General features: G+C 38.7%; 14 protein-coding genes across 19 annotated transcripts in view; 3 read left to right on the plus strand and 11 right to left on the minus strand.

The window, feature by feature from the left end:
* Positions 1-1,525: 1,525 nt before the first annotated feature.
* On the minus strand, positions 1,526-4,420 carry LOC144665383 (uncharacterized). The gene is made up of 5 exons (XM_078526626.1): positions 4,328-4,420; positions 3,769-4,014; positions 2,788-3,127; positions 2,018-2,261; positions 1,526-1,966 (listed from the first exon to the last, which is right to left on the minus strand). The coding sequence occupies exons 1-3, from the start codon at positions 4,403-4,405 to the stop codon at positions 2,828-2,830; spliced, it is 624 nt and encodes a 207-aa protein (XP_078382752.1). The 5' UTR covers positions 4,406-4,420; the 3' UTR covers positions 1,526-1,966; positions 2,018-2,261; positions 2,788-2,827.
* A 3,406-nt stretch (positions 4,421-7,826) lies between these two features.
* Positions 7,827-11,901, minus strand: LOC144665361 (uncharacterized). 2 transcript variants are annotated; one of them, XM_078526602.1, is made up of 4 exons: positions 11,677-11,901; positions 10,074-10,142; positions 8,903-9,148; positions 7,827-8,434 (listed from the first exon to the last, which is right to left on the minus strand). In XM_078526602.1, exons 1-4 carry the CDS (start codon positions 11,833-11,835, stop codon positions 8,135-8,137), a joined length of 774 nt encoding a protein of 257 aa, XP_078382728.1. In that variant the 5' UTR covers positions 11,836-11,901; the 3' UTR covers positions 7,827-8,134. The 2 variants fall into 2 exon arrangements, with proteins under 2 accessions (XP_078382728.1, XP_078382729.1); XM_078526603.1 differs by lacking the exon at positions 11,677-11,901 and having other exon boundaries at positions 9,932-10,128.
* Positions 11,902-18,118: 6,217 nt separating this feature from the next.
* LOC144666701 (uncharacterized) lies at positions 18,119-22,489 on the minus strand. Its single transcript, XM_078528083.1, has 7 exons — positions 22,388-22,489; positions 22,139-22,227; positions 20,968-21,685; positions 20,182-20,328; positions 19,310-20,030; positions 18,743-18,970; positions 18,119-18,410 (listed from the first exon to the last, which is right to left on the minus strand). Exons 2-7 carry the CDS (start codon positions 22,187-22,189, stop codon positions 18,119-18,121), a joined length of 2,157 nt encoding a protein of 718 aa, XP_078384209.1. The 5' UTR covers positions 22,190-22,227; positions 22,388-22,489.
* A 7,620-nt stretch (positions 22,490-30,109) lies between these two features.
* LOC144665322 (uncharacterized) lies at positions 30,110-36,012 on the minus strand. 2 transcript variants are annotated; one of them, XM_078526553.1, is made up of 5 exons: positions 35,685-36,011; positions 33,438-33,506; positions 32,607-33,014; positions 31,350-31,649; positions 30,110-30,618 (listed from the first exon to the last, which is right to left on the minus strand). In XM_078526553.1, the coding sequence occupies exons 1-5, from the start codon at positions 35,841-35,843 to the stop codon at positions 30,601-30,603; spliced, it is 954 nt and encodes a 317-aa protein (XP_078382679.1). In that variant the 5' UTR covers positions 35,844-36,011; the 3' UTR covers positions 30,110-30,600. The 2 variants fall into 2 exon arrangements, with proteins under 2 accessions (XP_078382679.1, XP_078382680.1); XM_078526554.1 differs by lacking the exon at positions 33,438-33,506 and having other exon boundaries at positions 35,685-36,012.
* Positions 36,013-36,226: 214 nt separating this feature from the next.
* On the minus strand, positions 36,227-61,465 carry LOC144665278 (uncharacterized). 3 transcript variants are annotated; one of them, XM_078526496.1, is made up of 8 exons: positions 61,307-61,465; positions 56,363-56,431; positions 54,220-54,486; positions 53,765-53,932; positions 50,492-50,560; positions 48,735-48,995; positions 48,200-48,499; positions 36,227-37,377 (listed from the first exon to the last, which is right to left on the minus strand). In XM_078526496.1, exons 1-7 carry the CDS (start codon positions 61,460-61,462, stop codon positions 48,242-48,244), a joined length of 1,248 nt encoding a protein of 415 aa, XP_078382622.1. In that variant the 5' UTR covers positions 61,463-61,465; the 3' UTR covers positions 36,227-37,377; positions 48,200-48,241. The 3 variants fall into 3 exon arrangements, with proteins under 3 accessions (XP_078382622.1, XP_078382623.1, XP_078382621.1); XM_078526495.1 differs by lacking the exon at positions 36,227-37,377 and adding an exon at positions 47,251-47,796; XM_078526497.1 differs by lacking the exons at positions 48,200-48,499; positions 48,735-48,995; positions 50,492-50,560; ... (2 more) ...; positions 56,363-56,431; positions 61,307-61,465 and adding exons at positions 38,303-38,602; positions 39,107-39,424; positions 40,358-40,426; positions 42,230-42,714.
* A 1,168-nt stretch (positions 61,466-62,633) lies between these two features.
* On the minus strand, positions 62,634-72,413 carry LOC144665405 (uncharacterized). 2 transcript variants are annotated; one of them, XM_078526662.1, is made up of 4 exons: positions 72,346-72,413; positions 71,040-71,342; positions 63,384-63,677; positions 62,634-62,693 (listed from the first exon to the last, which is right to left on the minus strand). In XM_078526662.1, exons 2-4 carry the CDS (start codon positions 71,160-71,162, stop codon positions 62,676-62,678), a joined length of 435 nt encoding a protein of 144 aa, XP_078382788.1. In that variant the 5' UTR covers positions 71,163-71,342; positions 72,346-72,413; the 3' UTR covers positions 62,634-62,675. The 2 variants fall into 2 exon arrangements, with proteins under 2 accessions (XP_078382788.1, XP_078382787.1); XM_078526661.1 differs by having other exon boundaries at positions 71,016-71,342.
* Positions 72,414-72,763: 350 nt separating this feature from the next.
* On the plus strand, positions 72,764-77,272 carry LOC144665404 (uncharacterized). Its single transcript, XM_078526660.1, has 3 exons — positions 72,764-72,950; positions 76,728-76,785; positions 77,017-77,272. The coding sequence occupies exons 1-3, from the start codon at positions 72,764-72,766 to the stop codon at positions 77,270-77,272; spliced, it is 501 nt and encodes a 166-aa protein (XP_078382786.1).
* A 932-nt stretch (positions 77,273-78,204) lies between these two features.
* LOC144666703 (uncharacterized) lies at positions 78,205-84,254 on the minus strand. The gene is made up of 13 exons (XM_078528084.1): positions 84,222-84,254; positions 84,018-84,080; positions 83,815-83,910; positions 82,829-82,906; positions 82,529-82,718; positions 82,071-82,287; positions 81,205-81,742; positions 80,786-80,999; positions 80,411-80,662; positions 80,148-80,319; positions 79,747-79,895; positions 79,461-79,658; positions 78,205-78,991 (listed from the first exon to the last, which is right to left on the minus strand). Exons 1-13 carry the CDS (start codon positions 84,249-84,251, stop codon positions 78,861-78,863), a joined length of 2,328 nt encoding a protein of 775 aa, XP_078384210.1. The 5' UTR covers positions 84,252-84,254; the 3' UTR covers positions 78,205-78,860.
* Positions 84,255-93,835: 9,581 nt separating this feature from the next.
* LOC144665319 (uncharacterized) lies at positions 93,836-100,627 on the minus strand. The gene is made up of 5 exons (XM_078526550.1): positions 100,227-100,627; positions 98,735-98,803; positions 95,829-96,215; positions 95,234-95,483; positions 93,836-94,468 (listed from the first exon to the last, which is right to left on the minus strand). Exons 1-5 carry the CDS (start codon positions 100,449-100,451, stop codon positions 94,440-94,442), a joined length of 960 nt encoding a protein of 319 aa, XP_078382676.1. The 5' UTR covers positions 100,452-100,627; the 3' UTR covers positions 93,836-94,439.
* Positions 100,628-103,272: 2,645 nt separating this feature from the next.
* Positions 103,273-109,991, minus strand: LOC144665335 (uncharacterized). The gene is made up of 6 exons (XM_078526572.1): positions 109,821-109,991; positions 108,055-108,123; positions 107,085-107,261; positions 106,878-107,054; positions 106,201-106,503; positions 103,273-104,923 (listed from the first exon to the last, which is right to left on the minus strand). Exons 1-6 carry the CDS (start codon positions 109,977-109,979, stop codon positions 104,906-104,908), a joined length of 903 nt encoding a protein of 300 aa, XP_078382698.1. The 5' UTR covers positions 109,980-109,991; the 3' UTR covers positions 103,273-104,905.
* A 1,075-nt stretch (positions 109,992-111,066) lies between these two features.
* Positions 111,067-137,663, minus strand: LOC144665346 (uncharacterized). The gene is made up of 5 exons (XM_078526585.1): positions 137,301-137,663; positions 117,041-117,109; positions 115,757-116,068; positions 114,373-114,675; positions 111,067-113,590 (listed from the first exon to the last, which is right to left on the minus strand). Exons 1-5 carry the CDS (start codon positions 137,466-137,468, stop codon positions 113,573-113,575), a joined length of 870 nt encoding a protein of 289 aa, XP_078382711.1. The 5' UTR covers positions 137,469-137,663; the 3' UTR covers positions 111,067-113,572.
* On the plus strand, positions 119,111-134,537 carry LOC144665561 (uncharacterized). Its single transcript, XM_078526813.1, has 8 exons — positions 119,111-119,491; positions 121,375-121,677; positions 124,010-124,067; positions 124,219-124,418; positions 129,519-129,587; positions 131,723-132,025; positions 133,119-133,421; positions 134,245-134,537. Exons 1-7 carry the CDS (start codon positions 119,117-119,119, stop codon positions 133,392-133,394), a joined length of 1,584 nt encoding a protein of 527 aa, XP_078382939.1. The 5' UTR covers positions 119,111-119,116; the 3' UTR covers positions 133,395-133,421; positions 134,245-134,537.
* LOC144665357 (uncharacterized) lies at positions 125,954-127,232 on the plus strand. The gene has a single exon (XM_078526599.1). It carries the CDS (start codon positions 126,089-126,091, stop codon positions 126,887-126,889), a length of 801 nt encoding a protein of 266 aa, XP_078382725.1. The 5' UTR covers positions 125,954-126,088; the 3' UTR covers positions 126,890-127,232.
* Positions 137,664-140,605: 2,942 nt separating the features above from the next.
* The window catches only part of LOC144665368 (uncharacterized), a 4,613-nt gene continuing 4,451 nt past the window's right edge, over positions 140,606-140,767 (minus strand). The window contains exon 5 of the mRNA XM_078526610.1: positions 140,606-140,706. The gene's annotated coding sequence lies outside the window, so the exon portion shown is untranslated. The remainder of the gene's footprint in view (positions 140,707-140,767) is intronic.

Below are 140,767 nucleotides of genomic sequence, written 5' to 3' on the forward strand. Positions count from 1 at the left end.
GTTGAAGCTGACACAAGAGGCTGAGACCGACCTGGATGTGAACATAGACCCTCCAAACACGCAGGAAATCATTGCAGCCATAAAAACCTTAAAAAACAACAAAGCTCCTGGCCGAGACAAACTGAATGCAGAGCTTTTCAAAGCTGACCCTGAACTTTCAGCAAGGATTCTACAGCCCCTGTTTACTGCAGTGTGGGAGCAGGAGAAGGTGCAGGAGACAGTACCACAAAAGATCCACAAGAGTCCTAGTGACTGCAATCTGGCGTGGCGTCACCCCCTGTCCACTGAAATCACCCGAGAAGAAGCAGCCAGGAGAAGGCCGGAGGGTCAGATCAACTCGCACTACGCCCGAGCGGAGAATTCAGGTTTTGACAGTATACACAGAGACAGCGGCGCACCACCAGTGTTCCCAGAAGATCACCCAGAGCTTCTATCAGCCTCATAGCGAGAGAAAGTAATTTTTAAGACAGGCGAAGACAGGGATTCTCATGCACACAGTGAGTTGCGTCGTACACGAAGACCATCCCAGGGGCACAGGTGGACCCCTCCCACCTAGAGGACAGATTCGGAGAAGCTCTGCTTCCAACCCATAGCCACAGGAGAAGACAGCCTAGCAATACGCCACCAGGGGGACGCCACCACCAAAACTGAGGCAGACCCTAAACAACTCTAACCCTCAGCCCTCAGGTAGGAAAGACCCCCAATGACGAGCATTTTGGAGCAGCAGGAAGAGGTGGTGCAGGCAAGATCCGAGCCGGGAACAAGCCAGAACACCCAGGAAAAGGGCAGACAACAAGCAGACAACGTCCCACCGTATGGGTCAGAATTGGCGAATGTTAGAAAGTGATCTAGAGAAGCTTCAACCTCCATACCAAGCGAAAAATACTTCGCATCTTCTGGCCTCAAACAATTCCAACAAGGATCACTTTTGCGGTGCAAACAGGAGGACAGGGACTTATTTGCAACGGCGCTGGAGGTGGATGGCCATGTCATCCGAAAGGAAAACGAATCCATCACAAAGACAGCACTACTGGACACCCGAAGGAAAGCGCAAGCGTGGCAGGCCCAAGAATCATGGCGACGTACAGTAGAGACAGATGAGGGGCTAAACCAAAGCTGGAACACCATCCAACAGCTGGCCAAAGACAGACAGCAGTGGAGGACCTTGTTGCTGCCCTACGTGCCAGTGGGCACAATGGGCAGTGAGTGAGTGAGTGAGTGAGAGGGGTACTTCGATCAACCCAGCACTATTACATTATAAGAGAAAGGTAAAGGGAAAAAATAACAGAAATAGTGATTTTTTTTTGGATTATTTTATGGCAAAGGTTTAAATGTAAAGGCTTCTCTGGGCCAGAAAATCAATTCCAACCTCGGTAATGTTCGGAATGTGCGTCCCATATTGTAATGTTTGATAATACATCATTATTATGTAAAAAAAAGGATGATAATCAATTTCGAACAGAAAAGACAAAGTATTGTACAGGCAGATTTTAACGCACTAGTAAATGAAACCATCTTAAAACAATTTAATCTTAACACGATTTAATTCTTCATCTATAAGGTTGAAGTTACCTTTAGGTTTTACTTAAGTTCTGTCTGAAAAATAAACAGTCTTTGTTCTCTACAGCTAAGATGACATCAACTTCCGAAGGCGTTATCCCACAATATACCCTTATGACATGTTAGGCCAAATTAGCAAAAATTCATTTCTAAGTCTATTAAACTATTTAAAGGCTATAACTTTATTTGGTACATGAAGAGTTAAAAGCTTCTATATTTTCTTAATAATTGATCTCTGATGAATGCTAGTCTTACAAATAAATCAAATAAGGAACCTAAACCTTTTACGGAGTACAATTGAAAATGGATAACAAATACCGTAAATACTGGTAATACCCCATCCCTCCTCTCCCGTTCTCAGAACCCAGGACCCAGGGTTACTAGGCTATATATGAGGTAGTTCTTCCTCCTGAAAAAGAGTTTTAAAAGTGAAATAACCACACCCCCCCCCCCCAACCCGCACCTTAATCCCCTCCTTGAGAAGCAAGGGTTATTCACGGTATTTTATGCGTCTTTAGCTATAAACTGGAAATCTTGCCTTGTCTTCATTGTTCTTAATTAAGTTTCATTGTTATAACGATGTGCTTGTATAACTACATACTATGTGTCGTAAAACGATCACACTCTACTAAACCTAGCTAGTTATCTTGCGTTTGGTATAAGTCTCCACAAAGCGTCTGAATATACGTCGTGTTTGAAATCTAAGGAAAAAAACATATATTTGTTAAGGTTATTTAAACGGCACAGACCAACATGCAGTGATTGACAGTTTTTAAACTAAAACACTTTGTGAATTCAAGTGAGGAAAAACCTTCCTACCTGAGTTATTAACGAGTAATTACAACAAGTTTCATTGATGAATTTATAGGAACTCATTTGGTCGAGAGAAGCCTTCTTGGAAAAAAAAAAAAAAAGAGGGAAGGTGGAGTGCAAGTGGAACGTTTCTTCTCGTACAATACCTCTACCGTCTAAGTCTTCAGATCTCAAATGAAAATAGCAATCTAGCATTTAATACCTTGTGTTTAATTTCTAAATTATCGTTTCATTATATTCTGACATGCTGTGCCTAATAGCGAGAAAAAAAAAAAATGCCGAATTATTTTACACTCATGTAAAACATGTCTTTTTCTTTTTACACAAACAGATTTTGTAGCCATTTTCTCTAAACATCTTGACGATGAAGGGTGATGCTTAAAAGTTGATTTCCAGACTTAGCAACAACTATACCTGTCCATTCAACATGGAAGAAATATATATCTGGCCAGGTTCACTGTGGCTCTGATATGGAAGGCTGCACTGTAAAAGCACAACCGTCCACTTGCACTGGAACTGCCATGGGGACAAAGCCAGGTCGAGACAGACCACCTACCGCAGCAGAGGTGGGCACCAGGATCATCGGGGGCTGTCCTCCGTAAGCCACTGACGCTTGGACTGCAATGATGCTACTACCTGGTTGGACTGGAACCAACGTTGGAACTCCATCAGGTCCTTGCACCATGACATATCCAGCCGAACTAAATTCATAGTTGGAGCAGGAGTGGTTGGAAGGATGTACCGCTAATTGTTCCTAGAATTTAAAGCAGGAACAAAATGTTTCTACCTTTGCAAACAATACCGTCAGTTGCATCTAAGTGTGGACACGTCATGAAAAAAAACATGATCTGAGTGGGTAACAAACGTTGCATGATTCGTCATCAAACATTTGAAGTTTGGCAGACCATTACGCAAACTTTCGCAGGTCTTCGCGCCCAAAATACGATAAAGTTGGTTTTGTTTTATCGAATGGTCATCTCTTTCCAGTAATTACGGACAAAAGTTTCTATGTCTAGGGAACTCCTGGTTTGAAATTTCGTCCATTCTCATTGAAAACATTTCGACAACTAGATAAAAAGATACCAACTGTGTTGTACAAACTTCAAAGTTTGACACCTGAAACGCAGACGTTTGACGTAACGTGAAAACATGTTTTTAGCGCGTGAGTTCACGGGTAGATGCAATCGACGGTATAACCACAATGTAGGTAGGTAGGTAGGTAGGTAGGTAGGTAGGTAGGTAGGTAGGTAGGTAGGTAGGTAGGTAGGTAGGTAGGTAGGTAGGTAGGTAGGTAGGTAGGTAGGTAGGTAGGTAGGTAGGTAGGTAGGTAGGTAGGTAGCTATAGGTAGGTAGGTAGGTACCACAAACAAACAAAAAGATCAAAATCACTCTTACCTCAGGTGGTGTAGTCAGTTCGCAGCACGTGCAAGGTTTCATCAAACAGCAGCACACAGCTGCCCAGATTCCTATGATGAACTCAGCAATACCGAGGGTCAATATGACTGCACAGATAGCCATGCGAGCATCATATCCGTTTTCCCCAGAATAGCCTATTTCACCACCAAAGGCCATACTGTAAAAGGTGACAATTATGCCACCGAGAACAGCGGATGTAATGGAGAAACCCATAAACACGCCAGCCTAAACGTTTGAAAATAGCAAAAGGAGAAAAAAATAGTGAATAAAAAATACATCCTCAATAACTAAGCACCTTCTTAAAAGTTGCACGAGGAACAGGAAATTTTACAGGGATACACTTCCGTCCCTTTTCGATAACGCCAAGGGTATTTTCGGTAAATGCCACGCCTGCGTGCAGATCTCAACAACATAAAGAAGTAGCTTTACAAGTATTTGCATGGGTAAATCAAACTTGATAAATAAACAAAGATGGTAGTAAAATGAGCAAGATGTAAAATTCAGCGTGGGGCAAAGACTTGGAAATTTCTGAACTTACAAGTGCACTCTGGGTTGCAGTTTTATCTCTGCTAGTACCAGGAACACCCAGACCTCCTGTGATACACATCTGCAACATAATATAAAACGTGATAGTTTTTTGCTTAATATCCATAAACCCCATATGCATGATATTACATATCAAAGGCAAAGCTGCTGTTGTTGTTTTTCTTTTTTTTTTTTGGGGGGGGGGGGACGCTCTTTATGCTTTATTGTGATTTGCTTTACAGTTTTATAATTTTAGATCGATTTATGTTTTCCGACAATTTTAAAGTGTAAATGTCAGTTTGCAAAGCCCCTCAGTGAACCTGCACGTCATATATTAAAGTAGGGGAACGCAAATCCGTAATCACTTGTAATAACTTGAAAGCTTCCTGTGGTATAGTTTCACTGCAACGGACAGTTGACGTTGTTTTTAATGCCAAAGTTTTAATAAGTTTCTTTTTATTGTTTTTTTTTTTTTTTCGTTTTTAGGCAAAACATAGGTATACGCATAACGACATATGTATCAAGAAAATGTTTCAAAAGCTATACGGGTGGATAATCAAATCACATGAAGGGAAGACGTGAATTTCAATCACTCTTTGTTCTTTTAAAATGCAGAGCACTGGCACAGGAAGTTGTTTGACCTTGTCATGGAAAGGGCAGATGATTTAATTCCCTCGAATTCATGCAGTGTCAAATGACGCTTTGACTGATTACATGTTTATTTTAAGCTGGTTTTGGAGGAATATTGTTTATTTGCGCGTGCGTATTGCCATTCGCAACCCGAGCGCGATCAATATTCCTTCGAAAAAATATTTTATTTCCTTACTGCCAATAAAATTAAATATTATCACCATTCTTAAGTATCCTTTGTGCTTTTTTTGACAAGAATCAACTGTTTCGTAGCAAACCACTGAGCCTTAAAAAGCAGCGCAAAGGACGTTTACTGATTTTATAAAGACTGCATGTCTGTTTTTTTAAAAGGAAAACAAGGTAAACACGGACTTCTGTCCCCTTCTTGTCTAGCTAGCAGTATACGTATGGGAATGCTACTTCATCGTTGCCGATAACTCTCGCTCGGCTTTTTTTTTTTTTGGAGGGAGGGCGGGGGGGGGGGGGGTGTGGAAATTAAAGTTATTCATTTATGCATATTTATCAGTGTGTCAAAAAATACACAAGTACTGTAAGTGTCTAGCGGAACATAACACAAGGTCCCTACCCAAACATAAACCCAGAATCCAATGGCCAGACGAAAGAGTCATCCATGAGAGGTAAGTGGTTGCCAACATACCTTAAAAACATGTACTCGATATGCCCAAAATTTCCGCTCAAAATCATGCAAAAATCCAGTATACTTTAATTTATATCCATAAAATTCCCAATTTTAGCGTATAATACTGTATGCCCAATTTAAAATCCCAATGTATACCGTACACATTAAAACCCTGGCCAACTGGGGGAGCAGGGATGGCGCAGTGATGAGAGCGCTTGCATCCCACCGATGTGGTGCTGTGTTATAACCTGTGTTATAAACGAGTAATTAACCCTATTCAGACCGGGCTTTTTTGGACCTTCTCAGACCGGGGGGGGGCTTCGGAAGCCCCCCCTATGTAACTTCCAGAATATGTAAGCAATCACCATTAAACTTATAGGATGTATTGTACGTCCGAAACTCTTTCTTTTGGTATACGTCACGTGGGATTGTGACGTCACATCACGTGACAATTACATCATGATGTCAAAACAGCCGTCATCTTGGATCCGCCATCTTGGATTTCAAAATTTTTCCAAAATGCCAGAAAACCACCCAAAATCATTGCAAAGTACTCAAAATGAATAAAAATGTACTTTAAACCCGTAAAAATGTAAAAATAATGCCGTTTAAGTTGATTTTTATTAACAGAAACACGCAAAATTACAATTTGGGAAAACATGCCTGTCAAAATGCCGTTGCCATGGTGATGTCAAGTTCCTGACACATCATCCAACCCTACCAATTTGTTGCCAGATAAATTTTAGGAAAACTCAGAAAGTGTGGTAGCGTTTGGTAAAATCTTAAAAAGTTATAAAAGTTCAAAGTCAGCGCGGGCCTCAAAAGCCCCCCCCCCCCCGGTCTGAATAGGGTTAAAACAGGATGTAAAAGCAAATTCATACCCCCACCATCGTACAAACAGGGGGGGGGGGGCGAGGGATAGAACCACTCCCTGGCGTTTTAGTTCTATTAACCATATTCAGACCGGGGGGGGCTTTTGAGGCCCGCGCTGACTTTCAATGCTTATAACTTTTTCAAGATTCAACCAAAGCCTGCCAAACTTTGTGAGTTTAACTAAAAATTATTTGGAAATAATTTGGTAGGATAGGATGTTGTGTCAGGAACTTGACATCACCATGGCAACGGCATTTTGATAGAGATATTGTTCCAAATTTGTAATTTTCGTGTTTCTATTAATGAAAATTAACTTAAGTACAATGGGTTTTTTTACCTTTTTATGGTTTTTAAGCACAGTGTTATTGATTTTGTGTACTTTGCAGTAATTTTGGGTGGTTTCTGGTATTTTTGAAAAATTGAAATCCAAGATGGCGGATCCAGGATGGCCGCTGTTTTGACATCATGATGCAATTATCACGTGGTGTGACGTCATCATCCCACGTGACGTGTACCAAAAGAATGATGTTTGGATATACTATACTTCCTATAAGCTTCATGGTGATTTCTTTAATATTTTGGAAGTTACGGGGAGGGGGTTCGAAGCCCCATCCCAGGTCAGAGAAGGCCCAAAAAAGCCCGGTCTGAATAGGGTTGAGGCGCAGCGAAATTATTTTGCACTGCAAAGAAAGCCTGTAGCTTACTCTGCAAGATGGCTTAAGGCGCAGCGAAATTATTTTACACTTCAAAGAAGGCCCGTAGCTTACTCTACAAGATGACATAAGGCGCAGCGAAATTATTTTCCACTGCAAAGAAAGCCCGTAGCTTACTCTGCAAGATGACATAATTTTAATTGACTGTGCCTTCATATGACTCCGCGTCACGTCATTAGAGCCGCAATTTTGGATCTACCATCTTAGAAAGTCATAGAATAATGGAAATTGACGCAAAATCAAGCCAGAATGCTTGTGGAATGTTGAAATATACAAATTGTGCTATTCTGTTAAAAGTAGTTATGATGATGCAATGACAACGTCAAATATCATGGACACATGGTTGACTTATCAAAATCTCTGCAAAGGATGGATGAACAGCTATTGATAATTTCAGCACTGTAGAGTATTTTTTTTTTTTCAAAATTTCGAAAATCCTTGTAAGTCCAAGGTTTAATTTGTATACTTATAGGCACCTAATCGGGCGCAAGAGGATTTCTTGCTCTGATTAAAGAAAGGGGAGGAGTGGAGGTAAAACCTTTTTTACGTGCAATGATACAATGAGATTAAAAAAATATTTAATAATTATTATCCAGTTGAATATGACATAAGTCTAGTAGGACTATTACTGATAACATAACAAAATGGTACAATTTTATTAGTCTTCAGATCTCAAATAAAAGTAACAGTCTTGCTTTAATACTCTGTGTTCAATGTTCAAAGCAACATTTCTCAATTATTTTATCATTTAATTCTTACATAGTGCGCCAAAGAGTGAGAAAAAGGCTGATTTATTTCGCATTCATCTAAATCATGGTTTCTTTTCACCAGTATTTCACAAGCAGTGTTTGTAACCATTTTCTTTAAACGTCTTGATGATGGAGGGTGATGCTTAAAATTTGATTTCCAGACTCAGCAACAACTATACCTGTCCTTTCAACAAGGAAAAAATATCTGGCCAAGTTCACTGTGGCTGTGATATGGACGGCTGCACTATAAAAGCACAGCCGTCTGCTTGCACTGGAACTACCATGGGGACAAAGCCAGGTTGAGGCACACCACCTACCGCCGCAAAGGTGGGCGCCAGGATCATCGGGAGCTGTCCTCCGTGAGCCACTGACGCTTGGACTGCAATGACATTACTACCTGGTTCTACTGGAAATAACTTGGGAACTCCACCAGGTCCTTGCACCATGACATAACCAGCCGAAGGAAATTCACAATTGGAACTTGTGTGGTTCAAAGGATATGCCTGCCATTGTCCCTGCAATTTACAGTAGGAATAAAACGTTTGTAATAGGTAGTTAGGTGAAAAGGTAAGTAAGTTGGTAGGTAGGTAGGTAGGTAGGTAGGTATTAGGTGGTGGTGGTGGGGTAGGTAGGTAGGTAGGTAGGTAGGTAGGTAGGTAGGTAGGTAGGTAGGTAGGTAGGTAGGTAGGTACAGTAGGTAGGTAGGTAGGTAGGTAGGTAGGTAGGTAGGTAGGTAGGTAGGTAATTGGATAGAAAGGAAGATAGGTATCTAGCTAGCTACGTAGGTAGACAGGTAGGTAGGTAGGAAGCTAGCTAGCTAGCTAGCTACGTAGGTAGGTTGGTAGATAGCAGGTGGGACGATAAGTGGTTGGGTGGGTGGGCTGGTGTTAGAGTGGATGGATAAGTAGGTGGGCGGGTTGATGACTGTTTTATATACATTTTGTGGCTGGTCCCATTTATATACATTGTATCATTACTCTTACCTCAGGCGGAGGAGTTACAACACAGCATGCGTAAGGTTTCATCAAACAGCAGCACACAGCTGCCCAGATTCCGATGATGAACTCAGCAATACCGAGTGTCAATATGACTGCACAGATAGCCATGCGAGCATCATATTCGTTGTCCCCAAAATGACCTACTTTATCCCCAATGGCCATACTGTAGAAGGTGACGATAATTACACCTAGGACACTTGATGCAATGGAGAAAACCATGAAAACGCCAGCCTTGACGTTTAAACGAGACAAAAGAAAAAATATAGTAAATGAAAAACAGCAACAACAACAACAAAAACAGACAGATCTTTTGAGAGGGGTCTGAAGGGGTAAAGTTGGAACTGGGATCTGGGCACATTATCATTAAGAAAATGGAATTTGGGTCACTGGGACTGGGAATCTCACACACAAACAACAACAACGACAATAGTACTGAAACTGGAATGTAAAAGCAAAGGGAAAACAATAGCCCTGGGTATTGGATTATGTAATTTGGCCAACATTTGTGCTGGGTGAGGGGATTTCCCCCCCCCCCCCCCCCTCCACCATTCCCCTTTAGGACCCTGTTCTGAACAATTGCGGTGAGTTGCACAAGGAACCACGAAAATCATATTTCGCACAATAAGATATTCGCCCCTGTTCGATAATGACAAAGGTTTTGTAACTAACTGTCACTCCTGTGCCAAAGTCTCAACAACATAAACAAGTAGCTTTAATTACTTGTTTGGCTTTATTATGATTTGATCTGTCAAGGTAGGTAGTATTCTTGTAAAGGTTAAATATCAATGGCAAATGAAATTACACTAGTTAAGGATCTAGGCTACGTTACGGGACCTAACACCCCTACCCTATCGAGGTATCAATTAATTTAAAACTAAGTGAATAAAAAGCATAGGAGTTGCTCGACATATTGGTGAAAAACTGCATGCACATAATTGGCACTTCCGAGTGTTGTTATGTTTTTAATTTAATAGAATTTATGTATGCTGCAGTCAACTCGCTCATAGCAGACACCTCTATAAGACGGACACCTGGTGATGCTCCCTGCCGTTTTTCAGTCATTTTACTGCAACCAAACTCCTTATAAGACGGACACCTTTCTAAGATGGACAACGGACACTTTGAAATCATTAATGAACACTTAATCTGAACTCACTAGAGCGCCCTGGGTTGCGATCTTATCTCTACTAGTTCCAGGAATACCTACACCTCCTGTGATGCACATCTGCAACAGAATATAAAGCTTTATAGTGTCCGGCCTTAATAAGCATGCATAAAACTAATTCCATGCATGATATTGCATCTAAAAGTGAAGGGCACTGATCCGTTTATTCGCAATTGCAAATCTGTTGGCATAATAAAGAGCAAAAATGAAAAAGGACAAAAAACGATTAACTATAAGTGATATACAAAATAAAAACAATTTATATTAATTCTAACATATTGTTTATTGCGCATATAAAAACTAGTGAGTTTCCTCTAAATGGTACCAGCTATAATAATTAAGCTAATTAATTCCTATCGAGCTTTATTTCAATCTTTCTTTTTAATATGACAACGTTATTGTAATTAGGAGTATGTCATTGCATCCGTTACAGCTTTGATAGAAACTGAAAGGCTGAGACACTGGTGTCACAAGATGGAACGAGCGTGTGGTTAAAAAGTGTCAGGTTAAGTTACATAGTAATAGACGTATACCAAATAAAAAAAAAAACTATAAAATGTTTCAAACGTTTAACGACAGGCCAATGAAGTCACATATATGGAGATCCTTAAGTTCTGTCTTTGCTCTTTTAATCCCAGAGTGACATCTAAACGTTTTGCTCTAACACAGGAAGTCAATTGACCTCTAAAAAAGGGCAGCTGATTAAATCACGCACGACAATACAGGAATTCAGTATCAAATGATCGACCCATCATCACTACTGTTCTATATTTTGGACGGGAACTGTAAAACTACAAGACGTTCCTCTTTTATTTAAAAGTTTGTCTAGCAATACACGCCTAAAAGAGAGAAAGAAAAAACAACAAACACATACAGGAAAATTCCCATCGATTTTTGTTTTTCGCTGTCCGCTCGGCGAACAATAGGAAAGAAAGGAAGTGTTCGCGCAGTCTAGACTGAAGCTAAAACGACACCAGCTGTAGACAACATTTTTTTGGAGTTATACCTGATTGTATAAAAAAGCATAGATATGTAGTCAATGTTTGTAATTTATAATCGAACATTCATAATTTTGTGTTAAATTGTGCTCGCTAGGACCTTGCCGCAATTAAAGAATCGACGCTTAAGAAAATGTTTTCTCTCGTGATTGTAAAATGCGACATGTTCACGACAATTGAGACAATGGATGAAGGTTCCATTTACAGTCACACTCTCACGATGATCACCGAACAAATCGCAAGTATTATTCTGGTTCCAGAGACGGTGCCTGAGTTGGCAGTCTTTTTCTTCGTCCCTCGATCTGCCGAGGAGGCGATCAGGTAAACTAATGGTTGGAACTGGCCTACCTGTAGCCTGCGAGCAGGCTCCCGATTTGATCGGCGAGCATTCAAGCGAGCCTACTTGTGTAGCCGAAGATAATACCCGGGTAGGACGAAAAAATTAGCAATGTGCCTTAAAAATCGTCTCCATCTGAAATAGGTGCTCTAAATGGCTAATACGTTTGATCGCGAAGAAGTTTTAGTCATGCCATGTACTATATCGAGCGCTATGGCGTCAAAATGTTCTCACAACGCACACATTTAACAATACTTGCCCATATTCCGATCCAAATCCCAAAACATATGTCACACGTCCAAAAGAACTCCATGGCACGTTCGGCGACACCAAAACTGAAGAGTAGGGAGCCAATAAGGATATGAACCAAGGCAAGAAGCCTTGCCATTTTGGCGATGAATGCTGAATTATCCGCCATGTTGGTCTAGTTACTCTATCACTGACAAGGAAATTCCCGAAATATCATTTTCATGAACCAAATCTCCTTATATTTACGAGGAGCACCCCTGACCTGTCAGATGATCCCTGAAGCGCAAACAATAGAAAATCAACACGTACATATGAGCGGAAGCTATTTCAGTAAGCGAACCTTTTTTTAGCACGAGAAATGCGTGATCACGCAACTGCGTGTTTGTTTGTTGTGGAAAATATTTCGCTGCTTTGGATAACTGAAACTAATTTGTTTGGATATGTGGGTTAAGCCCCTCTAGTTATGCAGAGAATAGGGCCAAGGCTACAAACTCATAAACATCAAGAAACCATCGTAAATACATACAGAATCGACATACGCATACGCATACGAGATAGGTCAAGGAGCCACGTTTTAATTGTGGTTTTAATTCAAGTCGGTAAGCGATGTTTTCGCCGTCTTAAGTCTGTCTAGCCTGCGTCGGGAAAAACTTGAACGCTCTTTTTCTGGCCGAATTCCCGTGATGTGTGCAGGTACAACTGTGTTTCACTTCCTTGTTTTTGCTTTGTTAATGGGAACAGTAGTAGTTAAAGCTATCAACATTTTAGAGGGGAGGGCTGATGTTCAGATGTTGTTCCTAAGTAATGTGTTTGTCGTGTGTGAAAGTCTTAATAGGGTTAACCGTTAGCCTTCAGAACGGTCAAAAATTAAACCGTTAGGCGTAAAAACTGAAAAAAAAAAAAACATAGAGTGCTCAAAAAAGCTAAAAATATGCCGTCGAAGAAACACACTCAAGCTTCAAACACAAGAGGATCGAAAAGAACACAACGCCATTGGCTAACTGTGTTAGCCAATAGAAACCAGACATTTTCGATTCGCCCCTGAAGGGTTAACACCACCAACAGTTTGTGCCAAGCCGCAGAATGTCTAACATTCTCACATATGAACAAGTTGCGCTAGCAACTAAAGAAAACCAAATACCGGCAACTGATGAGATCCACATGGAGGATCGAAACCATGGTCTTCCCTGAACTGAACCATATACTGGCATATACAAAACGCAAAATAGTCAACAGACTTGCGCGTGAAAAATTTCAAATCTATATTTGAATCATGTGGTGCCAACGTAACGCAACGAACAAGGGAGGTAAAAAATCCTAAACATCGAGCTAAAAAGACAGAGCGCTCGATCAAAATAATGCAAGAAGCATAGACTTTACAATACAGAAGGTCTCTCTGAAACCAACATTCAGCTTTTTCATAGTAAAGCTGACACAGTCTCTGGCGAAGCAAAGGAGGAATTTGCATAATTCCCGTCATGCATTGCAGTTAAACTATATTATCAACCGTTAGAGGTCACGTGTTCAGTTCAGTTCGAGATGGACGCCGTAGTGAAAGCTCCGTGCGATGTCGAGATCTTCCGTAAAAATAGCCTTCTTATGATTCACTGTCTTGATTTAAACGCAAGATGTGAACTGAGCGTAAAGAGCTTTCCCATTTTACAGCTAAAATGCATTTACGGACACATTTCTTTCATGACTGACTTGTCCGAGCGAAGAGTTGTCGTGTTTCCCGACAGCGAAGTTGTTCTTGCAAAGCTGAAATACATTAAATCTCCTTGCTGCTTAGAAGTAAAATCAAGCGCAATATTTGAGGTAAGACACTGCTTTAGTTATCTAGTCCTAACGCCGAGCGGTTTGCTGCTGCGATGTTTGTTATTGGCGATATGTAAGCATCGATGGAAACATTTCTCACGTTCGAACTTTCCATATTTGTGTCGAAGGTTGCTGCTGAAGAAACAGAAGACGGAGACGAAGCACGAATTGCCGTTATCTGGGACTTTGAAATCATCGCAGGAATGGCAGCAGCCGGATGTGTTGTGAGGCCGGTCGAAAAAACTGCCGACGACTTGGTCGAAATGCCAAGACTAGCATTTAAAGAGGTGACATGTAACTGCACCGAATTCCCACGTGTCGGCAATGTTATCATAACTACGACACAAAAAGAAGACACGATCACGATCACCGAGCTTATGGAAAGCTGTGATTTAGACAGTGACATCAGCAGTGAATCTGAAGAAGGAGAGGACGTAGAAGAGGAGAACGATCTGGAAAAGGCTTCTGAAGCAAATGAAAATGGAGGAGCCTCTGGGGAGGGTAGCAAAGGGGGTATCGACCCTTTGCCCCCCTCTCTGGGTGTTCTGAGAAAAGTAAAGATTTGGATTTATTCACAGAAGTTACGAGATTAAAGGGTAGTAGTTACCATCCTCACTTTCAACAACACTTAAGAGCTTTTGTAACAACAACAACAACAACAACAAGCTTTATTTGCATGACTGTAAATTTGTTACAATATTGCAAAAGCGTAAACTTATTTAGTAATAATAATAATAAAATAATAAAATAATAATATATAGTAAAAAACAAAAATGATTCATATAAAATTAATTACATTGATAGTATTTTGTTACGTAAATCAAAACAAGATGATATAAATTTAATCAATTGTATGGTCACAAAATGATCGGGAGAATTCATTAATTCTAAAATCAAGTCAGGCACTGGTAGTTGGCTGACATTTAAGATGATGGGCGGTATTGTCTTGTAAAAGTTATCTCTTATTGTTGCATATTTGGAACAATAAAAGAGAAAATGAATTTCATCTTCGGTTTTATTGCAATCACAGACCGGGCAGAGCCTATTATGTCTGGGCGTATTGTTATATCTGCCTAGTTCGATCATTTACTTATGATTGCTAATACGTAATTTAGCTAATGTTCTCCTACCAGAAACTCTCCTAGTTAACTCTAGATAGTTGGAGGTAGCATATTCGTTCTTAAAAGATCTATAAAATTCTAGTTTTTGAGAATGCTGTAGAGTATGCTGCCAATACGAAATATATTTCTGTTTCATTAACTGCAGAAACATTGTCACTTTTGCGGTGTCTACTAAATCAGGATTAAAATTACCAAAATTAAAATATTCGGATATCTTCATAAGATTAGACTAAAAACTATTTTTACCAGCGGTGTGAAGTTCTAATGAAATTAAAAAAGACTGTCTAACAAAAGAATCCGGTTGCTTTTCTTGGAGATATATCAAATAGTTGAGGATTCTTTGATTAATGGTGATAAGGAGAGGAAATCGACCAAGCTCAGCTCTACATGCAACATTAGAAGCCTTATTACTGACTTCAAGATAGCGTTTACAAAACTGTAGATGTGTTCTTTCAATTTGTGAACCATCCCAGGCCTTAAAATCAGATTTTACATAACCACCTTAAATTTCACTATTATAGAGCAGAATTGGAGATATCATTGCATCAAAGATTTTACAGGCAAGAGAAGGTTTCAATGTACTAAAATTTGTGTGTCGTCTCAAACTAAAAAGTGCATGAAGTCCTTTCTCTTTTAGGTGATCAAGTGAGATTTTAAAATTTCCTGTAGAATATATTTTGGTTCCTAAATAAGTGTAATCTTGTACAACATCAATTGTTTGATTTCCTATGTAAAATACATGTTCAGTACATTTTTTCGCACGTTTTTGAAAAACCATTATCTTGGTTTTTTTGGGATTTACGCTCAACATCCACGTGTTGCAGTATGTGTCTAATGTGTTAAGACAGTTTTGCAAACCTGTTTTGGAACGCGATAAATGATTAAATCGTCGGCATATAGTAGAGCGTTTAATTTTGTACCGTTTGGTAGGACAAAAGGATCAGACAGAATATTTTCAAATGAGAACGGTAAATCGTTAATATAAAGGTTGAAAGGTAGTGGACTTAAAACGCAACCTTGTCGTACACCTCTCATATATTGAAAGGGTCGTGTCTGATACTGATCAATTTTTATCGAACAAGAAGACTTAGAATAAAGGCTTTTAATTAAATTGTAGAAGGATCCCCCTAAATTAATTTGCAATAACTTACTTAAAAGCCCATTATGCCAGACTGAGTCGAAAGCTTTTCTAAAATCGACAAAGCAAGCATAAATTTTGCCATTGTGATTATGGACGTACTTGTCTATCAAAGTTCGGAGTTTGAAAACATGGTCTGCTGTTCGATTGTTAGGCATGAAGCCGATCTGTGACTTGTGTAATATATGATCGGTGTTGAAATACTCGAGAAGCCTTTGATTTAAAATAGAACAAAACAGTTTACCCAGACAACTCGAAACGCAGATACCACGGCAATTTGACGGATCACTTCTTCCACCCGATTTATAAATTGGCGTTAAAAAATGAACGCCCTGCTGTCCGCTTACACTTCGAACCAGCCAACAAACGCGACGAAAATGCCATAGTGGTGCAAGCTGAACTGGTTCAAGCTACTGGTGGGAAAGAGTGGCAACCAATTGGATATGTACCTGGCCCAAAAGTACCTAAGGTGACTCATGCCATTAGAAACAATGACATTCACATGGTGACTTTAAAAAATGTTTTCTATCAGTATATGCCAACTATTCAGCAATTCAGATACTTCCCATCAATTACTACAACTAAGTTGGGCAAGTGGCCCAGAAACAAGCAAGATTATAAATACAATGAAAAGATATAATTTCTGTTGCTTTAGGGGCATTTCTCCTAATATCCACTACCCCCACCCCTCCACAACCTTCTGTAGGCAAGGTTTCAAACACTAGTGGCTTCAAAAGTCATTGTCAGGGGGTAGCGCACTCGGCTTTATACATTTTGCATATTTTTAGAGGGCAAAGAGTTCACATTTCTCTGAAAAATTTATATTAATTGTGAAGAGCTGTCATGTTGGGACTTTCATTGTTTTATTTAGGCAGGGAGGTGGAGGATATGAAAAAATGCCCTTTGTTTTTGGAAAATAGTTATCCCTCAGGTAGGGAATGGACCATTCAATTTTTTGATGGGGGAATGAGATTCGTGAATTTTAGCTTTTCGAATTTTTTAACATTTTCCCACAGGAAATTTTTTGGGATGCTCGCTTCGTATTTTGTCCTTGTGAAAGCTCTACTTGATTTTCTGTTGACGCAAGAGAATTCCCTCACTTTTTTTTTTCTTTCTTTTTTTTTTTTTTTTTTGGGGGGGGGGGGGGTTTAAATATCTCCCTTCAAAAACCTAATGGTCCATCCCTAAATATTCTTTCTACTTTAGTCCTTTGTCCATTCAACCAAATAGTTTCGGCTCACTCAAACAATTTCTGATTGCGTCGAGACATTTAAGACAGTGATGTGTTGCCTTTCAATTGTGTTATTTACCTTGTTGATGTTGTACCATTTTAAGTCAAAATAACATTTCTAAGCCAAGTTAGCTTGTTATTAAATTGCATCAGTCAAGTTGCAGTAGCCATACAAAGAAGCAACTGACATATATTTTATTATTGTAAAAATGACTAGTAACTACTATTGCTATTACCATTGCTAGTAAAGAAATTGAAATCTAGGTGTCATAGCTTAATGAGAGAACTAAGTATGTGTTTTGACGAATTGTCGTTAACCTTTCAATTAAATGATTTACCGTGCCTTATAATGAGCAGTTAACACCTATAATAAGAAATGACAGACACACAGACAAATTTACAATCAAAACATCTACAACAATATTTTCAGTTTCAATCCATGCCCCATGTGCATGTACAATGTAACAATTTAACTAAGAAGCTTGTGATGTAATCATTACTTGATACATCAGAATCTGTTTTTCATGAAAACCAATTATTTATTGTAAGTTATGAACAGTTGTCAAATGGGATCTCAACTTTTCAAACATTTTGACTGTGTGTACCATTATTTACAATTTTACTGCATTTGACTTTGTTATGTTTTGATAACTTGGGCTCAGTTTTACTCAAGTTGTTTGCCTTGGGGGCATTCCAAGGGCATTTCCATTATGGCTAATGTAAGAGAAATACAAAATTAATTAAAAAAAATTAAAGTACATACACAGATTGTGTGGTATACTTCTTTGAATTAATTAACAAATCTCCTGAATATAATTTTGTTTGCAAATTGCAAGTCACACTTGGCACTTAGAGATTAAGCATCACAGTCACTTGATGTTGATTCTCTTAAGATTAAATATGAATGCATATGCTTAAACAAACCGAGCTAAAAATATGTTGTAGTTTAAATCTTTTTTTTAAACTTCCCTCATCAGTCAAGAATTTGCTTTTTCATAACATGTATATCACATCGAATTTATAACTAAATCTGACACAAAGGGAAAGAATACATAAATTTAAACTACATACAACATATATATTCATATATGTTTCTTGATAAAAGCATCTAGAAGATCATGAAATGTGATGCTTATTCTCTATTGAATTACAATTGAATCTCTGGTGGGGGTGGCAAAACATCTTCTGGCTTATGAAAAGCCTGCCTCAAAGTTCTTTTGTGCCTAGGTCCCAAACATGCACGTGCCGATGCCAAAAGCGAGCTATCCTCTCTCTGGTTAATGCGTAGCCTATGTAGGCGCAGAGGGTGTGTTCGCAGGTCTTGCTCGTCGTCAATTTCTGGGCAATCATCAAAGGATGGTAATTCCTCATCCCTGTACCGTTCATTGAGAGTCCAGTAGTAAAATGGCAGATCTGAATCCATTCTCTTGCTGAACTCCCTACATTTAACAAATAAAAGCAATGGCATGTATAAATTTACCACATTCAGTAAATATGATGCTAGAATTTTTTTTTCTGCCAAAACAATCTGTGAATAATGATTTTATGTAAAAATAACCTTTTTTAATGAAATGAATCCTATAAATTGTTCCTTATGCTAGAGCTGTGATTTGATTTCATTTGAATGCAATTTACTTATAAGGTTGACAATATTGATTTCCAAAAGAGACAGACCTACAGTGTAAGAGTAAGAGATGAATCATATAGCCAATGTCAAACAAGCTAAATTATTTAAGAAGCAAAAGGCATTTAAGTTTGTGTCAACACTTGCCTCACACCCTTTGGCCAGTACTCTTTAAACTGCTTCAGAGTGAAAACATTCCCAAGGTCTCTATGGGTAATACCGTAGAAGGTCTCGAGATCATCGGTCACAGCTGCACGCGGATGCTCTGGAAAGCCAACGGCATCATTTTGCACCCTCCTTTGTTCTTGACTCTCTATGTTACTGGTAACTTCGATGACAGTCTCCCTGGAAAATCCACACATGTTCTCCACTGGTCTGTAAGATAAAAAAAAGAAAATGCCCATAGTGTTATTGCATTGTACAGATAAATTTTTTGCACCTTCCCCTTCTCCTTTTCATTCTTACAAATCTGTAGAAAGCCCCTCATCCCTATTTATACCCTTATTACAATAACTAATTTGTAAAAGGAAATAATTATCTTGATTTAATTTAAGGTAGATAATAAAATGTCTGGATGGAACTGAATGACATAATAAACAAAGATAAATATGGACAAAAAAGACAACCAAGTTTTTACTTTTTACAGAAGTTGATCTTGCTTGATAGTATGATGTTTGATCCTTGTACTAAAGCATTAAATATTTGTTTAGTTACCTGTTGATATCAATTAATGAGAAATCATAATTGGTACGATGCCAAGGCATCCATTCATCAAGGATGTATCCAAGCATATTATAGTTGTACCGGCAACGAGTTAGTTGGGTCAAGCCACGCCCATCAGAAGCGTCATGCCAGTTTACCATGATCTTAACCTGCTGGGCCTCCCGGTGATGACCATGTCGCTCTAAAGAAGTTACGACATGATACGAAAGTAACCTTTCAGCATCCTTCAGGCTCTGTTTACGCTTCCCTGTAAGAGCTGCATATTTCAAGCCACTGGCTGGGTCCTTAAGCACATCGGCAAATGCTTCATAGTTTAGGCTGCTGTTGCCACCATTTCTGACATGTTGTGCCATTCTCTTGAAGATGTGGTTATGATCCCCACGGTCGTGGCGTTCATCTTCAGTATGGGGGTCAATCTCTGGTACATACAAGTGTTGTTTGTAGTTAACACCTTGCTGAAGTAATTCCTCAATGGAATTGCGGTAAATAAATGTGCCAACAATGGATCTCAACTTGTCAAGCAGTGATTCTGGGGTGTCTTTTCTGAAGGTGTATGGAGTGTAACCGTCTGGCACAAGACCTCCCCGTACATAAGTTATAGCATCCTCAAAGGTCATGCCCTGCATATACCTCAGTTCATGGATCTGAAGGATGACATAACCAGGTATGGCTGGATGGTTAACTGCAGTCTTTGGAGAGCCATCTGCATCCACTGAAAATAAAGGTTAATAATTAATAAAAAAGGCTTGTAATCACATACAGTTGACTGAATAAAAATGAAAGATTCTAGTACTGTGCACCCATCAAAGGGGTCACCTTTATATCTTCTCCAGTATGAAAAGTTGCAGATAAAGTACACTTACAGTTAGTCATTGTCAGCATCGTCTGCAATGTTTGCTTGCTCATTTTTATGACACTTTCCTTGGCACTGTGAATTAACTGCCATACATGAAGGGCTCTTGTTTCACCAAGGGTCCTCAGAGAACAAAACTCTCCATCTGAAACTGTTCCTGTTTTTTAAAAACAAAATTAAAATAATGATAATAATTATAGAAGTAAAACAGATCATAGTTAGTAACTGCTAACTATGAACAGATGCATGTTGAACAAAATTATATTTTTTAATTATAGGATATTGACCTACACAGAATATATGTAGATCTAAAGAGATATATACTTTTTAATAAATACCATATCTATTCCATTAAGCAGCCTCCACGCTTATTACATTTTTTGGACCTTGAGGGTGGGTGCTTATTCGAGTTGGGCACTTCTTCGAGGCTGGGCGCTTATTAGCTTTTCCTACCTACAGGGTGTGCGCTTATTCAAGGCGGACGCTTATTTGAGGTTGGGCGCTTAATGGAATAAATTTAGTAGCTCATAATATTTTTTTTCTCTGAAGGCTTGCACCTTCTTAAGTTTACTCTCTATCTAACTTATATATTAACAATACACTGGTGTACATGATCATCAGGTCAAATAACTCTTAGGTAATATACTTCACTAGGAATAGGTTTGTTTTTGTCAAACTGACCCTTTTGTGACCCAAAGTAAGAAAAATTGAAACTGTCCTTGGAAAATTTTTGAAGCTAAGCGCATCAGATAGAAAACATTAACATTATAACATACACATGATACACTGATCTTACCTACTAATTTCAAGCCTCTCTCCTTCATCTTCAATTTGATGTCCTTGCTCAGGTCTCGGATATACTGATCTTTAAGTGTCCTGTATGGTATGAATCGTACTGGTAGGGCATAGGGTTTTCGGGATCTCTTTTCATCTGACAACATGAAGACAAGAACATGACTTGCCACTGATCGCTTCTTTTTGAAGATGTTCCTTAGATATTGATCCACTTGGATGTCTTTGATGGATGCTTTAGCCCTCTGCACTATCCGATTTGTGCACGTTGCAGGGTTTAGCGTACTCAGGATTGTTTCCATAACACTGGCCATGGACTGCGCCTGTTGTAGGAGGGTCTGGAATTCAACAACATCCCAATTTGCACTCTTTAACGCCTCTTCAGATGTATTGTTGTTGTTGTACTTCTTTCTGTAGTTGTCAACAGTTTCATTCAATCCTTCACGAAGAAAGTCACTATCTGCTTTTAATTCATCTAGCCTCTCTCTCAACTTGCCCTCTAATTCTGCTCTGGTTCGCGCCTGAGATGACCCTTTAAATGTTGTCAGACGGGTTTCATACTCCGCCCTCAGCTCTTTCAGTTTCCCATATCCAAGATCAACATCTCCATTCCAAACTCCTTTCATTGGATGCATTAGGCATGGTTTCCCATCTGTACCATCGAGTTTCAGCCAAAATCTACCACTGGGATTTGCCTTATAGAGGGCATCCAATGCAGCATCCTAAAGATTGTAGGCGAAAATGGTTTAGATTGATTGTAGGAAGTGTAAGATATTCCACTTTTTCCGGATGTTTTTAGAGCAGAAGGATATAACAATGCTGTTGAAAAATTGCTTGGGTTATACAAGTCCAAACTGTATTTCTAGTTGAATTTTCTGTTTTAGTCTTAGTAATTAATTCAGATTGCATTTTATGTTGTTTCATCTGTATATATCAATTTTTACTGCAACCTTTTTTAAGGCAGGGGGGTTTATATCAGTTGTTAAAATAAATTCCACCTCAGTTGTACAGTTTAAAACACAAAACAGATATCATATTTTTATGGTCCACAAATATGTAATTTTGAAAGGGTGACAGCATACATTCCATTGCACATTGGCTGGTTAGCATATATTAAAAAAAAATTCATATTGAAGTTTTGCTTGACAAATAGGTTCCACTAAAAGGAAGTTTACCTGGACATCAGTGCTTTGCTTGAAGGGTGACTTCTGGTATTGTCTCTCCATTGTGTTGTGATGCTTCTGCAAGGTACATTTGTTCGTGCCTGAGCGAAAGGATACAACCATGTTAGCAGAAGGTAGAACAATAAAAGGGACCAAGCAATGACTTAAAAACAATATACATAGTGAATGCATAATAAAATTTGAACATCTAAAATCTTTATCAAATGCAGCAAGCTAAAATTTGCATTTTTCTGTGGTTACCTTAAGTGGATTTAAGAAGTCTTGTTTGTCAGTTCCACTCCACATTGGACCAGCAAAAAGACGCTGAAAACGCATAGGGAATTCTGTCAGCATAGTTTCATGCCACAGTTTAAAATCCTCTGGAACAGATATCTGTACAAGACAAAATACAAAGTTAACAAATAAATATTAGTATCATTTTCATACATTTTCATTTGACCCTCACAGGGAATCTTAACTCTAAATGAAGAATAAAAATAAAATTTTAATCAGAGAGGGAATTTTTTTATTGAGGACACTGTTATTTGTAAGTTGCCAATGCCAATAATCATAAGAGTAACCAAGAGTAGCCAGAAGCCAAGTGGTGCATACTGCCAGAGCTTATTCTGGTTTTGATGGCATTAAGCAGCTAAGAATATTTCTTCTCCCTTGGATGGGATGCTAGTCCATGGCAGGGTACCCACTCCAGCTTTTTTTGGCCGGTACCCATTTATTCACCTGGGTGGAAAGAGGCACTATGAGAGTAAATTATTGACCCCAGTAAGTGCTTGAACCCGGAACTTTCGCTCCACAATCCAGCGCCCCACTCATTAGGCCACTAAGCCTCAATCGACTGCGTATTGCTTGATGCAAACAAACTATATCAATGTTAATAAATCACCTGGTGGATGTTTGTGCAGGTGAAGAATTCAATAGAGTACTCTAAGAGACCAAATGGCATTCTCTCCAAGGGCATAAGAGGCACCTCTTTCCCTGGTCTATCTTTGCCCACACAAGCACAGAACTTGTAAACAAGGTTGTTTTTCCCTTTCTCCTGTAACCGTTTCATCGCCGTTAGCGAAAGTTCAACAAAGTCTCTTGGATTACTGTCAATCCCGATATCTGTTGCTAATTTCATGAAAATCTCATTTCCAGATTCCAGAAGTGTTTCCCTATCTGCAAGTAACAGGCAGTTCTTCACAATTTCCAATAACTGCTGTTTGTTGAGGAACTTTTTTGATAGGTTTTCCAAAATGTATGCTCTGGTCTCCCTTTCAGTCCATTCCATGATTTGATGCATAACATCAATTGCCTGTCGTCGGGTCATATGCTTGATAATCTCTGATAAGTCAGGAGAATTAAGGGTTTTACTGCAATCCAGCGCTGACGCATCATCACCTTGATATGTGTCAATGGTAACACCGAGACCAATTTCTGCCTCTTCCACTGTTTTGTATCTTCTTGCAAGTGTACATTGTACTTGTTGTCGCACAGAAGAACCTACAACAACAAATGGCATCCTTAAATATTCTCAAAGGTTCACTCTTTAATTTTTTTTTCCAGGACTTATTTATACCAATGAAACTTAGATCTAAATTTTATTTTTGTAAATAGCTTTAGTTTTTTAGCATCTTCTCTTTTATGTCACCGTATTTAGTGGGGGAGTTTTCCCCAGCTAGGTGGTTAATGTCAATAAAGTTTCTATCTATCTATCTATGTATCTAATGAAAATGGATTATAAAATGATATTCAAAAAGGCTTTCAAAATACCTTTCCTCATAAATGCTGTCCCTGACATGTTTTTGATGAAAGAAGCTGCATCTTCCCAGTAGCTGTGGGTCGCTCTCATTGAAGGCCATTCCTTGTCAGTTTCCTGAAGGTCTTTGTGCAGGGCCACAAACTGCACAAGAGCAGCATTTTCTTTGTTTGTCCAAATGTTGTGTTTTTTTCTCGCCGGTGACTTTGCTTTGGCCAACAATTTGGTAGCCACCTAACATACAAAGACATGAAAAAAGAGAGTAAAATGCACTGTTTATAGTGATTCCTTTACATGATGTGCCGATTCTTAAGACATAGTAAACTTTAAGTGTTCTACAGTACAATAAAATACACTTACACGAATCGAAGGACTCCTTTGAGGCGAGAAGAGAACTCTCCTAGACGAACGAGTAGTTCTGGGAGTTGAATTCGGCTCTGTTGTCGAAGGCACTCGACTCCTCTTCTTCGGCGTTTGTCCGCTCGAAACATGAGGGCGCTTGCCTTGGCTATCTTCGATAACCTCCGCAGAGGTCGAAGGAACTGGCTCCTGTAAAATGAGAAAGAAATAACAAGGACGAGTTATGAAACGGCAGAGAAGCTACTCGCCACGTTAAGACTGTGTGATATGATCTCCTTAATCCAACCGAAGATTGCGCCAAAAATACCTTTTTTCAACTTCAAAATTTTTCGTGAAAACGAGGAGTCAATTGGAGTCAATTAGGTCCTAGAAATAGAATAAATTACGAAAAACTTGATTTGCATATCATTGACCTATTGACACCAGGATTTAGTATATCTATCTGCAATTCAAAACATGCCTTGAATATTCATGCTCAACAGTCATGGATGACAGGCTACAGACAACACGACGATAACACAATGTTATAGGTTTGTCTCACTCGTAAGACTATTCCTGTCGAAACATAACACATAGAATAATAAAATCAAAAGGTTTGACTTACCATAACTGCTTTATCAGGCACGTGTCCGCCATGTTGGAAGCCATTGATTACCTAAAAACGCGCGTGTTTCACCCCAGGGGGTATGCAAAGTCCTCCTTTTGGCGAAGCCGGACCAAGATTTAATCCGTGATAAGACAATACATCTTGCAACAGTATTGATTAAAATGCCGGGCGCGGCGTCAATAAAATGCAAGTAGTTTACATTTTCACGGAACATATAGGTCTTTTCCTTCAAGGGCGAACATTTTCAGAGCGTAAAGCATATCTTGCAAATAGAATTGAGCCAAAACAAACTGAACTAGCACAACATGTGGCAGAGTACAAATTTAGAGGTGTCATTCAACTCTACAAACGGAAACCACGCAGCGCGGACTAATGACCTCTATACATTTCCTTGGCCACAATCAGACGGCTCGAACTATTCAATACATAATTCCTCCAAATAAAAACAGTACCCTCAGAAAGAAGTCAGAAGCAAATAAGGTCGAAAGACCGAACTTACCATTGAACGGCAAAAGTACAAATGTCACGAACGTAGGAGTCTGTGTATTCCCGTCACCTTTATTTACAACAAACTCTCACGCATTATGCGTGAGTCTCACGCCTGCAGATTCAAAATGTTGATCTCACGCGTACAGGCCAATTTCTCACGCCTGACTGACAAATCTTGCTTTGTTACTCTTAAAATGTAAATTCAATTCAATTTTTGCGAAAAAAGTCCAAAAAATGAGCATCGAAATTGGCGTTTGAGTGGACTTTCCCCCGACTTTGTCAGAACGTCTTCGGTGCTCTTCGGCAATGCTCGGAAGTCATCGGAACATCTTCGGAATGTCTGGAAATAGTCGGAATATCTTCGGAAAGTTGGAGATGGTCATCTCACGCATTTGACTTGTGAAAAGTTGGCAGGTATATTTAATAACCGTTAGCCGAACAATGTTTTAACTGTAATAAACTCTGGTCAACAACAACGTGAATGTCTAAACACAGGTAGCCCAAGCTCCTAAAGGAGCCGTCAACAAAAAGACTACAAATGACATTGCGTAATAACGTTGTTATAAGGGTTTGTATGGGAATATAATGATCGTAAAAAATAATTCAAAATAAAGGGAAAATATCCGATAAAATCGCTTTACCTATCCTCTTCTATGTAAATCTTGTGTTTCTATGCCGTTTGGGGGGCGTTTTGAAGCGATTCCAGTGAGTTTTAGGTTCGCTGGTTTCCTCTCTATATATAATTCCTCAAGGTTGGGCACTCGAGTGCCGAAGGCCAGCAGATCGACTGAAGGAATTCAGCCATAAATTCGCCCCAAAGGCTCCGATCGCCCCAAATTTTCGCTCAGAGCACCGCCGATAGTTGCTTCAACCATTTCTGTGCTTCATCTGATAAATATGCCCGCCAAGGAGCAAATTTAGCTTGCAAATGTCACAAGGCTTTTCCATCGAGAGCCATTGAAACGTGCGTTGACTGTGTGATCCGTGCACCAAGCGTTTGAAAATAGCTTAGTGACCCGTCCTTTTGGTTCAAATTACCTGCGGACACCGGAGAAGGGATAATGTTATTACCGTGCGGTGCGGTGAACATTATCCCTTCTTCGGTGGTGTCCGCAGGTAATTTGAACCAAAAGGACGGGTCGCTAAGCTATTTTCAAACGCTTGGTGCTGGGCAAACTTCAGTGGAGGAAGCTATCCGGAGAAGGAAATGGAAATGGCTAGGTCACACATTACGGAAGCCTGCGCGTACCATCACAAGCTTTGAACTGGAATCCTCAAGGGAGTCGAAAGAGAGGTCGACCACGGAACACCTGGAGACGTTCACTTGAAGCAGAGATCAAATCCATGGGCAAGAGATGGGACCAGCTAGAGAGGGATGCACAGGACAGGGGGCTATGGCGAGAGACTATACTTCTGAGAAGGAGTGAAGGGCTACAACTACTACTACTACTTTATTTTCATGATAGTATTTCGTGAATTCACAATTTCTTCAGTGGGGGTACTCACTACAAAAAGATATTTATGATATACTATGCCGAACCCTAAATAGTATGGTATGCCCTTTTTAGTGCAAGATGTGGTATGTTTCGCGCCTTATAGAGGGTGTGTGTGTGTGTATGTGGGGGGGGGGGGTTCAACTTACAAAATGTGGGGGGGGGGGTTCAACTTACAAAAGCATCGCGGAAAGTTGATATTTCTCCTCTAGGTCTAGTGCCAGGAATGCCAACTGCTCCAGTGATGCACATCTGTAAAAGAGTAATCTTGTGTTACATTGTAAGGTGAAATGTAATGTACTAAGCCTCAGTTGAACGTTACAGGTATGTTCTTCGGTATTTAACACCATCTTGAAAGCTTTTTTTTTTTTCGCTTGTAGAAGGGAAAGTCTTTCGCTATTTCATTGGAAAATATAATTTTGTGTGGGGTTTTCCCTTTTATTTTAAACCAAAAAAAAAAACAGAAACAACCTGAGAGTGCTTGATGAGAATATATATTAAAACTCACCGCAAAGACCGAGAGCCGGTCCTAAAATACATCTGTATATGTTTTATTCACCGATAACTTCACATCGATTTGCTGATGAATTTGGCTTGTTATCTGAATCGGACATGAAATTGTCGGTCCAAAGTCCATCTTTTTCTTTTTTTCCTTTGGAAATCTTAGCCCATTTTTGCTAAAACCTTTGGCAATCTTATCACACTCTTACAACCGCATGAAGATAGCTTGAAATTATTAATATGATTTCTGTTAAATGAATTCCAATTGCAAAATCCACAAGTTCGAAAGTCATTACAGAAATTCGTGCAAGTTCTTGTTAGTCTGAACATAGTATTGCAAGTATTATTGCATAGTATAGCATAGAGCGTATTGCAATTGTTCAAAATTATTCCCATTGACCGGCGGCACTGGTATCCGCACCAGTACAAAACTAAATCTGAAAACATGGCTCCAACAACGGGAAATTTTTGACACTCTTTTCGACTTTTACTGTACAGTGGAACAGCCGTAGATGTACTACCCGCTTGTTTTGTCATGTTGCAAAATATATTTTTGAACAAATGTCACTACTTTTACATAGAGATCAAGGTGCTTTAAGCATATTGCAGTATCAGCCAGAATTAAAAGTAATTTTGAAATTCAGCAGTCAAATATATTCGCCACGAGTTCAATATGTGTGTGAAGTTCTTCCAACACTATAGGTTATCAAAAATTATACTGTTAACCATATTAATTAACATTCCACGGCTGGGAAAAAAATAAAATACACTTGCATTAAAGAGGCCTCCATACCTTAATAATCATTTATCAATACCAGTCTGAATTGCAATGATGTGGAATTTCATCAATCGAATAAATTCGCCAAGAGGCCAGCCGAGGGTGTCACTTAGTTTCCTTCCGTGCACAAGTCCCATCACAAGTATTGTAAACCCTGTTTAAGATTTTTAGTTTACAACTTACTGCTCATATGTGATGTTCGTACCGTCCACTACTTGTACAGTCGCTGAAATTTTATTCATCTCAGAGATTTGGCCCAACGCGAGTCCCTTAAGAAGCAACGGAATAATTGCAAATCAAATATAATCTCCCTTAAGCGGATAGATAAAGGTACCTTTAAATCATTCTAAGTTTATAAGATAAGTTTTTTCACACTAACAGACAGGCGATAAAAGACTTCACCAATACTCACCCATGTGCCGATCCAAATTCCAAAACCTACAGAACCGGTCGAAGCATACTCCAAGATACGATCAGTGATACCGAGACAAAATAATAGAAATCCGACGATAACGTTTGCGTAGGCAAGAAGTCTCGCCAATGAGATGGTATTCACCACGTTATCCACCATACTGAAAAACGTGACTACGAACAAGGAAGTTGTGCGAGAGAAAAATGTAAATAGGGCAATTCCGATATATTAAAGTTCTAGCTTGGCTCCGAGGCTTGGGGGAATAAAACAATAGATATAACATCGAGGTCGATGAATAAATAAATACTTAATTTTGTTTTATTCCCCCAAGCCTCGAAGCCAAGTTAGAATTTTAATATATCGGAATTGGCCTATTGGATACCAGCATGCCCTGCGTGATCCTACGTGGTCATATCTGTTAGTCTTTCAAACTTGATGACAATTTATTTTTGTAGAAATAAACAAAAACAGAAAAAAGTCGAGGGGATAAATAAAACCGAAATCAAGATAGAATATAAAACGATGACTTAAGCGGGAGGCACTTAAAACCCAAAAACGAAAACGCGCAATACCAGAACTAGAAACGAAGCACCTGAGGTATAGATTTGGGCGCTTATTGCTTATTGTCTGTTCTCTACTGTATCTACATATCCCTTGCAAATATATTGCCCAACCATTAAAGCTCCCAAACCAATAAGACCTCTTCCTCTCGATCTACATAACTCCCATGGCCAGCACCCCGGCCTCTTCAACCGTGGAGAGGCACAGGGGGCACAGAGCAGTTGTCATCACGCAAAACGCAACGAACGAACGATATTTAACTGACTTTAGTTGCAGCTCAATTCAACAGCGCTTTGAAGCGGTAAGATCAGTTAAATATTGTTCGCTCGTTGCGTTTACCTAATGGCAATTACCCTGTGCCCCTTTACGGTCGAGGGCTACTATTTCAAGATGGCTCGGTCGCTAGGCAAGAATTTAAGATAACAGGATACCGCTTCGAGACGAAGCGTAAGCAGAAATGGGCATCCAGCGCTCAAAAACGAGCGTTTCTCGAGCAGTTGTGGTGAACATTGGAACTTCAAGAGGAACAAATTGAATTTATAGCTCTTGCAGTGAGGACCGTTGGCCCACCGGGAAGTCAGAATAATGCAAGGCAAACAAAAGATAAGCCAATTCTGTTTCAATTGTTTTTCCCATTTAGTATCTAGAGCAATTTCCGAAGCATTCTCATACATTGTCTTAAACGGCTAAAAACGTAAGGTAATCGCCAACATCAACATGTCATCAATATGTCACGTTGACCGAATACACAACGTCTGGGCCGCCTGTGGCGGCACGGACGAAATCGGAGAAGGAAAAAAGTGAAAATGATTTGCTCCAGTTTGTTTTATACTCCATTTTGCTTGTTCCAACGTTCAGCCAGTCGTCGTATTAGAGATATGAAAGTCCTGGATATGGCAAACAGGTTTGAAAGCAGAAATTATCAACGTTTATCCTCTTACTTAAACTTCAACTGACGTACTAGGACAAAATAATAGTGTCACGTGTTTCGTGCACGTGCGCGCGAAACAATTGACACAAACAACCGATGATTGACGTTTTATTTGTAATGACGAACAAGAACAGTACCATATTTCAGAGGGTTACATTATTGCTGACCTATGTTGATGTGAGTTGTACGACCCTTTTAGATAAAGTTATGAGCTAAAGTAGTAAAATGGTACCAAAAACGAGAGGTATTTCTAGAACTACTTGTTAAACATCTGTTCAAAAAATGTAGCAACAAAATCTTAACTCTCACCACTAAGTGTTTAGCGAAATAAACTTAATTCCTCGAGGAAAACTGACCTAAAGCTGCACGGTACATGTAAGCATGTTAAGAAGTCTCACAAAATCCTAAGCACTTCCCCCTCCGACCCATAAATAAAATAACACCCCCGGGTACTGATAGTGTCGGCTGGCTTACCGCTTACAGAAACAACGACCTAAACATTTTAACATTTTTTTTTTTTTATGATCTTTGGTCCGTCTAGCATTTTTTGTGTTTTCCAGAAGCCCACCGAGCTTGAATGCAAATCTCAAGTCACCACCGGATCCTAAATAAAGCAAAATTAACAACATAAGTCTACTTTAAGTGTGCATAAACAATTTCATTCAGGACACATAGGTGGTGGGTAGTGCTGTTAACATGAGAACCGAAAGACATAAAAAAATAGAATTTAAAGGGGCACTTCGATAGCTCAAAAGACATATTTGCATTATCAATGGAAACCGTAAAGCAATGTTTCAGGTTTAACAAAAAAAATATATGCATCCCTTTCAAAAGAGATGCGTAATGAATTACACGTGTAAGGGTGTTGTTATCAAGTTAAAATGCAAGGACAGACCCTTGTGTCCGAAAAGATCCTACAATATAATTTCACTGCTATTTTTATCTTGCTGTACAACGCGCATTTCGTGTAGGATCGAAAGTACTTTATCCCTTCAACATTCTTGAAATGCATTGCTGTGTTGCTACCAATTAGCCTCGAAATTAAACCTAAACACATTGCTTAATATGCGGCGAGACTCCCAAAAGTAATAATGTCCGTTGGTGCCTTCCATGCAGAATGTCTTCTTATAAGGAATAGTTTCGTTACGAACGACTCACGAGAAGCGCGTTTTCCTACTAAAATTCACTACGCACTGGGAAGCTCATACGCTTTTTTTGCACTGAATTCCCCACCCCTCCCAGACGTGTTCCTTCATATTTTGATTTTGACATTGAACAGTGAAAAATTGGTCATATCTAGCAAAAGGCGTCATGAGACAAAAACCAATATGGTACCTGTTCGTTTTGCATTCTAGCGTACCCTCCATGACTGGCGGTCGGCGGCATCACGACCTGCTGAGGTTGGTAACCTGTGGGCATGGCTCCAGATGTAGGAACCTGAACGAACTGAGGTTGAGAACCCACCCCTCCAGTAACAGGTAAAACGACCATTTGAGGCGGTGCTCCTTGCACCCCTGGTGGGAGAGTGTGCACTGCAACCATGCCGCCACCTGCTTGCATTGGAACGGCCACAGGGCCACCACCAGGGAATTGACTCATGGCGTAACCAGAGTTTGCAGTATACATCGTTTGTCCCTAAGTGAAAAAAAAGTGAGGATTACTGAAGACGGATCCCAGCAGGAAATTGAGAAATGCTAATTTTAGTCGGACAATATTCAAGTACCGGAATAATCAATATCATTTCAGTTTCGTTATGTTCTTCTCTATTGAAAAGCTAAAAATGTAAGTAATTATCCGTGATCAGTAATGTTGCTTACAGTTATTTCTTATCAGAGCCTCAGAAAATGAATTTCAAAGTTCACAAAAACCAACTAAACTATAGGTTAAATTTCACCTGTAGCTGTTTTGTAAAATCGTCGTTTAAGCGGTTCAGTAGAATTCATTTGACATTTTAAATTTGTTTGCAATGTTTGGTGTTGTTAGAAATGTTTCCTTTGATAAGATATTTGCAACAGTGACACAGATGTTTGCAATAAGCTGTATATAATTTTGGTACATAATCACCGGCCTATAGGAGAAGGGAATTATTCGAATTCTTACAAAATGCAGATGAAATTAATTCCTAAATGTAAGAGTATATCATTTGATTACCTTTTTATATCATCAGTTATAAAAATTAAAATAACAATTGACAGAAACGGTAGGCTATCAGCTACTGACCCACAACTCGCCCTGTTCCTCACACACAGCAACTAAAATTTTCACGACTTAGATAAATATATTTACGCTTGACAGAAATCACAGAACAACAACACACTTTCTAAACAAAGAGGTTGCAGACTGTTACACTCGCGTGGCGAGTGTAACACTCTGAATCATGCAGCCCTTTCTGATCGAAACAAAAAACAGCTCAACTTTAATTGTTTAGAGCTTTTTGTCCGATAATGGTTAGCATAAGAAAGCTAGTTTTTTTATGAGCATAACTTTGCAATCTATGGACATATTTCGGTATCTTATTATAACCTTTGAGCAGCTCTTGGAGCAAATTTCGCCATTTTTCACAGCACTTCTCTCTGGAGAGAGGCTGCTTACCTGTTGCGGCGGAGAGCTATTATAGCAACATGTGCATGGGTTCATCAGACATAGACACACAGCAGCCCAGATTCCAGTGGCAAACTCGACAATACCAAGAATCAAAATGAACGCACTGAGAGCCATTTCTGTGTTGTATCGGTGGTCTCTGCCATATCGTGTGATGTACTGTCTCGGAGTAGTACCCCACCATCCCCAAGTAGGCCCGTTAGTAGTCCATCTATTCCAGTAATCCTCTGTGGGACTCTCCGTTCTCCAGGACGCCGTGCCACTGTAGTCATTGTCGTTGTAGTCGTACCAGTAGGCGTCATACCTGTATCGATACATAGCAATTGCTATGCTGTAGCAGATAATAATTATTCCACCGAATACAGCTGAGGTGATGGAGAAACCCATAAATATACCAGCCTTAAAGAAAGAAGTGAACATGCATGATTGGTTCCACACTATAGGCGATCTAAAACTGGTGGAAAAGTATTTATGTGATGAGCTTAACTTCGGCAAATTCGGCAATGAAAAGGGCACGGAAAGATTAACAAGATGGAGAGTTTGATGCCGTATAACTTTCTGGTTGTTTAATTTGTTTATTGTTTTTTTTTTTTTTTTTTTTTTTTTTTTTTTGCCTGGACGAAGTTGCTGGAAATATGCTTCGACAATTAAGACTGTACCTTGGTACCTTGTTACCTTGGTTTCTCTAAAATCCTAAAACGAAAAACTTTGATGTATATCTTACTGAAACAAAAGTGAACTCTTACTACAAGACACAGCCTAAAATCACGTACAGGGAATGTTTTAACCACAAAAATAGTCCACTTTTTTATATAAACTTACGAATGCATTGCGGGAAGTAGTTCGTTCTTTGCGAGTGCCAGGGATACCAAGACCTCCAGCGAAGCACATCTGAGTAGAAGAACAACACTATCACAATAAGAACGGAAGACGTAAAGTATTTCAACTGCACGTGTCTTGATTCCTTGACCAAATTTCCTAGGAACCTTTTAAATTTATGAATATTCAGTGATGGGAGTGGGGGGAGATGAAAAGTCTCCCCAGAGAGAAATTAAAATGTTGGCCAGGCATGCTTGTTAGCATTACGTTGCCATGGAAACTGTATTATCTTGAATTAACAATCGGATTTTTAAGGTGTAGTTATAACCCTCTCAGGTTATTGTAGGTACTAAACCTACTTAAGGGTGTAGTTCTAATGATAAGAAATATGACTGTCAAATAAAATGTATAAAACCCCTTGTTTGATAACAATCGGGCTCGACTAAACTAAAGGATTCAAGTAAAGCCGAGTCCACAGGCCAAGCTTAAAATAAACAACATACGCGTTCAGTCAATGAAATCTAATAGATCAAACCCGGGAAGGCGTATTAGTTGCCGTTCGTTTCTTATTTTATTTTTTTCTTCGTTCAACGCTGCTTACGCATATATACCCTTATCATTATTTTTTCCCTTTTTTAAAGGTTAGAAAAGACGTAAAAATTGTTATTAAAGTGCTTTAACAAGTATATTTTAAACCAACACATGGCGCAACTAGTTGTTCACGGACCACTACACTAAGTAGACTTTCTCATCTTTCGATTGAATTTGTGACAAAGAAAAAAAAGTCAGCAGCTTTATAAATACACGATTTCACGCAACTTTAGAGCAACAATTTATTTCATGCCTCGTTCTTTATACCGATTCGACCACTTGGCCGCAGTTTACCTTATCGCAGAACTAGTCAGGATTTAATAGTTATAACTGGTAACACCGCCTTATCAATCGTTAATCAACTTTTATCAACTTTACATACACACAAAAGATTTGACTGATCAAATTTTGTGAAAATTTATTTGAACGCCTACAGTGACCTTGTTTGTCGAACGCGTTGACAACCGGAGCAAAACATTTATTCACGACAATTAAAAACTATAAACGCTTAAAATTTACATCTAATCAACATTCATACCCGAACGAAATAAATAATCTCTTCGCAGACTAATAAGCGACCTAAATGAGAGTTTTAAAGTATTTCAGTATTTTAAACTATAAGAGTGAATTAAAAATATGAAATTGCTTGAAATATGTTGAAATATTAACGGACTAAATCTTTGTAGCGAACCCAGCTCTGGGACACCACTGTAGTGTCTTTCATGAGCCGGTGTGTTATGATACAAACCCGGAAAAGGGGTTAAAATTTGTTCCCGTTTGCTTCTCTTTGTAGTTTTCTCGCTAGGCCTCTTACTTATGCCCCATATCTTGGCCGATTCGATTTTGATAAGGCGGGCTAGCCCGGTCCCCGAGATCGCAGTTGTATAAATCGGTGAACCTTGTTCTGTGAAAATAGATTCGCTTTCCCACCTGGACGGCCAAAGAGGCACAATTTTGCCTTGCATGTATTTTCATTTTAGAAGTGCCCGAATTTGCCTTATAAGTAAAGCTACAAATGTCGCTTAAGCTACGATATTCGCGAACGATGCAACCCTATCTTGGATTCGTCTCTTGAATTTAAACTCGGTCAATCGGGCTTAAATTCAGTCATATGAACAGACGACAAAATTCGTCCCGGTAAACAAGACAGCCAGTTAAACGACTCATATGAAGATACCCTTAATGGCCCAAGAACAACCAGTCGATGTCTTTAGTTTGTAATAACCGATTTATACACAATGTTTTTAACCTGTAAAAATACTAAATGGCAGGAATAGAAATATGAACGAGACAAAATCTCGGCAACTGCGCCAGCCTTGTCAACTGGGCTCATATGAAGAGGCCCTTAATCAGCTGCGAGATTGTTCGATTTTACATATGAAAGTGACAGATCAGCAAATTTGCCTGCAAGCTACAATCGAGTACTGAATATTGCCTCATGCCTCGTTCATCACTGAACAGTTTCGACACCGCAACAAGTGCAACATGGCCGAGGTTTGCTTCAACATTGCACTAGTCTTGCCAATAAATAAAACATCTAATGACTTAGAGCCAGTGCCAAATTAAATTAAATAACCTGTTACTTCCTCAATACTTATGTATCAACGCGCTTTTCGAATGAAAGATTGCGTCCATGTAATCAGGCCGCAAGAAACTCACCCAAATACCGATCCAAATGCCAAAACCACCATAACCTGTCCAGAAGTACTCCACAGCACGCTCTGCGATGCCAAAGCAGATGAGTAAAAACCCGACAACGATGTGCACGATAGCGAGAATTCTCGCCATGTTGATAACCCTGTCTGAATCGACCGCCATGTTAACGTTCGATAACGTTTAGGAAGCCTCTTGCGCAGACGCTCTTTGGGATCGTCACGCAATCTTGAATGGCAAGCGCTTTGAACAAATAATTTCGTCATCAAGGAAAATTGGCATGATAGCTTAGTTTCACCTGCGAAAGCAAACCACCTGTCTCGTCGGATACTTCTAGCCGGAAAAATGAATTTATTTCGCTTACTCGCCCGTTTGTTTGGCCGCTTAAGTAAAAAAAGCACATTAAGTTCCTTTAAACTTGTAAACGAGCAATTTAAACCTCGAAAATGAAGCATTTCAATTTTTTGAAAACGAAGCACTTTCAACTTCAAATCGAAGGATTCAAATCTCGGAAACCATTCACCTTAACTACAACACAAAACAGGCTAGACGACTATATGGTATTTAATAAGATATCATCTCAAAAGCCACCTTAAGGAGGCTCGAAAGTTAGAGCTTCCTTCTTTCAATAACATGTTCGACATGATACTACAACATTGAAAACGGACAACTTTTAAATAAATAAACGAGGCTTTTATAAAAAAATATACGAGGCTGTGCTTCACAAACGTAACACCTAAAACAAATGTTCGACCCTTATTTTATAGTGACTTGACTGTAAGAAAACTGCTGTTAAAATATCTCTCCAGATAAAGGCCTAATTCTTAAAGCAACCCAAAAATAAGGTGACATCTTCCGAAAGGAAATAGCCCAAAGCTTCCCAGTTTTGCGTGGAACAGACGAAAGGATAAAACGGAGAGATGCCTTGCTTAAACATTTGACTCCTAAAACAAGTTGACTTCCGTCGTCCAACCTGAAACCGGTATGAAGAAAGTAATAATTGCGTACGCAAACTTCGATTTGAAGTATAAGCACAAATTACGATTAATTTTTAATGAGTTACAAATGTAAGAACAATACAATTTTCCAGAAGACAACAATATTTATTTAAATATACAGTTCTGAACTGTGTTAAAGCTTATAACCGCCCTTAAAAAAAGTTAAAATTTGGACGAAAATAAAGCTACCCAACCAACTAAACCAACCCGGCCAACTTAATACTGTTAACCTCAAAGGACTCATCATAGAGATTCTCGTTTGCCTTTTTGCAGCCTTATCAAATTTGAGCCTGCTCAACGTTCATTTGGTCCATGCTTGCTAAAGTGCAACATAATTCTAATACATTTTCCTCTCGGTGGCCATCATTCCATTTGGCCAGGGTTCGAGAGAACGCCAAGAATGTCTGTATAATTAATACATATATATATTTATGGCATATAGATGCTATTAAAAATCCTACAACTTCACTAAAAAAACAACTAGTTCTGATCCCTTGTTGACGGAAAAGAACAAAACCACAAAACAAGCTTAACTTAACCGAAAAGTCTAAAACCGATCCACTGATAGACGCAACTTTAAATTTACACTAAAACCTTTGTTTATGTTTATTTTTAAGTTCTCTTTGAAGTCTGTCTGGTGTTTATGGTGTATTCCAGACTCCCATCGAGCTTATATGCACTTCTCAAATCTTTACTGGATCCTAAAGAAAGAAAAGATAAAACATGTGACTAAATAAATTTGGTGGGAGGCGCGTGGCTTAATGGTTAGCGCGCTCGACTCCAAGTCGAAAGGCCCGGGTTCGAGCCTTGGTCGGGGCGCTGCGATGTGTTCTTGGGCAAGACACTTTTCTCTCTCTCTCTTAATGCCTCTCTCAATCCTGGTGTATAAATGGGTGCCGGCGAATTTACTGCTGGGGGTAACCCTGCGATGGACTAGCATCCCATCTAGGGGGGGGGGGGGGGGGGTTAGCAATACTCCTAGTCGATTAATGCTAGGGAAACCGGGTTAGGCTTCGGCTGTTTTGGCAACTTGGCTCGGACACACGCTTTACCTTTTAGGGATGAATGTCCTTAATAGTAAAAAACAACGTAATATTTCTGATTATTAAACATTGGTTGTGTGGCAACCAAGCAGCCACGCGAAAGTAACCACAAAAGAAAACTACTAAAAGTAATTAAAACATATCAGAACATCGGTTGCCTTTAATTTTTTGGTAAATGTAACCTCGCGAGCCAAGCTCCATTACGAGCGACTATTGGAAAGCGCATTTTCACATGGTAAGTCGCTACGCATTGAGAAACTTTTGGGTTTGGTAGTAGCTCTCGCAAGGTCTAACATAATGGGTTGCGAACTTTGGAGAGAACAACAGAACAAATAAAAGGAACAATGCCCCTATCCCCCAAAACAATATAAACTGCTACACTAGAAAAACAGTAGAATTACGAGCTTAAGAGAGCTACTACACTGCAGTGACTTTTTCCTATGTTTTCGCTCTCACTCTTTTCCCTTCTCGAACGTGTAAACATGTCTTCCATGTACGTGTCGCTATGGAGCAGTTAAAAATTGCTGATCTCTTAAACCGAGTATCTTGAGACAGCAGTCTAGCATACCAGTCATTAATGTACCTGTTCGTTTGTCAGCCTTGTGTACTCTCCATGTCCAATGGACTGAGGCATTTCAACCTGCTGAGGTTGGTAACCTGTGGCCATGGCTCCGGATGTAGCAACTTGAACCAGCTGCGGTTGAGTACCCACCCCTCCAGAGACGGGTATAACGACCATTTGAGGTTGGCCTGCCTGTGCTCCTGGTGTGACAGTCTGCACTGCAACCATACCTCCACCTGCTTGCATTGGAATGGCCGCAGGGCCACCAACAGGGAAATGAGCCATGGTGTAACCAGGATTGGCAGTATGCATCATTTGCCCCTGAGAAAAAATTATATTATACTGCTTGGTGAAATGAATGTGTATAGTAATAATTGTTGTTAATTAAGATATTTTTCATAAAAGGTTGCCTTTTAAAAAACAAATGTTTGACGTGTGTTTCGTGTAAATAACAAGGGACAGACAGACAGACAGACAGACAGACAGACAAACAGACAGACAGACAGACATACTGTTTGTACGAAAAGCAAGAAATTATGTAAGTAAGTAATTAGGTAAATAAGTCAGTCAGTCAGCACAAAAGCAAGAAAGCAAACGAGTAAGTAAATCAAGCAAGTGAGTAAGCGAATAAAAGGGAATAGCAGAAATGCGTTTCCATTGTAGTTAATCATCCAAAGTCGTTTTAGCAAAAAAATGAATGGTGTGGCACTATTAATAATATTAAATGTATTTTTCCATGGTCAGCATTAGTCAGTAGTTTTTCAAATGAAAGCAGCCAAGTGGTACTTTATGCGGTAGAGTAATCGCTCTTGGTAGGCTGCTCACCTGCTGTGGTGGAGTGCCATAGCAACATGTGCAAGGTTTCATCAGGCAAAGGCACACGGCCGCCCAGATTCCAATGGCAAATTCGACAATGCCAAGAAGCAAAATCAATGCCATAAGGGCCATCTGTGTGTTGCGTCTGTACTCTCTGTTTCTATATCTGATGGTGTCGTAACCGGCGGTAGGATCGTATCCGTAGCGGTTGTAGTCGTAGTCGTCGTAGTACCAGTCTCTATAATAAGCAATTCCTATGCTATAGACGATGATGATTATTCCACCAAACACAGCCGAGGTGATAGAGAAGCCCATGAATACACCAGCCTGGATGAATAAACGTGCATAGTTTAATAAGTTTGGTTAAGCGGCTGTTGATGATAGAACAAGCGGCCGTGCCGTAACGCCCCTTTGCCCTAGAGGGATGTGGGATATTTCACTCGTTTAGATACTAGCCAGGGCTGTGTAGCGATTTCTTTTTAGAGGTATGTAGTCAAAAAACAGAGCAATATTTAACACGTTTAAACATACAAGAATAATACCATCGTGGAAAAAATATGTATCTTTGCAACGCCATGTAATGTCCTCTATTTGTGTTATAATAGATGTATATGAAACCCTTTTCATTAAGTACTGTTTTTATGCTGTAGTAGGTAGTTTTCGTTACTATTCAGGTCGTGGATGAGATTCCAGATTAAATCCCGGTTTCTCCAGAATAAATATAAGGAAGTTTTGCCCCACTGTTATTGAATGCTACTATTGGAATGACCTTCCTCTATCTATACGTAACACGCCTACTATAAATCTCTTAAAAAAAACACTTAATCAGTTTTATTTTGCTCAGTACTAACTACTATATACTTCTTCCTCTCCTATGTATAGTTTACTTTTTTATTCTAAACTATTTTATCCTAAATCAAGGGCATGAAATTAGTTTTCTATATTTTGCCCCTTTTCATTTCTCTTCTTCTATTTGTTTTTGCTTTGTATTTAATTATTGTAAATCTGGAATACAATAAATAAATAAAATGAAAAAAGTGATTAAATTAATCACATTAAAGCTGTCGAGAAGTATTGTGTGTGGTGCCTACGCATATATACACGTCAAGCTTCACCTAAGCTTAATTTAATTCTTAAGCCGAAACCTGGATACAAATACCTTGCGAAATACCGTAGAGTCTAGTCTAACTACAAGACAGAACCTAAAGCTACAGGATGGGCTTTTGGATTAAGAATATTTCACAATTTGCATCAACTCACAAATGCATTCCTGGAGGTAGTTCGTTCTTTTCGTGACCCAGGGATACCCAGTCCTCCAGCAATGCACATCTGAAAAAGAACAACATCGTTATATTCAATAAGGAAAACAATTTAAAAGGATGCTGTGCATTCCTTGATTATTTTTCTTATATTTCGTATTTTTCTTTTGTTATCCAAGCTACTAAGGGACATTACAAACTTTGGTATCATTCAGATGTGTTGTTTTACAACATGGAATATTGTAGTTTAGTATACATCCATTCCGAGCCTATTTTGACAAATCCTGCAGGCCTTTGTCTGTTATGCAAATGCACAACAGACAATATGCATGGTAAAGAGGAAGTGACATAAATATTTTATTCCCAGTGGCGTAATTATTTTTCAAAACAGGAAAAATTGCATCTAAATTAAATACATGCCTCGACAAAATGTTCGCCGAGAAATTATCTCTTAAGACGGTTTCCGCTGAATATTCGAGCAATAAAGGCAAAAATAAAGGAACCAAAAAGACCTCATAGCATGGGCACAGTTTTAATACAGTTGAGAAGAGCCTATCGAGATTTTAGATCTCAAGCTGACCCCGCGAGAGATAAACAAATTTGAAGTTCTCCATACTCAGTTAAAATGGACGTTTCACGTCAGTTCAAAACAAAACAACACGCGTTTTAAGCTTTTCTTACCAGGTTTGACATAAAATTTCTCAAGAATGGTTTAGAATTTAATAGTTGGGTCAATTTGAGAAATGAATCACAGTGAGTTGTTTCAAACAGTATACAAAATGTTACTGTGCTATGAGTAGATTTTTGGTAATTAATTTTTGCACTTATTGCTCGAACCTTGAGCGGAATTCGTCTTAAATAGTTAAAGGAGAATCGGACGATGGATCAGAGTCACAGACCACTGATTTGGTTCTCCGATCGTTCGATTTTACATATAAAACAGACAAATAACACGCAGCATATATCTCTTTATCAAACATTTTGACAACGTGGTCGAAGTTTACAATCGCCGAACTATAAACCAAGATTCAATACTGGTTAACGGGCGCCAAGTTAAAAATCCGCAACACTTTGATCAACTTGCCAAAAATACGCAAACGATTTGGCAGACAAAATTTAATGAAGATTGTTTGTTTTTTCTGTCGAGCTTCGAAATTATTTAGAAATTGACTTGCTTAAATGTATGTAGAATTAAATGGCGACAAATTTGCATCAGATCCAAATAAATTTATACCAAAACGGAATTCTTGCCGAGTTATAAACTCGCCGGCTAACTAAGCGACCTTGTTGAGAATTTTTTTTTTCTAAAATACTCCTTCAACTTGAAAGTTCTTTCTAGTGCTTTTACAGAGCCGTAAGTTTGCATATTAATGGCAAGATTCTTATGATAATGTTTGCGTGTTCATTGTGTCATAATATCCATAACGAAACGACAAAAAATCGTAAGTTCCCGTTTGTTTCTATAAGTAATTTTAACGTTATGCCGCTTTTTTCGATTTACTCGTCACTTGCAGCTTCTAACCTTACAGGGTAAATAAATAGCTTGTAAAAAACAAAGTCATGAGATAAATGACACACTGAAATGGGTTGTTCACGGATCGCTGGATCTGCTGCAAGATTGGTAGATTTTACATACACCAGACTGATCAGAAAAATTGTCAAGCAGTTGCAAATAAAAGTTTAACCGTCAGTTTTACTAAAGCAGTTCAGACAACGATCTAGTGTGAAGTTTGCTTCAACATACTATCGGACTTACCGATATATAAAAGATCTGACACCTATATGTAAGAGCTAACGTGGTATTCAAAAACCTGTTACTTCGTCAACTTAAAACAAATACATTCAAAAAAGATTGTCCGCAAAAACAACTCACCCAAACTCCCGTCCAAATGCCACAGCCACTATACCCTGTCCAGTAGTAATCCACAGCACGGTCTGCGATGCCGAAGCAGATGAGTAAAGACCCTACAATGATGTGTGCGATGGCGAGAATCCTCGCCATGTTGGCGACCTTCGCTGAATAGTCCGCCATGTTCAAAAGCAGACGCTCTTTGGTTTGTCACGCAATCTTGACTGACAAGCGCTCTGACAAGCTTCCTCGAAAACACTAAAATTTACATAAGCTCAAAAACAATTAAGTGAAGTTTAACCTGCTGTGCGGCAACCGCATCTGACTAGATTTTTCCTGTTATTTTTTTTTTGTCCTGAAATGAGCGAACTCGCGCGTTTATTTCGCCTGTGAAGCAGTGCAGCAGGTTAGTTCTGTCTCGCCACCGAGACAACAGACCCAAATCTTTATGTTATTGCTGAAAACGATAATGTGCTAAAACCGTACCTGACCAAACACTCGTACTTGTAAATAAAACACTTCAAAATTGGTCTTTCTTAGCTTCAGACCCATAGTAGTTGCTGAGAGATTACTCAATGCTCAAGATGACATTTTGTTGCAAGCAGTTTTGAAGCGTTCTGTAACATTTAATGGTGAATAAACATCCCGGAATGGATTTAAGGATTGAAAGAGCTGAAAACTGCAAGCTGCCAAATAAATTATAAAAATTAAAATTAAAGTCGAACGTCTCTTAAGAAATAGGTTAATGTTCGGCAAAAAATCGTGCCGCTACGGCAATCTTTGAAAATGTTCGAAAATTAATCGATGTAAAGCCAGCGACAGCTTTGTGGATTGCTTACGTTGTTTTAGATATGGTCCTTGTCAAAGGGCGGAAATTCGTATAAAAGAAACCTCAGAACTAGAAGACACTATCAACTACTATCAGCTTTTATCATGCCAAAACAGCATGGAACCGAAGTTTATTTTACAAAGCGATCCTGTCAAAAAATGATTATCTCGATATAAAATCTGGACATTTCTATCTTCTAATGAAAGTGAATTCAAATTTATATGCATTTCTGTGTATTTTACCTAACCAATTGCATTGACGTATTAGAAAATTTATTGTGGCTCCGTTCTGTTTATTTCTTTAGTGTCCTTAACATCAAACACATACTTTCCTCAGGCCCGTATAGGAGGGGGGGGGGGTGCGATGGGTGCGTCCGCAGCCCCCCCTCCCCCCCCTCCCCCCACGAACGTTGAAAGTCCGATACAACGTAGAATGAGAGAATAAGTTTTGTACTATATTTCGGCTGGCCAAACCAGCCTTCTTCAGGTGCAATGAAGTTTACATTGGCTATGTTTAAATTTATATGGTGATAATGGTATCTTACGAAATACCGGAAATACGTAAAACTAAATACAGGAAATTTGTAAACAGTGTACTAGTATAAAACAAAAAAAAATTAAAATATGCTTTTTTAATTTTAAAAGGCAGAACACTTGTTCCCGATGGCCTTAACATACGCGAAGAAACCTATTAGTTTGTTTGTTTACTTATACTATTTTGTTGTCATTTTTAAGCTTAGCATATTTTAATTTTTTTGTTTTATACTAGTACACTGTTTACATATTTCCTGTATTTAGTTTTACGTATTTCCGGTATTTCGTAAGATACCATTATCACCATATAAATTTAAACATAGCCAATGTAAACTTCATTGTACCTGAAGAAGGCTGGTTTGGCCAGCCGAAATATAGTACAAAACTTATTCTCTCATTTTACGTTGTATCGGTCTCTGCTTTTCAATTTCAGTTTTCTATGTGTCAAACCGATTAGATCACTCAGTTGATCCAACGTATACTGGTAGGAGATCGTACACGGTTTGCTTGCTTGAACTTTTAATAGTTGAAAGTCCGTTCATTGTGAAAAAAAAAAACACATCAAAATAAATAAATAAATACGGTTAATAAATGGGATTTTTACCCCTGTACTGCAGTTTGCATTCAATATGGTCCTTTGGGTTGAAGGTCCACCATTTGTAGGTTCATGTGGTATATTTTTTAACCAAATTGTGTGATTCTAGTTTAATTTCAACTATACATTCCATCGAATGTCCTGCATAGTCTCGAATAGTCGAACCGTTCGAATTGTCATTAATATTCCCAGACGCTAGAAAAAAAGGAGACTGGGTACTTGTTGAGCTCGGAAGCACCCAAGAAGGCTGGAGCTTGCCACAGTGCTAAAAGATAAACAAACCGAATCTCAGGCTAATTCTTTTATTTACCATTTGACACTGAAATAATGAAAGTTATCTATTTCCTGCCTTTCTTTTATATACTGCCGTCATTGTGAGCTATACATTGTAAATTACGGTTACAAGGTTCTGTTTCTAAAAAATACTATTTTGAATTTAAAAGATGTATCAGATTATTGTCGTTGCAACCTTTACTTTTACCTGCCTTGTTTCCTTACAAACTGTCTTCAGAATGCATGAAATGCTGTCCCAGATAACCTATTTTTTTTTTTTTCAAAATGTCCTGGGGGGAACGCCCCATACCCCCCTACGTTTTCGCAACTGCGGCGCTAAGGCATTTGCGCCGGTGACGCTCATACGCACCCCCACCCCACCAATCACTCGTCATACATATCGGAAGCATGTACTTGAACTTTGATTTGCAGTGTTAGCAGAAATAACTATTTACAGTCAACTCTCTCTAAGTCGGACACCTTCGGGACCGGTACCAACTGTCCGTCTTAGAGATGTGCCGCCTGTACAAACTGTAATACTGTGAGTAGAAAACGACCTATTTAGTGCCCATACACGTAAACAGAGAAGTAATCCGTTAACTTGGTATAATGTTCACGTATTCTTAGGGCGCTGACTAACTATGCTTTAGGTAGATGCGAAGTTTGGAAGAGTCCGTTAATGATTTCAAAGTGTCCGTTGTCCGTCTTAGAGAGGTGTCTGTCTTATAGGGAGTGTGGTTACAGTAAAATGACTGAAAAACGGCAGGGAGCATCACCAGGTGTCCGTCTTATGGCGGTGTCCGTCTTATAGAGGTGTCCGTCTTATGGAGGTGTCCGTCTTATGGAGGTGTCCGTTAGGAGAGAGTTGACTGTGTTTCTAATAAAGGTAAGTTACAAGAGCAAGCCATTTTTTGGACAGCGATAGTCAACTTTGAGGTAAGAATCATTAAAGAAAATAAGCTAAAGGTACCCTGAAGTCGCTAAAACAACAGTTCGCGCTCTCAAAAGATAACGATGAGAAGTATCAGCCTAATTTGAAATAAATATATACCTCCTATACGTTACAAGAACAGTACATTTTGTACTTTCGAGGATTAAATATTTCGGATTTAAACCCTTTTTAATGTTTCACAACTTAACTGAAGAACTCTGGTACTGATCCATTGAGTATAAAGTAAACAGCTGAAACGCCAGCAACCTTAAATTTACACTTAGGGCTATTCCCAGGTACGTCCTATTCGACGAGAATGTGCAATCCACACGTCGGGTTTTTAATTCTGTAATTTCACCTTGACGACGGATAAACTCGCTGAAACAACAACATTTCGCCGGTGAATATCGCTAAAACAAGAAACCTTCACTCTAAAAACCGATTTCATGTACATTACCGTGGATGCCGATGGAGATATTTCAATAGAAATTTGTCAATAACAATTAAACCTGGTTTCCACTAGCGACGCAAGCACAAGTGCAATCAGGCCAAAAGTTAAAAAAATGGCCCTTTTGCTTGTGCTTGCAGCAAGAGCAAGCACAAGCATCAAAATGCAATACGCTTGTGCCTTTTTTGCTTCGAAGCTGTTTTCACAGTAAAAAAAAAGAGCTGTTATCCTTGCGCTTGTGCTTGTATCGCTAGTGAAAATCGGGTTTAAGCGTACTGAGGGACCCTAAAAGCCCAGAAAACCAGGCAGCCGTTTTCTTCCAAGTTTTCCCGCAACGTTGTTGTACTTAGTTCAGAGGCAACACGTTGCACAAATTTGAAGTAATGTCTATACTTCCTACAACATGTTGCCATAAATTGCAACACGGGAGGTAACAGCGCGCAACAACTTTTTACAACTTGCAATGCAACAATGATGCAAGACAAATTGAAATAAAATGCTGTCCGAATTTCTGGGCGCTAAAAAAATGTAGCAACAATATTTTATGTGACATTCGTGCCATCTTCGACGTGTACAATTCCCCTCACTCTCAAAAATGGTCCAAACAAAGATGAAGCAACGTCTCAAGCATTGCGCGTGCTCTAAATTAAAGTAGCCGATCAATGAAACAAAATGTTCTTAATTTTTAGATAACATTTTCACCGGTTAACCACCCATTTACCGATCCAAAGCCCAAAACCGACAGAAGCAGTCGGGAGCCATGTCAAACGTACTCCACGTGGCGATCAGTGATAGCATAACAGTCAAAAACGCAGGCTGACGATGAGTACGTAGGCAGCGATCCTTGTAGTTGAGACAGTAATTACCTCGATTTCGCAGCATACTGACCAACGTGCACGTGACTGTGCACAAAGAAGTTGCAGCTGTGAGTGGGGTACAAATATGTTACTGAAAGACAAGCATGTCCCACGTGATCCTGTGTAGTCGCACGTGTTAGTCGTTCGAACTTGCAACCGTAAAAAGTTTCTCTTCTCTTTGTAACATTAAACGCAGTCACTGTAATTAAGACGCCAGGGGCTATTTATGACCGATACCAAAATAGCATCAATAGGAAGGTCGAAGCACAAAGAACGCAAAATCAAAAAATGAATCACTCAAAACCCGAAAACGAAAAACCAGATTCGAAAAAGGAAACCCAGAGTCGAAAAGCGAGCCACTCGAAAACGAAACACTAAAACAAATGTTTGACGCTTATTTTATAGTGACTAGACTAACATAAAACAGCTGTTAAAATATCCTTTCAAATATACGGCCGAATCATCGTCTTATCAAATTTGAAACCGCTCAAAATTCGTTTAGCTCAATCGTAGTTCATAGAGGGAAATGGTTAAGAAGCCAGGCAAACATGAAAGGAAAAAAAGAGGCCAAGAGTTAGGTTGGAAGGTCCATAACAGTGCACATCTTTTGTTTTGCGCTCATACACTATGCATGAGTTAGGTAGTCGGAATGTTGTTATTGGTTAGTTGCCTGGACACACGTAGCCACCTATTGTATTTAGCGAGGTTTTGTGCACTGTCAACCCCCGAAATATCGAGCAAAAACCTAAAACAAAGAACTTTACCAGGATTCATAATTTTTTCCCTTTGTTAACTATGGTTCGATGAAGTGCAACTTAATTCTTATACCTTTATCTCTCGGTGGCCATCGTTCAGGTTTGGCCAGGACTCAAGAGAACATTTCATGTGTCTGTACACTAAATACATATATATGGGATTTAGATGCTATTAAAGGTTTCACAACTGAACTGAAAAAGTATAGTACTGATCCACTGAACTTAAGAGTATAGTATACAGCCAAAACACAAGCAACTTAACATTTACGCTTAAGCTTTTGTTTATGTCTATTTGGCGTCTGTCTGGCGTTTATGGTGTATTCCAGTCCCCCACCGAGCTTGTGTGTACATCTCAAACCTTCACTGGATCCTAAGAAAGCAAAAATAAAAACATGTGTCTACTTTAATGTGATTGAGGTAAACGATGACAGAAAACACGCCAGTGGAGGGTTAAAGCTATTAAAAACGAGAAAAGTGTAGATTGTAAAAAGAACAAAAATATATAGAATATAGGATTCATGAACAAGTTTGCTGTATCGCCTCCAATTTGAAGTAGACAGAGGAAACAAAGCAAAGGTGTCGCTTTTTAGATGTTACCTCGTAAGCAAAGTTTTATCCGAGCCAGGTTGTGGAGTGGGAAATTTTAGAACTGCAAGTTGCTGCACCTTAGGCAACTCTTACGAACTTTTCCTCTCTCACTCTCTGGCCTTCACGGACGAGTATACATGCCTTATATGTAATTGTCGTTTTGGAGCAGCTTAAAGAAAATGTACCTGTTCGTTTGTCAGGCTCGTGTACTCTCCATGACCATTGGTCTAAGGCATCTCAACCTGCTGAGGTTGGTAACCTGTGGCCATGGCTCCGGATGTAGCAACTTGAACCAGCTGAGGTGAAGTACCCACCTCTCCAGAGACGGGTATAACAACCATTTGGGGTTGGTCACCTTGTGCCCCTGGTGTGACAGTGTGCATGACAACCATGTCACCAACTACTTGCATTGGAATGGCCACAGGACCACCAACAGGAAAACGAGTCATGGTGTAACCGGAGTCAGCAGTATCCATCATTTGCCCCTGGAAAAGTTTGTGACATTTATATGGATAAATGATGAAATTTGTGTAAAATAACAACAGTTAAGACTACAACGAAATGTCCCATTACTGTTGAGATAGCCCATAGCAAGCGTGTGGGACATGTGCTACATTTATGACGGCCAGACGGTCGGACAGACGGAATGAAAGGTGAATGGATAGATGGATGGATGGATTATATTCAGATGAAAGCCGGATCCCCCTTTGTTACGCTCACCTGCTGTGGAGGAGTGCCATTGCAACATGTGCAAGGTTTCAGCAAACAAAGACACACAGCCGCCCAGATTCCAATGGCAAACTCAACAATGCCGAAAGTCAAAATAAACGCCATGATAATCATTTGTGAGTCTTGTTTGTAGTCGCCGTCGTCGTCCTCGTACCAAAATGCCCTTGCTACAACAATAGTCCAGGTATAGGCGATATTGATTACTCCACCAAACACAACTGAGATTATGGAAAAGCCCATGAACGCCCTAGCCTGACAAATAAACATGGAAAGTTTGATAATGGTTTACATCGCCCAAAAGCAGATATTTCAATATATATTTTTTTAAATAAGTGGGTGTTGATGATCGAACAAGCTGCTGTGACAACCATGAGAACAGCAAGGCCCCTCTTCCCCTGGGGGTGGCGTCTGGGGTCAAACTCCATTAGGAAAATTTGAAATGGTAATAGGCCCTTTGAAGATGGCGGTGGCGTGATCAACTTTCACTGAGCAAAGTTTCACCGCCCGCCGCCGTACCGGAACGTATTAGAGGAGCTACGTCACCCTGACAACACACCTTTAAGAAATTGACAAAGTTTTTAAAAATTGTAGTTCACATTTGTCTTTATTTTTATCAGTCGAATCCGGTCCATTCCTGGTTATTTTCGCTTTTTTACTCCTTTCTTCTTTTTTTGTAGAAAACTATAATTTTGAGGTTTCCTTTATTTAAAAGGAATCAGAAAATGACGTAATATTTGCTCCTTTAAACGCATAAGTGGATGTTCCGCTCGTCAAGGTAATAGCCAGGGCTGTGTAGAGATTTTTCGTTAAAACACAGCAATATATTAACTTATTCACGCATATAAACATATTACTATCGAGGATATCAATTATGTATCTTTGCGAATTGAAGCCGTGCAAATATCGTATATTTGTGCTGTATGGATAGCTATGTGTATAGAACTTTTTTGTGGGTATGAAAGCTATTATAGCAATGAAGTGCTGTTTTATGTTATGTTGGAAGAGTGGTTAGTCCTGTTCAAGCCTAGAATGACTAAGACTCCAGCTATAGTAGGTTTGGGGGCAATCTTATGAAAGCTGACGAAAAGTCTACCGTGTATGTGGGTACTTTCGCATACAAGCTTCACCAATCTTAGGGCCTGTTTATGTGGAGGAGAGTTATCCCCTGTAGGAGGGTTACCCTCTCCTCCAAGCCATCTTTTGTTGAGCGTTTTAATGAAGAAGTTGTCCCTGTTGACCGAGCCAAAACTTGGCCCTCTCGCCTCAAAAGACTTGCGAGAGTTTGTTTTGAAACATCTATTATGACTGCTTTTTCAAAAATCGGGAAAGCTGAATCATCGACCAAGACCATTTATTGGACTGATTACCGCCGACTTCGATTTCAATTTATCTGCAATGTTGTTTTTGCTGATTTTAGCGTTTGCGCATGCTCCGTATGTGTCAACTTGTCCCTGGTACGCGAGGCAAAAATAACCAAAGTGTTTATATGGAGAAAAGTTGACTCGCTCCCCAGGGGCATCCTACCTTCAAAGCGAGTGACCCTCCACCCAGGGCCAGCCTATTCCCCGAGCCAACTTTGCAATTTCTCATGTAAACGGATTGCAGATACTTAGGGTGGCTCGGTATGGAGGGTAACCCTCCTACCAAGGACAACTCTCCTCCATACAAACAGGCCCTTAGTCACTACAAGGCAAATTCCTAAAACCAAAGGATTCCCTTTCGGACCAAGAAAATTTTCATCAACTTACAAAATCATTGCGGGAATTAGTGCGTTCCTTGCGACTGCCAGGAATGCCCAGTCCACCAGCGATACACATCTGAAAAAAGAACAACATCGTTGTAATTAGGAAGCAAATTGTAAGAGGATACTGTTCGCCCTTTTTAAACCAAGCTAACAAGTAATATTACAAACTTCTGCATATCTTAGTTAAATCGCAATCATCATAAACCCCCCTTTCCCTTTTAAATGTTGCCAATAACATTGATACTATGGATTGCAACCTCGTACGTTTAAAATTTTAGCGCTCGTGGTAAATTTAAGCATAACTTGACAAAATGGAGTTATTTCCAGTTAGAGCAGAGTAATTTGCATGTTAATGAACAAAAAATGTCAAGACTCTTTAAAAATCGGTGCGCGATGCCTACGTGTGGGGGCTTGATAATTTTAAATTTGATTCTTATTTTTTGTGAATTCATTTAGTACATTCAATTACTTTAAGGCTGCTATTTATTGCGGCAAATAATCTTTGCGATTTTTAGCAAATCGCCAAATTTAGTAGCTACAGTAATTTCTACTCGCGAAATTTACCCTATTTTGCAGTTTAACCCTTTAACCGGCAGATTTCTGTGACTTTCTAAACGGTTTTTTCTGGGCTTATACATTCTGTAGAACTTCGTGATTGCATATAAGAAGTTCAAGTAAAAATCTGTGCTGTTTCGGAACACCGAGAGCTCAGATTTTTATTGTGACGTCAGTAGTCGGCAGTTGCTTCTTTCGTAGGCGAGCTGTTGGGCTTGGATTTGGCTCGTTTTGTGTTTATAAGTGATTTTTCGAGTCATTTTTCACTGCAGAAGCCCCCAGGCTGGCATCATTAAGCTAGACTGGTGGGTAGAGGCCAGCATCTGAAAGAAACCAGAGGTGAGAGATGATTTTGTCTTGATTGGAACGCCAGAAATATTCGAATCGAAAGATGGCGGTTTATGGGTAAAGTTGTCTCTCTAGCCGTTCTGTGGGTGGATTCCAAGACCTGCCAAGGCATTTTGGACGAGTTCTGACTTCCAAAGAATGCAATCGGTGAAACATTTTGCCGGCAGGATTCGGTGGCTCTATGGAATAAAGGTAGGAAGCCTTTCATGCCGCCGCCATGACTGTTTTTCCCAAGCATCCCTTTCGGTCAGCAACGAGGAAATTACAGGTTTGCAAGCATAGCTCTAATCGAAAAGTAATTGCTGAGTCTGCTGAATGATTGATGGGAAATTTCATTGGTGAACAGAAGAGAATAGGGTTGAAGTTTGCTGCAAATGTACATTTTTGAAGTCAGAATTATTTTTTCATTAAAAAAATGGAGGCAAAGATGTGTGTTTTTTGTTGTTGTCCTGTTACGTAGAAAACGGGCATTTTCAGATTTGCTGCTGAACAAACAACCGTATGCAACAGAAATCAAGAGTTGTAGTCAGTTAGTTGGCTTTTAAAGCTATTAAAATTATCACTTTGCCATAAAAAGCAGTCATTACTATCATATGCCTAGATATGTAAAAGCTGGAGTTTTTTCAATCACTGCTGGTGTTTTTCATACACATATGTACGATTGCCTGTTAAAGGGTTAAGCAAGATCAAAAAACAAGATCAATGAGCTCTTCGAGCCCCGACTGAATTTTTTGCCATGTTCAAAAGTTTAGTTTTTATTCCTTGAAAATTTATGAGCAGCAGGTGATTTAAACATTGGTAGCGGAATGTCTATTACATTGATATGAGATATTTTCACCTTACTTTCGAAGTATGTTAGAGTGGCGCACTCGGCTAGGCATCTGACTGGTAAACGATAGGTCGTGAGAGGTCCCGAGTTCGAACCCCAGAGGAGACAAATTATTCTACATGACACGGGCGTGGGACACGCTCGTGTCATGTAGAATAATTTCTTCACTATTTATCACCGAGCTTAAAATCTACCATATTTATTATTTACTACAAATTTGATGATTTCGACATTGCTGATCCTAGCAGTATGCAGGAAGCATGTCACTTATCAACCTAGTAAATGGCCTAGCTTACAGCGAGTCTCTCGTAGCTCAGTTGGTTAGAGCGCCCAAACGGTATCTAAGAGGCCATGGGTTGGATTCCCGTCGGGGACTCAGATTTTTTTCTTTGTCCCACGCTCGTGTCATGTAGAATAATTTCTTCACTATTTTTTTTTCTTTTTTCCTTTTTTTTAACCAGTAGCACTAAAATGGTTTGTTTATTATATCGCTCCCTAGGTATACATTGAAGAATAATTTACATGAATCAGAACATATAGCAGTATAGACTGATTCAAGTAAAAATGTATTGAATTGTGCTGATTCATCTGAAAAGCTCTTTCTTTTGTTCCGAACAAGCAGCCACGCACTCGATTTTAGCCAACGCAATGGTTTCTAGATAGATTCATCGTTAATGAAGCTTATGTAAAACCCGATTTAGTTTTCCAATATTCCTACATGTACGACGCTAGCTAGCTCGACATAATATACGAAAGAGATCGATCATTACATCGTTTTTCGTTAGCGTAAAATCTCCTCTTGAATTGATGTGCAACCTGCACAGACTTCCAGCCAAACGAAATGTTGGCTAATATGACTTCGTGAGCTGCTGTAATGACGAGCAACTACAGGAACAGCTAAAATCAAAGAAACCACACGAAACGACACGCCAAAATCCAAAATGGCCTACTCGACACGCACCGCCGACCTCATCCCCAGGCTCTCTCGCAGAAGACCACGTGACGCAAGAGAACCCACGCACAAATAAATAAATAAATAAATAAATAAATAAATAAATAAATAAATCCCTCAGTCGATGCCAATGTGGAGGCTTTGCCCCCACAAAAATGCCTTTCTTCCTTCTTTTAAAAACTCGAGATACCAGTTAGGGTTACAGCTTCGGAATTTGGAATGTTATGTTCGGTTTTCCAAGTTTGCTTTAACGCTGCCTCAGCCTAACCGAAGATGTTACACCCAAGGCCTGGTTCACACTAGCGACATCACAACATGGACATAACGTCACAAAGAAAATAACATTTTTTTCTCCATAGTGGTAATGCTTTGTCGTTTTAATTTTCCCGCTATGTTGTTATGTCATGTTGTTTACACTGGTGACATAAAACATCAACGCAAGGTGTTTTTTGCGTGACCTTGTGTGATTTCGGTATGTGTCGCTGGTGCGAACAAGGCCCAATAGCTCACGTAGAATTCCAAAACCTGTTTATACTTGGTCAACATAACATTCTGATATGCGTGTCCGTGTAATGTCCGCAATTACAACTCACCCACACTCCTGCCCAAATGCCAAAACCACCATAACCAGTCCAGGTGAAATCCACGAGTCGCTCTGCGATGCCGAAGCAGATGAGTATAGACCCGACAATGATGTGGACGATAGCGAGAACTCTGGCCATGTTGGCAACCTTTGGTGTAGCAGTATCCATCATTTGCCCCTGGAAAAGTTTGTGCATTTATATGGATAAATGATGAAATGTGCGTTAAATAACAACAGTTAAGACTACAAAGAAATGTCCCATTACTGTTTAGGTAGCCCTTATGAAGCGAGTGAGACATGTGCTATATTTGTGATCAGCCAGACGATCGAACAGATGGAATGAAAGGTGCATGGATGGATGGATGGATTAAAATTAGTGTAGAGGTATTTAGATGAAACCTGTCAAGCGGTATATACTATTTTTTAAGGTAAAATGAGCGTTTGATTCCCCTTTGTTATGCTCACCTGCTGTAGAGGAGTGCCATAGCAACACGTGCAAGGTTTTAGCAGACAAAGACACACGGCCGCCCAGATTCCAATGGCTGACTCAACAATACCGAAAGTCAAAATAAACGCCATTAGAGTCATTTGTGTGACACGCGTACGTTTGTAGTCGTCGGCGTCTCTCTCGTACCTAAATCCCGATGCTACAATAATAATCGAGGTATAGGCCACAAAGATTCCTCCACCAAACAGAACTGAGATTATGGAGAAGCCCATGAACGCCCTAGCCTGACAAATAAACATGGAAAGTTTGATAATGGTTCATATCGCCCAAAAGCAGATATTTCAATATATAAGTCTTTTTTATAAGACTTTCATATGTGACGCGGACAATAAGTGCGTGTTCAATAAATATATCCGCTGCGTGAATTTGTGGAGTTGCAAAAAAAAAAAAAAAAAAAAAAAACGCTTGGACGCATTGTGTTTTGAATGTTATAACGTCATTACAGTTATTTATGCACCGCGAGATTTAAATGCTTTCCGAAAAGTTTTTCTGATTTTGATTTTTTTGTTTGTTTTCAAAAGTCGTGCGGCCAATTGGTGCGTGTTCAATAAACATATCCGGTGCGCGAATTTGTGGAGTTGACAAAATTGAATTCGCTTGGACGCAATAGGCTCGTTATTGCATCTCGTGATATGAACATTATAACATCACAGAATTTTTTTTTATGCAGCGCGAGATTTAAATGCTTTTAACCGTTTATGGAGAAAACGTTTTGCTAAATACAACCAATGCTATACGGATTTAAACTGTTTGAAGTTTTGATTTGAATTTATTTTGGTTGAAACGCTTTGGAAAGAGTGACTTTAATGTTCTCAATAGAATCGGCGGCCGAACGTGTGCGTGTGTTCAGTAAAATACATGCGGCGCGCGACTTGAATGTGTTTAACTAAGGACCACTAAGTGGAGTTCTCAAAAGTATTTAAGTGTGTTTTGAAAGAAATATGTTGAGGAAAGCGGAATAAATCCTGCGAGGCTTGTCAGTACTGCTTTTTCCATAACGGGCACCTTCGCTGCGTCATCCGAGTCAGCGCCCTGACCGCCTCCCCCAGCGGAACTGTTTGCGTCATGGCAAATGTAACTCCTGCCCTCTCCCCCGGGGAAAATTTGTCATAACTCCGCTTACGCCGAATATTTGAATTTGCCGCGAGTGTAGTAATCGGAAAATTTGAATCTCCCTCGTGCATTAGCAGGCTATTGTTTATGCCGACTACAAAACTACCGTATATGGCCATCTCAAAGCACCTTAACAATACCTATTGTTTTCGAATTTTCAACCCATTTCTTGATACGAGTGGGTGTTGATGATCGAACAAGCTGCTGTGACAACCATGGGAACCGCAAGGTCTCTGTTCCCCTGGGGTGGCGTCTGGGCATGGGGTCAAACTCCCTTAGGAAAATTTGAAATGGTAATAGGCCCTTTGAAGATGGCGGTGGCGTGATCAACTTTCACTGAGCAAAGTTTCACCGCCCGCCGCCGTACTGGAACGTACTAGAGGAGGTACGTCACCCTGACAACACACTTTTAAGAAATTGACAAAGTTTTTCAAAATTGTAGTTCACAGTTTGTCTTTATCTTTATCAGTTGAATGCATTCTTGGTTTTTTTTTTTGCTTTTTCACACCATTTTTCTATGTAGAACACTATAAAAAAATCAGAAAATGACGTAATATTTGCTCCTTTAAACGCATAAGTAGATATTCTGCTTGTCAAGATAATAGCCAGGGCTGTGTAGAGATTTTTGGTTAAAACACAGCAATATATTAACTCATTCACGCATACAAAAATATTTCTATCGAGGATATCAAATGTGTATCTTTGCGAATTGAAACCGTACAAATATCGTATATTTGTGCTGTATGGATAGCTATGTGTATGGAACTTTTGTGTGGGTATGAAAGCTATTTTAGCAATGAAGTGCTGTGTAGGGGGCGGCAATCTTATAAAAGCTGTGGATAAGTTTACTGAGTATGTCGGTACTTTCGGATACAAGTACATGTTCGCATATACAAGCTTCACCAATCTTAGTAACTACAAGGCAAAACCTAAAACCACAGGATGCCCTTTCGGACCAAGAACATTTTAAAATTTACAACAAATTACAAATGAATTGCGGGAATTAGTGCGTTCCTTGCGACTTCCAGGGATGCCCAGACCTCCAGTAATGCACATCTGAAGAAGAACAACATCGTTGTAATTAGGAAGCAAATTGTAAGAGGATGCTAGTCGTCTTTTTTTTTAACCAAGCTACCAAGTAACATTACAAACTTGTGCATATTTTAGTTAAATTGCATTCACAAAGCAATCCCCACCGTCACAGCCAATAATAATAATGCTCAGCACTTCAGTAAAGTTTGTTACCTTTCAATCTTGGTTTTGTCCTTTTTATACTTTAATAAACTTGTTCCACTTTGAGCTCAATTTCGCTTCAAATAATATAGCAGTCTTGATGACAGCCGTGGAGCCGTAAAGAAGTACAATGTAAACACTTGCTTCGTTCGACTTGCACAAGACTTGTAGTTTCCAGAAAAGGTTTTGCTTCGGATCTTCTCGTAAATCTTAACTGTTGTCACAATTTCCATGATATTTAGACGACTTTAGAGGGGATTGTTTGAGGAAAATCTTCTGAAGAAAACTCTCTTGCTCGCTTTCCTCGTATGTTCCATTCAACTCAAGAAGTGAACACCGCGCCAGAAATTTTCGCGTCTCCTCATACTATCACTTCGTTTACATCAAAATGAAATGTCCATTCGATTTTAACTTGAGAAGAATTTAATAAAACAATTATTCCATTCGCCCTTGTTGGATACGAGTCGTTATAGCCAATTAACTCGGCGCTTCGCGGATCGCGCCTCGTTGGCTATTTACCACCTCGTATCCAACGCGGACTCATGGAATAATTGTTTAATATTTCTTTTGTAGGAATCATAATGTGTTATTTTTTAAAAAATGATTATAATGTGATTACAGTCGTAAGCGGACGCGCTTGGGACGCGAAAAAAAGTGTCGGTAACTGGAGCTGGCCACTTACGAGAATGGTCGTTGTAAGCGGCCACTAGAGGTGTAGGGGACAGATGGCCGCGTACGGGGACTTGCCTAGCCAACAAATACCGGACGGACGTGGATGACGATAAAACAAACTGTAAAATCATTGTGACCAACAGCGATGTGAAGTTGATTGATTAAAACAAGATACAGAGTTTGTGAATAGGATTATCTTTGGGGTGTCCGCTTACGGGAGCTTAACAACAAAGAACACGAAGCTCTTAGAGCTTAAAACTACTCTGGTCACGTGACCACTCTAGGGGGGCCATGTGGGGCCGGAGGAATAAAATTATGCAACCCCACCCCCCTCCCCCCCTTTGCGTCAATAAATGTTCCGACTGACAAACAAATTGGTAAGAAAACACCTTGTGTTACATTTAATGGTTGACTCGTTCTATCTGCAATTAATTATTTTTCTTATATGCTAAGGCTTGCCAAATTTCCACAATCTTGTTCCGAGAACCCAGACAATCTCTTAAATCAGCAAAAAGTGTTGTATCGAATTTCTGCTTAAACATTGAATTACTCGTTTCAAGAATGAGATATTAAAGAAAAGAGTTGATTTTCCTTTAGATCTCTGGAATCCTTTCAATGATACAACAAGAAAAGTACATTTCGCTTAAAAATCACACTAAACATGCTAATTCAAGAAGGATGATTCGTAAAGTTGCCATTAGTAACTGATTGATAGCTATTTAACATTACGTGTCAATGCCTTGTGAGAATGAAAGCTACAACGTCAGCACATTCTATGACGCAAACGTCATTGTGTTCACAGTATAAATTCTAGCCCGCTGAAACATATTTTGTTTCGTTTATAGCATACAAAAACCAGTATTTTATTTGAGTCAAACGCTAAAAAATCGAACATCTCACACAAAAAATTCTAAGAAAAGACCGAAGGATTCGTAAACATTTCCATTAGTAACAAATTTAGAGCTTTTAAACATTGCGCAACAGGAAGCTGGTCGAGTGGAGGTCTGGATCTGGTCACCGACAAAACGAAAAATAAACCGCTGCAGAGCAAAACGCGCAGGCAGCTTACAAGTCTAAGTCGTAATCTCTGAAAGTGTAATAATACAAAGCTTGTATGGGAGTTAAAACGAGGTTTCAAACAAGGTAGTCCAGGAAAGTCAACGCGATTTGATACCGTAAGGTCAAAATAGCTTGCAACAGAATTTGAATTATCAGGGACGCTCTCGTCAAGGACTCTATATAAACTTATTAAAGTCAATGTTTAATAAAGTCTACAAGTCCTCAGCTTCTACGCTCGCAATGTGAGTGATCAACTAGATGGATCAAGTTTAGGTGATCATGGGTTAGTTGAACCAAACTGTTGAGCAATCGGCGCAAGTTGCGCGACCGTTAGATTATGGTTCGTTTTGAGCTGATCAGGGGGGGTATGCAAATTTCCTTCAAGGTTGTAACTTAATGCTTTATTAGTTTTGTGATTGTTGTTTGATGATGGAAGGAAGTTTTGCTCGGACAAGAATGTCCTTCAGAGATTTTTCCTTCTAATTAGGTACAATCGAATACTGGTTTGAGATAATGTGCAGTATTTCGTGATTTCATAAGAATCTTTTAAAGATTTGGTGCGGCTGGTTTACCGTCATGTGCTATCCAAAACTAGAGGCAAACCCTGTTTTAAGCTTTTAGTGCAAGACCGGTTTCGGAACCAAAATATTGGATCCTTCGTCAGTTGCTTTTTTAGCTTTTTTCGAATAGCTCGCAGTGGAAGCTTGTGAAAAGTGCCGTTGTTGAAATCAAGTCTCTTTATATAGCATACTTTATCCAGCAAGAAGTTTCTGATTGGTCGTTAAGAAGCGGAGCTGATTGGCCAAAATTAATTAGCCACTCGTGTGAAGGAGATTTGGATCCTAAAAGGTGTGAAGAACACACGTTCAGTGCGCCGCCCCCCCCCCCCCTAGAATTAGCGCGAAAAATTGCCATATCTGCAAAGTGTAAACCAAATATATATAACCAAATATAACCCGTTCAATCACGTTCTAAGATAGGACAAAACAAAAAAAGAAGAAGAAATATTCATAAATGTTACCATATACTTTATAATGCTAGCTGTCGATAGAGTATAAGGTCGACACCGGCTTCCTAGAAAATTAGTGGGGAAGAGTTTATGTGACGACAGATCACAAACAAGTCCCGCCAGTGCCTTTATCCAAACTTCAGATGAAGCTATTAATTTTAAGTAATGCTTTTTGATAACGCCTGATAAAATTATTAAAAAAAGGAAGAGTAAACTGAATATCACAGTACAAATATCCCAAGGTCCAGTGGCCTGCAACCTATTATGACCTTAGCACTTGAAAAGCAGTTACTCCCAAAGGTGAACCAAAAATACTGACAGACATCTTATGAAAAGTCTCTCCTTTGAGAGGCCACGACCTGGTTGGTCAAATGGTACATACGGAAAACCATCCAGGGAAAGCAACTATAGTATTCCTGGCTATTACTTAGATCCATCCAAAATACCCTGTACTTATTCCACCCTATTCTTTCTATCTGATCAAGCAAGAAAATAGCACGTACGCATGCCACAACATTTGATCAGCCCTTGGACTGCTTGGACAACTAAGTAGATATTTATTTTCTGTGGTGTTACGAATTAGTAGACTAAACACAGAAATTTGACGAAGCGCTTGTATTGTTCTAATTGCAGACGCGCTTCAGGTTCGTTGCCCAAATTTTTTTATGCCACAAACTAACAATATCTTGAGGAAGACCAGGATACAAAACAGGAAGTGTTTAGTGTCTCTAGCAAAGGCACTCGAATGTGGATTTTCGACAGTGGACACGCTGCGGCCATAGGAAGCTGTACTGATAACGTGTCGTTAGACTACTGATCCAAGTAGTTAATCACACAACACGAGGGACACATAAGACAAGCAGCTGTTTGATGTCAGAATCGACGAGGAGTCAAGGGCTTCAAACTATGGTTTGAGTGTTTTAAAGGCGGTAGAGTGATTTGTTTTTGCACGCGAAGCCCTCAAACTCGTGCAATAATCATGAATAATTTAACGCCTCAAATGACGATCTTAACGGATTTACGTTATCTGCATTTTTCTTAAAAATAAAAGGATATTTTACCGATAAAACTATACAGTCATTTATACCCTAGCCTATCTGACATTAAAATATGAAAGAAATTGAATTTCCTACTGTTGCCGTGAAATCGAGAATCTTCAAGCAAACAGTTTAACAGACAAAATGTAATGAAACTTTGTTTCAAAGCCTACCGTTAGTTTGTTGATTAGAAAGGGTAAAATTAGAGCAAAATTTTTTTTTCTTGTTTTATTTGTGTTTTTTTTTTTTTAATAATTTTATTTTTTTTTTTTTAATTTTTTTTTTTTTTTTTTCAGGTTTTAGTAATTTTTTTTTTTTTTTTATACAACCCCAAAAAAAACAACAAAAACAAAAATTTTTTTTTTTTTGGATTTTTTTTTTTTCTTTTTTTTTCCCCCCCATTATAAAAAAAAAAAAAAAAAAAAAAAGTTTGTGCCCCGAATCTGCTCCAAGATTGTTCGATTTTACATAAACAGACAGGTCAGCAAATTTGCAATGCAGTCGCAAATTAAAGTTTTTTCGAGTTTCACTGAAGCAGTTTCGACAACGGCTAAGAAAGTGTTCAAAGTTTGCATTAACGCTGCTTCAGCCTAACCGAAAATGTTATACCTAAAGCATGGTTCACACTAGCGACATCACAACACGGACATAACGTCACAAAGAACATATCAGTTTTTTCTCCTTAGTGGTAATGCTTTGTCGTTTTAATTTTCCCGTTATGTTGTTATGTCATGTTGTTTACACTGGTGACATAAAACATCAACGCAAGGTGTTTTTTTGCGTGACCTTGTGTGATATCGTTATGTGTCGCTGGTGTGAACCATGTCCAAGAGCTCACGTAGAATTCCAAACCCTGTTTATACTTGGTCAACATAACATTCTGATACGCGTGCCTGTGTAATGTCCGCAATTACAACTCACCCACACTCCTGTCCAAATGCCAGAACCACCAGTCCACGAATCCACGATCAAGAGACTTTCTGCGATGCCGAAGTAGATGAGTATAGACCCAACAATGATGTGTACGATGGCGAGAATCCTTGCCATGCTGGCAGCCTTTGGTGAATCGTCCGCCATTTTGTAAACAGGTTCCGCTTTGTCTCGTCACGCAATCTTGATTGATAATCGCTTTGAACAATAAACTTCCTTGACAACAATAATATTTCCATTATAAATTAAAAACAAGTTACGTTTCACCTGTTGTGCGTCATCTGCTGTTTTTTTTTTTTCGCTTATTTTCGATCTGGAAAAAAGATAATTCGCACGATTATTTCGACAAGAGCAGTGCAGCAGGTTAGTTCTGTCTCCCCACCGAAAAAACAGATCTAGATCTTTATGTGAATGCTAAAAACAATTAAGTGCCAAAACCGTGCAGTCGAAACAATAATACTTGTATGTAAAGCAGTTCAATATTGGTAAGCGTTGCCTTAACCAAGAACACTTCATGTCGTGTCAAAAACGAGGTACTCGAAAGTGATTTAATACATAAAACACAAAGAACCGCAAACTTGGAAAAAAGGCAAATCAAGCGGAAAAACGACTATATGGTATATAATTGTATTCAACCTAAACGATATACAACCCTTGTTTTATGTTTTCCACGCTAATTGAAAGCCACCTTAAATTAGAAAATCAAACAAACAAACAAAAACAAATCGCAAGAAAATTTAAAAGTGGGTTAACGGTTAGGTTTAAAAAACTATTATAAATTATTATACATTTATAAAATATTTGTATTTTTAAACATTCTTGAATGCTCGGTCCCACATGCACTAGCACCTGTTCTTAATCAGTTGTTGATGGTAAGAAATGTAACAAAGTAAAACTGTTTTCCAGTTTACAATACGTTATTTATGATCTTGCCAAATTACGCCTTATAAGGCTCGAGGCTGCTAACATAAATGACACAAGACTCATTCAACATCTCATCTTACCTTTTATTGAGCGGTGAAAAAAAAAATCATAAATAAAACGTTTTAAGAACTAGATTAAAGAATTCTAGTAGAGATCCATTGATACAAACTATACAGCCAAAATGCAAGCAGCTAATAATTTAGTCTCAGAACCCGGTTATGCCCTAAGGCATTGTGGTATTTCAAGTTGTAAAGTGTTGTTGCGTTCAATACCTTTGGTATTGCACGTTGCGATAACGCGTTGTGTGTTGTAGACATGATTTCGTGCAACATGTTACCACAACTTGCAAAACGGGAGTGTGACGAGTCACATGATATTTTTTTCTGTATTTTCTGTGTATACCAGACTGTCACCAAGCGTGTATATACACCTCAAACTAAATGGCCACGGGATCCTATGAAAGTCAAAAATAAGAAAAACATAAGTTTACTTTAGTTATATTTTACTTAAACATTTACAAAAAAAGAAACGCTAGAGGATAGATAAAGCTATTGAGCGAGAAGTGATAGTAGACAATTAGTACATGATTTTTTTTTCTAAATAAAGTTTTGTTTTTGTATCGCTACCAAACAGCTATGAGATAGAAACCATAAAGGAAATAAACTCAGTGTATCTAAAATATGAAAGAAAAAATCTCTTAAGCAAAGTTTCATTACGAGCGACTTTACAAGCTCGGAGACCCAGGGACAGTTAGTGTGGGTGAGGGAAACGCGAAACTGCGGGGAAAACGTTTGGCATAGAAAAGTTGGAGCAATTGAATGATGCCCCTGAGGAAAGGGTTTAACCAGGCCAGTTTTAACCAGCTCTTTGGATGCTGCCTCCTGATTGGGCAATGATGATGTGCGACGGGTAATGATGATGTGACGTCATCATCCCACGTGACGTAAACCAGAAGATAAATGTACGGGGGCTTTTAAAGCCCTTCCCCTCGCGCAGTCCCAGAAGGTCCAAAAAAGCCCGATCTGAATAGGGTTAAGAGAGTCTACTAATAACTCCCTACCCCACTTTGTTAACAGTGGGGGTTCGGATTTTCATGTCAGTCCGAGGGTCAATGACGTAAGCATACCAGTCATATTACATGTACGTGTTCGTTTGTCAGCCTCATGTGTCTAGAGGACTGAGGAATCTCGACCTGCTGAGGTTGGTAGACTGTGGCGAACACGTTGCCAGATGCAGCAACTTCAGCCAGGTGAGATTGAGTACCAACTCCCTCTGAAACGGGTATTACGACCAATTGAGGTTGACCTGCCTGTGCACCTGGTAAGATAGTTTGCATTGCAACCATGCCACCACCTGCTTGCATTGGAACGGCCACAGGGACACCAACAGGGAATGGAGTCATGGCATAACCAGGATTGGCAGTATACATCATTTGTCCCTGAGGAGAAAAAAAAATGTTTGTGCATTGATCGATATCGCCTCGAGAAATTTGTGCGCAATAATTTTATTAACAATCATAATAGACTGTTAAGATTTTTTTCCACAAGAAGAAGGCCTGTCAACAAACATGTTGATGTTTGACATGCATTACATCTAACAGAGAAAGAAACAAAAAAAGAACAAAACACAATAAACAAATAACCAAATCAATCAATCAATCAATCAATCAATCAAGCAATCCATCCATCCATCAATCAATCAAACAATCAAAAGAATAAAAATGTTTTGATTCTTAATAAGGTCCGGGTCGCACTTGGGACAAAACCGGGACAATTTTATTTAGATAACCAAAAAAAAAAAACTGTCAGATTCCTGTCATCAGTTGACCACGCCAAGTGCGACCTACTTGTCCCTACGCGGACAAAAACTTGTCCACGGAGACAAATCTTTAACCCTATTCAGACCGGGGGGGGGGGGGGGGGGCTTTTGAGGCCCGCGCTGACTTTGAACTTCTATAACTTTTTTAAGATTTAACCAAACGCTGCCAAACTTTCTGAGTTTTCCTAAAATTTATCTGGCAACAAATTGGTAGGCTTGGATGATGTGTCAGGAACTTGACATCACCATGGCAACGGCATGTTGACAGGCAAGTTTTCCCAAATTTTTTAATTTTGCGTGTTTCTGTTAATAAAAATCAACTTAAATGGCATTATTTTTACATTTTTGGACTGGGTCGAGGCATGCGGAGGCTGTAGACGTGTTTCAAACTGCTCCGCGTAACTTCGTCAATTAATGATGTTTTTAGGCCTTAAACTCTTATGAATCCCAAGCGAACTAGAGAAAGCAGTAATTCGAGCGCGTCTGGTGCATCGCCCGTGGAAAAACGAGCAAGAGAGTTTAACTCGGGTACCTCGCCCGAGCGATCTACTGAGGTCTTCGAAATGTCGGCGGACGCCTTGGAGACGAAATTAGATCTTATCTTAAAAAGATTAGAGATCATGGACAATAAACTTGAGGAGATAAACACTAAGGTGTCCAACCTGGAGACCAAATTCAACTCATTAGAAGGCAGAGTGGAAAAATTAGAAGATGCTCATTCGACCACGAGGACGGCCGTACAAGAGTTACAAAATGGCCTCCAGGAATTCAATACGCAAGTCAACGAAGCGACAGCGGCCCGAGAAAAGGCGAGCGAGTTCTGTGAGAACAGGTACAAAGAATTGGAAAACAAACTGTTGTATGCTGAAGTGTATCAAAGGCGAGAAAATTTGCGTTTCTACGGCATTAGCGAGGAAGAAGAAGGCGGAGACTGTCGCATGGTGCTTAATTCTTTCCTGGAACAGCAATGTGGTGTCCAAACAATGGGTATCGAATTTCAAAGGGTCCACAGGATCGGAAAGCCTCATGATGATGGAAGCCCTAGAGCAATAATCGCTCGGTTTCTTAGATATAGCGACAGAGAAGCAGTTTTCTCAAAAGGAAAGTCGTTGAAAGATTCCGGGTATAGGATCGCTGCAGACCTGCCAAAAGAAATAGTTAACCGAAGGAAGCTCCAGTCGAAGAAGCTGGTCGATGCAAGAAAAGCGGGTAAGATCGCGTATTTCAGCCGCGCTGAACCTGATAAATTGTATATCGATGGACACTTAAACCCACTTTAATTATTGACGTTTACTTTTTTGTTTGGATTGTTTGATGCCTATATTTAGGCACAGCTTGAACTTATATTGAACGCGAATTTGTAACTAGATAAGCTTGCCTCAGTCGTAAATGGCCTTGCTTTCTCCTTATTATGATTTAATAGACGAAGTTATGGGGAACAAATAACCGTTGTAATCATCATTTCCCCTCTCCGCTTAGTTTACGTATTTAGTTTGTGTTTATTTTTATGTTGTTTTTTGTTTCAATCAATTTCCTCGAGTCGTTCTACGGTGGCACAACAGTGTTTCTGGTCACCTTTTATGTTCTGTCGTTTTCGTTATTCGTTAGTGTCTTGTAGGGTGTTAATTGCAAATGCAATAAGGGAGAGTGTTAATTTTTTTTTTCCGCAAACAAACGCCTGCTTTACGCAATATTTTTCTTCACAACTTTTGTATGGAAATGAATTCAGGTAACGCTTTTTGTTATTCCATTGACAGCTGCATTGGTGGCCTTTTACAAATTCTAAAAGTTGTGGTAAAATCATGACAGCAAGCAACTTTGCATTTAAACTATTATCCTTAAATGCTCGTGGGATTCGTTCTTTTGAAAAACGGAAAGCAGTATTTGGATGGGTAATGAGACAACAAGTCGACATTTGCTTTATTCAGGAAACCTATAGTACTAAGGAAGTTGAAAATGTTTGGAAAAAGCAGTGGAAGGGTGAGATGTATTTCTCGCATGGTTCTGTACATAGCAGAGGCGTGCTTGTTTTAATTAAAAATAATTTGGAATTCCAAATCAAGTCCATGCGGCAGGACAAAGAGGGTCGTTTTATTTTTCTCGAGGCGCTGGTGCAAGATCAAAAGTTTTTATTAGTAAACATCTATGCTCCAAACAAAACGAGTGAGCAAACTCACTTTTTCGACAAAATCAAGGAGGAATTGGATAACATTGATATAGATGACGACTGTAGAATAATCATTGGGGGAGATTTTAATGTTATTTTAGACCCCAACCTTGATGGTTGTGGGGGCAAACCAAAATTAAAGGAATCAGCTAAGCAGATTGAGAATATTTGCTTACTGTACGATCTAGTAGACATTTGGCGACTTAAGAACCCAGGAATAAGACGTTTTACTTGGACACAGAAAACTCCTGTGATCCAAAGGAGGCTTGATTTTTGGTTAACCGATAATGCCTTGCAGGAGGAGATCGATCAGGTGAGCATTATTCCTTCCATAAAGTCTGATCACTCCGCCATTCTGTTGTCAGTTAATGGAATAGAAGAAAAATCACACGGTCCTTCCTTCTGGAAGTTCAATGCAAGTTTATTAGATGACAATGACTATGTAGCTCTAATAAACGATAGATACCAGGTTTGGGTTGACGAATTTAGGGATATACAAGATCCCAGATTGCTTTGGGATCTCATTAAATTCAAAATTAGACAGGAGACAATTTCATACAGTAAACGCAAAGCGAGGGAAAGGAAGGCGAAATTGACATCTCTAGAGGAAAAATTGACAATCCTTCAAGAGCTTTGTGACCAGGATCCATCTACGGATAATCTGAATAGGCTAGAGATTTTGAAAACCGAGTATGACCTTCAATATGAATACATTGCACAAGGCGCTATAATCCGTTCAAGGGCAAGATGGTACGAGCAAGGAGAGAAAAGCAACAAGTATTTTTTGAACTTGGAGAGCTCTAGGGGTAAAAAGAGCACAATCCGAAAGATTCTTAAGGAGGATCAATCTCTGACAACGAATCCCAAAGAAATAATGGCCGAACTTAGAAGTTTCTACTCAAATCTTTACCAAGTGAACTCTACTGGAGAAAGTGAAGCCTCATTAGACGCATTTCTTAACAGCGTATCCTTACCCACACTGTCTGAAATACAGAAAGAGAAGTGTGAGGTAGAATTGACTATCGGTGAATGTTTCAACATCTTGAATGGTTTTCAAAAGAACAAAACACCTGGTAACGACGGCCTTACAACGGAATTTTACTTAGCCTTTTGGCCCATTCTTGGAAAACATTTGGTAGCTTGTCTCAATTATGCACATAATCACGGAGAGTTATCTAACTCTCAGAAACAAGCGGTGATCACTTTATTAGAAAAGAAAGGAAAAGATAAAAGGCTGATCAAAAATTGGAGACCGATTTCCTTAATTAATGTGGACACCAAAATAGCCTCCAAAGCGCTAGCTAAACGATTAGAGAATATACTTCCTGACTTGATTCATTACAACCAAAACGCTTATGTGAAAGGAAGATCAATATTTGACGCCGTCAGGACCATTGATGATGTATTAGAATATACAAAATGTAGTGATCAGTCGGGTATCCTTGTAACAATTGATTTTGAGAAAGCGTTCGATTCTTTGGACCATAGATTCTTATTGAAGGTCCTTCGCACATTCAATTTCGGACCATCTTTTATTCAGTGGATTCGCACCTTTTACTCAAACGTGTCTAGTTGCGTAATAAATAATGGATTTGCGACAAGTTACTTTAATGTTGACCGTGGTGTGAGACAAGGGGATCCGTTATCCCCTCTCTTGTTCATTCTTAGTTTAGAAGTTCTAGCTTGCAGTATTCGACAAAATGACAAGATTCAAGGGATCAAAATTGAGGATGAAGTTGTGAAAATCTCTCTTTTCGCGGATGACATGACATGTTTTTTGAGGAATAAGTCTTCGTATGAGAACCTGATTGTTAATTTAGATCTGTTTTCGAGATTCTCAGGTTTAAAATTAAATGAGGAAAAAACAGAATTTTTTTGCTTAGGGGTCCAAAATTTGTCTAAATCACCTTCCTATGAATTTAAACGCTCAATTAAGATTTTAGGCGTACACTTTGATTATGATCAACCTTCTAGGAAAAAGGATAATTTCGAGGCAATTATAAAGTCTATTAAAAAAACATTAGGCATGTGGAAATGGAGGGGACTCACACTTATAGGAAAGATACAAATCGTTAAATCTTTTGCTATTCCGAAATTTATGTCGAAAGCGTCGCTTATTCATGTGTCTAAAGATCTCATACAGGCAGTCAATAAAGAACTTTACAGCTTTATTTGGAAAGGAAAGGATAAGGTTAAACGGTTAGCTTTGATTAATTGCATTGAAAATGGAGGGCTTAAGATGCTGGATATAGAATCTATGGTTCTAGCGCAAAGAATAATGTGCGTGAAGAAGTATATTGAGGACTATGTTAGTCCCTGGAAGATCTTCTTAAACCACTATTTGAAAAAACTAGGCGGAAAGTTCATTTTGCAGTGTCATTTTGATTGCCAAAAATTGCCCATATTTTTACCCGAGTTTTACAAAGATTGTCTTGCTGCGTGGTCAACTCTTTCAAGTAAAGAAGTGGTTTCGTACGGGGATGTTATGAACCAATACTTGTGGAATAATAAAAACATTCTATGTGAAGGTAAATCTTTATATCATGCCTTTTTCCGCATAAACTGTGGGATAAGCAAAATCGGAGATTTAGTCTCTAAAGACAATACGTTTCTGGAAAGTGATAAAGTTCTCAGGTCAAAACTATCACCTAGTCAATTTTTCCTTTTAATGGGAGTAGTCAGTGCCATTCCAAAGGAATGGCGCTCCATTATCAAGGGTGAGAGTATATACCGTGAACCATACTCCTGCCCTGCAAATTCTTTTGAAGTGCCAATAAAGGGGGAAATGTTGGATATTTCTAACATTCCCTCCAAAATAGTTTATGAAGAGTTTCTTTCTCGTAAAGTAATTCCTCCTACTGCCCAAAAGAAATTTAAAAATGACTATCCAAATCTCTCCGTCGATTGGAAGAAAATCTATTCTCTAGCGTTTAGTGTTACTTTGGATACAAAGTTAAGAGCTTTTCAGTACAAATTACTAAACCATATTGTGTATACAAATGACAGACTTTATAAATTTAAGATTGTAGACTCGCCATTATGTGCTTTCTGTTACTCTGAAGATGAATCCCTCGAGCATTTATTGTTTCTTTGTAAAGCAAGCGAGGTATTCTGGAAAGAGGTATTGTCGTGGTTGGCCATCCATAAGAATGAAGTTTTAAATTTTTCTCTCACCGATGTTTTGTTTGGTAAGTTTGATATCGATACAGACTCTATGGTAGTTAACCATATTCTTCTTCTTGGAAAATATTTTATTTATAGGTGTAAGCTTGATAAGATTAAACCCTCTTTACCAGTTTTTAAGGCTAAATTAAGAGCTACTCTTAAATTAGAATTTTACATTGCCAGGAAAAAAGGTACACTTGCTCAACATTACAGAAAATGGAATATCTTTATTCCTGTATTAAGTTAGACTATTTCCTTTTTCCACTCTACCTTTTAAAAAACTCCACCGAAAATATTTTAGGTCACTCTATTTTTTCGAAACCTGCTTTTTGACCTTTTGTTTAGAAAGCTGGTGTTTGCTTTGCATGTCTCTTTTTTCTTCTGCTCTCCATAGCATAATATACCTTGTTTATTTTTTAACGTGCTTTGTTTGTAGTAAGTAATGTTAAGCTTGTAATAATTTATTGTTGTAGTGTAAGTAAGTATTGTATTAGTGTAAGTAAGTAGCGTTAGGACTGTAAGTAATGTTTAAATTGTAAGTAGTGTTTCTTTTTTCTTTGTAATTTTGTACTGTATGTTTGTATGGCAAGAAATTAAAAATATTATAAAAAAAAAAAAAAAAAAAAAAAAAAATTATTTTTACATTTTTACGGATTTTACGGATTTTATTCATTTTGAGTACTTTGCAATGATTTTGGGTGGTTTTCTGGCATTTTGGAAAAAAATTGAAATCCAAGATGGCGGATCCAACATGGCGGCTGTTTTGACATCATGATGTAATTGTCACGTGATGTGACATCACCATCCCACGTGACGTATACCAAAAGAAAGAGTTTCGGACGTAAAATACATCCTATAAGTTTCATGGTGATTGCTTAAATATTCTGGAAGTTACATAGGGGGGGCTTCCGAAGCCCCCCCCCCCCCGGTCTGAGAAGGTCCAAAAAAAGCCCGGTCTGAATAGGGTTAAAGGAGCCGTCGTCCTGCCTCAACGCAGGACTTTTTACGAACAACAAACAAAAATTGTTTTTCTTGTGACAAAAGTGTCAATCAGTTCAGTGATTCTTAAAAAATTGTTCGCTTCACATTTTATTGTCTAGTCATGAATACGAATTCAAGCGGTTTTCGACCGAATATCTCCGTTATTTGGGAAAAGAGCCCTCGCCAAGATTATCCAAATGAAAGGAAAGATCGGTAAAGGACAGACCAACTATTCTGTAGCCGCAGTCCGAATCATGATGTACAGCAATTTGCACATAACTTCCCGCTAACGGCTGCGCGCTTTCTTTTATAAGCTTCGACATCGTTAAGAACACTCGCATTAAAAAGGTAAGACAAAAATTTGCGTTGATTTGATTCAATGCGACCCGTTCTCCTCTCACTTTTGAATGCTATTTTTGCTGCGAAATTTACACAGTAAAGTGACGGGTAATTTTGTCTCTCCAAGTGCGACCCTAAATACAACAATTCAAATTGTCTCGGACAAGTTCCAAGACAAACATTTTCCTCAACATCTTGCAACATTTCAAATATTTGTCTCAAGTGCGACCCGGGCCTAATAATCACCATCGGCCATTTGATAGATAAACTACATTTAAGGATCAGCATTAGTGTGTGACCATTCACGTTGATCGCTCTCGTGGCGCTCACCTGTTGTGGAGGAGTGCCATTGCAACATGTGCAAGGTTTCATCAGACAAAGACACACGGCCGCCCAGATTCCAGAAGCAAACTCGACAATGCCAAGAATCAAAATTGCTGCACAGAGGGCCATTTGTGTGTCGTATCTGTGCTCTCTGCCACTGTAGTAATAATAGTCTGTAGGACCTTCCTGGGATAAATTATCGTGTTCGTAGTACCCGTTTTAATATCCAGCAATTCCCATGCTATAGACGATGATGATTATTCCACCAAACACAGCCGAGGTGATGGAGAAGCCCATGAATACACCAGCCTTAACGAAAAGAGAAAACGAGAAAAATTGCTCTAATGTTCACCAACTTATTAAAAACTCATTAAGAAAATACAAAGAGAAAATAATGTTTAACGGGTTTATATGCATCTGATAAAAACACGGCTAAATTTTATGTCCACTTTTCTTTGCCAAAGTAACCCAAAATCTAAATAGCAGTGCAAGAATGTAAAAAAAAAAGCATCAGGGGTTTCTGAATCCGTTCAATAAACTTGCAGTTCATACTTTATCAAGTTTACATAAGCATCATGACATAGCCACGATAAAGCTTGTGGTTGTGTGATCTACTTTTCACTGCGCATTTTTTTATTATTATAACAAGCTATAACCTCGGAAAAACCAGAAACGCAAAAATACAAAAATAAAAAGGTGAGAAGTCGAATGCCTTGGGCGTTTAATGTTAGTTGAATTATTTGCAAATCTTATAGGATTCTTGTGGAAACAATTCTCTGTGATCAAAACTAATTGATACGATACGTAGATTGCATTATGAGTTCCCTAAATGGCTATTCAGAACAGCTATAATTATCATAATTACATAATAATATCCTTTTTTGTCTCAATTTAGAAACAGGTTCATCCAAAACATCATAAAATACAAATTATTTATTTCCAATACCAAAATGAATCAATATCTCAATATTTTCAAACTGATTTTTTAAATTATTATTATTATTTTACTTTTTTTTTATTTTTAATTGTTTTTGATTTAATTTTATTTTATTTTTTCATTTCTTTTATTGTGTGTGTAAAAATAATAACTTTGCAGCAGTTTTGATTTTATAATTTTGTACAAACTATTCTGTTACTGGTCAGGCCATGGATGATAACCTAGTTTGTGTGTTTATGTAAGTGAAAAAGTGAGTATTGATTTGTAGATATCTTACCGAAACCATGCAGTCGAATCCGATAACCACAAAACAGAACCAAAAATTACAGAATGTGCTTTTGGGCTAAGAATATTTTGAAATTAATATCAACTTACAAATGCATTTCGGGACGTTGTTCGTTCCTTGCGAGTTCCAGGGATACCCAGTCCTCCAGCGACGCACATCTGAAAAAAAAAATAACAAAACCATTATATTAAAGTGCCCCTGAGACGAAAATCGAGGTACTTATTTCGAGCATTTTTACTCACAGAATATTTCATTATGTTTAGTAGTAGCTACATTTGCAAAAAAAAATAAACATCAAACCTTCTTTCCTCATAATTTTCGGCTTTAAAAGTCGCCAAAAATGCGTCCGCCATTACAAAATTTCGTTCCAGATGAGCATGCAATTTCCCAGCGGAATCTTTGGTGATGACGTCAAAGGCTCCACGTTCGTTTGCAATCGGTCGCTATTTTGTTGGTTTGTATCGCTCTTGTTGTGTATTTCGTAGTATTGTTGGGACGTTTTGTGAAATGGCTAGTGTCTCCACAGACAACTTATCGGATCATTCTTCTGAAAGTATTGAGGAACAGTCCTCTGAAGCCTCCGAGGGCAGCTTTCATTCAACGAATGAAGAGTTTTTGCCGTACGATGAAAGCTTGGAGCCTGTTGCAAATGAGCAAGAGGCAGCAGCTTATGTCGAGCAAGTTGCCCAACCTCGTCCCCAGGGCCTTCTCGGTAAATGGCAGTCGTTACGAGATGACCCTGGCCAAGGCTGATATAACGGCATCGCAGAGTGGTCTATTCTAACCTCAATCCTGATTGGTTCATGTAATCCAAAACAAATATGGCGGACAAAAGTGGGTCTTAATGGGGTCGATTTTTCTTGGAATTTAAGCAATTTACAGCTGGAAAGGTAAGTCTTTTCCAATATATTTATAATTCTCAAGATTCAAATAATTCGGTAGAAGTAGAAGCGTTAAATTCACTTCATTGCGAACTTTTCGCTTTGCTGTTTTGACTGTTTTATAACTTAATATTCCTGCCGAAAGTAGAACCTAGTACTGTCGGAAAGTAACATTCAAGATGCAAGAGTCATTTCGACACCGGGCTGCAGCTATGTACGAGATGCAAATCTAAAACGTAAAGGAATTTCTGCCCGTCGTAGACATAGTTGGACCTAAAGTGCTCGTGTTCTTTTTCGGAGGAAATTCGATTTCAATTTGTCGCGTTCGAACACATATCATCACCCATTCACTGTCTGCATTCTTCCGAATATGATATTGGTGCTTTCTAAGGGTCTGTTCTCATTATGAATTTATTTATACCACTCCTTTTTTGTAGGTCCTTATACAAGTGGTGGACTTGTTTTAAATCATGCTCAAGTAGTGCTGGAGAAAATAGGTGACCAAAGGAGATAAATTAAGCGTGTTAATAAGAGATCTATTAAAATATTAATTAATTAATTAATGTGATGGATAAAAAAACTTTGGTCAATTTAATTTCTTTAAAAAATTAAAGTTGTATCGTGTACTGTTCTCAGAATATGTTGTCTCAGACTTGCTTGCTTTCCCTTTTACAGTTACCTCATGATCAGTAAAGGCTGATTGCAAACATGACAGAGTATATTGAAATTTAAAAACAATTTGTAACAAAATATTTCTGATGAAACTTAAGGTATTTGAAAATGTGATCAAACACTTAAATGAGACTAAAAAAGAGAACAATCAGGAAAATAAAACTACAAAATATGTTCTTTGTGAGGTCATTTACCTATCTCACTGTCATAGTTTTGATTTGTCTTAAGGTTCCCTAAATGGATATTTTATAAGGAAAACCTTATCAGTGTACTGTTTTAACGTGGCTCATTGCACATCAAAACCTGAAAGCATTGTACTGTGGAAATGTTTGGGAAGTCATGTGTCACTTGGATGATGAAGCCCAGCCCTGTTTGCCCCAGCAGGGGTACTTAGGGTTTCAAGTGACGGGGATGATAGGAGGATTTTTTTGGGTAGGAAAATTTGTAAGTATTTTTTTTAATAAAAATAAGGGATTTTTTGGGTATTAAATACGAACTAAAGATGTGTGGTAGTGCTTTGGCTGCATAGTTCTGCAAATAAAGTACAAACTAAAGTATTTTTCTGTTGATTTTTGGGGGTTAATTTTTGGTCCAGGGATTTTTTTGGGCTTCTGTGGGAAGCCCTAGGGATTTTTTTGGGTCTTGATTTTTGCGCTCATTCGATCATCCCCGTCACTTGAAATCCTGAGTACCCCCTGGGCTGTTTGCAGCCTTTAAAGCCTATGCTAGATAAGATGCAAAACATTTCTTCCTTTCACAAGATTTGCTATTTTCCAAAAACTTTGCTGTGGCAGTGCATTGCTTTAACAGTTCATGCTTTTTTTAATTTCAAGTATTATTTTCTAATCTTTTTCATGCCAGCAATAGCTACTTAAGGCCAAAATGGCTCTGATTTCTTTACCCTATCCCAGACAAAATTGGTTAAAACCCCTCCTCCACATACAGCAATACGCGCCTATGTAGAGCTTCAAATTAGATATTATGTACCACCTTCACTCTCTTGTGATAAAACAGGCAGCATTTTTTTGAAACTAACAGAACATGACCATCATAAAATTAATATTTACAAGGCTGAAAAGTGATTAAAGTCCACAGATGCCAAATGATCCAACAATGGCATTCAGAACTAACAAGTCTATTCTTATGTTTTAGAGCTCTTTTCATGGGGATAAACAGTGTCTGTGTGGACAGTCTCACAAATTTTAAAGATGACTGTTTTGAGTCAAAACAATTTTTTTGCTCCTGTTTAAAGAGTGTAGCTGGGGGTTGAGGCATGGGGCGCCCTTGACATCCCTCTGTGAGACAATTTAAGAAGCGAGCGTAAATTGTTTTTAGGTATTTTAAAACAGGAATTTTCTATGCCATTTTGGAATTTATGACATCAATGTATTGCCCATTTGTTTCACGCAAAGAATGCATGCTTCCTAACAATACAGTGGAAACACACTGATGTCATAAAGTCCAAAATGGCAACATGTGGGAAATGTAAAAGTGATCATCTTTTAGCATTTTGTATTCTGATAAAATGTTAAATCATCCTTCTCCTGTAAAATTTGTGATTTAGACATCATTTCAAGCAACACAACATTAACTAGCCTGCCATATGTGGTCGCAGGTGTAATCCCAAGTTCTACACCCTGTTTAAGTCTATTATGTACATAACTATGTGCATAACATCTTTGAAATAAAAGTGTCAATATTTTAAACTGCTGTGGTAAAAAAGTTAAAACTAATTCCAGAAGATTTCAGTTATGTGGGTTCACCTGTTTTGATGTACAAAATAGCCACTCAAGTGGATGTAAATATCTCAAAATTTCAGTTAGAACTTCACCTCATGTAAAAGTTTGTAAAACAAAGTGAAATTGGCCTCAACTAAGGTAAGCTTCAAACATGTATAAATTTGAGTTTAAGCTTTCAGGGGGAGCGATTGCAGAATACCCGGTCACTTCATTTACATGTGTCCGAATGCTTTAAAGAATGAGGCATAACACAACAGGCACTTTGTTATTCAAAGAGATGCAAAAGAGTGGCCGGGTATATGGCCATAATATGGATATGGATATTTCATAATTTCAGTTACAACTTCACCTTATGTAAAAGTTTGTAGAACAGAGTGAACTTGGTCATATAAAAGCGAAAATGTATGAGTTTAGTTACAGCTTTTAGGGTCAAGGTTATGTGTATCACTGTAATAAGTTAGAATGAATTATAAAGCAGAAAAATTTGCCACCGAAATCGATTGATATGTTGATCATACATTTGTAGGGTATTAAGCACACATTTTGCCTCTTTACCTATAAGCAGCTAAGTTTTATTTTCTCTTGCACTCAATCAAAATACAGAAAGTAAATATATTAAGACTTAAATAACAGTACATAGACTACATAAACTTACAGACTGTGTAACATTTAATTTTTTTACTTTCCGTACCTTCCCGATTCTCATACCTCACGGTCTACATTCGAACACCTGGCGAAAATAACAGGGTTTTCAAAACAAGCGGGCAGCCGCCGGAGTTCCACCAGCTACTTGATTTTTGTCACCAGTTTAATGGTCGTAGCAATCAGCTTGTAAGAAACAAGCTTGGCTTGTCACAGTCGCCTACTCTTCCAGTTGCTGACGCCTACTTCAACATTTTGAAATCCCTGAAATAATATCTATGCTTTACGAAGTAATCACTGCCTCCTGCATGAAGTTTACGCCCTCAAACGCCGTCGAAGAGTCAATTCGAATTCAAACTGTACCGCCATTTTGTTTTGGCTTCTCTGAAAAGTCACGTGACAAAAATCTCCAAGATTTTTGGAGATTTTGTACCACGTGACCCAGCCTTTGCCAGGGTCTTCTCTCGACGAGCCGCCATTTTGAAAACTCGTCGCCGAGAAGGCCCTGGGGACGAGGTTGGCAAGTTGCCCTGGAAGAAGAGGAGGAAGAAATTCTCTGGGGCAGGTTTTCCGGAGAAGAGGAGGTGGAAAACTGGTTTGTATAAGGATATTTTATATTTGTGTCATTTTTGGACGGAAATCTTGCTCATTGGCCGTTTATTTATGCGAAAAATGTACTCCTGTACAAATTTGTACTGTATCCTTGCAATTGTTTTTGTGCTGACCTGAAATCGTACGTTCCTTACGGCTGGGCTGTAAATATTCAGCAGATATAAATGTGTCTTTGTAGAACCATCAATCTAAGTTTTTCCTGTCTTTGTTTCAGGTGCAAATGTTCGAACTGTTCCCTAGAGTTTGTGGTCAAACACGAAGAATGCAGATGTTGCACGGAAGTCAACAGATGTGTTGAACGAATGGAGGAGCAAGAAAGAGAAGGCGAATGCATAACTTCGCATCCCGGATTCTCAGATGTGTGTCTTAATCGCTGGGTGCTACACACTGCGGGCATAGGCCTAAAAACAAAGGCAAAGAAGTCCTACACCACCATGTTGTCTCAGGGCGACACGGCCGAGAACGAGTAAGTTCTAATGATAAACTTAAGATGTCAGAGTTGTGCTTGCTTCCTTGCTGGATTAGTCTCAAAGAAATGCGAGAGGTTTGTTATCTGCAACATTCAAATTTCTTATCTGAAATTCACACTGATGCTGTTTTAGTGGAATCGCGATTTGCTCGAACCTTGTTATTTTCGAAAGAGTCGAGCCAAGTCGTTTCACACCTTTCTTGCTCGAACACTGTTATTGCCCTCGATTTCTTGAAGTAATTTTGGGATTTCATTGTATATAATTTATGTCCTTGAGGTATAGACTACAGTAAGCACTATTTTGAAATTTGTTTCGTTGTTGATGAAGTCCTGAAAACATGTATAAATAGTTTTAGTTTAACCCAAAAATGTAAATGATTGTGTAAATTTATTTCATTGGCATGTTACCACTTCTAATTCTTTGTTCTATTTCTACAGGTTCCTCCGGTCTGTTTCCTACAGACAATTCGTTCGACTTGTGTGGGAATATGTTGGGGCATCAAATCGCCTTCCACTTCCCTGTTGTGTATACAACAGTATTCGAAAAACATTTCCATCTGAAACTGAGGGCTATCAGGGATATGAGGAAGATGATTAATTTATAAGAAAATAACCTTTGCCAGCCCTCAGTTTCAGATGGTTAGGTAGGTAGGTAGGTAGGTAGGTAGGTAGGTAGGTAGGTAGGTAGGTAGGTAGGTAGGTAGGTAGGTAGGTAGGTAGGTAGGTAGGTAGGTAGGTAGGTAGGTAGGTAGGTAGGTACATAGGTAGACAGGTAGATCAGTAAGTGGGTGGGTAGGTAGAGGAGATAGGTAAGTAGATAGAGATACCAGGCAATTATTTATTGGTTACATGTACACCTTTTTGTTTAATAATTATAAGTTCTCATTCCAATAAAAATGTATAGATATACTCTTTTGAGATACATCAGTGCATTTCCTCAATTATTTTAACTGTGTGCCTCCAGTTTTTGGGTGGACACTACAATCCTGCACAAACTTGTTGAGGCATGGCCTCATCTCCTATTTTAATTCTTTAAGCCCCAGTATCAAAACACAAATTCTCTTTACTTATTTCCATACATTTTTCTATAGTATTACAGTTTGAGAATTTGTAAAGCGATCAAAGTATTTTTCCTTTAGTGATTATTTGTCAATTCTCATAACCTGTTCTCTTGTTAATGTACTGATATCGTAAGGAGAAATTTGACGTTGGCACTCTTGGGGCTTAAAGGGTTAAGGGGTATCACAGATCATTTTAGCAAGCCTTTTCAATTCACTCATCTTATAGCTATCATTGTTACCATGTGAAAACAAAAAAAGCTGAATTGCAAACCCCATGACACAACATTGAGCATGGGGAGAGGGGAATAACATTCTTCCTCCTGATTGAAAGACGACACTTTTTTGCAAAGTGTATGACATTCACTTGTCTCAACTACTTTTTCAAATATTGTACACATCATTGTCACACATCACATTTGTAAAGTATCCCTCTGCATCTATTGGATTCTAGCTTCTCTTTTCATGTGACATTCTTTATCCCCCTTACAGATTATTTTTATCTTTTTGGCATTTTGTGTAAATAGTGCACTATGTTGTGCTTGTACTGCTGCATTGTCCCTTTTTATGTCCTCTCCTTGGATTGCCACACTTTCTGCACATAGGGGTCCTTCTTCTGCCAACAACTGTGGTCTGTTGTGTCAACCGTTGAAGGTCTGCATCTGTTCGAAGGGAAAACACACCCCACTAAGGCACTTCTCTGAAATTTCCATAATTATGTGGTTTAATGGGACAAGTGCAGCAATACATTTTGTTATAAGACTGCTGATGAATTGGTTTTTTAATTTACCTTATGAAATACTTTGTGAACACATTCAGACTGTCATTAAGGGAAAGTTGCTGCTGAACAGTATGACCTTTTAATAAGATTATTTAAAACAGTTATTTTTAACAGATATTTTTTGCATCATTTTATAGTTATATGATATTGTTATTTTGAACACCACAGGTTTGTTAGGTCCTTGTTAGTTATCTAGTGTTGCCTAGTTATAAATAAAGACATCACTTCATTGAAATAAGTTATTCCAACTGAATTTTTATGGCAGTAAGTCGGGGGTTGTAAGGGGTGGTGGGAGGTGTTCCCTTATAAATTAGCTGCTTATTTGCGAAATCACGGTAGTTTTAAAATACCAGAACAGGTTGGAGGGCATAAAACTGTCTCCTTTGCTTTCCTCTGTTTGTACTTGTCTTTTGCTGTTTCTTTGTCCTCTTTCTCTACCAGCATGGTGTGTAGAGCCTCTGGTTCCTCTTCTGCCAGTTCATCCCTTATGCCATTTAACACTTCTCTTGGTGTAGTGGTCATCGTTTCATACAGTTCAGCAAAATAGTCTAACAGAAACAGAAAATGTAATTAAGTGTTCTCAGTATCAGGTAATGCATTTTTGTGTAGAGTCTATTGTATTCAAGAAGCCCTTACCATAGTTCTGGACCACTTTTACTTCTCTTACTGTTGCCTCTCCCTGTTTGTATTTAGGGTAGGTCACCTTCAGTTTTGGTTCGGCATGCTCGTCAACCTTTGTCTCCCTATTCAGATTGTAGTTGAAGTGAAGGGCTGCTAAAATAGTGCTACAATAATAAAAAAAAAGTTGAAATTTATTTTAGAGCACTGGAAAAAAATTCTTTTCGTGTGTGTGTATTATGCAAATCATTTTCCTTTGTTTTTCAAATGTGATAGCTGCCACTGGAACCAGTTATTTTGCAGAAAATGTTCTAGGTCTGACAATTAATAGCCATTATATATAACAGTTATAATGGCTTGAAGCAAACCAGTACCGTTTTATAAACTATACTGTCTAAGCTGCACTAACTGTTACTCACCGGCACAACATCCCTAAGTAAGAGAAGGCCAGCATCTTTGGGGCAAACTGAGTTACAACAGAGTGGTATCCCTCTAAGCAGCTGGTCTGTGCTACAGGGGATGCTTGCTTGATACCCTTTATTAGTGAGTTTTGAGAAAGGGCTTCTACCAACTTTTCATATGCAATGGATCCTAAGTAAAACAATATTTGAAACATATGGTGGCTATTATCTTTATGCCTATTCTGCAATGCCGTACAAAGTAGAATAGGAAACACAAATACCTTTAGTCAACCAGACACGAGGTGTATTAATTAGACCGTGAGCACACTTATTAAACAGCTGGTTCGGCAAATATTTGTGTTGGTTTATGATGTGGTACAGAAAGGCCTTGAATTTAGCCAGTATCACATCCCCAAGCTTCGGTTTCGTGGAGATTACTGACCAATAGAAATGCCTCACACAAGCCTTCCTCCACCTTCCAATGACCTCACAGCCCTTTTCCTTACCTAACTTTATTAAGACCTTTTGAATCTCTGTTATAAAAAAAAGAAAAATTAAATCAGTGAGAAAATTATGTAAAAAGGAAAAAAATTATAATCACTAAAATAATATTATTATTTTGCCTAATAAAAGATCCATAATTTCATAATATTTACTTTTGCCAATGTGCCATAGGTCAAAGAAGTGGTCGATGACTGGCTTTCTCAGTTCTCTGCACTTCTTGGGGCATTCTTCTCTCATCCACTTTGCAATGGACTGGTGCCGGTCGGATATGAATGACTTTATTACCATGCCAGTTCCCAGCAAGAAGGCAAAAGCTTTCTGGTGGCCCAAAAACTCCATGTTGGAGCTGCTACCTGCCTCATTAGCCTGCCAAAAGAATGACTTCAGAGTAAAACTTCAGTGAATCTGGGAAAGAAAACAAAAACACTGCCACAAAAATCTGGTTGGTGTAAGGCTATGTTTTACAATGCCATACAATGTACTACCTAGAGCATTTCAATTGTAACATTTATTTTTATTCCTTTCCAGTGAGTATGTGCTATCTTGTTTTTTTTTTTATTGAAAGTATTACCTGCATAACAACAATATGAATGATAAGACCAACAGTGCAACAAAATATGGTATAGGTACCATATTTTGCAGAGTGGCCCATGCTGTCATGTCGACCGTCGCCAGCAAGCACCACCTCCTTGCCATTAAGTGAATTTATGATCTTGTCCTGATAGGACCGCCAAAACTTTACAATGCTGGGGAGCAGTAGGTGCCGCTGATGGTAGTAGTAAGTAGCTTCGTTGTAGCAGAGTAGTCCCATGTGCCTGAAAACTAGTAGTACCTTACCCACAGTTGCACCAGCACAGATTATGGCAAAGCTCAAGAGAATATTCCCAGCTGGAAACTTTCCAAGCAAAAAGGGTTGGCTATTCCAAGTGTAAGTACCCTCACAGCTGCTGCACTTTGAGGTAATGGACAACATGGTACCAGTTTGGGTCACACTAAGATCAGGCTGACTTGCCAGACACAAATGGCAATAGTGAAAGAGTAGAAGGAGTTTAGACAGGAACACAATTCCCTTAGGTTCCTCTCGAGCATTCTTCCCCTCACAAGTCAACCTGGAAAGGACAATAAAAAATCTATTTTTAGTTTTTTTTTTTATGGGCAGAGTGGGTGGAGTGGAAAGTGTTAGGGAACAATGTTTTTGTGTACAAACCCCAAATAATCTTAGATGCAAACCAAAACAGTGTTGCTTGTACACTTCCTAGTCAGAAATTGAAATAAAATTTTTATGTTAATAGGGTCCTAACACTACATACACCAGACTTGAGTTGACAAAGTAACACCACCCCCCATATTTTATTTATTCGGGTAAACTGGCCTGATATGAACACCTTGTGCCCCTTTTGGCACAATGTACAGATCAAAATGTGGTTTACAAATTACCTCGGTTTCTCACAGCCTTTGGAGCCATGGTCATGATCATCATCTGCTGTATTTTCATATGCTATCTCAATTTCTTCTGGTGTCCAGGCTGGATCCTCGTCAAGATCCTTTGTATTGGGCTCTTCTTGGCTGTCCTCCATGTCTTCAAGGAATGGCTCATCACCGGTTTCTGTTGATTCCTCTACTAAGACATCACCACATGGTTCAGCATCTATATCTAGGAATACATTCAATTATGTTAGCCATAAAACAATTCAATTCACCTGCAGCCTAAATTACTTAGGTTATCTTTCACATTACTCTGATTGCTATTTGAGTAACAAATGAATAAATGAATGAATGAATGCAAGAATGAGTGTGTGAGGGAGGGAGGGAGGAAGAAAATGAGTGAATGAACAGGAATTATTTAAATCGAGATTGTTCTGTGTCAACAATTTGTTAGTGTACATCAGTCTTACCAGTAAAAGTTGAAGCCTTCGATTTTAGTGGTGATTGGCTTAGTTCATGAAAGGTTTTTGCCCACTCATCCTGGTTCTCTTTCATTTTTTGTGTCAATTCACGTAATTTTCTTTGGAGTTTCTTCTTGTCCTTCCGTAAGTTCTCACAATTACTGCATAGATTTGTATTTGTAGAGACATCTGTGGGCTTCTGAAAGGAAAATAACATGGTATTAGAATGCAATAATCATCATATATTGCCTGTTCTGGTTAATGTGCTTTTAGGAGATTACAAGTTCGTCGCATCATTGCAATACTTACCTTCTGTAATGAATTACATTTGGAGTTGTTTGATGCAATTGGAGATACTGTAGGTGGTGTGGACTGGAGGGTGCCATTCTATAAAATATACAACAAAGTTGCACCAATTTTTTTGGATACAAACTAAAAAGTAAATAATTACGAAAAATATATATGGCTAGAAATGACAGAAACTTTCAGGGTGAGACAAAAATAAAAACGGCAGCTTGCCCTTCGGGCAAGCTGTTATATTATCTTACTAGCCCAAAGCTCTGAGGAGCTAGCCCGAAGGTAATTTGCATAATTAATTTTATGCAAATTTAAAATTGTTTTTCCTTTGGAGACAATAAATACATAAATATTCAAAAAGAAAAAGAAAATAATCTTACCACAAGAATTAAAACAAACACATAACGATTTTGTGGCAACTAACGTTGCAAATATGAAGGATCCTGAAGGACACATTTCAAGAGACATAATTCATATGCATACATGACGTACCAATGCCTGCAATGCATTTTGGGGCGTTTTCAAAAACGGTCAGCCATTTGCAAGTTTTACGAAGTGATGGAGTACTTTATGGCAAAGCAATACCGTGGATTGGAGAACTATGACTTCTTTTCTTATTGTGAATGCTTTAGAAGCAAAGATCTTCCAATATAATTTTCTGAAAAGACACAATTCCTCAGAAAAGGGCCGTTACTCATCTTAACAGAGAGAAATATAGTCGCCACGTTCAAGTTTGGCGACTATAAAACCAGGAGTTTTTGTCTCCAAGGATGCAGTGAGTCACATTTTTGAGCCCCAAATTTTTCTCTCTAGTCTAATTTGTCTGATGCACATTTATTTCTGAAGGTTGTCATAAAAAAAAAACGTTTCTTGCCCGTGTGTTGCTTGCCCGTCGGGCAACCCGTGACCAGCCGACGGCTAGCCCGACGGATAATTCCACTAGCCCCGGGCTATCGGACAGCACTTTTGTCGCGCCCTGAGAAACTTTGAATGCTTACCTTGTTTGGAGTGCTTGTCATGTGATTGAAAACAGCAAAAGTATCTTCATGTGTAGTGGACATTGCAGCTTCAAGGGGAAATGAATCAGCTCTGGGCTATATTGTAAATAAGACAGTATTAAAATAAGTATAACATTCATGTATTTAAAGATTACTTGCATACAGAGAATCAAAGCTTATAGTTGTAGGTGATATGTACGTACCGGAATAATTTCTTCCTCGACATCAGTCAACTCCGAACCCAGGGATGATGAGCTTTGAGAAATCTAAGACGAAGAGATAAAAAAAAAATCATCAGGTCCACTTTTACCTACCAAGAAACTGGAAAGAAACAGACCTTTTTGCCGCGAATTTGTCACGAAACAAAATGGCTCAAAAATCATGAAAAGGTCTATTAACATTATTACCTGGTCGTGTTCTTGGACAACGGAGATCATGTCTTCCTCGTTAAGACCAGCGGACGAGGCAGTTTGAGCTCGTAATATTTCGTTGACGGTCTAAGAAAAAAAATAAAACACAATTCCACAGTTTGTTAACCCAACGCGGGAATATTGTAAGCGAGCGAACTATTTCCTGTTGTACCCTTGCATCAGGAACCCGGCCAGACCGGGGAAAGTCGGGGTCAAAGCCCGGCCTAAAAGCCGGGGTGAGCGTGGCCAGAAGCCGGGCTTTGGCCGGGCTAGCCAAGGGATAAAAAATCCGGGGAAGCCGCGGCCACAGGGCAAGCCCGGCCTAGCCAGACCAGGGAAACCGTGGTCAGGATATGGCCTGAAAGCCAGGCTTTAGCCAGACTGGCCAAGCAATATAAGCATGCTTTAAACTCAGAAAATTAACTTTTTGCAAACACTCTCTGACTCAATTGTAACATATATTTTTTTTTATTCGGTCAACACTTTTCGGATGTTTACACTTTCATTAAATTCCTTTGCGCATTCCTAACAATGTCTTAACATATATTCCTTGAATTGGCATATAAATTCAACACTTCAAAACTTGTGGCTAATGGTTTCTGACTCAGACATTAGGAAGAAACAGACTTAGCTGCAAGCTGTCTTCTGATGCATGAGATGAATGATAAAGTTCAGTTCTCTCTAGATTGTACAGTTTAGAATTGAAGATTTCCTCGTTCTTCTTTTAAGCCTGTAGAAAAAATTAAATGCATTCCCGATTAACCTCTCGGTATTTTACTAACTGTGCACATGAACTTCATGAACAGTTTACTGAGCTTGCAATTAGATCAGTGCCAACAAGAAATGTTGGACAACATTTCCCTGGGAAATTCACTGTGAAAAATCCACAGTCTACAACAGTCTTATAATTTGCAACCTAAACGGTTTGGAGATTATTTCAATTCCTGAGCGAAATTATAAGCAAGAATTCGTGTAACGGACGTCACACACACGGCGGAAAGAATTTCAATAAACATACATGATCCAACGGCTAAAGTGCAGTTCGCTCAAATAAAGTGTTATGCTCCTGTAAATGCCAAGCCTTAGGTTCCATTAAAGTCCAGTCGGTTTTATTGGAGAAATACAAGCTACTGTAAGTTGAACTCTTACTCACCAAAGCACTTTGTAAACGACTGCTCGACTGCCATGACGTTCCACCATAAACATTAGGCCTTCGATCAGGTCCAAAAATCACAAGTTTTAGCACACTATTCACCATTTACAAAGCAAAACCTGTTTTCTATACATACTGTAAGCGAGATAACATATACTGGCTCCTTTAACAATTTAGAATACAAAACATTTTCTCACGAACGATCGACAACAGCAAGAGATAAATTCAAACGGAACGGGCGCCAAAAGTAACGATTCAGCGTGACAATAGTCACGTGGGAAGTCACATGGGATGATTTGCGTAACGTGATTGGTTTCTCAACAAAAGTCCGCTGGAGGGTTGAACTGCGGTCTCAATGGTAATGGCGGTGCAGTCACAGGAATCAAGCGAAGCTTTCTGTTTGTTGTAATGTAATTCTTGTGAAGTATACAAGGTTTACAAAGTTAAATAAATGGTGAGAATGGAACACACATCGAGTGGTCAGTTTATCCGCCAAGGTTTTCGAGAATCCGAAGGGTGGAATTCCTTACTTTATTTGCGATGCAGGCGATACTGGTGAGAATGCAAAATGGACTCCGCAGTCTAAAATTTGTTATCTCAATCTCGGTAAGCAATGTTTTTGCTGTGAAATAATGCTCATTTTTTATTTTAAGTGTTTGAGTTTAGAATTTCCAAATATTCAATGACAGAAATCCATTAGGCTTAAAATTGGTATTCATTTGAATACACGAGTTGAGTATTTAATTTGAAAATATTAGTTCCTATAGAAATCCCAAGAATTTCTTGGAACTCCCAGAAAGCAAAAAATTTATTTCCCATTTTAAATGAGCATTTCATGCAGCATAACAGCCCATTCAGTCACAGAGAATATTAAATAGAGATAACCTTTTCTAGTAAATGTTAAACTGGAAAATATATCCTGAATATATATCCTTTGCTAAAACTACAGTTTTGATGTGACACTTAGACCTTGACTTTTAATATTTTAATTGACCACTATTTTGACTTTGTCTGTGGGGCTTCTGACCATTAGTTTCCCATTAGGAAAGCCATTATAAAAAAATAGTCATGGAACTTTTAAAACTAGGAAAGCCAGGATTTTGTGGCCTGAAGGGGGGCATGAAAGCCCAGCTTTGACCCAGCTAAATTTACCACACTTTTCAAGGGCCGTGCTTTCCTGGCAAGTCCGGCATAAAGGGGCATAAAACTTCCATAGCCAGGAAAGCCGGCCTTTAATGGCCAGGGAGGCCATGAAAGCCTGGCCTTGGCCATGGTTGCCACGCTTTTCCAGGCCACGCTTTCCTGGCAAGCGTGGCATAAAGGCCGGAAAGCCCGGCCAGGCCGGGTTTTACCAGGCTTACCGTGCTTTTGACCGCGCTCCTGATGCAAGGGTAACCCTGTTATGAAACAGTTCTTCTTTTTGGCGACAAAAGTTGATGCGCGATAAAAAATTTCGCTTGAAAATACCACTAGCATCGTCAAACTACATCAGTCCTCGATTAATGCTTAGCTTCGTGGCCGCTGAAACATGTAAACAAAGCAACAAAAGTTGGCGCGCTTACCTTTCGACGGGTTCGCGAGGAGGAAGGCTTCTTTGGCCGCTTTTTCCAAACAGTTGGAACTGATCCTGGAAGGAGTCGTCGCCGAAAGCCATTAACATGCAACGTCCTTTCGAAGCAATGCTCCAGAAAGTGCTCAGAACATATGACAAAAATACCGGGAGGTTTGAAATTGGCGCGGTGAAGTCGAACAAATCGAACCCACGTTTCCCGATCGGTTTTGTTCGCCGGGCTGCGATGCATAGAAATCCCAGCACTATGATCAGAGCGATTGCTGCAGCCTTACACTACACAGCGACTTCCCGTCATATCTCTCCTAGCACCGCAGATTTGTCAAAGACCTCCTTGATAATTAATAAAAGTCTGCGATCGTGTTGTTTTCAGTGAAGAACACTGCATTAAATTAGCCATGTGAGTCTTCGAGATGAGCCTTTGACGTCACATCCTGTAATTCGTAACCAGGCCCCAATGAGAGCTTCAGGAACAAGACGAAGTAATGGCGGCCGTGAAATCGCGAACAACAAGGCCCAAAAAAATAGACTTCCGATGTTCGAAACGACTTGAAATTCGGCAAGGTAAGTAAGAGAGCCACATTGTACGCGAAAATGAAAAAAAGATTAATATTCGAAAATTTGGCCTCAGGGGCACTTTAAGAAGGTTACTCTGTGTTCCATAATTTTCATGACACAAGCTACCAACCAATATTATAAATGTGTGTCTTATAAAAGTTGAATCGCTTTCATTGTCAACATGGATCCTTTCATATGGTGCCAGTCGAAGTGCCAATAGCGCTGTTGTTCTTCAGTGCCTGAAATTAAGGAGGCTCAAGGTAGATTTTTAGCCCTCGCGTGGTTGTTTTGAAAAAGAAAATTATCTAGGAAGCCAATCTTCGATTTGTGCCAAACTACACGATAATGATCACATATGACCAGGTTTGATTTTTTACTGGTTTCTTAGTGACAGTAGTTATCATAGCAACGATTGTCGTTTTCTTTTGTTTTTAAACAAGCCTGATTTTCTCAAAATCTAGATGGACTCTTGGTAATCATTTTTGGAATGTTAAAGTATAGCAGATTAATTACCTGTAGACGAAATTTTATAAAAGTCTGTAAGAGCGTTTTTAAGTAAATCAAGAATAAAGTTTTTCGCAACATATTTGTGGTTTCCCAAAATTGACAGTCGGTATCTTCCAACGAATTGAAACAAAAACCGCATAACCTTTTTGTAAAAGATACCTGAGCTAATGGCTTCGATTACGAAATATTTAATTTTGAATAACTGTGCTCAAGTAATTCGAAACAAAATCGCCTATTTCGTATTTAGCGGGTAAATTCTAAAATTCTCCAACAGAAGTTTTTCAAAAGTCGCCAGCGACAAGATTATTAATGGCTGTGCTTCATACTGCAGTCGAAATTTAGAGTATAAAACTATTGTGAGCATGAAATTAAAACAACAACAACACAGGATTGTCGCTTAGTTTCGGTCGCCACAGATGTTAATGTATTTGCAATACGTCTATAATAAAGTTGAAGTCCGGAACAGCGATAGCTCCTGTTTAACTGTTTGATTCGTTATTCTATTTTTCACTTTACGCTGTCATCTTACTCTTACAGGTAGAAAATTATATTTTTTTATTTTATTTTATTTTTATTATTATTATTTTTTTAATTAACGGATGGAGCTCGACTATTGCAGAATTCCACGGACCACTGGATAGCTCTCAGTAATGCGGCGTATGGTTGTCGTGATTTAAATCAGACAGATTTTTCAGCGGTTTTGTCTCATACTTATACAGCATAAAGCCGCTCTTCAGAAACATGCGATAAGCGAACAGGTCGAAAGACAACAAATGTCATGGCACAAACGTTGTTACAAAGTCTTGTAACCAATGGACACACAGTAGGATTCGGCAATTCGCTTTTTTCACGATCCCATAATACATCTTGTTTTATTTAAATAACCCCCCAAAATTTTTGCATAAGCATTGTTTTCAATTGCTCTGGGGACGATTGCACGTCACTGTAAATCCCAAGAGAAATTGAAAACAATGCTTATGCAAAAATTTTGGGGGGTAAACAAGATGTATTATGGGAACGGTGAAAACAGCGAATAGCAATGGCAGATTGAAAGAAATTTCCAAACACACTTCCGGTAATTTGTTGAGTCAGTCGGGGATCAAGAACACAGATCTCTGCGCTGCTTTGCAGATGTTACTAGCCGGGGTTAGGTTACGTCTGCGACGCAGGCTACACACTGCTACACTGACTAATCAAAATAAAACTCCATGTTCGAAAATTTCGCCGAGTGATTAACTAACAGACTATACGGCCTTGATCGATGAGAATTGGTCATGAAATAATCCACTTACTTTTCATTTCTTTAACCTAGAATTAAGCCTGGCTTAAGCGACTGCATGTTCACAACCCACATCATAAAATATTGCGTCTTGAGTGTCATGGCATCCGAAACCGGAAAAAGTGAAATTTCTTATTAGTCAGTTAGTACGTTGTACTTCGCATTTTCACTTTACGCCGCTAACTTATGTATAGTCATCACGACACCAAGTCTTTACAGGTTAAAAATTGACTTGTATGTGTAAAAAAAAACCTACGAGATCGATGGGTTTTTCATGTACCACTTAATTTGCTCCAAGATTATATTTTACATATGAAGGACAGATTAGTACATTTGTCCTACAAGGTATAACCAGTAGTGTCTATTGTATCATACCTCGTTTTCGACGTGTTCGTCTGTGGATTTAACATTGTACCAGCCATGTCGATTAATTAAATGTCTAATAACTAAAAGCTAGCTCCAAATCCCTTTACTTGGTCAGCTTTAAATAAAAATGAATATCAACTCGCTTTTCGAATAAAAGGTTGTCTATATTTTTGTTATGACGGCAAGCACAACTCACCCAAACTCCCATCCAAATGCCGTAACATCCATATCCTGTCCAGTAATATTCCACAGCACGGTCTGCGATGCCCAAGGAGATGAGTATAGACCCTACAACGATGTGTACGATGGCAACAACCCTGGCCATGTTGGCAGCCTTCGCTGAATTTTCCGCCATGTTTATAAACACTGAGCAGCTATTCTCATTCATAATTATGACGCGGAATTCAGAAGTGCGTGGATTACATAACCCCATTTGTTTATAGATAGTTGTGTTAGGTAATGCTTAATCACCACGTGCACAATCGCCGTATTTAAAGATCCCTTTGCTTAGTTTCGGGGCATTTCGAAAGAGATACGCAAGCCGGGAAGTCCTGGCGAATTTTCTTATACTCTCGCGCTACGTCGCCGAAGCCCAACCACGTGCTTTAGTTTGTTTCGTCGTTTATTTTCTCAAGTTCATGGCTGTACCTACCCTGCCTCTGCTGTTTAACTAGAAGATTTACACTGCATGTCCATTCTCTGCCGCTTCGCAAGTTCCACATCATGCCGGAGTAGCGGGACAACGCGTACAGCAATAGTTTACTCGGTATTTTAAAACATTTTTATGTGTTTTTCTTTTTCGCTTGCTTATCCGTTTGTTTATCCCGTAGTGTGTTTTATATCTACGTAGTTCTGTTTATAGCAATTTATTACCATATGTGTTACGGCTGTAGTAGCTTACGTTCGCTCGTGTGTCGAGCAAAGATTGGCAAACGCCGTGTGTCGGCTGTAGTAGCTAAAACGTTCGCTTGTGTGTCGAGCAGAGATTGGTAGACGCCGGCGCCGTGTGTCGGCTGCCCGGTCGGCTGTACTAGCTATAAAACGTTCGCTCGTGTGTCGTGCAGAGATTGGTAGTCGCCGTGTGTCGGCTGTAGTAGCTAAAACGTTCGCTCGTGTTTCGAGCAGGCACTGGCAGACGCCGGGTGTCGGCTGGTAATAGCTTAACCGTTTGCTCGTGTGTCGAGCAGAGACTGGCAGAGGCCGTATGTCGGCTGCAGCTAAAACGTTCGCTCGTGTGTCGAGCTGAAATTTGCAGATGCCGTGTGTCGTGTGTCGAGCAGAAACTGTCAGATGCGTTTGTCGGCTGTAGCTAAAACGTTCGCTCGTGTGTCGAGCAGAAATTGTCAGATGCCGTGTGTCGGCTTTACGTTGCTCAATGTTTGCTCTTGCGTTTAGCACAATTTGTTACACGCCGTGTCGGTTTTAGTCTAAAGGTTGGCTCGTGGGTCGAGCTTAGTTGGCAGGAGCCTTGTGTCGGTTTTGTTTAAAGTTTGAACTGTGTATTGTGGGTATTTGGCAACAATCATGTATCGACCATTCCGGGGGGGGGGGGGGGGGCACCCTGTATTTTAACTGCTAGTGTGCTAAGTGTTTCGTTATGGTATATCTGGCTGGAATTGTTTTGCTTGCATGTCAAGAAAATCAAGTAGTTGCCGATTGATGGACATTTGTTTCAGAGCTTACTGGTGTCAGTAATAGTGTTAATGAGCTTAGGTTTAAAGTGTTTACGAGTTGGTTACGTAAGGTTTGTTACGTAACCCATCCCAGTGCGGAACTTTATTGGACAGGTATCACGCATGTTTGTTTTATGGATCTGTGTATCTCTGTAGGTTCAGTGTTTAAATTTTCAAAGCTCGCCGGTTGGCCGTTTTCATCCACAGAGTTTAATGTTTTATCCACGTTTAGACACGAACAACGTGGGATATATGGAAGTGATGTTTATCCTTTATTTTTCCCCAAGCTAGAAGTTTTAAAATTAAAATTCAAAATATTATAAAAAAAATAATTTTAAACAGTCCACCCCCTCCACTGGCCATGTCGCGATCAGAAGGGTAATCTCAGTTACGCCCTATAATCCGTTTACGACGGATTCCTGGTCCGGCTTGGCTAGTAGGGTTTTTTCCCTTTTGTTCATTTTTCGTTTGTTGTCTTACGTTTTCCTTTCTGTAACAACAATGGTTTTAATCTGCCCGCCTTAGGTATTGGCGATTTCTTGAAGGAGTTTTTTCTTGAATCTCCTACTCTCATTATAAGCCACGATCGAAATACATGCTATGGTGTAGGGAAGTAACCCCACTAGCCTGGCCGGGCCTCTCGCATACCGGTTGGGGTTTGAGGGGATTTTTGAGTTTTGGGGAGAAGGTGTATTTTTGGGGTACTCTTTCCTATAAATGTGAAGATCTTTTGAGTTTGTACTGAAGCAGCAAGGTGCGTGAGCAGCCGAAGGCCACAATCTTTCCCCATACCTTATCAACGCCGGACAATGAGCGGCATAATTAATGAGTGAGAATGGTATACTATTCTCATTCATAATTATGACGCGGAATTCAGAAGTGCGTGGATTACATAACCCCATTTGTTTATAGATAGTTGTGTTAGGTAATGCTTAATCACCACGTGCACAATCGCCGTATTTAAAGATCCCTTTGCTTAGTTTCGGGGCATTTCGAAAGAGATACGCAAGCCGGGAAGTCCGGGCGAATTTTCGACCCTCCCACCTCCCCTTCGGCGACGTAATAGACAACTATAGTGCTTTCTCACCCTGTCACTCATTGCCTCGGCCACAATCTTTCCCCATACCTTATCCACGCCGGACAATGAGCGGCATAATTAATGAGTGAGAATGGTATACTATTTGCGACTGTCACGCAATCTGGTCACTACATCGATCATGTTATAAGCAATAATACCATGGGGTAACCATTGCGTGTCAAAGCCTTCTTAAAGTTGACTGGAGCAAAGAAGGCGACGAACAGATGCAAAGACAGCGATAAGTAAGTGTGCGGATGAGATTGATCTTGTACTTGCGAGGTGTGAAGGAGTCCCATTTAGTGTAGAGGTTGGTGAACGTTGTCTTTCACACTTTACAAGTACAAGAAAGAAAATGACTTTCTTCTTCTAGCCTGAAACTGATTTGAAAGCAGAAAGTACTAGTCGTATTCAAACTCATTTATTTGCGATTAGTTGTAAGGACAGTACAATATTTCAGACGGCCACTAAATTAGTCTAAATTTACGTTTCCTCTGTTAAAGCGTAAAGCATTGTTCTTAAAGGCTTTTTAATCCAACCAATATCCATCCAACAGAAAAAAAATTAAAGATTTATCCCAACACAACCAGAACAAACGGTTATATATTAACTGTCTTAGCCAAACACGTTAGAAAAGTGTTCTATTTTATTTATTTTTTTTTTTTTCAAAATAAATTTAATAACTATTGTAGAACCTTAAAGATTAATAACCCTTTCTCAAATTAAATTAATCGTTAGAGATGGAGATGTACTGTACATAGTGTATTTAAAATTGCTTGATAGTGCATTGGAGAATTGTTATACTGTACTTAATTTTCCGGTTTTTTTCTCTCTTTGTCTGTTGTATATCGTTCTAGTTTTACTTGTGCTGTACTTGTAACATTTAATTTTATTTGAATAAATTATTAAAAAAAAGTGTTCTATTATTGCAACACTTCAATCCAACCAACTAAAACTGGATCCGATAAAAAAGATTGTACCCAAGAAAACAAGATTTTACAGACTCTCGACCCACTCTTCACGCTATTATTAAATTTGAAACCTACTCACATTTAAATGGTCGCTAGCGGTATAACTTTATCTAGTAATGCTATTACTTTTGGTGGCTATTGTCCCCGTTTGATCATGGCCTATTTAGATCTTATTCAAGTTAAAACACAGGCGGCCCAAGTTCACTGCGGGAATTAATTATTTATAAAGTGTAAGCGAACGTGACTCTTGGCTTCGAGCGGTGTTGTGTTACAAAGATGCGATTTAAAAGGGTTTGTATGGGAACTTAGCGATTTTGATTCAAAAGGTATGAAATTAAATATTTTACGAACACAACATGGAAACAAGGTAAGACGATTTTATTCGTAAAATATTTAATTAATTTTATACCTTTTGAATCAAAATCGCTAAGGTCCCATACAAACCCTTATAAATCGCATCTTTGTAACACAACACGTACCGCTCAAAGCCAAGAGTCACGTTCGCTTACACTTTATAAATAATTAATTCATGAGATCACGCAGTGAACTTGGGCCGCCTGTGGTTAAAACAAGTAATGTAATATCAGTTGTATCAGATATAATGAACTTCATAACGGTGAAAAAAAAAAAAACATAAATACATGTAAAACGTTTTAAGAACTAGATTAAAGAAATCTAGTAGAGATCCATTGATACAAACTATACAGCCAAAACGCAAGCAGCTAAGAATTTACACTCAGAACCCGGTTATACGGGCAACATATTTTTTGTCCTAAGACATTGTTGTATTTCATGTTGTAAAGTGTTGTTGCGCTTAACACCTTTAGTATTGCACGCTGCGATAACGCGTTGTGTGTTGTAGACATGAGTTCATGCAACATGTTACCACAACTTGCAACACTTAACAACCTGCAGTGCAACAGTGTTGTGTGACGAGTCAAATGATATATTTTTTTCTGTATTACGTATGCAGAGCCCAGAGGTTGTTTTGAAGTTATGTTAATTAAGTTTTCTTTAACGTCTGTCTGGCCTTTATGGTGTAAACCAGAATGTCACCAAGCGTTTATATACACCTCAAATGGCCACGGGATTCTATTGAAGGCAAAAATAAAAACATAAGTCTACTTTAGTTATAGTTTACGTTAACGGTTACAAAAAAAAAACCGCTGAAGGATGGATAAAGCTATTGAGCGGGAAGTGGTAGTAGGCAATTAGTACGTAATTTTTTTTTCTAAATAAGGTTTTTCTTTGTATCGCTAACAAACAGCTATGAAATAGAAACCAAAAACAAACTACGCTGAGTGTATCTATAAAAAAAAGCGTTTCAAAAAAATGCTATTTCGTAAGCAAAGTTTCATTACGAGCGTCTTACAAGCTCGGAAACCCAGGGGCAGTTAGTGTGGGTGGGGAAACGCGAAACTGCGAGGAAAACGTTTGGCATAATTATAAAAGTTGGAGCGATGGAAAGGTGCCCCTGGGGACCAGGCCAGTTTTAAACAGCTCTCTGAATGCTGCCTCCTGATTGGACAATGATGACGTAACGACATCATCCCACGTGACGTTACCAAAAGATAGATGTTCGAACATACTATACATTCTATAAGTTTCATTGTGATTGGTTTTAAAGCCGGCTGGCTTCTAAAGCTGCCCCCCCCCCCCCTCCCCAGACAGAAGGTCCAAAATGCCTGGTCTGAATAGGGTTGGGGGAGTCTACTAATACGGTAGAACCCCGGTAACTCGAACCCTGACAGGAAACGAAAAGCAGTTCGAGTTAGCGGGGTTTCGAGTTATCGGGGTCGATTGAATATTTAATATGCCAAGTTAATAACTGATAGTTTACTGATTTTTCAACTCTACCTGTGGAGGTTGGTAAACTGTGCGTGGCGGTCATGTTTCCAGGTGCTGCAACTTCAACTAGGTGAGATTGAGTACCAACTCCTCCTGAAACGGGTATAACGACCATTTGAGGTTGGCCTGCCTGTGCCCCTGGTGTGACAGTTTGCATTGCAACCATGCCACCACCTGCTTGCAATGGAACGGCCGCAGGGACACCAACAGGGAATGGAGTCATGGCATAACCAGGATTGGCAGTATACATCATTTGTCCCTGAGGAGAAAAAAAATGTTTGTGCATTGATCGATATTGCATCGAGAAATTTGTGCGCAATAATTTTATTAACAATAATAATAGACTGTTAGCATTTTTTTTTTTCTACAAGAAGGAGGCTATCATCAAACATGTTGATGTTGGACATGTATTACATCTAATAAAAAAAGAAACAAAAACAAACAAACACATCAATCAATCAAGCAATACATCCATCCATCAATCAATCAATCAATCAATTAAAATAATAAAAATGTTTTTATTCTTAATAAGAATCACCATCGGCCATTTGATAGATAAATTTTGTGTGTGACCATTCACTTTAATGGCCTACGTGACGCTCACCTGTTGTGGAGGAGTGCCATAGCAACACGTGCAAGGTTTCATCAGACAAAGACACACGGTCGCCCAGATTCCAGTGGCAAACTCAATAATGCCAAGCACCAAAATAACCGCACATAGAGCAATTTCCGTGTCGTATCTGTTGTCCCTGTCATTGTAGTAATAGTCCTCTGTAGGACCGTAACGGCGTCTCCAGTAGGCCTCAGTGGGACTGTAACGGCGTCTCCAGTACGACTCTGTACCGTATTCGTAGTTACGGCGCCGGTAGTAATCATTGTTGTAGTAGTTATACTCGCTGTCTTGATATGTAGCAATTCCTATGCTATAGATGATGATGATTGCTCCGCCAAATACAGCTGAGGTGATGGAGAAACCCATGAACACACCAGCCTTAACGAAAAGAGTAAACATTCATATTTTTTGCAATGATAAGCACCACAACAAAGCTCCGAAGCTTGTCTACATTGCACTTTTCACTGGGCAAAGTTATTTGGTATGAGGTATAACTTCAAGAAAACCCGAAATGGAAATAGCGCTAGATTAAAAAAGAAATGAGATGTTTGATGCCTTGGTTTAAATGTTTTTCAAGCTTAAAGAGTTTGTGTGAAGAAAGATACTGGAGATCAAAACGAACTTATAACACACGAACTTTGGACTCTGAAAGTGCTATATATGGCTATTCAGAGAAGCAATAATTATCAAAATGACGTAATGATGTCCGTTTAGTCTCAATTAAGAATCACCTTCATCTGAAACTTCATACATTTAAAAATACTTCATTTTCAATATAAAAATGAATTTATACCAAAATTTGCATAGAGCTTTATTTTATTTACTTTTAATCTTTTTTTTACGTACGCTTTTTTGTTTAATTTTATTTTTATCAGTTTTCTTTTATTATTATTACCGTATTATTTTGTGTGTGTGTGTGTGTGTGTGTGTGTGGAATATGCGAAAAGAATAGCTTTGCAGCAGTTCTGGTTTTATAATTTTGTACACAGGTGTGTACTTTTCAGGCCATGGATGAGAACCTAGTTTGTGTAAGTCTTATACCTAATCGTACCTTTTTGGTACGCTTCGGCGGCATATCAGGCGAGTTTGGTCGAGCCATGGTTCGTATTTTGGCGAGTTTGGTCGAGCCAAAATACCCATGGCGAGACCAAACGAGCCTGATATGCAGCCGAAGCGTACCAAAAAGGTACGATTAGGTATTTACCGTACCCAAATTTAGCCAAAAATCCGGTTATATTTATCTCTCTGTTGAAGCCATGCTTGCAAGGTACGTACTGCAAATGTTTTGACTGGTCTTCATTGCCTTTTTTGTCCACTCGATTGTTTAGAGCAGTTCATTCTCTAAATTTTCAAAATCAAAATTAAGCGAAAATTTTGGAAATTCCAACTCCTTTTTTGTTAGTCTGAATGTCTCAGTACTCGTCAGCAAACATCGCGCAATTGGCGAGCGCGCTCAAGTTTAGTTTTGGCGGGAAAGATTTTCTATTTTTACGACCGCTAAACACCGCTAAATTTAAATTAAGAAGTTCTGTTTTATTGGTTAAACCTCTTTTCAATTCAACGTACAGTAACACTACTTTACTTCAAAGTGACCGTGATATGGTGGCATATCAGTTCAGTGACTTGATATCGTAGGATATCAGGACAGTAGATCGCGCTTCTGATTGGCTACTTGCGAATTTGGGTACGGTAATAATGCGTTATGCACCTGGGGTGGTACAATATGTTTTTCACTTTTCTGTATCTCGAACGACTTTGAACTCATAGGTTCCGAAGTTTGTTCGGAATTTCCGAAGTTGGCGACAAACTTGACAATTTGATTACGTAGTTGCAAATCAAGTTTCGAACTTCGCAGCGAAGTTCGAAATTCCAACGTGAACTTCGCAACGTAGTTCGGAAACTTAAGTTTGCAGAAGCGGAGGTACAATTATGAATTCTTTCACCCGGGAAAGTAAAGCTTTACCAAATAATGTGAGGGAAAAAATGTAGATGACTGGTTACAAGGTAAAGGGCCAACAGAAATCGGAAAAGAGCTGAAACTCGACAAGCAGACCATTTCTAGTATTGTTGACAACTTCGTTCGCAAAGGACATGTCGAGCCGAGAAAGGAAGGAAACAAAATACGCTCCGCTCGAACTGATGATGTTAACTACTACGTAGGGTACTGCAAGCAAATACAACCCGTATTTATGGTAGCGAGATCCAAAGGAATTGGTGGAAAATAACATATGTTTACTGCAAAATGTTTCGTCACGTTCAGCAATTGGTGACCACGTGCAAACTTGTACATGTCAAACTTCCTCTGCGTGTTTCTGTAGCCGACAAAGTTTCGTTTTCATGTACTTCCTTCCTTTGTTCTTTGGTTCTCGTCGGTGACAGCGATTCATCCTTAAATAAATCGACATTATATATAAGAAGAGCTTTCGCTCCCAGCACGAGATCTTTCGAAAACATGCAGTCGATTTGTTTTGATGTCGGCAACATTAGTTGAAGCCTTGAGGCGAACTGGTTGGCTACTAGAGTTTGAAAAATGTATTTTATCGTAGGTTTTGTGGTGTAGTTTGTCCCTAAACAGCGACATCTAATTTTCTAAATCGGTCATAACTTTGGATAATCGTAGCAAAGTTCGCAACGAAGTTCCGAACTTCGTGGCGAAGTTCGTAACAAGATTGGTAACTACGTGATCAAATTGCCAAGTTCGTCGCCAACTTCGGAAGTCCCAAACAAACTTCGGAACGCGTTCGTCAAAAGTTTTGTAAACCCTCTGTAAGCTTTGCCTTTGTTTCTCAACGTAGATATCTTACCAAAACCATACAGTTGATCTAACTACAAAACAGAACCAAAAATCACAGGGCGTGCTGACCAAGAATATTTCACAATTAACTGCATCAACTTACAAGTGCATTGCGGGAAGTAGTTCGTTTCTTGCGAGTGCCAGGGATACCCAGTCCTCCTGCGATGCACATCTGAAATAGAACAAAGCCATTACATCAAGGAGGTTAATGTGTGTTGCTTGATTTTCATGACACAAGCTACCGACGAACATTATAAACTTTTGCACATTTATGTTGAATCACGTTCGTCGTATCACGTTCGTCGTCGACACGAATGAAAGAGTTAACCTTTAAATCTGTCGCAAAATAATAACAGAAATTTAAAAACACCGCAAGTTTGCATTTAATTCAAACTTGACTTTACGAAAAGCTCGCCAATTCAATAAACTCGCCCTTGTAAAAGCGATCTGATAATTAAATTGGAAACAAAATAATACTAGTTTAATCCGTACGTCTAAACAGATCAATAAGCCCGATTTAAGTGGCAGCTAGCGCTAGAGATTCATGTCAGTGTCTTTCTAATACGTCTATTACAAACAGTGGAAGCCGGCTCCCGTTAAACTGTATTGTTATTTTATTTTTCACTTAACGATCTCATCTAGCTTTTACAGGACTCGTTGAAATTTCTTTTTTCTTTCTTTCGTTTTCATTTTTTTTATGGAATTGATTAACGAGTATCTCAGCTATTGTCAGTATTGTTACGGACCACTAGGTAGGTCTGTTCATGAATAATTATTCGATTGTGCATAAAAATACGACAGATTACATGTACTTAGCAGATGTTATAAAAAAAATAAAAACAAATGCCACACAACTGATTTGACGGACCAAATTTTATGACCAAGTGTTTAAAGGCCTGCTGAGCTTGGAAAAGGTTGAAAATCTGTTTCGTTTGCAGAAATTAACTGACCAAATTGTACATGTGTAAGGTATAAAATAAAATATCCATGTTCGAAATGCTCGCCAAGTGATATTCTCAGACTATACGACTTTGATGAGAATTGGTTTTGAAATAATGATCCCTTCACTTTGTATTTCTTTAACAGAACAAAAGCCTGGCTTAAGCGACTGATCTATAGCACTCGTAATAAAATGTCTGCGTGTTTTTTGTCATGACATCCCAAACCGGAAAAAGCGACATTTCTTGTCAGTCGCACTACGCATTTCTACTTCACGTCGCTAACTTATGCGTACTCATCATGATATCAAGTCTTTACAGGTTGAAAATGTCTTGTAAAGATTTTAAACAAACTTATGAGATCGATGGGTTTTTCGTGTACCACTTTGTATAGGTTATATGTTACATAATTTTACAGACAGATTAGTAAATGTGCCCTACAACGTATAACCAGGTAGCGTCTATTGTATCATGCCTCGTTTTCGACGTGTTCGATGTTACTTTAACACTGCACCAGCCATGCCAATAAATCATTGTCTTATAGCTAAGAACTGACCCAAAAACTCTTTACTTGTCAACTTGAAACAAATATATGAACACACTCTTCGAATGAAAACTTGTCGATATATTTTTGCTATGATCGCAAGCACAACTCACCCAAACTCCCATCCAAATGCCGTAACATCCATATCCTGTCCAGTAGTATTGTAGAGCACGGTCTGCGATTCCGAAGCAGATGAGTATAGATCCAACGACGATGTGTACGATAGCAAGAACCCTCGCCATGTTGGCGACCTTCGCTGAATTTACCGCCATGTTAACTGACAAGCACTGACAAGCACTTTGAACAATAAACTTCCTTGTCAACAACACAATTTGCATTCTAATTAGATGGAGACATGACAAATGCGAATTTGCACGTTTTCTTTTTTTCAGATATGTGAAAACAAGTCAATTTTAGTCATGCTAGAGTTTAGAAGAATTTTCAAAACTCAAAGCAATGCACCTGAGAGGAAAAAAAAATATTCACGCGCAAAAGTACAAACTTGTACATTTTCTCTAGGCCAATATACGAAATTCTAGTGAATACCCAGACCACCTTTCGGCCTTTTGTCGCCTGCACTTTCGTGTTTTTTCCCCCGACAACTTTTCTCAAATCACCTGTGTAGTACGAACGCAGACGACTTTCGTCGAACTATTTAATTTCCAGCTGGGAAAGGGGAATATATTTATCTTGTTCGTCCGCTAATTTCTTCTTGAAACCAGGACAGCATAGATTGTTGTGTTTCACTACCATAACACACCAAATTATTTTTATGATTAAAAACACTTTGGTCGTAATAAAGAAATAAAGCTGGTCATGCCGTTTTTATTCTATTAACCGCCCTGGGCGCTTATTAATTTTTTTGGATCTTGAGAGGGAGCGCTTATTCGAGGCTGGGCGCTTATTAAATTTTCACCATTTTTAACAAACTGTAGTAAGTTTATTTTGCAACAAAATAATAAATAATAACAACACGAGAAGACATATCAAAGCAGAATTTTAACTGTTCGTTGAAAGTTTCTATAAAATACTAATAAAACTCGGTCTTCCAGGCGTCTCTTAGTAGTACTTAGTCAATCAATACTCCTACAGGTGTCCTAGGCCTCTTGCGCACTTCAGTTTTTTTCTTGGAGGTAGGGGTGGGCACTTATTCGAGGCTGGGCGCTTATTAACTTTTCCTACCTACGAAGGGGTGGGCGCTTATTCGAGGTCGGGCGCTTAATCGAATTAAATGCGGTAATTTGTATACCAAAACGTTCTACGTGTACCTTCAGCAAATGGTTACACTGCAAACTGACCATCCAGATATCTATTTCATTTTTTGAATGGTCTGCATGTTGTTCGCCACACTGATGAATTTTGGGATGGCCTTTCAACTAATTTGATAACTGAAGAAACGCGAGCGCAGCATCAAATCAACTGGCGGCCTTACAAGAGAAAGAGGAATGATTGAGCTGCAAAGATTAGTGTGGGTCAAGTCTATGCCTGTCTGTTGCGACATGAACAGGTCTATGCAAGATTTCACCAGCGTCGCTTACAACACTAGCCGGCAACACGTAGAAGCTTTAGACACTCGACAGAAGAAAGACTGCAAGGATACAGAGAACTGACTAGCCTACCTTCTACGGATAAGGAACCTCTTTTCCAAGGGTGATACCTGACTAAGAAGCATAGTATCAGGAGTTGTAGAACAGGAATCTGTAAATGTTGATCATGCTGGACGATCCTCAAGTCTATGCAGGTAAGAGTATCAATGAGTATTCTTTTAAACGAAAGCAACAAGCTACCACCTTTGGATCAAAAGCGACTGTGGCAATCACAAGGATCATGTGCAAATTGATCCACAGTTGCTCTTTTAGCGATTGCTCGTCGTTGCCACAAATTGAATTAATGGACTTACTGGACTTAATGGATCCTTAACAAGCTACCCTGTTACTTAATTTGAAACCACATTTGTCCCTAGACAAGCAGATAAACCAGTGCTAGCTTATGGATTTTGGAAGGAGGTAAAACTTGAAGAAATGTCACAACCTAGCCAACTACTCTATGTTATTGATGGAGGAGCATTACTGCTTCATCGTATCCCATGGAAAAACGGTACAACCTTTTTGTGACATCTGTAGCTGCTATGTTCAATACGTTTCTCAAAAAAATAATTATGACAGGGGTATTGTTGTTTTTGACGGTTATTGCAATGGACCCACTCAAGAAGAGGATCAAACAACACTGTAGCTGTACATTGTGATCTTCTGAGCACACTCACTGTAAAGAAAGACGTTTTTCTGCGAGACAAACAGAATAAACAACGTTTCATCAACATGCTGAGTGAGAAGTTAAAGGAGGTGAGGTTTGACACCATCCATGGTGCAGGTGATGCTGATATCTTGATAGCTCAGACTGCGGTCTCTGTTCTGCTACTAGAGACAGCGTCGTCATCGATCGCAGATGACACAGACATTTTAAATTTACTCTGCCATCATGGAAACAACAGCAACAAGAAACTTTTCTTCAAACCAGAGCCGAAACGAGGAGTCCGCGCAAGGCAAGGTTTGCCGGGACATCCAAGCTACTTTTTCTGTACTCGGGTCAAACCTCTGCAGACATCTCCCGTTTCTACACGCGCTGCTGTGATGTGATACCACGTCACGGTCTGTTTGGTATTTGGAAAGGCCGTCGGTCTTAAGAAGTGATCACAGTTGTAGCAGCGTACCGAAGTATTTTATAATGGCAATTCGTTGAAAAAAGATGTTATCAAAGCAGGAGAACGCGCATTGGTAGAGTTGTATGGCGGCAAGGTGACCAACAGTTTGGAGGCCTGCGATATTCTTGCCTCTGACGTCGTCTGCGGCAAAATTTCATTCCCTTCGCATGTATTACCAGGAATCAAGAGCTTCCACCGTGTGACTGGGGATGAAAAAAAAAAAAAAAAAAAACAGATAGTACCCTAACTCCGGAAATGACCGACAAAACTCCTGCACTGGAAACTCTCCTCCGCATTTTCAGATGTAACTGCAAGGTGGACTGTAACATTGCTCAATCGGCAGTTACAGAAAACACGGACTTGACTGTTCACCTGCCTGTGGAGGGTGTCGTGGAAGTGCTTGTTTCAATTCACACCAGCTCTGACAGATCCAGATAGTGATACAAAGGACGCAGTCAATGCCATATGATTTAATTTCAGTACTGTTAGAAAGGTACCGATAGATAATCAGTGATGTTTTATGTCTGAAGGTAGTCCAGTTACTGACCAGCAAGGGTTGATAAATTGCTATTTTAATACTTTTTTGTTGAATATTGTTTTGAAAGCGGTCCATGGTAGAACTTAAATGTACACTTTACATAAAAGCACAATGTTTTACATGTTAATTGTAACTACAAGTAATTTGCATAAAAACATAGCAGTCTTCATCACATGGAGTTTTTTTTGTATTTCCCATAAGTTGGTTTTTGTTGACTTTTAGTATGTTAATATACATGCCTCAAAAGCAAACAATATGACAAGAAAAATTATGTTGCAAGCATTTTGACCTCCTGGCATAACTTTACTGGGCTAAACGCTTTTTAATCAAACCAATATCCATCCAAAAGAAAAAAATTAAAGATTTATTCCAACACAACCAGAACAAACGTTTATATATTAACTGTCTTAGCCAAACACGGTTAGAAAAGTGTTCTATTATTGCAACACTTCAATCCAACCAACTAAAACTGGATCCGATTAAAAAGATTGTACCCAGGAAAAGAAGACCTTACAGACTCTCGACCCACTCTTCGCGCTATTATTAAATTTGAAACCTACTCACATTTAAACGGTCGCTAGCGGTGTAACTTTATCTAGTAATGCTATTACTTTTGGTGGCTATTGTCCCCGTTTGATCATGGCCTATTTAGATCTTATTCAAGTTAAAACACAGGCGGCCCAAGTTCACTGCGGGAATTAATTATTTATAAAGTGTAAGCGAACGTGACTCTTGGCTTCGAGCGGTGTTGTGTTACAAAGATGCGATTTAAAAGGGTTTGTATGGGAACTTAGCGATTTTGATTCAAAAGGTATGGAATTAAATATTTTACGAACACAACATGGAAACAAGGTAAGTCGATTTTATTTTTAAAATATTTAATTTTATACCTTTTGAATGAAAATCGCTAAGTTCCCATACAAACCCTTATAAATCGCATCTTTGTAACACGACAGCGCTCAAAGCCAAGAGCCACGTTCGCTTACACTTTATAAATAATTAATTCATGAGATCACGCAGTAAACTTGGGCCGCCTGTGGTTAAAACAAGTAATGTAATATCAGTTGTATCAGATATAATGAACTTCATAACGGTGAAAAAAAAAAAACATAAATACATGTAAAACATTTTAAGAACTAGATTAAAGAAATCTAGTAGAGATCCATTGATACAAACTATACAGCCAAAATGCAAGCAGCTAAGAATTTACACTTAGAACAACATATTTTTTGGGCAACATATTTTTTGTCCTTAGACATTGTTGTATTTCATGTTGTAAAGTGTTGTTGCGCTTAACACCTTTAGTATTGCACGCTGCGATAACGCGTTGTGTGTTGTAGACATGAATTCGTGCAACATGTTTCCACAACTTACAACACTTAACAACCTGCAATGCAACAGTGTTGTGTGACGAGTCAAATGATTTTTTTTTTTTTCTTTGTTACGTATGCAGAGCCCAGAGGTTGTTTTGAAAGTTATGTTTAAGTTTTCTTTAACGTCTGTCTGGCCTTTATGGTGTATACCAGAATGTCACCAAGCTGTTTATATACACCTCAAATGGCCACGGGATCCTATTGAAGGCAAAAATAAAAACATAAGTCTACTTTAGTTATAGTTTACGTTAACGGTTACAAAAAAAAAAACCGCTAAAGGATGGATAAAGCTATTGAGCGGGAAGTGGTAGTAGGCAATTAGTACGTAATTTTTTTCTAAATAAGGTTTTTCTTTGTATCGCTAACAAACAGCTATGAAATAGAAACCAAAAACAAACTACGCTGAGTGTATGTAAAAAAAAACAAAAAACAAAGCGTTTCAAAAAAATGCTATTTCGAAAGCAAAGTTTCGTTACGAGCGTCTTTACAAGCTCGGAAACCCAGGGGCAGTTAGTGTGGGTAGGGAAACGCGAAACTGCGAGGAAAACGTTTTGCATAATTATAAAAGTTGGAGCGATGGAAAGGTGCCCCTAGGGGACCAGGCCAGTTTTAAACAGCTCTCTCAATGCTGCCTCCTGATTGGGCAATGATGACGTGCAATGTTGAGTAATGATGACGCGACGACATCATCCCACGTGACGTATACCAAAAGATAGATGTTCGGACATACTATACATTCTATAACTTTCATTGTGATTGCTTAAACATTCTGGAAGTTACACATGGAGGCTTCTAAAGCCCCCCCCCCCCCCCCCCTCCCACCCCGTGCGGTCCAAGAAGGTCCAAAAAGCCTGGTCTTAATATGGTTAAGGGAGTCTACTAATACAGTAGAACCCCGCTAACTCGAACTCTGACAGAAAAGGAAAAGCATTTCGAGTTAGCGGGATTTCGAATTATCGGGGTCGATTAAGTATTTAATATGCCAAGTTAATAATTGATAGTTTACTGATTTTTCAGCTCTGTAGTCTCCAGTACAGTGCAATTAAACTGATCTCGTCAGAAACTCTAACACGAACACACAGTCTTATGATAAGAGTGAAAAATGGCTGTCAAATAGGTGATCTGTCGTTGTTCTAACCAATGGGCAACCGTGGCGAGTTGCAAGAACCGGAATTCGAGTTATCAGGGTAAATTTGACCCAATTTTTGATAAAGGGAAACGAAATTTAGTTCGAGTTAGCGGAGTTTTCGAGTTATCCGAGTTCGAGATTACCGAGTAAAAATGACTGAAAAGTGGGTTCAAATCCAAGGGAAATGGAAGTTAGTTCGAGTTAGCGGGGTTGTTCGATTTATCCGAGATTGAGTTACCGGGGTTCTACTGTAACTTCCTCCCTCACATTGTAAACAGTGGGGGTTCGGATTTTCTTGTCAGTCCGAGGGTTAATGACGTAAGCATACCAGTCATAATACATGTACCTGTTCGTTTGTCAGCCTCATGTACCCTCCGTGTCTAGAGGACTGAGGAATCTCGACCTGTGGAGGTTGGTAAACTGTGGCGGTCATGTTGCTAGGTGCCGCAACTTCAACCAGGTGGGATTGAGTACTAACTCCTCCTGAAACGGGTATAACGACCATTTGAGGTTGGCCTGCCTGTGCCCCTGGTATGACAGTTTGCATTGTAACCATGCCACCATCTGCTTGCAATGGAACGGCCGCAGGAACACCAACAGGGAATGGCGTCATGGCATAACCAGGGTTAGCAGTATACATCATTTGTCCCTGAGGAGAAAATAAATGTTTGTGCATTAATCGATATTGCATCGAGAAATTGGTGCGCAATAATTTTATTAACAATAATTACAGGCTGTTAAGAATTTTTTTCTAAAGAAGAAGGCCTGTCATCAAATATGTTGATGTTGGACATGTATTACATCTAACAAAGAATAGAAACATAAGAAACAAACAAACAAACACATCAAGCAATCAAGGAATTCATCCATCCATCAATCAATCAAGCAATCAATCAATTAAAAGAATAAAAATGTTTTGATTCTTAATAAGAATCACCATCGGCCATTTGATAGAAAAATTAAATTTTAAGTATCAGCATTAGTGGGTGACCATTTACCTTGATGGCTCTGCGTGACGCTCACCTGTTGTGGTGGAGTGCCATAGCAACATGTGCAAGGTTTCATCAGGCAAAGACACACAGCCGCCCAGATTCCAGTGGCAAACTCGACAATGCCAAGAATCAAAATTACCGCACAGAGGGCCATTTCTGTGTCGTATCTGTGGTCTCTTCCACTGTAGTAATAGTCCTCTGTAGGACCGTAACGGCGTCTCCAGTAGGTCAGTGGGATGTAACGGCGTCTCCAGTACGCCTCTGTACCGTATTCGTAGTCACGGTGTCGGTAGTAATCATCGTTGTAGTAATAATACCAGCTGTCTCGATATGTAGCAATTCCTATGCTATAGATAACGATGATTGCTCCACCAAACACAGCTGAGGTGATAGAGAAACCCATGAATACACCAGCCTTATCGAAAAGAGTAAACATTCATATTTTTAGTAATGATATATAAGCACCACAACATAGCTCCTTAGAAGCTTGTGGTCGCGTGTTCCACATTGTACTTTTCACTTAGCAAAGTTATTTGGTGTGAGGTATAACTTGGAGAAAACCAGAAATGGAAATAGCACTAGATTAATAAAAAAAAATTGACATGTTTAACGCCTTGGTTTAAATGTTTCTCAAGCTTAAAGGGTTTGGGTGAAGAAATATACTGGAGATCAAAACCAACTTTTAACACACGTACATTGGACTCTGAGAGTGCTATAAATGGCTACTCAGAGAAGCGACAATTATCAAAATGACGTAATGATGTCCGTTTTGTCTCAATTAAGAATCACGTCCATCCGGGAACATCATACATTTAAAAAAAATAAATGCTTTATTTTCAATATCAAAGTGAATTGATACCAAAAATTGCATAGATTTTTCTTTTATTTACTTTTAATATATTTTTATATATGTTTTCATGTTTTTTTTTTATTTTTATCAGTTTTTTCATTATTATTACATTATTTTATGTTTTTTTGTTTTTTTTTTTTTTTTTTTTTTTTGTGTGTGTGTGTGTGGGGTGGGGATGTAGAATATGCGAAAAGAATAGGGGGGGCGGGGCGGGACGAGGCAAGTTTAAGCTCTGCCTTTGTTTCTCAACGTAGATATTTTACCAAAACCATAAAGTCGAATCTAACTTACAAAACAGAACCAAAAATCACAGAGTGTGCTGACCAAGAACATTTCACAATTATCTGCATCAACTTACAAATGCATTGCGGGAAGTAGTTCGTTCCTTGCGAGTGCCAGGGATACCCAGTCCTCCTGCGATGCACATCTGAAATAAGAAAAATGCCATAACATTAAGGAGGTTACTGTGCGTTCCTTGATTTTCATGACATAAGCTACCAACGCGAACATTATGAACTTGTGCACATTTATGTTGAATGGCGTTCGTCGTCTTCACGAATGAAAGAGTTATCCTTTCAAATGGTACCAGGAAAAGTGCCAATAACACAGTTGTTCTTTAATACCGAGAATTTAGGCGCTATTTGGAAGGCCGAAGGAAACACTTCCATGTAGGTAATTGCAATTTCCGTACAAAATGAATGGTAGAAATTTATCAATTGCAAAATTAGGATGCAAAGCAAGAGATTTAACAAACTGAATAAAATTTAGTTTCCTAGAACTCATTCAATTTTTGATCCGAGTTAGCAGTTTTGGCCAAGAATTAAACAAATTTAAAAACACCACAAATTTTCATTTAATCTAAACATGCCTGAATCGAAATGCTTGCCGAGCAATAAACTGGCCCAAGAAAAAGCGATCTTTACAAGAGCTTAAATACTGATAGTTAAATTGAAAGCATAAATAATAATACTTTACTTAGTACATCTTAACAGAACAGTAAGCGCGATTTTAGTGACAGCAAGACATTTACGTAAATGGTACGTAAATGTACGTCTATTAGTTGAAATCCGGAATAGGGTAAGCTTCCGTTCAACTGTTTGGCTATTTTATTTTTCACTTTACGCAGTCATCTAACTTTCACAGGTTTTAAAAGTTTGTTTTTCTCTTTTTATTTATTTATTGACTTATTTATTTTATTTAACTTATTTATTTTTTGTTTGAATTAATGAATGCCTCAACTATTGTAGTAGTTTAAGGACCACTGAATAGGTCTGAGTATTCCGGCGAACGGTTCGATTGTCGTGATATAATCAAGACAGATTATTCAGCAGAATCTACATTGTAAATACATTTGAGGCGCAAGATTTGACAGACCAAATTTCATTACAATTTGTTTAAAAGCCTGTTGAACTTGGAAAAGGTTGAAAATCATTCATTTGCTGAAATTAACTGACAAACTTGTACATGTGTAAGGTATGGAAGTTAAATTTGCATCTTATCAAAGTAAAACTCCATATTCGAAATGCTCGCCGAGTGATAGACTCACGGACTTTACGACCTTGATGAGAATAAGTTATGGAATATACGAAATAATCCCTTCACTGCGTATTATTTTCTTTAACACAGGGATTTAAGCGACTTATCTTATATAACACTCGAAATAAAAAAATGTTTGCGTGTTGTTTGTCATATCTTCCGAACCCGGAAAAAGCGAAAGTTCTTGTCAGTCGGCATTTCGTATTTCACCTCACGTCACTAATTGTATATTCTCTTCACGACATCTAGTCTTTACAGGTTGAAAATGGCTTGTAAAGGTTACAAAGTAACTCATGAGATCGATGGTTTTTTCGTGTACCACAAAATCTGCACCAAGATTGTATTTTACATATAACAGACAAATCAGTAAATTTGCCCCACAGGGTATAGCCGAACTGTGTCGATTGTATCCATGCATCACCGTTCAACAACGTGGCTGACTGTTGCTTTGGCAATGCACCAGCCATGCCGATAAATTATTGTCTTACAGCTAAAAGCTGACCCAAAAACCCGTTACTTGGTCAACTTTAAACAGATATATTAACACGATCTTCGAATATTCTTATTATGACGGCAAGCACAACTCACCCAAACTCCCATCCAAATGCCGTAACATCCATATCCTGTCCAGTAGTATTGCATAGCACGGTCTGCGATTCCGAAGCAGATAAGTATAGATCCAACGACGATGTGTACGATGGCAAGAACCCTCGCCATGTTAGCGACCTTCGCTGAATTTTCCGCCATGTTTAATAAACACTGAGCAGCTATTTGAGATTGTCACGCAATCTTGACTGGCAAGCAGTTTGAACAATAAACTTCCTTGACAACAAAAGAATTTGCATACGTAGTCTGGTAACCGCTTCGAGGTATCATATTATGTATACAGCTAATTCGAGAAAGGTTGCACGCGAGTGCACGCGACAAAACTGAAAGGTAAATACAGCTAATTCGAAAAAGGTTGTCGGAAAAAAAGTACAAAAGTGCACGCGACAAGTCCGAAGAGTTGGAATGGGTAGAAGTTGAAAGCTACTGCACGTGCTGAATACTAATAATGTGGAGACATGACAAAAGCGAATTTGCACGTTTTCTTTCTCTTCAGACATATGAAAACAAGGTACTTATAGCCATGTAGAATTTTAGAAGAATTTTTAAAACTCAAAGCCATACGACAGCAAAAGTAAAGCTACAGAAAAAGGCCTCCTTCGAGGAAAAACAAAATCTTCACGTACAAAAGCACAAATTTATCAATTTCCTCTAGGCCATTTTAACTTTTATTATTAATACTGTTTTATCTATTCATTTAGTTATTTTTTCTTCGTCTTTTCTTTATCGGAGAAATTAACTATAAGCTACCCTTGTAAATCCGAGGTGAAATAAAGGTTATCTGATGTGTGATGCAAAATTCTAGTGAACACCCAGACCACCTTTCGCCCCATTGTCGCGAGCACTCTCATACTTTTTTTCCGACAACCTTTCTCGAATTACTGTGTAGTGCAAACGCAGACGACTTTTGACGACTATTTAATTTCGAGCTGGAAAAGGGGAAGTTATTTGTCTTGTTCGTCTGCTAAAATCTTCTTGAAATCAGCGAAGCATAGATTGTTCTAGCTGTTTCACTACCCGTCGACACTACCATAACACACCAAATTATTTTTGTGATTAAAAATAATTTGGTCGTAATCAGACATGATGCAATGGGCATATAACCATTATTTTTGTGACCTCCATCAATTAATCAAAGAGGTCTATGACCTACTCGTGAATGCGTTAGATATATTTGAATCGTTCCTTTGAACAGTATAGTATCGGTGGAAAATATTCATTATAGGGATTAATAATAATAATCAACTTTATTTAAAGAGGGTGAACATATAACAGGTCGCTTAGGTATAACAATTACTTTTTTTAATCTGTTTAATTGCTTAGCAGATCGATGGCTCAGTGGTAAAGCTCTGCGTTCTAAAGCGTGTGACCCGGGATCGACTCTCGTACCCTGTGGCTAAAATTATTTTTTTCTTCTTGTTTTTTTTTTTTTCCACGGATAATATATACATATCTCTCTTGTATAGAGTTTCGTTACTCTTTTACTGATTATCCTTTAATAAATCGTGCCGTGCTCTAACCTTCCCAGTCTTTTAATAACACATACATAAAGTCACTGGTCATCGTTTCCGCGATTATTATATAAGAAAAGGCAATATTTCATCGTTTGGGAAACGATTGTTTCTCATTTACAGGGGTGAAGTATTTTCTACACTTATTTCTTTGAAATGATTCCTTTGTAAAGCTGTATTTTTATTCACAGTAAGACTGCGATCAACTTCTTTTTATTACTATTTATTACAGTCTTTCGCCTGCATTTTAACTGATAAAAGTCACCGAACTGACCGACATGTTGTATCAATCAATGTCAATCCCGATTTTTATGCTCAAATTCTTTCTCTTTCTCACATTTTCAAATTTCTCAAAAACTTTGACGTAATATAATAAAACGTGGCGAAGCAATTGGTCAGTGTTCCCTTACCTAACCGTAAATGAAAGTAACTGTTGTCCCTACGAGCACCCCACAATTGCCACTTGCGCAGAAAACAAAATCTACCAGTACAACCTCCCCTGGCGAAAATCTGTCTTAAGTTCACTCTTTCCAGTTATTTGAATTTAACACCCGCATTGTAATCGGAAAATTTCAAAAGCTTTCTAGGGTATTTGGAAGCTCTTGTCTTCATTTTCAACAGTTGACCGTATAAGATCAAAATTATTACTCGACTAATCACCGAATGAGCCGCTTTTCTTGATAAAAGGGCGAAACGTAGTTCCTCTTGTATTGTTATTGCTGTTGTTTTTTAGTTGGTTTTTTAGTTATAAGAACAATAGTACAGTTCTGACCTATAATTATGTTAAAGCGCGTAGCATTGTTCTTAAATTAAAGCTACATGTTTTATCAAGGCCCAACAAATCCAAACAACCGAAAACGGCTGATTCCAGTACATCGCGCAACGCTTTACCAACACGGTTAGAATAATGTTCTACTGGTAAACCAATCCAATCAACTAGATAGAACTGCATTCGGTTGAAAGGATTAGTCCCAAGAGAGCAAGACATGCTTTCTTCCACTTCTGTCCACTCTTAATAGATTCGTAGCTGCTTCAATTTTTATCTGCTTTGGTCCGCATTCGCTAAAGTTTAACTTGATTCCAGTACTGGGTGACTATCGTCCCCAATTGGCCAGGGAAAGAACACGATGTGTGTCTTTATACACATGTATGCAATCAATATCATATTTTAACTTTCAGCTTCTTGACTGAAAAAATCCAATGCGGACACATTGAAAGAATGTACACAGCCAAAATGCTAGCAACTTAAAATGTAGACTAAGGGCCCAGTAACTAGGGCTTTCCACAAGTTGCTCGGCAACTTTTTAGCAACTTTTTAGGATTCGAGCAACTTTTTCCCCTTCGAGCAACTTTTTTCCTCTCGAGCAACTTGTTGCATTTTGAGGCAAGTTCCAGACCGAAGATCTCCGAAGGTTATCCGAGTGTTGTTCAAAGGCAATACGAACGTTTCCGAAGATTTACGAAGTTTGCCGAAGACTTCCGAGGAACATCTGAAGACGTTTTAACTTTCTGCTCTATCTGGTTTAAAACATTACAAAACTCGTCAGCAAACATGACGTCATCGATATCTTCACGATTTTTCTCAGTTAAAGAAATCCTTGTTATTTAACAAATTTTCCCCTTAATATGTTATTAAGATACTTCTTTTGCTTTAAAATTGCATAAAACTGCTTAGAAATATTACCCTCAAAGGGAAATTAGCATATATTTAGAGAATTTATCTTGATTAGAAACAGCGCTTTGGATTTTTTGGAGCAACTTTCGAGCAACTTTTATTGTCAGAAGCAACTTTTTTTGATTTTTGGAGCAACTTTTGAACTTTGCAACTTTTTGGGAAATCTCGAGCAACTTGTGGAAAGCCCTACCAGTAACAAGAAGAGCATTAATATTTTTTTCAACTTTTTCCGCGATATTGTTGTATTGCATGTTATAAAGTGTTGTTGCGCGTAATACCTATCTTATTTCAAGTTGCGGCAACATGTTGTGCGTAGTAGAAATTGGTTCGTGCAACATGTTACCACAACTTGTAATATGGGTGCTAATATGTACAGCAACACTTAACAACTTGCAATGCAACAGTGTCGTGATACGAGTCGAATGACTTTGTTTTTTCTGTATAACTGGGCCTCAAAACTGTTATTTTTATGCTTTAGTTTTCTTTGACTTCTGTCTGGCGTGCGTTTATGGTGTATACCAAACTTCTACCAAGCATGTATATACAATTCAAATGGCCACTGGATCCTAAAGAAAGCAAAAAAGGGAATGATTAAGTTATGGTTTAGGTAAACGATTACAAAAACGCTAGAGGATGAATATGGCTACGAAACGGAAAGTAAAAGGTAGTAAACAAAAACAAATGATATTATTATTATTATTATTATTATTATTATTATTATTATTATTATTATTATTATTATTATTATTATTATTCTCAATTAAATCTGTAGTGTCGCTACCAAAGAGCTAGCAGATAAAAAAAAAATCGTGCTGACTGCAGCCTGCAGGGGCGGATCCAGAAATTTATGATCAGTGTGGGGGGGGGGGGGGGGGGGGGTCCAAACTGTTGAAACTTTTTGAGGCAAGATAATTCTCTTGGCGTTTTCACACATGTATTCCCGTAAGTAAAATTTCATTACGATCGACATAAGAGACTGCAAAAGCACGTTTTAAAACTATAAGTCGATAGACATTGAACTCCTACGCGTACTTGTTATGCAGTTGGCCCTCGAATTTTGCATTGATTTCGTGATTTTCTGACTTCCTAAGAAAATAGTGAGATCCAAGATGGCGGCTCTTATGACGTCATTGGACGTCAGATAACGTCATAGCCAACCAAAGTTATCTCACCTTGTACAGTAAGCAAAGGGCTTTCTACTTACTGCGATGTTGCTTTGCATTATTTAAAACGAATACCTTAGGGTGTTTAACCACCCCCCCCCCCCACTTTGCAAAAAGTAGGGGTTTGAATTTTCATGTCAGTCCAAGGGTGAAACAGGTGAGCATACCAGTCATAATACATGTACCTGTTCGTTTTTCAGCCTCATGTACCCTCCGTGTCTAGAGGACTGAGGAATGTCGCCCTGTGGAGGTTGGTAAACTGTGGTGGTCATGTCTCCAGATGAATCAACATCAACTAGGTGAGATTGAGTTCCCACTCCTCCTGAAACGGGTATAACGACCATTTGACGTTGGCCTGTCTGTGGCACTGGTGTGACAGTTTGGACTGCAATCATGCCACCACCTGTTTCCATTGGAACGGCAGCAGGGACACCAACAGGACATGGATTCATGGCATAACCAGGGTTAGCAGTATGCATCATTTGTCCCTGAGGAGAAAAGATTCTTGTGCATTGATCGATATTGCATCGAGAAATTAGTGTGCAATAATGTTAATAGCAATGATAACAGACTGTTGAGATATTTCCTACAAAAAAAGGCCTGCCAACAAACATGTTGATGTTGGACATGTATTACATTAAACAAAGAAACAAACAAACAAACAACCATACAGACAAAGAAACACATCAATCAACCAATCAATCAATCACAAGAATAACGATGTTTTGATTCTTATTAAGAATCACCATCAGCCGTTTGATAAATAAATTACATTTCACTCATTAGCATGAGTGTGTGACGATTCAAATGAAAGCTGCCAAGCTGTACTTTTATGCTTTACCGTACCCAAATTCGTAAGTAGCTTATCAGAAGCGAGATTTACTGTCCTGATATCCTACGATATCAAGTCACTGACCTGATATGCCACCATATCACGGTCACTTTGAAGTAAAGTAGTGTTACTGTACGATGAATTGAAAAGAGGTTTTACCAATAAAACAAAACTTCGTATTTTTTTTTTAAATGTAGCGGTGTTTAGCGGTCGTAAAAAGAGAAAAACTATTCCGCCAAAACTAAACTTGAGCGCGTTCGCCAATTGCGCGATGTATGCCGACGAGTACTGAGACATTCAGACTGAAAAAATGGAGTCGGAATTTCCACATTTTTCGTTTAATTTTCATTTTGAAAATTTAGAGAATGAAACTCTAAACAACGAAGTGGAAAAAAGGCAGAAGAGGAACTTGGTAAAAGTGTTAAAGGCCAAGTCAACACAATTTGCAGTACGTACCTTGCAAGCATGGCTTCAACAGAGCGATAAATATAACCGGATTTTTGGCTGAATTTGGGTACGGTAAATACCTAATCGTACCTTTTTGGTACGCTTCGGCTGCATATCAGGCTCGTTTGGTCTCGCCATGGGTGTTTTGGCTCGACTGCGTCTCGCCAAAATAGGAACCATGGTTCGACCAAACTCGCCTGATATGCGGCCGAAGCGTACCAAAAAGGTACGATTAGGTATAAGTACTGTTTATTTTGTTGTAAGTGCTTGATCACTCTCGTGACGCTCACCTGCTGTGGATGAGTATCGTAGCAACATGTGCAAGGTTTCATCAGACAAAGACACACGGCCGCCCAGATTCCAGTGGAAAACTCAACAATGCCAAGAATCAAAATAACCGCACAGAGAGCCAATTGTGTGCCGTATCTGTGGTCTCTGTAGTAGTAGTCCTTTGTAGGACCATATTCATAGTCACGGTACCGGTAGTAATCATCGTCGTAGTAGTACCAGTTTCCATATCCAGCAATTCCCATGCTATAGATGATGATGATTGCTCCGCCAAACACAGCCGAGGTGATGGAGAAGCCCATGAACACACCAGCCTTAACGAAAAGAGTAAAGGTGAATATTGCTTTAAAAGCCATTAATAATTCATTAACAAAATACAAATGAAATAAATGTTTAATGAGTGTATTAAACATATTGATAAAGACACGGCTACATTTTTGTCCAAAAAAATTCACAGTTACTTTATCAAGTCTAAAACACTCGGTTGCGCTTTGTGTTTTAAACTTGGTGTTCATTTATTAAAGATGTCAAAATTTCAAAGAGTTTCTTTATAGTATCATCATCATCATCATCAGGATCATTAACAGGAACAGGAACAGGAACTTACAGAACAGGAACATGACATTTATGATATGGACCAAGTGGTTCTCGTACTGCTTTAGATCGATTTTTTTTTTGTTCTTCTTTTTTATTGCTCTCGAGTCCTTTTACTATTTTTCTACTTTTTAAGACACTGTTTATTATTATTAATAATATGTTTATATATAAGTTCTTATTCGAATATCATCATTGTATTCTTGAAATGGTTAATAAAATTCTTTCCATTCAATTATTATTATTATTATTATTATTATTATTATTATTATTAATACTTACTTTTTATTTGTATTGTTTTTTGCTTCGTTTTTAAATTCCATTTTATTTTTTTTGTGAAAAGCATGACTCTGCAGCAGTTTTGATTTATAATTTTGTACAAAGTATTTTTACTCTTCACGATATGGATGATAACCTAGAGACGAGAGACATTCATTTCAACTTGTGTCTTCTGTACATGTGTGGTACCCTGTTTTTTTTTTTTTTTTTACTTTTCTGTACTTCCAAGGACTTAATACTCATAGGCCAAGATATTAACGTAGATATCTGATAAAGACACGTAGATATCTGATATCTACAACTTAGATATCTTACGGAAACCATTCAGTCGTAATCTATTTACGAAACAGAGCTAAAAAAATCACACGATGTACTTTTGGACAAAGAATATTTCAACGCTGATACCAACTTACATATGCATTGCGGGAAGTAGTTCGTTCCTTTCGAGTGCCAAGTATACCCAGTTTTCCAGTGATAACCATCTGAGAAAAAAAAAAAGGCCTTACATTAAGGTTACTGTGTGCTGTGTGCTCCTTGGATTTCATGACATAAGCTATCAAACAATATTGTTAACTTGAGCATATAAAAGTTGGATCGCTTTCGTCGTCAACACGAATGAAAACGTTATCCTTTCAAATTGTGCCACTCGAAGTGCCAATAACGCAGTTGTTCTTGAGTGTCCGGAATTTGGGCGCCATGTGGAAGGTCGAAGGAAATACTTCTATATGTCATTATAGTTTCCGTAGAAACTGAATGGAAAAACTGAATTGCAAAACCAGGATACTAAGCACGAGATTTAACAGACCAAATAAAATTTAAAAATCATTCAATTTTTGCGCTTGACAGTCTTCACCAAGAGCTACACAAATTTAAAAACACCACAAATTTGCATTTAATCCAAACGTAACTCAACGAAATGCTCGCCGAGCAACAAACTCGCTCATATAAAAGCGATCTTCGCAAGAGCTATTAAAATACTGATAGTTAAATTGAAGCAAAATAATAGTTAACTTCGTACTTCTAAACAGAACCGGTAAGCACGATTTAAACGACATTTATGTCAATGTCTTTGTTTAGTTTAAATCCGGAACAGCGCAAGCTCCTGTTTGACTATTTCGCTACTTTATTTTTCACACAATCTGACATCTAACTTTTCCAGGTTGAAAATGATTTTGTAAGCTTGGCCTATATGAGTTCAAAGTCGTTCGAGATACAGAAAAGTGAAAAATATATTGTACCACCCCAGGTGCATTACACGTTAGACTTACACAAACTAGGTTCTCATCCATGGCCTGAACAGTACATACATGTGTACAAAATCCGAACTGCTGCAAACCTATTCTTTTCGCATACACACACACACACACACACACACAAAATAATACGGTAATAATAATAAAAGAAAACTGATAAAAATAAAATTAAACAAAAAATAAAATAAAATAAAGCTCTATGCACATTTTGGTATAAATTCATTTTTATATTGAAAATGAAGTATTTTTAAATGTATGAAGTTCCAGATGAAGGTGATTATTGAGACTAAACGGACATCATTACGTCATTTTGATAATTATTGCTTCTCTGAATAGCCATATATAGCACTCTCAGAGTCCAATGTTAGTGTGTTATAAGTTGGTTTTGATCTCCAGTATCTTTCTTCACACAAACTCTTTAAGCTTGGAAAACATTTAAACCAAGGCATCAAACATGTCATTTTTTTAACCCTTAACATGCTAAGCGCGGATTATTCCGGGATTTGGAGGAATGGCCATTCTGCCACTTATGACGTCACCAATTTACACGTCAGCAGGGTTTTTGATTTGCATCTTATAGAGCTAGGCTAGATCTTTCCACAGGAATATCCATCTTAAATATTGACTGCATTCCGACAGAGCTAATTGAAAAAAACACGATCAGTTTTTGGTGTAAAATTGGTGCTAAAACAGGCCAAAATACCCGTACTTGATCACGATCTCCTTTCCAGGGTTTTCCATTGATTCAGATCAAAACTTTTCAGGCCAGTAGAAGGGGTGCACAGAGTAAAAGATAGAGAAAATAAGAAACCAGAAAAAAACGAAAAGGAAAGGAGCAAGGAAAAAATTCGGAAAGGTTCAGCAAAAAAATGTCCAAATTTTGGCTTATGCGAATGCGCCAAAGTAAAATATTGTACATTTTTACATTGAAATTTCATCAAAATTTTCCTGCATTGTGAAAAAGTGCATTTTTAGCGAATTTAGAGAACTTTTGGACCGTGGAGCCAAGAAAATCGATAAACGGTTAAAGAAACGCGTTTTTAGGAATAATTTCAGCATATTAAGGTGTAATCTAGCGCTATTTCCATTTCTGGTTTTCTTGAAGTTATACCTCATAAAAAATAACTTTTCCCAGTGAAAAGTGCAATGCAGACAAGCTTTGAAGGAGCTTTGTTGTGGTGCTTATCATTGTTAAAAATATGAATGTTTACTCTTTTCGTTAAGGCTGGTGTGTTCATGGGTTTCTCCATCACCTCAGCTGTGTTTGGCGGAGCAATCATCATCATCTATAGCATAGGAATTGCTACATATCGAGACACCCGGTATTACTACTACAACAATGATTACTACCGGCGCCGTAACTATGAATATGGCACAGAGTCGTACTGGAGACGCCGTTACAATCCCACTGAGGCCTACTGGAGACGCCGTTACGGTCCTACAGAGGACTATTACTACAGTGAAAGGGACCACAGATACGACACGGAAATTGCTCTCTGTGCGGTTATTTTGGTGCTCGGCATTGTTGAGTTTGCCACTGGAATCTGGGCGGCCGTGTGTCTTTGCCTGATGAAACCTTGCACATGTTGCTATGGCACTCCTCCACAACAGGTGAGCGTCACGCAGGCCATCAAGTGAATGGTCACACACAAAATAAATCTATCAAATGACCGATGGTGATTCTTATTTAGAATAAAAACATTTTTATTATTTTAATTGTTTGATTGCTTGATTGATTGATGGATGGATGTGTTGCTTGATTGATTGATGTGTTTGTTTGTTTGTTTGTTTTTGTTTCTATTTTTGTTAGATGTAATACGTGTCCAACATCAACATGTTTGATGATAGGCCTCCTCCTTGTAGAAAAAAATTCTTAAGGGCCCATTACAGTATCTTTTGGGGCCGTTGCTAGGGAGATTTCAATTGGCTGTGACTTAATTTATCTTTCTTTTATTTAACCAAATTTAGACAGGACTTTTAGAGTACGACTGCAAGTCTGTTGATGACGTCATCGGTGCACGTCTAATGTCACGTGACCCAGAACAAAAAACTGAGTTTTACGCAAGAAACTTACGGTCTCATTCATAGTTTGTAGTATTATGTCAATCAGTACTTTTAAAAAATGTAAGCATGCGTTTCCGTTAGCACAAAAACTTGAAAAATAAGTAAAGAAAATGTGTTCTTTTGACCACGTTTTTGAACACAACTTTAATGTTGTTTCGATTTTCCGAAAACGCATGCTTACGTTTAAAGAAAAATGTATTTTCTTTCGATTTACTGCAAAAAACAGAAGGTATGGTTTTTTCCTTCCGAGAAAAACTCTCATTTTTGTCCGTACCGGAAGTAAAATTATACGGTGAATGATTGGTTGAAATCATCGTAATTGACATTGCTGCACTAAGTTGGCTTTCCCCCCGCTCACGTACGCTTCAAATACTATAATTTTTCGACACGGCAAACTTTACTTCTTGCTTGTATTCGGACAGCTTTAACAACGTTTATTGTCGCTCAACTAACATGTAGAGGCTAAGACAAATGTAAACAACGGCCGTCGTAAGTATTAAAAAGAGTTTAGTACGGCAAACTTTACTTCTTGCTTGTATTCGGACAGCTTTAACAACGTTTACTGTCGCTCAACTAACATGTAGAGGCTAAGACAAATGTAAACAACGGCCGTCGTAAGTATTAAAAAGAGTTTAGTGTGAGTTTCTTTTATTTTCGGCTGGTAATTTGCGAATTAGCGTAAACGACGTTATCGTGTTTTGAGCAAGAAGTCTTCAATTCATAGTTCGGTTGAATGAATTGTTAACGTTTGTAAGCTGAAATGTTTTTATACAGGTGTTTTATATAGTTTAGTTTTCGCAGTTTTGTACCTTACTGAATTTGTCCTGTGGTTAGACTGCTGTACGAATCTTAATCAGTAGTTTCTGCGTGCGTAAAAATTATCTTACCTTCGTTTCGCGAACGAAATGAATCGCTGTTTTTTTTTTTTTTTCTGAGCTTCGTTTAGTTCTAGTGACAGTGCTTTAATTTTTGCTAGTAGCTTTCACAGATTTCTTCAGTGAGCTGAAGGGGACACATTTGGGGACACATGCGCACATTCGCATATTTTCTAACGCATCGGCACTACTTTGAAAAATATTTCGGCGGTTTCGGATACTTGCTTCAGGCTTCGTATATGTTTTGAAATCATTTACGGTGACAAACCTTTTTTTTTTATTTTAATTTACCCAGTTTCTGTTGCTGTAGAACAAATTTCCGTGATTGGAATATGATTCTAACCGAGAGCTAAATGGGAACTAAACTCGCGTAAAATTTTGCCGCTAAGCTGAGAAAACCGGAAATAAAATTGCACTTGCGTGGCAGCCGCGTAGCTTGGCAACGAGATACTGTAATGGGCCCTTAACAGTCTATTATTATTGTTAATAAAATTATTGCGCACAAATTTATCGATGCAATATCGATCAATGCACAAACATTTGCTTTCTCCTCAGGGACAAATGATGTATACTGCCAATCCTGGTTATGCCATGACTCCATTCCCTGTTGGTGTCCCTGCGGCCGTTCCATTGCAAGCAGGTGATGGCATGGTTGCAATGCAAACTGTCACACCAGGGGCACAGGCAGGCCAACCTCAAATGGTCGTTATACCCGTTTCAGGAGGAGTTAGTACTCAATCCCACCTGGTTGAAGTTGCGGCACCTAGCAACATGACCGCCACAGTTTACCAACCTCCACAGGTCGAGATTCCTCAGTCCTCTAGACACGGAGGGTACATGAGGCTGACAAACGAACAGGTACGTGTATTATGACTGGTATGCTTACGTCATTAACCCTCGGACTGACAAGAAAATCCGAACCCCCACTGTTTACAATGTGAGGGAGGGAGTTACAGTAGAACCCCGGTAACTCAATCTCGGATAACTCGAACAACCCCGCTAACTCGAACTAACTTCCATTTCCCTTGGATTTGAACCCACTTTTCAGTCATTTTTACTCGGTAATCTCGAACTTGGATTACTCGAAAACCTCGCTAACTCGAACTAAATTTCGTTTCCCTTTATCAAAATTTGGGTCAAATTTACCCTGATAACTCGAATTCCGGTTCTTGCAACTCGACACGGTTGCCCATTGGTTAGAACAACGACAGATCACGTATTTGACAGCCATTTTCACTCTTATTAGAAGACTGTGTGTTCGTGTTAGAGTTTCTGACGAGATCAGTTTAATTGCACTGTACTGGAGACTACAGAGCTGAAAAATCAGTAAACTATCAATTATTAACTTGGCATATTAAATACTTAATCGACCCCGATAATTCGAAACCCCGCTAACTCGAAATGCTTTTCCTTTTCTGTCAGAGTTCGAGTTACCGGGGTTCTACTGTATTAGTAGACTCCCTTAACCATATTAAGACCAGGCTTTTTGGACCTTCTTGGACCGCACGGGGTGGGAGTGGGGGGGGGGGGGGGGGGGGCTTTAGAAGCCTCCATATGTAACTTCCAGAATGTTTAAGCAATCACAATGAAACTTATAGAATGTATAGTATGTCCGAACATCTATCTTTTGGTATACATCACGTGGGATGATGTCGTCACGTCATCATTACTCATCATTGCACGTCATCATTGCCCAATCAGGAGGCAGCATTCAGAGAGCTGTTTAAAACTGGCCTGGTCGCCTGGGGCACCTTTCCATTGCTCCAACTTTTATAATTATGCCAAACGTTTTCCCCGCAGTTTCGCGTTTCCCCACCCACACTTACTGCCCCTGGGTCTCCGAGCTTGTAAAGGCGCTCGTAACGAAACTTTGCTTACGAAATAGCATTTTTTTGAAACGCTTTTTTTTTTTAGATACACTCAGCGTAGTTTGTTTATGGTTTCTATTTCATAGCTGTTTGTTAGCGATACAAAGAAAAACCTTATTTAAAAAAAAAAAAAATCACGTACTAATTGCCTACTACCACTTCCCGCTCAATAGCTTTATCCATCCTTTAGCGGTTTTTTTTGTAACCGTTAACGTAAACTATAACTAAAGTAGACTTATGTTTTTATTTTTCCCTTCAATAGAATCCCGTGGCCATTTGAGGTGTATAAACGCTTGGTGACATTCTGGTTTACACCATAAAGGCCAGACAGACGTTAAAGAAAACTTAATTAACATAACTTTCAAAACAACCTCTGGGCTCTGCACACGTAATACAGAAAAAAAAATATATCATTTGACTCGTCACACAACACTGTTGCATTGCAGGTTGTTAAGTGTTGCAAGTTGTGGTAACATGTTGCATGAACTCATGTCTACAACACACAGCGCGTTATCGCAGCGTGCAATACTAAAGGTGTTAAGCGCAACAACACTTTACAGCATGAAATACAACAATGTCTTAGGACAAAAAATATGTTGCCCGTATAACCGGGTTCTGAGTGTAAATTCTTAGCTGCTTGCATTTTGGCTGTATAGTTTGTATCAATGGATCTCTACTAGATTTCTTTAATCTAGTTCTTAAAACGTTTGATTTATGTTTTTTTTTTTTTCACCGCTACAAAGTTCATTACATCGGATACAACTGATATTATATTAGTTTTTTTTTAACTTGAATAAAATCTAAATAGGCCATGATCAAACGAGGACAATAGTCACCAAAAGTAATAGCATTACTAGATAAAGTTACACCGCTAGCGACCGAGTAGGTTTCAAATTTAATAATAGCGTGAAGAGTGGGTCGAGAGTCTGTAAGGTCTTGTTTTGTTGGGTACAATCTTTTCAATCGGATCCAGTTTTAGTTGGTTGGATTGAAGTGTTGCAATAATAGAACACTTTTCTAACCGTGTTCGGCTAAGACAGTTAATATATAACCGTTTGTTCTGGTTGTGTTGGAATAAATCTTTTATTTTTTTCCTGTTGGATGGATATTGGTTGGGTTAAAAAGCGTTTTTTTAAAGAACAATGCTATACGCTTTAACAAAGGAACTGTACATTTAGACTAATTTAGTGGCCGTCTGAAATATTGTACTGTCCTTGCAACAAATTGCAAATAAATGAGTTTGAATACGACTAGTACTTTCTGCTTTCAAATCAGTTTCAGGCTAGAAAAAGAAAGTCGTTTTCTTTCTTGTACTTGTAAAGTGTGAAAGACAACCTTCGCCGACCTCTACACTAAATGGGACTCCTTCACACCTCGCAAGTACAAGATCAATCTCATCCGCACACTTACTTATCACTGTCTTTGCATCTGTTCGTCGCCTTCTTTGTTCCAGTCAACTTTAACAAGGCTTTGACACGCAATGGTTACCCCATGGTATTATTGCTTATAACATGATCGATGTAGTGACCAGATTGCGTGACAGTCGCAAATAGCTGCTCAATGTTTATAAACATGGCGGAAAATTCAGCGAAGGCTGCCAACATGGCCAGGGTTGTTGCCATCGTACACATCGTTGTAGGGTCTATACTCATCTCCTTGGGCATCGCAGATCGTGCTGTGCAATATTACTGGACAGGATATGGATGTTACGGCATTTGGATGGGAGTTTGGGTGAGTTGTGCTTGCCGTCATATCAATAATATAGACAACCTTTTATTCGAAAAGCGAGTTTTTATACATTTTTATTTAATGCTGACCAAGTAAAGGGATTTGGAGCTAGCTTTTAGTTATTAGACATTTAAGTCATCGGCGTGGCTGGTGCAATGTTAAATCAACAGACGAACACGTCGAAAACGAGGTATGATAGACAGACTACTACTGGTTATACCTTGTAGGACAAATGTACTAATCTGTCCTTCATATGTAAAATATAATCTTGGAGCAAATTAAGTGGTACATGAAAAACCCATCGATCTCGTAGGTTTTTTTTTACACATACAAGTCAATTTTTAACCTGTAAAGACTTGGTGCCTATACATAAGTTAGGGGCGTAAAGTGAAAATGCGAAGTACAATGTACTAACTGACTAACAAGAAATTTCACTTTTTCCGGGTTTCGGATGCCATGACACTCAAGACGCAATATTTTATGATGTGGGTTGTGAACATGCAGTCCCTTAAGTCAGGCTTAATTCTAGGTTAAAGAAATGAAAAGTAAGTGGATTATTTCATGACCAATTCTCATCGATCAAGGCCGTATAGTCTGTTAGTTAATCACTCGACGAGAATTTCGAACATGGAGTTTTATTTTGATTAGTCAGTGTGTTGCCTGCGTCGCAGACGTAACCTAACTCCGGCTAGTAACGTCTGCGAAGCAGCACAGAGATCCGTGTTCTTGATCCCCGACTGACTCAAGGAATTACCGGAAGTGTGTTTGGAAATTTCTTTCAATCTGCCATTACTATTGCCGAATCCTACTGTGTGTCCATTGGTTACAAGACTTTGTAACAACGTTTGTGCCATGACATTTGTTGTCTTTCGACCTGTTCGCTTATCGCATGTTTCTGCAGGGCACTTTATGCTGTATAAGTATGAGACAAATCCGCTGAAAAATCTGTCTGATTTAAATCACGACAACCATACGCCGCATTACTGAGAGCTATCCAGTGGTCCGTGGAATACTGCAATAGTCGAGCTCCATTCGTTAATTAAAAAAATAATAATAAAAATAATAAAATAAAAAATATCATTTTATACCTGTAAGAGTAAGATGACAGCGTAAAGTTAAAAATAGAATAGCGAATCAAACAGTTAAACAGGAGCTACCGCTGGTCCGGACTTCAACTTATAGACGTATTGCAAATACATTAAAATCAGTGGTCGCACTAGAGCGAATTTTGTTTGTGTAAGTCATAAATATGTCAACACGTAGCGTAAAATAAGTGCGACCCTCAGTTTCAAAATCTTGCCAAATTTTTGCGGATCGCCAAAAATACACCAATCTTCAAAGAAGCCGAAGTGCTGCCTCGGAGGCTTCCAAATTTTGGCAAATCAAACAATTTTGTTTTTTTAACCATTAAACTGTCATATTACGCAAAACATGTTTGGATAAAATTACGGCGGGAAAATAGTTTGTCGCTACTAGTTTGGCAAGCGCAATGGCGGGATAAAAATAACTTTTTACCCGGCCCATCTGGCTCTTTTTATAGTTATTTAACGTCAAATGAGGAAAATGAGCGGGGCTTCTATCCGAACCTCTATGAACCGTACCCTGGTTGTAGTTCAGGCTACTGGCAGCACGAACAGGTGGTGTTTGAGAGAGAATCCTCTGTCGGCGCAAGGATGGAACAATCTCCTCCGATCACAAATAAAGAAGCCAGCCAAAGTAGCGCAACCAGTAACCCAAAAGAAAAAAGGAAGTACGAAACATGGTCTCAAGGTGAGCAGAAGTTACTAGTCCAGTTGTGGGCCGATAACCACGAGTTGCTGGAGAGCAGAGAGTCGAGAACGGCGTGGAGGAAGATTTGCGACGAGTTAAACTCTCGTATGGAAACCAACAAGACCGTCGAGAAGTGCATGAAGAAGATGAAATACTTAATTGACAAATACAAAGAGGCAAAGGAGTGGAATAGGAAACAGACAGGGGGTACAAGACGACAAAGTGTATTTTATGAAGAGATCGATGCCATCTTGGGGTGCCGAGATATCGTGACATTACGAAACGTGTCCGAAGCAGGGTCCAGTACAAGCGCAAATTCAAGCGATAGTCCACTGAACACATCAAACAGTAGCAGCGGTGTTGGCTCTCCAGCAGGCTCCGATGATTTAGATGCAGAGCCCAACAGAAATAAGCAAAGTGAATGGCAGTTGAAGACGAAAGATGCGAGGAACGATAGGAAGAAGCAATCAAAACAGTCGAGAAAAAGAAATCGCGCAGCCTTCGAAGAAAGCGAAGAGGAGGACAGAAAGGAGCTACGTGAAAGCATGGCCGCGTTCAAAAAATGCGGAGATAATTTAAGTAACTTTATGGCAACCTTCTCAGAGACTCAGAAACAACAGATGGCCATGATGGGTCAATTTATTGGGGCCATGACCCAGTTTATGAGCACAAACGCGAACCCTGGTTCGTCTTCTACCGGCTGACTCGGCGCGGACTGTATGTAGCACATTTTTTTTAGCCAGGAATGGACTGTGTTAAAAAAATGCATAGATATGTTTCAGTTGTGGAAAAATAACAGTTGTTTTAAGCAAGTTTTAAAGAATGTTTTACTACGCTTATTATATTGCGTGAGCTAGTACATGTAACGCCATTACACGTTTTGTTTATGAAGTTGTACCAACTGTGATTATAACTGATTTGAAATCAAAAACTGTTAACATGGTAACTAGAAAACTGCGAAATATACGAGAACGGTAACGAGGAAGATAAAATGTACTGAAACCTACTGAAAAATAAATCGACCGATTTCAATAAAGTTAAAGATATTCCTTCAGAATGTCTCTGATTTCTTCTCCATCTCTCACAACATCTTCGTTGTCATCATCACGGCCATTGTGATCTGGATTTCCATCGTCATCCCATTCATCCCCCATTTTGATACAGAAATTGTGCAGGACAGCACATGCAATAGCGATCTTGACGGAGAATTTAATGTCACTATCAAGACGCTTTTGTAAAATTCTCCAGCGTGACTTGAGGCATCCAAAAGCGCACTCTATTTTGACCCTTGCACTAGACAGCTCACGGTTAAATTGTATCTCGCTTCTGTCTCTCGTAGCCTCTGGGAATGGTTTTTGAAGCCATGGAGATATCGGATACGCACTGTCTCCTACTAAATATGGGCCAATATCGTGATGGTTTACATTGACTACAGGGCCAGTGAGAATATCTCCTTGCTCAGCTCTTTGATATAAAGTACTGTTCCGTAATATGCGAGCGTCATGCATACTTCCCGGATATCCAGCGGAAAAATCTAAAAAGAGCAAATTCCCATCAGCAACTGCCTGAATACCAAAGTCGTGATGCTGATATCGGCTGAAGTAATCGACTGGACTCTCACGAGGTGCATTTATTGGTATATGCGTGCCATCGATTGCTCCAACTATGTTTGGCAGTCGAGATAAATCTTGAAATGTTTCTATAGAAGCTGCTGTTTCTGCCACTGTTTCTGGGAAATGAATATATTCATCTCTCAATTCAAACAGAGCTGCCACAACATCCTGTACTGCCTCGATTACTGTAGATTTGCCAACATTAAAAACAGGTCCAATGCTTATGTATGAATTGCCATGTGCAAGCCTATATATTCCTAAAGCTAAGACCTTTTCCGGTGGAATGCAGTCCCTGAATCGTGTATTCTGTCTTGTTAACCACGGTGCCAGGATACCAACAAGGGCTTGAAAGGTCCCTCTCTTCATTCTCAGCTGGCGTCGAAAGTAGTCTCCCGGAATGTTTCTATCGTGGAAATGTATTTCAAACCATGACTCCACCGGACGAGGTAGAGTCCACGACCAAGGGCTGTTTCGTAAACGACCTCTATTCAAGCGAAGTCTACGTCTTCTAAAAGCAGAAGCTACCCGTAGAAAAGCCTGCTGATAGTGCGCCAACAATACTAAAAACGCTATGTTATTTTGTTGAGACAGAAACACAAGATTCAGCAAAAACCCGAAAGCCGTGAAAATAATCATATGGTGACGATCCATATTTGCGCAATTTGCGCGCGAGCTGCTTTGTTGGTGTCGTGTTTCGAGCTCTAATTAGATGGGTTTGTGATTGACGTATGTGTCAATCAACAAAGTTTTGGTTAAAACATTTAGGTTTGATGCGACCTCTGCCAAAATTTGGAACTTGCAAAATTTTGGCCAATTTTTTCCTCGCCAAAAATTGCAAAAAAATTGATTTCGCTCTAGTGCGACCCGGGTCTTAGCGACAATCCTGTGTTATTTTTTTGTTCATGCTCACGGTAGTTTTCTGCTCTAAATTTCGACTGCAATATAAAGCACAGCCATTAATCTTGTTGCTGGTCACTTTTGAAAAACGTCTGTAGGAGAATTTCAGAAATAACCCGCCAAATACGAAATAGGCGCTTTTGTTTCGAGTTACTTGAGCACAGTTATTCAAAATTAAATATTTCGTAATCGAAGCCATTCGCTCAGGTATCTTTTACAAAAAGGTTATGCGGTTTTTGCTTCAATTCGTTGGAAGATATCGACTGTCAATTTTGGGAAACCACAAATATGTTGCGAAAAACTTTATTCTTGATTTACTAAAAAACGCTCTTACAGACTTTTTTAAAATTTCGTCTACAGGTAATCAATCTGCTATACTTTAACATTCCAAAAATGATTAGCAAGAGTCAATCTAGATTTCGAGAAAATCAGGCTTGTTTAAAAACAAAAGAAAACGACAACCGTTGCCATAATAACTACTGTCACTAAGAAACCAGTAAAAAATCAAACCTGGTCATATGTGATCATTATCGTGTAGTTTAGCACAAATCGAAGATTGGCTTCCTAGATAATTTTCTTTTTCAAAACAACCACGCGAGGGCTAAAAATCTACCTTGAGCCTCCTTAATTTCAGGCAAGGAAGAACAACAGCGCTATTGGCACTTCGACTGGCACCATATGAAAGGATTCATGTTGACAATGAAAGCGATTCAACTTTTATAAGACACACATTTATAATATTGGTTGGTAGCTTGTGTCATGGAAATTATGGAACACAGAGTAACCTTCTTAATATAATGGTTTTGTTATTTTTTTTTTTCAGATGTGCGTCGCTGGAGGACTGGGTATCCCTGGAACTCGCAAGGAACGAACAACGTCCCGCAATGCATTTGTAAGTTGATATTAATTTCAAAATATTCTTAGCCCAAAACACATTCTGTAATTTTTGGTTCTGTTTTGTGGTTACCGGATTCGACTGCATGGTTTTGGTAAGATATCTACAATGTTTGTTTTTCGCTTTAAGTTTTCTATAGAAAAAAAGAGAAAATTAGCCTATGAGTTTTAAGTCCTCGGAGGTTCAGAAAAGATAAAAACAGAGTTTACCTCACAGTAAACTTTGAAATCAATACTCACTTTTTCACTTACATAAACACACAAACTAGGTTATCATCCATGGCCTGACCAGTAACAGAATACTTTGTACAAAATTATAAAATCAAATCTGCTGCAAAGTTATTATTTTTACACACACAATAAAAGAAATGAAAAAATTAAATTAAATTAAAACAAAAACAATTAAAAATAAAAAAAGTAAAATAATAATAATAATTTAAAAAATCAGTTTGAAAATATTGAGATATTGATTCATTTTGGTATTGGAAATAAATAATTTGTATTTTATGATGTTTTGGATGAACCTGTTTCTAAATTGAGACAAAAAAGGATATTATTATGTAATTATGATAATTATAGCTGTTCTGAATAGCCATTTAGGGAACTCATAATGCAATCTACGTATGGTATCAATTAGGTTTGATCACAGAGAATTGAATTTTCACAAGAATCCTATAAGATTTGCTAATTATATAGCTGTCAGTAAATCCTATATTATTAGCGCAGCTATTTTTCCTTAATTTCTGAGAACTGTCCAATTTGGGATTAAATTTGGATAGTTTCAATTAGGACTTTCAGGTAAAATGCACAAACTGTCCAATTTAAGAAAAATTGGACAGTTTTGTCTCAGCCAATCAAATCGAAGAAAAAACAACATGTGACGGATGTTAGCCAATTAGCACAAAGCATAGCGTCAGCCATGTAAACTTGTCTTAGTTGACAATGGCGGAATTCAGAGGCAAGTTTGTTACGTTTTTCCATTCCTTTTGAGCTTTTCAGCAATTGTAACATCAAAGAGAAATTTTCTACGTTGTCAGAAGAGGAGTTAGCTACACTGAGAAGCAAAAATTAAGAGCAAGACACCTCCAATTGTACGAAACTTGGGTGAACATAAGTGCAGCGAAGCGAACCAAGATATCTGTCAGATATTCATAGCCATGAGCTAGATGCAATTCTTTCTCGTTTTTTTTTTTTTTTGCTGAAATTCGAAAAGAAAAGACGGCGATGAAGTACGAACGAGATAGTGGAAAGGAGTATGTCAGATTCAAGAAGTTGTTACGCTCTTCGGACACTTAGTTTACGACTTTCATTGATTGATGCAGTGTTTTCACTCACTTTGTAGCAACCTTCGCAAACACAGGTGAATAAAATTGCACTGTTTTGTTTAAGTTTGATCTGTGAAGACAATGTTTTGAGTGAGTTGCATGTGCTGTGTTAATATGCCTACTATTATATTGTTGATTGCTTTTCCCGTTCTGGACATATGTTTATTGTCTATGCTGGATTGACTGACTACAAGCTATATAATTAATATGTAACCGGACTACATGCTTGTCCAATTTGGAAAAAAATAGATTCCAAAAATTTCTCTGACAGCCAAATTGGACTCGGCCTACGGCCTCGTCCAATTTTGGCTGCCCTCGGAATTTTTTTCATCAAATTATTTCCAAATTGGACAGCATGTAGTCCAATTACGTGTACAAATATTTCAACTAACATTAAACGCCCAAGGCATTCGACTTCTCACCTTTTTATTTTTGTACTTTTGCGTTTCTGGTTTTTCCGAGGTTATAGCTTGTTATAATAATAAAAAATGCGCAGTGAAAAGTAGATCACACAACCACAAGCTTTATCGTGGCTATGTCATGATGCTTATGTAAACTTGATAAAGTATGAACTGCGAGTTTATTGAACGGATCCAGAAACCTCTGATGCCTTTTTTTTTACATTCTTGCACTGCTATTTAGATTTTGGGTTACTTTGGCCAAGAAAATTGGACATAAAATTTAGCCGTGTTTTTATCAGATGCATATAAACCCGTTAAACATTATTTTCTCTTTGAATTTTCTTAATGAGTTTTTAATGAGTTGGTGAACATTAGAGCAATTTTTCTCGTTTTCTCTTTTCGTTAAGGCTGGTGTATTCATGGGCTTCTCCATCACCTCGGCTGTGTTTGGTGGAATAATCATCATCGTCTATAGCATGGGAATTGCTGGATATGAAAACTGGTACTACGAACACGATAATTTATCCCAGGAAGGTCCTACAGACTATTATTACTACAGTGGCAGAGAGCACAGATACGACACACAAATGGCCCTTTGTGCGGTAATTTTGATTCTTGGCATTGTCGAGTTTGCTTCTGAAATCTGGGCGGCCGTGTGTCTTTGTCTGATGAAACCTTGCACATGTTGCAATGGCACTCCTCCGCAACAGGTGAGCGTCACGAGTGCGATCAACGTGAATGGTCACACACTAATGCTGATCCTTAAATGTAATTTATCTATCAAATGGCCGATGGTGATTATTAGGCCCGGGTCGCACTTGAGACAAATATTTGAAATGTTGCAACATGTTGGGGACAATGATTGTCTCGGAACTTGTCCGAGACAATTTAAACCGTTGTATTTAGGGTCGCACTTGGAGACACAAAATTACCCGTCACTTTACTGTGTAAATTTCGCAGCAAAAATAGCATTCAAAAGTGAGAGGAGAACGGGTCGCATTGAATCAAATCAACGCAAATTTTTGTTTTACCTTTTTAATGCAAGTGTTCTTAACGATGTCGAAGCTTATAAAAGAAAGCGCGCAGCCGTTAGCGGGAAATTATGAGCAAATTGCTGTACATTATGATTCGGACTGCGGCTACAGAATAGTTGGTCTGTCCTATACCGATCTTTCCTTTCATTTGGATAATCTTGGCGAGGGCTCTTTTCCCAAATAACGGAGATATTCGGTCGAAAACCGCTTGAATTCGTATTCATGACTAGCCAGTAAAATGTGAAGCAAATATTTTTTAAAGGATCACTGAACTAATTGACACTTTTGTCACAAGAAAAACAATTTGTGTTTTTTGTTCGTAAAAAGTCCTGCGTTGAGGCAGGACGACGGCTCCTTTAAAGATTTGTCTCCATGGACAAGTTTTTGTCCGCGTAGGGACAAGTAGGTCGCACTTGGCGTGGTCAACTGATGACAGGAATCTGACAGTTTGAACCGGGCCTTATTAAGAATCAAAACATTTTTATTATTTTGATTGTTTGATTGATTGATGGATGGATGGATGGATTGCTTGATTGATTGATTGATTGATTGATTGATTTGTTTATTTGTTTGTTTCTTGTGTTTTGTTCTTTTTTTGTTTCTTTCTCTGTCAGATGTAATGCATGTCCAACATCAACATGTTTGTTGACAGGCCTTCTTCTTATGGAAAAAAATTCTTAACAGTCTATTATTATTGTAAATAAAATTATTGCGCACAAATTTCTCGAGGCGATATCGATCAATGCACAAACATTTTTTTTCTCCTCAGGGACAAATGATGTATACTGCCAATTCTGATTATGCCATGACTCCATTCCCTGTTGGTGTCCCTGTGGCCGTTCCAATGCAAGCAGGGGGTGGCATGGTTGCAATGCAAACTATCTTACCAGGTGCACAGGCAGGTCAACCTCAAATGGTCGTTATACCCGTTTCAGGGGGAGTTAGTACTCAATCTCACCTGGTTGAAGTTGCTGCATCTGGCAACATGACCGACAAAGTTTACCAACCTTCAGAGGTCGAGATTCCTCAGTCCTCTAGACATTGAGGGTACATGAGGCTGACAAACGAACAGGTACATGTATTATGACTCGTATGCCAACGTCATTAACCCTCAGACTGACATGAAAATCCGAGCCCCACGTACCGTTTACATAGTGGGGTAGGGAGTTATTAGAAGACTTCCTTAACCCTATTCAGACCGGGCTTTTTTTGATATTAATCGATTTATTTTTATTGATTATATTGATTATATCAATTGGTTTCCGATGATCGATTTTCATCGATTGGACACGCAGGGCTATTTTGGACCTTCTGGTACCGCGCGCGCGTCCAGAATATTTAAGCAATCACAATGAAACTTATAGAATGTATACATGTCCGAACATCTATCTTTTCTTAAACGTCACGTGGGATGAAAACTTCACATCATCATTGCCCATCATTGCACATCATCATTGCCCAATCAGGAGGCATTATTCAAAAAGCTGTTTAAAACTGGCCTGGTAAGACTCTTTCCCCAGGGGCACCTTTCAATTGCTCCAACTTTTCTATTCCGAACTTTTCCCTGCAGTTTCGCGTTTCCCTCACCCACACTAACTGCCCCTGGGTGTCCGAGCTTGTAAAGACGCTCGTAAAGAAACTTTGCTTACGAGATTGCATGTTTTGGAAATGCTTTGTTTTTTTAGATACACTCAGCTTATTTTCTTTTATGGTTTCTATTTCATAGCTGTTTGTTAGCGATACAAAGAAAAACCTTATTTAGAAAAAAATCACGTACTAATTGTCTACAACCACTTCTCGCTCAATAGCTTTATCCATCCTTTAGCGTTTTTTGGTAATCGTTTACGTAAACTATAACTAAAGTAGACTTATGTTTTTATTTTTGCCTTCAATAGGATCCCGTGGCCATTTAAGGTGTATTTAAACGCTTGGTGACAGTCTGGTATACACCATAAAGGCCACACAGACGTCAAAGAAAACTTAAACATAACTTTCAAAACAATCTCTGGGCTCTGAACACGTAATACAGAAAAAAAAAATATCATTTGACTCGTCACACAACACTGTTGCATTGCAGGTTGTTGAGTGTTGCAATTTGTGGTAACATGTTGCACGAACTCATGTCTACAACACACAACGCGTTATCGCAGCGTGCAGTACTAAGGGACTGACCATTATTTTTATGGAGGTGGGATGAAAAATATTAAAAAAAAAAAAATTTGCATGGTCTAAAAAGACCAAATAAATTGTTTGCAAACACGATACGTATAACAAAAAAAAGTTAGAATTTCGAAAAAAAATGTTTGCAGAGGTGCATAAACCAAAAAAAAAAAAGTTTGCAGAGAAAAATTTTTCACCCCCCCCCCCCCTCCCCTCCAAGTAAATAATGGTCCGTCCCTAAAGGTGTTAAGCGCAACAACACTTTACAACATGAAATACAACAATGTCTTAGGACGAAAAATATGCTGCCCGTATTACCGGGTTCTGAGTGTAAATTCTTAGCTGCTTGCATTTTGGCTGTATAGTTTGTATCAATGGATCTCTACTAGATTTCTTTAATCTAGTTCTTAAAACGTTTCATTTATGTGTTTTTCACCGTTATGAAGTTCATTATATCTGTTACAACTGATATTACATTAGTTGTTTTAACTTAAATAAAATCTAAATAGGCCATGATCAAACGGGGACAATAGTCACCAAAAGTAATAGCATTAGATAAAGTTACACCGCTAGCGACCGTTTAAATGTGAGTAGGTTTCAAATTTAATAATAGCGTGAAGAGTGGGTCGAGAGTCTGTAAGGTCTTGTTTTCTTGGGTACAATCTTTTCAATCGGATCCAGTTTTAGTTGGTTGGGTTGAAGTGTTGCAATCCCGGGGGGGGGGTACTCAAAAAGTTTTATACGGGGAGGCTTCGCCCCGAGCTCCATCCCCTTACCCTTTTATATACCATTTTGACAGAAATTGTATCCCTTTCGTATACCTTTTACTGATAAAAGGTACCCTTTTCATATACCTGAAACACATGGCATAAACTTTCTCATTTTCAAGTAGCGCTTTATAAATTAAAATAATACAGCCATAAATTGCATCTGTTCGAAATATTTTAATTAAAGGCCCTTTTTAAAACCAAAATAACAGATTTTCATACCCTTTCGTATACCTAAACTTGTGAAATCCCTACCCTTTTATATACCTGAAGGCTGAAAAAGGTACCCCTATCGGGCGGAGCCTCCCCGTATAGGCCATTATAGGCCGGGATTATAGGGAGTACCCCCTCCCCCGGGGGGTTGCAATAATAGAACACTTTTCTAACCGTGTTCGGCTAAGACAGTTAATATATAGCCGTTTGTTCTGGTTGTGTTGGAATAAATCTTTTATTTTTTTCTGTTGGATGGATATTGGTTGGGTTAAAAAGCGTTTTTTTTAAAGAACAATGCTATACGCTTTAACAAAGAAACTGTACATTTAGACTAATTTAGTGGCCGTCTGAAATATTGTACTGTCTTTGCAACTAATTGCAAATAAATGAGTTTGAATACGACTAGTACTTTCTTACACCTAACTAACACATTGTAGTCATAGCAAAAAGGAAAAAGGAACAAGTCAAATAGGAATTAATTAAGCCCGTGTAAGAAATTTATATTTGTACAAATGGCCTCAAAAGAAGAATAAATCAATTTGTTCTGTTTCGTCATAAAAAGTGGACTCAAAGTGCGCAGACAAAAGTTCGTGAGTTTTCAGTAAGTGCTACTTGTTATAAAACTACTCTAATTAATTCATATTTACCTTTTTCTTTTTTTCTTTTTTTTTGTGACAACGTTATGGCAATTAGGTGTATTTCTGCTAATACTTTAAATCGTATTTTTTGAGACGGCAAATCGTTGCGACTTCAGGGTACTCTTAGCTTATTCTCTTTTGAGGTTCTTACCTCGAGGCTGTTTGTCGCCGACTGAAAAAAAAAAGGGCCTGTTCTTGTAACTTACGTGTATTATAAATTAATCGATATTTGTGCTAATACCACAGGCAGACCACCCTATGCGTTCGTGGTTAATGATTGTTGACATAACGTTATGTTGAAATCAATGGCGCATACAGAAGATATATAGAGAAACATCACTTCGGATTTACTACAAAATATTAAATTTACTCTAAATGATTTTGTATGTATTAATGGCTGAACTATGGCAGTAGTTCACGGACCACTAGAAAGGTCTAAGTAATCGTTGGATTGTCGAAATTTGAGTCAGACAGATTTTTAAATACAGATGCCACGCAAGATTTGACAGATCAAATTTAATGACGCATTGTTTAAAAGCCTGATGAGCTTGGAAAAGTTGATTTTCATTCATTCCCAGAAATTAACTAACAAAATTGTTCATGTGTTCATTGCATAATTAAAATTTGCACCTAATGAAAATAAGTCTCAATGTTCGAAATGCTCGCTGAGTGATATTCTCAGACTATACGACCTTGATGAGAATTGGCTTTGACAACACTCGTTATAAAATGTTTGCGTGTTGTGTGTCGTGATACTCGAACCGGGAAAAAGAGAAAGTACCCCGCTAACTTGTGTATCCTTTTCATCAAGTTTTTTTACAAATTGAAAATGGCTTGTAAAGGTTATAAAGTAGGGCTCTCCGAAAACAACAGGCATTACTTTTCTCATGTCTCGAAAGTTTGAGCTAAATAAATCTCCAGTTTTCATTATACTTTTAGCCGAAAATCGTAGGCGATTATAGGTCTTCCGAACAGATATTCACCGAAACGGTCTGTTTGGTGTCCATGTTATCATTGCACCAGCCATGCCGATAAATTAAATGTCAAAAAGCAAAAAGCTAGCTCAAGAACACGATACTTGGACGCCTTTATGCAAATATACATATTAACACTCTTTTCGAATGGAAGCTTGTCGGTATTATTTTTATGATCATGACGGCAAACACAACTCACCCAAACTCCCATCCAAATGCCCCAACATCCATATCCTGTCCAGTAGTACTCCATTTCACGATCTGCAACGCCGAAGCAGATGAGTATATACCCAACAACGATGTGCACGATGGCGAGAATCCTTGCCATTTTGGCGTCATTCGCTGCCCTTTGCAAGGTGTCGGCCATTTTGAGTTTCTTTGGTATTGTCACGCAATCTTAACTGACAAGCACTTTGAACAATAAACTTCCTTGACAACAACAAAATCTGCATACGTAATCTGGTAAACCGCTTCGAGGTATGTTTACAGATACCTCGAGAAAGGTTGTCAAAAAAAAAAAAAACTCAAATGTACAGGCGACAAGACCGAAAGGTGATCTGGGTGTTCACTTGAATTTTGCATATTGACCAAGAGAAAATGTAAAATTGCAAGTTTGTATTTTTGCATGTGAAGATTTTTTTTTCTTCTCAGGTCACATTTTCTGTAGCTTCACTTTTACTGTCGCTTGTCTTTGAGTTTCGATAATTCTCTAAAATTCAGCGTACGTGACTAAAACTTCCTGGTGCCCTGACAGGTCAGTCTGAAGAGAAAGAAAACGTGCACATTCGCATTTGTCATGTCGCCATCTTATTAGTATTTAGCACGTGCATTAGCTCACTTCTCCTACCCATACTACCTTTCGGTGTTGTCGCGTGCACTTTTGTGCTTTTTCTTCCGACAACCTTTCTCGAATTTGCTGTATAGTGCGAACGCAGAAGACTTTCGCTGAAAATGCTCGATGAGAAATGGCTATAACCCCTTCACTTTGAATTTCTTTAACAGAACAGCGACTTTCGCCGGCTGTTTTTTAAAACTTTTAATTAATTTCGAGCTGGAAAAATGGAATACATTTATTTTGTTCGTACGCTAATTTCTTCTTGAAAACAGGGCGGCTATTAAGGCTTGTTGTGTTTCACTACCATAACACACCAAATTCTTTTTTTGATTAAATATACTTTGGTCGTAATCAGACATGATGTTATTAGCATATTAATCAAAACTATAACAAAATTCTCGAACGTGATTGGTTATCAGCAGCCCGATTTGAGCACTAATAGGACAGTGTACGCGTCATGCTTGTAATTGGACAGTGTAATAGGACAGTTTACGCGTCATGCCTGTGTAATTGGACAGTACGCGTCATTTTGCGCGCGCTGTTGTTGTGCATTTGTTGAGTAAACTGTCATGTTTTTCAGTATTCTAAAGACTATTCAACCGAAGGTTAGTTTGTTTTCTCAAATTTTGTCGTAGTTTTGATTAATTGGTAACAGGACTTCGTGTCGTCCAATTATGTCTGTAATCATACTCTTGATTAAACAAATCGGACTCCCGCTTCGCGGTCGTCCGATTTTGTTAATCACTCGTATGATTACAGACCGAAGTGGACTCCACTCAGTCCTATTACCATTATAAATCGGGGTAAGCACTAAATAAAACAAACAAAAAAAAAAAAATTCGGTCAGTTCGGTGACTTCCATGAGTTAAAATGCGAGCGAGACTGGACAAACTTTTTCTTTTGTTCATCGCATTCTCGCCCGCATTTTAACTGATGGAGGTCACCGAACTGACCGAAACGTTTTATTTTAAAGGAGCTACGTCACAGACAACGGAACTTGAAATAAGTTTTTTTCAAATCCGTGTTTATTTTTGGGTTTAAACTACTCCGTTAAAATGGCATAGCAAGATTCCAACTTCACTCCAGATCGATGCGAGGAGGAATAAGCTCACCATTTGGAAAACGAGGACAAAATAATTCCTCAGGGAATGCTTTGCGACGGATATGTTGGAGATCAGTAGCATTTGATCCCCCCCCCCCCCCCATATTTTATTTTTGTTTCTAGTTAATATGATGTAAAGCAATTTAAGACTGGGCGTTTATATCTTGGCTGGCTTTTATGGCTTTTATGGCGTAAGTGTTTTGACATTGGAGATAAAAAAAAAAAAATCAAGGCACTTTAACCTGGAACTGTCTGCAGACAAAATCGCAGCAGCTTAAAAGTTACACCAATTTTTATTTTTTATTTTTATTTTAAGAAAAACGACAATTTTTTTTAAGTTTCAAAGACATGTTTCGACAGAGCATCTGTCATCTTCAGTTGAATGGTTTACAAAGCACAGTGAGTTGAATAATAAGTAGAAAAAATGCTAATTAAGACAAGTAGTAACAACAGAACGTGAAAATGTGTGAATTAGAAGGATAATTTTAGATTGACATGGTGTAATTGCTGATTGAGGCAAGGTAGTTCCTTTTGAATATGGATAGCCTCCTTTATCTTAAGTTGAAAGCTGGTAGAGGCGTGATCTAAAATATGAAAGCTATCTATTGAACACAAGGAGCGACAACGTTCAGAATTCTGAAGGTGTTTGAAAATGTGGGAGGCCTTATCACTGGCTAAGTGCTCATGCACGCGTGTGGCAAAATGTCGGGTGGTTTCGCCGACATAACAGGCATTACAGCCCGCACATGCAAACTTATAGACCACACGTGAACGGAGACCGCCGGGGATAGGGTCTTTCACTCCAAAAATATTACCGATCTTAAAAGAAGAAAAAACTAGTTTGATATCTAAATCATTACAATAGCGCTTAATTAAGTGTCTAATCTTTTTCTGAGAGACGACAGAAAAATAGCCTACGTACGGCAGCTTAAAGTAAAATGTGGGCAAAGTAGTAGGGAGGGAAGCCCCGGGACAATGGTTGCTATGGATACCAGTGATGTAACGGTTAACTACTTTTTCAATTAAATGGGCAGGGAAAAGGTTCTTTTTTAGAATTTCAGTAAGCTTGGTTAAGTCCTCGTGTAACCCCAACCAGGTGTTATTGATCTTGTATGCCCGGTCGACAAGAGTTCTAATGAGACCTACTTTGTACGTAAATAATTAGTTAATAGCCCAGTAAAGGTTTTCTTGCGGTAAACTCTAGTAAGGAAAGAATTAGGGTCATTATTATCAATAAGAACATCAAGAGAGGGTAATTGGCGATTGAGTTCTTTTTCCATTGTAAACCTTATGTTAGGGTGCCTAGAGTTAATGTAGTTAAAAAATACAACAGCATCGTGCTCCGAGTGAAATAAACAAAAAGTGTCATCAACATACCTACGATGGCTCTGAAATTTTATTTTATCGTAGGTATGTTGATGACACTTTTTGTTTATTTCACTCGGAGCACGATGCTGTTGTATTTTTTAACTACATTAACTCTAGGCACCCTAACATAAGGTTAAAGAAACTTAAAAAAAATTGTCGTTTTTCTTAAAATCTTTACGTGTCTGCTGTTCTCAAGACCTTATTTTTATTATAATGATTCCCATGAAGTCCATTTAGCGAAAATCTCTTTTAACAGACTCGCGTAGAATTTGTAGGCACATTTTAAGTCTTCACAGGAAACTGTAGAAATCAAGATAAAAGTAGAAGTCTACTTTTAATTTATGTAAGCAATTGTATGAAA

This window comes from Oculina patagonica, chromosome 9, assembly GCF_052425735.1.
Source record: "Oculina patagonica isolate OP01 chromosome 9, crgOcupat, whole genome shotgun sequence".
Lineage (NCBI taxonomy): Eukaryota > Metazoa > Cnidaria > Anthozoa > Scleractinia > Oculinidae > Oculina > Oculina patagonica.

Bases quoted from the DNA above. Each gene is read 5' to 3' on its own strand.
- LOC144665561 (XM_078526813.1), top strand. From the start codon at position 119,117: ATGGGTTTCTCCATCACCTCAGCTGTGTTTGGCGGAGCAATCATCATC. The intron at 121,678-124,009 runs GTACGTGTATTA...GTACTTGTAAAG, and splicing joins TGAGGCTGACAAACGAACAG to TGTGAAAGACAACCTTCGCC. The intron at 129,588-131,722 runs GTAAGTTGATAT...CTTTTCGTTAAG, and splicing joins CAACGTCCCGCAATGCATTT to GCTGGTGTATTCATGGGCTT.
- LOC144666703 (XM_078528084.1), bottom strand. From the start codon at position 84,251: ATGATCTCCGTTGTCCAAGAACACGACCAG. The intron at 81,743-82,070 runs GTAATTTGTAAA...TGTCCTTTCCAG, and splicing joins AAAGGCTGTGAGAAACCGAG to GTTGACTTGTGAGGGGAAGA. The intron at 79,659-79,746 runs GTAAGGGCTTCT...TGTTTCTGTTAG, and splicing joins AAAAGTGGTCCAGAACTATG to ACTATTTTGCTGAACTGTAT.
- LOC144665357 (XM_078526599.1), top strand. From the start codon at position 126,089: ATGGAACAATCTCCTCCGATCACAAATAAAGAAGCCAGCCAAAGTAGC.
- LOC144666701 (XM_078528083.1), bottom strand. From the start codon at position 22,189: ATGGAGAGACAATACCAGAAGTCACCCTTCAAGCAAAGCACTGATGTC. The intron at 20,329-20,967 runs GTAAGATCAGTG...TTTAAAAAACAG, and splicing joins GAGAGGCTTGAAATTAGTAG to GAACAGTTTCAGATGGAGAG. The intron at 18,971-19,309 runs GTAACTAAACAA...TTTATCTTACAG, and splicing joins TCATTAATTGATATCAACAG to ACCAGTGGAGAACATGTGTG.
- LOC144665383 (XM_078526626.1), bottom strand. From the start codon at position 4,405: ATGTTGCAGATGTGTATCACAGGAGGTCTGGGTGTTCCTGGTACTAGC. The intron at 4,015-4,327 runs GTAAGTTCAGAA...TCAAACGTTTAG, and splicing joins CTGCAACCCAGAGTGCACTT to GCTGGCGTGTTTATGGGTTT. The intron at 3,128-3,768 runs GTAAGAGTGATT...TTTAAATTCTAG, and splicing joins AACTGACTACACCACCTGAG to GAACAATTAGCGGTACATCC.
- LOC144665278 (XM_078526496.1), bottom strand. From the start codon at position 61,462: ATGGCGGACGATTCACCAAAGGCTGCCAGCATGGCAAGGATTCTCGCC. The intron at 56,432-61,306 runs GTGAGTTGTAAT...GTTCTTCTTCAG, and splicing joins GCATTTGGACAGGAGTGTGG to ATGTGCATTACTGGAGGTCT. The intron at 48,996-50,491 runs GTAAGTTGATGA...TTTATTTGTCAG, and splicing joins CTAATTCCCGCAATGATTTT to GCTAGGGCGTTCATGGGCTT.
- LOC144665319 (XM_078526550.1), bottom strand. From the start codon at position 100,451: ATGCAAATTGTGTTGTTGACAAGGAAGTTTATTGTTCAAAGTGCTTGT. The intron at 96,216-98,734 runs GTAAGTTGATGC...CTTTTCGTTAAG, and splicing joins CTACTTCCCGCAATGCACTT to GCTGGTGTGTTCATGGGTTT. The intron at 95,484-95,828 runs GTGAGCGTCACG...TTTTCTCCTCAG, and splicing joins ATGGCACTCCTCCACAACAG to GGACAAATGATGTATACTGC.
- LOC144665346 (XM_078526585.1), bottom strand. From the start codon at position 137,468: ATGGCCGACACCTTGCAAAGGGCAGCGAATGACGCCAAAATGGCAAGG. The intron at 116,069-117,040 runs GTAAGTTGGTAT...CTTTTCGTTAAG, and splicing joins CTACTTCCCGCAATGCATAT to GCTGGTGTGTTCATGGGCTT. The intron at 114,676-115,756 runs GTGAGCGTCACG...TTTTCTCCTCAG, and splicing joins ACGATACTCATCCACAGCAG to GGACAAATGATGCATACTGC.
- LOC144665404 (XM_078526660.1), top strand. From the start codon at position 72,764: ATGGCTAGTGTCTCCACAGACAACTTATCGGATCATTCTTCTGAAAGT. The intron at 72,951-76,727 runs GTCCCCAGGGCC...TTGCCCTGGAAG, and splicing joins CGAGCAAGTTGCCCAACCTC to AAGAGGAGGAAGAAATTCTC. The intron at 76,786-77,016 runs GTTTGTATAAGG...TCTTTGTTTCAG, and splicing joins GAAGAGGAGGTGGAAAACTG to GTGCAAATGTTCGAACTGTT.
- LOC144665405 (XM_078526661.1), bottom strand. From the start codon at position 71,162: ATGGCCCTCTGTGCAGCAATTTTGATTCTTGGCATTGTCGAGTTTGCT. The intron at 63,678-71,015 runs GTGAATGGTCAC...TTTTCTCCTCAG, and splicing joins GCGCCACGAGAGCGATCAAC to GGACAAATGATGTATACTGC.
- LOC144665335 (XM_078526572.1), bottom strand. From the start codon at position 109,979: ATGGCGGAAAATTCAGCGAAGGTCGCTAACATGGCGAGGGTTCTTGCC. The intron at 107,262-108,054 runs GTAAGTTGATGC...CTTTTCGATAAG, and splicing joins CTACTTCCCGCAATGCATTT to GCTGGTGTATTCATGGGTTT. The intron at 107,055-107,084 runs ATCCCACTGACC...AGACGCCGTTAC, and splicing joins CGTACTGGAGACGCCGTTAC to GGTCCTACAGAGGACTATTA.
- LOC144665322 (XM_078526553.1), bottom strand. From the start codon at position 35,843: ATGGCGGTCGATTCAGACAGGGTTATCAACATGGCGAGAATTCTCGCT. The intron at 33,507-35,684 runs GTGAGTTTCTTG...TCTTCTACTCAG, and splicing joins GCATTTGGATCGGTATTTGG to ATGTGCTTCGCTGGAGGTCT. The intron at 31,650-32,606 runs GTAAGCAGCCTC...TTTTTCACTTAG, and splicing joins ATAGCTCTCCGCCGCAACAG to GGACAAACGATGTATACTGC.
- LOC144665361 (XM_078526602.1), bottom strand. From the start codon at position 11,835: ATGGCGGATAATTCAGCATTCATCGCCAAAATGGCAAGGCTTCTTGCC. The intron at 10,143-11,676 runs GCAAGTATTGTT...ATTCTGTTGCAG, and splicing joins GGATTTGGATCGGAATATGG to ATGTGCATCACAGGAGGTGT. The intron at 9,149-10,073 runs GTGAGTTCAGAT...TTAAACGTCAAG, and splicing joins TCGCAACCCAGGGCGCTCTA to GCTGGCGTTTTCATGGTTTT.